This window comes from Cornus florida, unplaced genomic scaffold (genome assembly GCF_030987335.1).
Source record: "Cornus florida cultivar Cherokee Brave unplaced genomic scaffold, ASM3098733v1 CherokeeBrave_3.0.0_Hap2_Chr02, whole genome shotgun sequence".
NCBI classification, from domain to species: Eukaryota; Viridiplantae; Streptophyta; class Magnoliopsida; order Cornales; family Cornaceae; genus Cornus; species Cornus florida.
Genome location: NW_026775572.1, coordinates 28,775,255 through 28,919,433, shown reverse-complemented (window position 1 = coordinate 28,919,433; position 144,179 = coordinate 28,775,255). Strand labels below are relative to the sequence as shown.

Genomic DNA, 144,179 nt, shown 5'->3' with positions numbered 1-144,179 from the left:
GTACCTAAAAATCCACGTTTAAGGTTCTGGAATTTACAAAACAGGCCCTAGGGGTATTCTGGTAATTTCCAGCAGCTGACCGGGCCCTTCACGCGCCCCCACGCGCAGCCCTATGTTTTCCACTCTCTCACGCGCTCACACGCGCCTCCATGCGCGTCTGGCATCAGCCACGCGCGCGCACCCGCTCCCACGCGCGCGTTGATGGCTTCCTGCTGATGTGGCGTCCTCCGGTTGGTTGGTTGCATCACCTTTCCTACATGCGCGCCACACCGGATCAATCCACCTATGCTCCTTTCATCCTACGGCTGATGATTAGCGCGCACCATCATATGGTGTCCCGCGCTACACCGAATCAATCTAAGGATTCACAACCCATCTAACGGCTGCTGATCCATGCGCATGCTTGCTACAATACACCGCAACACACCAGATAACTCCGGTCACCTTCTTCACTGCCGGTGGCCGGAAAACTCGCCGGAGTCTCGCCGGAAATTGCAGAAACTTACCGGAAAATTCTAGAAAATTCTAAAAAAAATCCCAAAGGCCATAATAATTATTTTTAGCTATATTTTGATTACATAGGCCATAAAATAATTGTTGACCACCTTTAATAATTAAAATTTCCTTTCTTTAATAAATTAAAAAATTTAATTTAATAATTTTCTAGCATGATCTCTAAGCTCTATAATTATTTAAATAATCTAAACAATTAATTTATGGATTCAAAGGGGAAAAGTAGATAATAACTTGCCTTTAGGATTTAAAATAAATCCGCCGGTCTGCGCGTAGTCGGGTAAATTGCCTACGCCGGTCCAAGTTCCCTTCTTTCTCTCTCTTCCTTTCACTCTTATCAAGTAACTCACAATAACTTATTTCTCTTCTTCCTCCGTGAATCCTCAACCCAAAGATAATTAACTTCTATATATAACTAATTTATATAATTTAAATATTACAAATATCTACTTATCATTACTTCCTTAACCTCCCCATCCTCTCACCTATATTCCATTAAGCCTAATACCCCTAAGTCCTCTATTTCACATAAATGAAAGTTTCATTTCAAACATACATCATGACTTTGGCTTAATAATATTATTATTATTATTTCCACTATATTATTATATTCTAATTATTGTTATACTATTATTATTCTTATATTCTAATTTTTATAAAACATAATCCATAAAATATAAATACTAACCTTAGGATAGGTAGAGCACGTAATATACAAAGCACGATATAATATTATTTTATTATTTATTATTCTTACTTTATATTATTATAAAACACAAATAAATAACATATAAAAAATAGCATTATAATACGTAGTGCACATAATCAACATTTCACGCACAAATAATTAATTTAATAATCTAACATTTAAAAGATGAATAAACCTACACATTATAACATTAATTTAAATAATCACTTCCAAAAATACGGGGTATTACAAAAATCCCATATTTAGAAAACAAGAACAAAGATTTCGATAGCAAAAAAAAAAAAAATTAGAAAACAGAACAAAGATTTCGTTACAAAAAAAAGGAACAAAACCCAATATTTTTTTTGAAAAATTTCTTGTAAACCGAATAAAGAAACATGATCAAAGATTTCTTTACCAAAAAAAAAAAAACCATATTTAGAGAACAGGAACAAAGATTTCGTTTAAAAAAAAAAAAAAAAATCTCATATTTAGAAAAGAGAAACAAAGATTTCGTTAGAAAAAAAAATCCTATATTTAGAAAACAGGAGCAAAGATTTCGATAGCAAAAAAAAAAAAGAAAACAGAACAAATATTTTGTTACAAAAAAAAAAAAAAAAAAAAAAAATCCCATATTTAGAAACAGGAAACAAAGATTTCTTTTAAAAAAACCCATATTTAGAAAACCTCATTTTAGGAAAGAAAATAAAGAAAACCAAAACCGCATTAAAAAAACACCATATTTTAATAAATCAGGAACAAAATTTTTGTTAAAAAAAAACCCATATATTTTTTTTTTGTAAATTAACAAAACGATTTCAAGAAATATCAAGGTTGCAATAGAAGCAGAACAAAGATATATAGATATATATATATACACACGAATTTATTAATATAATTTAGAAAAAGAAGAAGAAAGAATAGATTAATATAGATATATATATATATATATAGAGAGAGAGAGAGAGAGAGAGAGAGAGAGAGATAAAAATGTGTTGAGAGAGAACCCGAGATGTGTGGAGACCAAAGCAGAATAAAGATACTGGTTGATCTTGACGAGATCGCGAAATCAGCCTCCAGAATTAAGGTTTTAAGATGATCATGGTGACTGGAGTTTTAGGCATAGATGGTGATACGAAGAGGAGAAGAAATATTCTAGGGTTTCAGAGATGGTGATACGAAGCGGAGAAGAAATGATTCGCACAGAGAGAGAGGCCGTATATCTGGTGGGTGGTTAGAAGATTAGATTGTTGTTAATCTGGCGCCACTTGGCGCTAATTTGTGGTGCTAAAATTTTGAGGGGTAATTATGTCGTTTTGACATGTAATGATATTTTGTAATAAATTTGAATTTAAAATTAAGGGGCAATTTTGTCTTTTCATATGATTTAAGGCCTTGTTTGGATGGAATTTTTTTAAGGGGGTGTCATTGTCCCAAAAACAGATAACTTTCACCTGAGTGTCCTTATGCCAAACTTCAGGGGGTGTTAGTGTACTTTACCCAAAATATTTAAGGCCTTGTTTGGATGGAATTTTTTTAAGGGGGTGTCATTGTCCCAAAAACAGATAACTTTCACCTGAGTGTCCTTATGCCAAACTTCAGGGGGTGTTAGTGTACTTTACCCAAAATATTATGTAAAATACATAATAATTTTACACATTAGTGACCGTGACCGTGTATCTTAACAAACTGTTGGAAATAAAAAATAAATTACACATCATACATGGCCATATATATTTTATACAAAAGAGTATTTTAACATACTACTAGAGATGTCCCACACTTCTATTCTCTCTACTTTGTTGTACTTTCTTTGCTTAGTGTTCTTCCTATAATACAAGCCTTTGCTACTGTATTTGTGAAATACTTTCTCATGGATCTCATTCCGGGTCTTCCAAACGATGTGGCACTCGATTGTCTGATTGGGGTTCCTTCAAACTAATTTCCTACTGCCGCGTCAGTCTGCAGAGGGTGGAAGGTTGAGATTGAAATGCCGGAGTTCCGACAGCTCCGGAAGGCTGTTTGCATGAGCCGATCCGGTATCATGCCAAACACTTATTTAGCCACTCATGTCATTATTAGACTGAATAAAAAGTTTCATTACAGTAGTCAAATGTCTGTCTTCTCATTATTATTGGACTGAATAAAAAGTTTCATTACAATAGTCATATGTCTGTCTTCTCATTATTATTGGACTGAATAAAAAGTTTCATGGGCTTCATTACAATATTCATATGTTTTTTACTTCTCATTCTTTCCTATAAACTGAGGGATCAAAAGAAAGCCCAGGCTCAACTTGACCATAAGCAAGACAAATTTAGGGAAAGAAAGATGTATACAGAGGGAGAAAAAAGGACGGTGAGGGAGAGTGTGGTGTGAGAAAACTGGTTTGAGACTTTGATGGGAATGGTGGGCCAAAGACTATGATCCAGTAAAAGATGATGATACACCAATTTACTTTAATCCAAGTCCTCTAAACATCTATTCAGATTTTCACTATAGGAAACAAAGGAACCAAAAGAACATCGGCTGAGGAACTTAAAAGTCCCCAGGTACTGAGAAGCATATAGATCAACCAGCCATCACTAACTTCATCTGCATGCAAGTTATATGAGTGAAATATTGCTCAACAAGAACAACAAAAACCGAACAAATCAGAGATGGTCATTGGAATTGAGATAAAAAAAATATCCATATGATGAAAACAAAACAACAACAACAACAACAACAACAACATGCTGAAATGGCCGAATGACAAAATGAGTAGAGAGGTAAACTTGCAGCCCTACAACACTGTACAGAGAAGCTCACGAGTCAGTGCATCATTTTCCTTTGGTAATCATTCAGGGCCTGGACTTATTGGTTGCAGCAAGTTCAACAGATACGATGAAAGTTGATTTGCCCGCTTCCCTCAAATACTGAACATCTCCATTCATGAGCTTCACCAGTTTTCGGCTGATAAGCAGGCTGATACCCTCCTCGTCCGTATCTCCATCACTTCCGAACATTTGGCTCAACAATTCTTCCGGTACCCCACCTCCTGCATGTGTAATCCTGCATCCAAGAATATAAGACAACAATTGATTATTTTGACCAAGTTTTCAATAAAACAGTACATGAGAAGGTGAAACTATGTCAATCAAATTAGATGGCTACAGCGATAAACGAATTTCATTGTTTGAAAATCTAAGCCAAAACATCCTAGACACTCGGTCTACACATTCCAAACACTTGCTCAACATAAGGCTTATATAACACAAGGACATTAAAAAATAACTAGGTCCAACAATATGATCACACCCTAAAGTGTCCATTTTTTCTTTTATTATTTAAGAAAATCGGGCATTTATACATATAATTACCACAAGTCAAGCATGCAATAAGCACATATAATATAATAATCTTAACGATATTTCCATAGTTTCACCTTCTAAATGTAACTCTTAGTATAAAAATCAAACATCAATTAATGTCCTTAAAGCCCATTTTTGCTAGTACCTGAATTCTGCATGTGCAAGCTGAACTGATTCTCCCAAATGATCTTTGGCCAGACTAGCCGCAATGCCAAGCTGACCTCCATTAGACATGTAATTAACCGATATCAGTAAGAAATCAGCTAGGACCTGTTGAAGCCTCAGACTGTCTCCATATAAGGTTTCAGACATGATCTCTTCTGCCATATCATTGACTATTTGGATACCCTTTCCATTGCTCCTTGTCATAACTTGACTAATGGAGGCACCAACAACTTCTTGCAGCGTAAACTCAACCATTTCCAGATCCAAGTACCTGTCAAAAATTGGGAAAAAAAAAAAATGCTAAGTTCACAACATATCACATAAGATTCACTGAACAGAATCATTCTACTCCTATCTTTTATTTTTTTATTTTTTATTTTATTTTATTTTATTTTTCTTTTTTATCAATTTATAAATCTGAAACTTTTCCCCATATATATGTGCATAACTATTACCAAACAAACACCATGTAAGTGTCCTTTAACATTCTTAGTAAAACTGAATAACACTTCATATGAATTATATAACTACCCTGTGCAAACATGATAAATTATGAGAAGGTGAGGATACTATTAGCCCCAAGATTAACATTCATGCTTTTCATACACTGCTCAATTTGCTCAGGTTACATTTGGTAATATTCCCCATATCATTTCCTAAATTTGTTATTCACTTCATTTCTACCTTAGTTTAATAGGGATAAGAGTTGAATCATTAAATGATAGAGAATTGTCAACTCAATGGGCCTTTCTCTTGTTTTGTTCAAACACTTCTTCTTTCTAGTTTTCTTATGTTTTTCTTGGTTTACTTTGGTTCCATAGATATCTCAATCCATATATGCCTTCTATAATGCCACAACATTCTGTTTTAGGTTTTTATTTCATTATTTTTTGGTCAACTTTTGCATTATATCATACATAGAATAAGATTTCAGTTTTTTATACTTAATATGTGAAAACATTAAACTATTGTAATTTTGACAACATGTTTTGAGGGTGACGAGGAGAGAACTGTAGGATTCAGTCTACATGAATGCAAAAGAGACATTTGGTTCCTTCCCATATCATAACTTAATTCCAAATTGTAATCTTCAATAAAGTTGAAGACCAGACCTCTAATTGGGGTTAAATATTTATTAGGTTTCTTAAGTGTCCTATAATTAAGTGGCGACTCTAGCTTTAAAGTTGAAAGTAGATCAAAACCCGACGTCCACAATCACATAATAGTGATAGAAATTACAGGACTCCATTGTCTACCAGAAGCAGAAATAACAAATGCTGGGGAGCACTACTCCAGCAAGAAAAAGCCCACTATATTTAAGCCAAAGGATCTCTTCTAGAAACTAAAATCTTCTAGATGACAAACTACCTGATTTGTAAAAAATAATTAATGAACTCGTTTAACATTGACTCCAGCCTCTATAGCAAATCCATTTCCATAATCAGAATGAAAGCTGGAGCCAAGAAATCAGGTGGGTAATGTTTGATGGATTTTAATTCAAATCAAACTTGAATAATTATTCTATTAGGAGAACATATATTACATATAGAAGGAATTTTAGGAAAAAAACCACGATAATTTGAGAAAACTTAAACAATGCAAGAAATGAAATTGCTTAACGATAACCAATTGGGTAATGAATCATTGAAGTGCATTGTACTATACATACCCGTCAATGATGCTATCAAGGTCTACATCATCAAGAATTTTGTTGATCTGACGTTGGCACTGGGCACTAGTATGCAGAAGCTGTTTCTGTTCTTCTCCTAAGTCAGTTCCCTCCATCATCTTCCGAGAAAATATTATCCCCGAGAGAGGGTTTCTGATCTGCCGTCTTATGTAAGATAATGCTTTCAATCTCTTCAATGCTGTCTGCTCTGATAAGCGCTGAACATGAAGTGCTTGTTGCAGCTCTAGACTTGCCAGCTGCAAGAAGCAAAAAACTCCAGTGACTGCACCTTCTCCATCCAGTTTCTTGCTCACACAGAGCAGGCATTCTATGTACTTTCCATTACGTGCAAAGAAACCAAATGAAATCTTTTCAGACTCCTGACCAGTCATAGCATTGTTAAGTACAATACCAAGATTTACAAAAGCCTCTCGATTCTTGAGACGACAGTATGCTGTGTTGATCCCAAAAACCTCCCCCAAAAGCATTTTATCAATAACCTCCTCTCTATCCCATCCAGATAATTTTTTCATTGCTGCATTCCACTCAGAACACCATCCAAATTCATCGGTGCCAAATATTGGGGGAATCAACGGATTCGGGTTCTGTACAATAGCTTTGTAATCACCTTCAATCCGGGTGAATTTGTCCATGACATTCTTCTGGCCAGTAATATCTTGTGCCACAAAACACACCCCCACAACATTCTCTTGAACATCCTTGCTTGCACATGCATTTACAAGTAAGCTGATGGGACCAGAGTCACTCCTAGAACCATGTGTTTTTATCTCAAATTGAATATTTTGCTCCTCTTTGCCTGGTTAGAAGACAGGATAAGACCAAAATAAAATTAAAAGATTAGCTTATATGCATTTATAGATATCAAATAAGTACCACATCCCTTCTCTCAAGCATGGTAAGTTGAACTTTCTTCTTCCCTACGTTAAGGGTATAACTTTAAATGAAAAATAATGGCATTTGATTTTATCTTTTGATCTTTTCTTAGTCTCATGTTTCATGTGATGAACATTCACATAAATTTGGAGTAAACAGTAACTACAAAATCACATGTACACACTGATAGAAACAACATAGAGACCAACTTTTGAGAGTGAAAGGCAGATAATCAAGCTGAGAAGGATAAATCAGAAAGTTTAACAAGCTAGATTTCTTTTAAGTTATATAATTTAGTATTGTTGCTAAATCTAGGCTAGAATATTCTAGCTATAGGGTTCCACCCCTCATGACATATGCCTCACAGGCAATTGTTCAAAATGCATTGTGCAGAATGTCACCAGGTGTTTCGAGGAGGTTGATTTGGTGGGGAATAAAGAAGTGCTGACTAGGAGGGTGATGTGGGAAACTTACCAAAATATTGGGGCAAATAGACATATAGTTTCCTTATATGGTCCCATTTTCCCTGCACCTCATCTGTGATCACTTCTCTCTAGCACATATATGCACTTGAAGATAGAGAGATAGGCTGACAAAACATTGTACATAACACAAGACACAAGTCTCCATCTCATTAGCTGTCTTTCACATGTGTATAGGCATGCGTGATTTGACTATAGATACCCCTTCCATTCACAAAGCAAAAGCTCCTCCGGCATGTGTATAGGTACTTGTAAGCTAGTAGGTGAATTTGTTCTTAGAGTACTCCGGCATGAAGTAACCTCCTTAGCTAAGAAGCACAACCACTTCTATGAATGTGCCGTGGAGTCATGACACCGACACTTTGTGACACTACTTGATTCGTATCCAAAAAAAAAAAAAAGTATCCATAATTCAAATATAAATTTAATTGTATCCTACATTTAGCTAACACTAGTCACATACTCCCTGATACAACTCATATAGTACAAACACAAAGTAATAGGGGTCATATTCATCAATCCTAGAAACTAGGCAAACACATACTAAAGTATACAATTTTTTTTTAATGAATACATTATACGCGTGGCGACTACAAAGCAAGTATGCAATGAGACTACTCTACATTGGACAAGAATACAAGTGCGATGACAAAAACATAATAGGAGAGTATTTGTGGCTAGGAAGCACATACATGCCTAAAAGGTCGAAGCGTTTGTGTCAGACACGGAGACACGTTGGACGAAGCCCAATACTCATTGGACACACCAAAAAAACATATCTAAATATTTTTATTATTGGACATGCCGTGGACACACGATGGACATGCGAACACGCCTCGGATGCACGTCTAAAAGTGGACTTTTAACAAATTTCGAAAAAATATGAGTTAAAATAAAAAGTACGTGAAATTCTTTGAAAAGTTTCAATAATATGGAGGCACAACAACAACAACAACCACCAAGGCCTTTTTCCCTTACTACTTGGGATCCGCTAAAAAATAGAAAGTTATTTAAATGTAATTTATCAAGAAATTTTATTTACTTGATCCTTTTATAGTTATTTCTTGTTTGCAATCGTAGAAAATCACAAAGAGAAAATGGTAACAATCTTGCTTTCTATCGCGACCAAGCTTCTTACTAAAACGAATAATGGAAGCTCGACTTCCTGTGAACCTTCTTCTGGTCCTTCAATAAATCCTCTTTCTCTATCTTTTTCTTTTCTTTTTGTCCTCTTCTTTCTATTACAAACCCTTTCTTCATCTACAGGTTCTCTCATTTATTATCAAAAAAGAGCTTCTTTTTTTCCAACAACATCTTGGTTTTAATTTTTCTTTATTTAACTGATTTTATCTCTCCAAGTAGATTTCTTTTTCCTTTTCTTCAGAGAATCCTTGATTTTAAAATGGGTTTAGAAATTCTATTTCAACTCTCTCTCTCTCTCTCTCATTTATTTTCTTTCATTCTTTATACAACTGTAATATTTTGTCTAGCTATGAACTTGGATTACAACTACTTTTATAAAGGGAGCTTAGAAATTATGCTACAGTTTTTTTTTTTTTTTTTTTTCTCTGCTTTAATGAGAGAATTGTTGTTGTTGTTCATTAGTTATTGTGATATAAGGTTTTTGATTCCTAATTGATGAAAAGTAATATTAGTCTTATACAATAATATATTGTCACATATATTAAAATATGAATCTATTATTCGCTGTGTCACCAACATGTGGCTTGCGTCCTTGTCTTATTCTTTTAGGATTTGACGTATATCCGTGTCCATGTCATGTTGTAGCCTTGTCATGTATCCATATTTGTGCTTCTCACATATATGATACATATAATAGAATAATCTTTATGAAATATTATTTTTAGTTTCCTCTTCCGCATCATGCAATTCTTTGTATTAAAAACTCAATCAAGTTCCTGTAATTGTCTTGTCTAATAGATTTATAAAAAGAAACAAATATATATATATATATATATATATATATATATATATATATATATATATATATATTATAGAGTTTGCATCAGCTTATGCTTTTGAACACGTTAACCACTAATAAGACTAGATAATTGATAAACAAGGTGATCTAAATATTGCACAAAGACATACCTTGTATTGCCAAGTGCAACATCTTCTTGACTATGTCAGCTGATGAATCTTCCACAAGGGTTAGCAAATGCCTACCAAGTGCTTTATCAATCGGAAGACCGGTTAACTCAGCAATTTTTGTATTCCATCCATTAACCAGCCCATCTACATCAACTGCTAAGATTGGGGCTGTCGCTGTTTCAATCAAACGAACCATCTCACCTGTCACTGCTTTCAGTTCTTGCATCCCTGCAATCTTCAGGTCATTGAGCTGCTTATGGATGGCATCGGCATTTAAATCGATGGCCTCTGCATCCTTGAAAGCATTTCTCAGGATAAGCTGCAAAGAGTGGATTGCATCCATCTCATAGTCCTTCCAAGGCAAACTCCTCGTCTTAACAACTTCAAGGAAAGCTTTGAATGAGGATCTCGGATGCATCTTCCTACCATCATCCTTCTCACCTGGTTCATGCTTCGCTCCTCCCCATCGAATGTCTGCAGCAGTGTGGGACCTGAACCAGAAAAGCATGTCTTTGGAATTTATCCTCACAGCTGCCATCCCACATACTACACCACCAAGAACAAGGGCCCCAGGGTAACCTGCATCATACAAGCTATCTGTACTCAAACCGGTAGAGTCCATATGAAATTCAGAGAGCCAAGAGACTATATCTTGCAAATGGAAGTCAATCGGTGTTACTCCAAGTCTATATATCTTATTTTTGTAAAACAAAGCAGCCCCATCACATTTCACAAGATCCATTATGTTTGGGCTCTGTGACACAATACCTAGGGGTGCATCTCGCATCAACATATCACACAAGAGTGTCTGAGTACGCAAAATATTCTTCTCAATAATCTGATTTTCCAATTCTAACTCCTTACTGACATGGATGGCAAACACTTGAGCAAGAAATTCACAGGCATACCGCAGAGGGAAGGGAACAAACCTCGGAGTTGTGTTATGGCACACCACTAAACCCCAAAGCCTCTTTTTTTTTTGTGCTTGAGCAGCATCAGAGCTATCACCTGTTTCATCCTCCTCATTTACTACAACTGCCATAACAAGAGAAGCTATGGAATTCATGTTCTCCATATATAGCAAGTGGCAACTATGTGGAGCTCTGAGGGTCGAACCACACAATGTTAGATCAAATGGAAGCTTCTCATCTTGGAGCACCTTCACATTTTTTGCATTACAGTCACAGATCATACGCACCTTATTCTTCATAAATAGAAAGCGTGCAGCCTGAGGGATGTCTGTAGCTGGATAGTGCAGGCCTAGATAAGGCTCAAGGCCTGGCTTTGTAAGCTCAGACACAACCTCGCCATGATCATCATCATGAAATTTATAAGCCATCACCCTATCATATCCAGTAAGTTCAAAAACCTCCTGAACCATGGTATCACAAAGCCTTTCCATGCTTCCACTAGACAAAGTCTGCAACCGGTTAATTGCTTTGGCTGCAAGCTTGTATGATTGCAAAGCCCCAGCAGCAGTCATGGGGACCTCATAAGGCTTAACGGGCTCAAAGTCAATGATCAAGCTACCTGTTACCCTGTGGACAATGGCATAAAATGGCTTTCCAGAAGTTTTGCAATGGACTAAAATGGGATTCAGAAGAGAAACCTCCCCAAATCCCAAAGCCTTTTGCAATGCAGCAGCACTGGGGCCAGTAAAGATAGTCCTCACATCAGTTCCAATGCCAAAAACTGGATGGTCTCCAACGCTTGGAACAGCATGACTAATCATTGTTAGCATTTCAGGAGCATTCTCACTGTAGGCAATCACTTTAAAAGTTTTCTCATCTAGTGCTAACAAGCACCCAAATGGCTGGATCAGCTTGCCTTTCTGTATGTTGTGGAGGTAAGCTGTGGTTAGTTTGTCAGATCGTGGTTGTGGATCTCCGCTGACTGCTTCGGTAAGACGCACTGAGCTCGAGTAGTCAAAGGAGCTCCCCGACTCCTCAAAATCTGCATGGAGCTTTGCATCTACATTGGTCTGTGCAATAACTATAGAACTGTGTCTTGATCGGCCAGAAGTGCTGGAAGACTGGTTAGGTCTCGAGGATGACATTTTAACCCAAACTGGATAAGAGAAAAGGAAAAAAAAAAATTAAGACAATATTTATACCCCAAATCCCATTTCAAAAATAAAAATAAATAAAGAAGAACCACTTCAAGTTTTTCCAGAGTCTATTCTTTAAAAATTATTGTTGGCCTTAGTTTCTTATAGTCATCATAATCATTCATGGAATTCAATTTGAATATGCTTTACATGATACTGAAAACATCAAATTTGTTAGAAGTCTACCAAGATCACAAAACTCCAACAGGAAATTTAACCAAGTCTATCCAATATAAGCTACTTCTATTGTTCGACACTAGAATATAACAATACATCAACTGCGATAATAAAATGTTATGTGAACAAATCAACAGAAAAAGCAACATAGATAGGTAATCTGTACCAAAGAATACACAACCCTCTTGTAACCACAATGATAATGAAGCATCATTTTCTCTTAAGCTCCGATTGCAAACTATCTTTGTTGTAAAATATTTTTAACATAAAACCATTTACATGGAAAGTTTTATTTTTAAATTTTATCAATTGCATATGTCATATTTAACATGCTTCTAAGTTCTATCTTGAAATTTGCTGTTTAGTTGAGATATTTGATCTAACAGTTGGTGTACAAACTAGAAGTACAGAGGATGAATTCAACACAAAAGGGTAACAAAACAAAATCAAACTGCATATTGTGTACAAATACATACACGTGTGTATATGGAGAGGATTGAAAAATGAAGTAGCTAGATGAAATGTTTGACACACATACAAACATTGGCCACCATCTAGCAGTCCATAATTTAAAAACAACAAACAAATCAACCTAAATTAAAATTTTCTATACACACATTTATATATATAGAGATAGAGATGACTGAGGATATTCCATATACGCGTATTTATTTGAAAAAGAAAAAAGGAAAAAAAATAGAAAAAAGAAAAGACTAAACAGGGTTATGATTTATATATGTGTATAGAGAGAGAGAGAGGAGTGAGGATATCTAAATTGAGACAGGACTAAGAAATGAAGTTGTTAGAGAGACTATTGTACTCTCCCAAACACGGGGAAAGGAGGAAAATAATTATCAAAAAATATCTTTAGAAAATATCTTCCAAGTCAAATTTATTCAGTTGATATACTAATAAGCCACAAAAGAAGAACATTTTCAACTATGATATAAAATTAACCACTTATTTATGATATTAAGAAAACAAAACTGGTATAAAAAAAATTTTTAAAAAAATTACAGTATACAAACACAGCCTTAATCAAATTTATTCCGTTGATATGGTAATAATAAGCCACAAAAGAGCAACATTTTCACCTATCAGATGAAATTAACCACTACTTCATGATATTACGAAAACAAAACTTGTATAAAAAAAACCCAAAAAAAAAAAAAATGGAAAGTAAATTAAAAGAGAAAAATGCCAGAAATGAAGAACTTCTCACAGTGAAAGAGATTGAAGCTCTGACCCTTTTCAGCTGAAGAGGCCAAACCCACCAAACTCAAATCAAATCTTGTGCTAGTGATGCTGAGACTACTTGAAGAACTCGAAAAACAGGACAGTCAAGTTGGCCACTAGAAAGCAATTCCACCATAGATAACCTCAATTCCAATTTTCCCAAAACCTCGATCACCGAATCCTTCTCACCAACACTCGAAGCAAGAAAAGGGACCACACCAACAGTACTCTCTACTCATGAGCATACCCTTATAAAGTTATTGATCATTCTCCAAGATTATATATATATATAATATATGGAGATAGAGGGGTAGGGGAAGAAAACTGGGGACTAAGAAGAAGGCAATCCAGAGTGGTGGTTTTGTTTCCAAACATAGCTAATGTAGGCAGTTGATCCCACTAAAAATAGCATAAACTGGGATTTCGATTCGCTGTCACAAAAGGGTAAAAATATAATTATACATAACATAGTCAGTTTGGATTAAAAAATTGGAAAGTGGGTTCTGTTCTTATCCTCATATAGATATATAATTCTATATATAGATAAATGTCTATATTATTGAGCAGAGCACCCATATGGGGGGTATGTAACAGGGCAGCGTTTGGAGATCGTAAGGGGGCGGAGGTGGAAAGCCCCATACGATACGTAGAATACAAACAGAGGTGAGGGTTATGGAATTCACGTGCCCTCCACCATCTGTGTCAGAAAATCGCAGATGAAACCAATCCACTGTGTGGGTCAGATTCCCGATTAGCCGGCATCCCCACTCAGATTGCCCATACATCTCCTATGCTTTTCCTTTTTTTTAGTTGTGTGTGTTTAATTTGGATCAACAATAAGATAAACAAGAGTTTAGTATTGAAGATTACTTGTTAGGTTATAACTTATAAATTTTCAAATTCGAGGTCAAAATCAAGACTGCCGAGGAAAGAAATCGACTAAATTAAGATAATATTTAATAAAGTAGTATTATATGTTTGCTTTAGACTCCCATCCCATGTGAATTGAGTAGGCCTTTTCCCATTACGGATATCTACTCTAATATGTAATTTTAAAAATTATTCTAATGAGTTACTCAATTCACTTGTAGCGAACTTGTGCACGGGTCTTGAGATGCACAGTCTTATAAGTGGAACAAATAAATAAAATCTTTGAACTCAAAACGAATAATACCTTACCGAACAAAGTTTGGCAAATAAGTTCCAACCCTATTCATTTGCTTGGACTCAGATTTTTGATTAATAACAAATTCAATTCCAATGTGATTGTAAACCAACTTGATTCATTTGTAGCCACATGTATGAGATGAAATACCTAATTCTTTCGATGACAGTCCAATTTTGGGATAAGTTTTTTTGGGTGAGTTCTAAATATCTCAAATTTTAACTTGTATGAAATTTGTAAATATGTATTTTCAATTTAGTAAATAGTTATAGTCCCTTACCAAAAAAAACATCATTTGTAATCAATTTTTATTTTTTCTAAAATAGTAATATTATTTTCGCTTTTAAAAGTATTTTAGTATATATTTTAGTATAAAATACCAAAGGCTATATATAGCCTAGTGGCATTTACTCCTGGCTCCCAAAGTGAATATATATATATATTTATATATATAATATTTTAGAAAATGAACCAATTATATAAAATTTATAAATTGAAAAAAATTCTAATTGCTAAGAAAATATTGAAGATTTCTGAATAGTCAAACAAAAAAGAATAAAAACAAAATAATTTTGGACAAAATCATATTACCTCCGTCCCAAAAAAGAGTGTCGTGTTTCTGGAACAGTGACAGTTTAACTTGTGAGAGTTACGATTCTCTAAAAGTGACTTTTTATTAAACGAAGGAAGTAATTTAAAAAAATTAGTTATAACTTAAGAAATGTATAACTGGAAAAGTAATATGTTTAAAAGTGATGTGGAAGTAGATGGTTTCAAAAATAGGATTTGATGGTTATATTGAAAATTCTACCGATCTTGTTGGTATTTACAATGGAAAAGTAGGACCTATTGGAAATTTTTTCTTATAAAAATATAATAATGGTTAGAAAGTAGTACCTACTGGAAATTTTCTTATAAAAATATAATAATGATTAGCTGGCTGGCAGTTTTTTTTGTTTAAATAATTAGACGGGATATCATTTTTCGTACTACGCTGACGAGAGAATTTCCTAGTGGAGCTTTCACCTCACGCATGATTTGCATCCCACAATGTGTCCATCCAACGGTTGAAAATATGCGCTACCGATAATTATCATTATTATTTATTTTTTAACTATTAGTTTACTATTTTTTAAAAATATATATATATATATAAAATATATTTTCAAATGTTGAACTATTTGAAAGTGATTCGGAATTTCACAGCTAAAAACTTACTACGAGGGATTTAATAGTTTATCTACCCCAAATATTCATCCTTATAATTTATTTTCAATAGTTTTATCTTATAATAGATCATGACATAACTTATTTAGATTCTCTTATAAAGAGTAAATATTAGTTGTGCCTAGTGTATAACCCGTCTGTGCACAACACGTGCGGACGTGTGACGTGCACACGCAGACATTGACGGTTAGGCACAACAAATATTTACTCCTCTTACAAACTCTTTAACTAAAGATTCCGTTAAGATAGATTAGACAAAGTCAAAGTTTTAGACGTAACTTTTGTTAGGGTTTTGGATTACCAAAAGAAGAAGGTCAAATAAACCAAAACAGTTAAGCGGTTTCTAAAAAGGATTATCAAAATAATGGTTAAACAGCGGTGTATTCTTACTCTTTAGAATGAATGGTTTTTTTTAAAGGATTATCAAAACAGCGGTGCATACTTATTCTTTAGAAGGAACAGTTTTTAAGAAGAATTATCAAAACAGCGGTGCATTCTTATTCTTTAGAATGAACGGTTAAATCAAAATAATGTTAGATCAAAACAACCGTGTATTCTTATCTTTTCAAATCAACTAATAAATATTTTTTTATATAAATAAATCAGTTCTGAAATACTGAAACTCTTTACATATTTAATAATAAAACTCTTCTTTGGCATAGCTTCTGTATTTTATAAATAAAAACTATTTTTATATCAATTATTAAAATATTTTTTTATATAAATAAATAAATACTGAAACTTTTTTGCAGAACTTCAGAAATTCTAGGTCTATGCCCCCTCTGAATTTTTAAAATTCTCAATTTTTTTTTAGAAAAAATGTTTTATTTTTTATATCAATTAAAAAGTATTTTCTACATTACTAATTCTAGTCTAAATAGATTTTCTTTTCTTAAAAAACTTATAATAAGTAAATAAATAGTTAATTTGTTTTAGAGTTTAATAGAAACTCTTTTAAAAATAATTTTTATACCAATTAATAAATATTTTTTATATTAACAATTCTTAATGCATATTTTTTTATATTAATAATTCTTGTCTAATTAAATTTCATTTTATTAAAAAACTCATAATAAATAGATAAATAGGTAATTTGTGCTAGAGTTTTATAGAAACTCTTTTAAAACCACTTTTTAGATCAATTAATAAATAATTTTTTATATTAATAATAATTGTTTAATTAGATTTACTTTTATTAAAAAACTCTTAATAAATATATAAATAGGTAATTTGTGTTATAATTTTATAGAAAATCTTTAAATATTATATCTTTGTCTAGTGTGATAGAGTTTTATTGAAAATAAAATATGTAATTTGTGATAGAGTTTTATATAAATTATTTTATTTTCTTTAAATATATCCTTGTCTAATTAGATTTAATTTTGTTAAGAAACTCATAATAAAAGTTAATTTGTGGTACAGTTTTAGTAAAATTATTTTATAATATATCAATTAATAAATATTTTTATATTAATATTTTTTGTCTAATTATATTTTCTTTTATTAAAAAAATTCATAATAATAAATAGATCAATATGTTAATTTAAATTTTATTAGATCGATTTTAGAGCTTGATAGACTTTTTTTATTATTATTTTCTAAAAAAACTCTTTGCATATCGATTAATAAATATTTCTTTATATAAATAGATACTTAAATACTGAACCTCTTTCCACATTTAATAATAGTATAAATACAAACTTTTTTTATATCAATTAATAAATATTTTTTTATATAAATAAATAAATATTGAAACACCTTGGCAGAGCTTCTGTATTTTACTGTAAAAATTAGATTTTCTTTTATTAAAAAATTCATAATAATAAATAGTTAAATTTAAATTTTATTTGGTAGAGTTTAGAGTTTTTTATTTTTATTTTCTATATATATAAAAACTCTTTTCATATCAATTAATAAATATTTTTTATATAAATAAATAAATACTGAAATACTGAAACTCTTTGCACATTTTAGAAATATTTTTAAAATAAATAAATAAATACTGAAACTTTAGATTTACTTATATTAAAAAATTCATAATAATAAATAGATAAATAGGTTAATTTTAATTTTATTAGGTAGATTTCAGAGTTTTATAGAAATTTTTTTTTTCTTCTGTTTATTTTTTTTTTATATAGAAAAACTCTTTTCATATCTATTAATAAATATTTTTTATATAAATAAATAAATACTAAAATACTGAAACTTTTTGCACATTTAATATTTTATTTTCTTTAAATATATCTTTGTCTAATTAGATTTAATTTTATTAAGAAACTCATAATAAAAGTTAATTTGTGGTATTTTAGAAAAAATTATTTTATTTTATATATCAATTAATAAATATTTTTTATATTAATAATTCTTGTCTAATTAGATTTTCTTTTATTAAAAAATTCATAATAATAAAAAGACAAGTAGGTTAATTTAAATTTTATTAGATAGATTTTGGAGTTTGATAGAGTTTTTTTGTTTTTTATTTATTTATTAGAAAACACTTTTCATATCAATTAATAAATATATTTTAATATAAATAAATATTTAAATACTGAAACTCTTTGAACATTTAACAATAGTATAGATAAAAACTCTTTTCATATTAATTAATAAATATTTTTTATATAGAAAAATTTGTAGAGCTTGTTTTTTCTTTTATTAAAAAATTGTAATATGTAATACATGTTATAGTGTTATAGAAAATATTTTTAAAACTCTTTTTATATGAATTAATAAATATTTTTATATTTTAATAATTCATGTCTAATTAGATTAGTTATTATTAAAAAAAAACTCATAATAAAAGGTAATTTGTGGTAGAGTTTTAGAAAAATTATTTTATTTTTTATATCAATTAAAATATATTTTTTATATTAATAATTCTTGTCGTGTTAGATTTTCTTTTATTAAAAAACTTATAATAAATAAATAAATAGGTAATCTGTGTTGGAGTTTAATATAAACTCTTTTAAAAACTCTTTTTATATCAATTAATAAATATTTTTTATTTGAATAATTCTTGTCTAATTAGGTTTTCATTTATTAAAAAACTGATAATAAATAGATAAATATGTAATTTGTGTTAAAGTTTTGTAGAAACTCTTTAAATATATCTTTGTTGATAGAGTTTTATTGAAAATAAAATAGGTAATTTGTAATAGAATTTTGTAGAAATTATTTTCTTTTCTTTAAATATATCGTTGCTTAATTAGATTTAATTTTATTAAGAAACTCATAATAAAAGTTAATTTGTGGTAGAGTTTTATAAAAATTATTTTATTTTATATATCAAATAATAAATATTTTTTATATTAATAATTTTTGTTTAATTAGATTTTATTATATATAGATCAATAAGTTAATTTAAATTTTATTATGTAGATTTTATATCAATTAATAAATAAATACTGAAACTCTTTGCACAAAGGCCGAGAAAGTAGTACTACACTTGATCTTAACCAAAAGACCAAGAAAGGTTAGTCAAAAGGCCAACAAAAAAAAAATTTAATACTACACTTAATCTTAGCCAAATGGCCGAGAAGGTGTGATTATTATTTCTTTAACTCTATAGTTTTATAAGAGACTTTCATATAATCTTTTTTACTTAAAACCAATGTGGGACTTTGTAATTTGAATTAAACTCTTTTTATATTTTGTTAATTTTAATTAATTTTAATTTTATTAGGTAATTTAAATATTATTCTATATATCGTGAATATAATAATTAATGAGAGCTCTTTATTGTGAATTAAACTCTTTTTATATTTTGTTAATTTGAATTAATTTGAATTTTATTAGGTAATTTTGAGTTTTATAGAATTTATATCAATTAATAAATAAATACTGAAATTCTTTACACAAAGGCCGAGAAAGTAGTGCTACACTTGATCTTAGCCAAAAGACGAAGAAAGGTTAGCCAAAAAGCCGACCCAAAAAAAATTAATATTACACTTGATCTTAGTCAAAAGGCCGAGAAGGTGTGATTATTATTTATTTAGCTCTATAGTTTTATAAGAGGCTTTCATGTAATCTTTTTTACTTAAAACCAATGTGGAACTTTGTAATTTGAATTAAACTCTTTTTATATTTTGTTAATTTGAATTAATTTTAATTTTATTAGGTAATTTTGAGTTTTATAGAATTTATATCAATTACTAAATAAATACTGAACTTGATCTTATCCAAAAGACCAAGAAAGGTTAGCCAAAAGGCCGACCCAAAAAAATTTTGTACTACACTTCATCTTAGCCAAAAGGCTGAGGAGGTGTGATTATTATTTATTTAGCTCTATAGTTTTATAAGAAACTTTCATGTAATCATTTTTACTTAAAACCAATGTGAGACTTTTTAATTTAAATTAAACTCTTTTTATATTTTGTTAATTTGAATTAACTTTAATTTTATTAGGTAATTTTGAGTTTCATAGAATTTATATTAATTAATAAATAAATACTGAAGTACTGAACTTGATCTTAGCCAAAAGACCAAGAAAGGTTAGCCAAAAGGCCAACCCAAAAAAATTTTGTACTGAACTTGATCTTAGCAAAAAGGCTGAGAAAGTGTGATTATTATTTTTTTAACTCTATAGTTTTATAAGAAACTTTCATGAAATCATTTTTACTTAAAACCACTGTGGAAATTTGTAATTTGAATTAAACTCTTTTTATATTTGTTAATTTGAATTAATTTTAATTTTATTAGGTAATTTTGAATTTTATAGAATTTATATTAATTAATAAATAAATACTGAAATACTGAAACACTTTGCATATTTAATAATAATATAAATATAGATATAGATATTATGTATGAACGGTCAAATTTTAGAGCCGACAACAATGCAGATATAAAAATCTTTTCATATAAAATTTTTAAAAATTAAAAGTTCAGTGGGGGCAGTTACCCCCACTTGTCCTCTGTGGCACTGCACATGTAGAGATATATATTTTTTTGTCCTCCTTTCACGTAGGGTTCATTACTCCATCAAAAGCCAAAATTGCACCATGTACATGAGTGGGTCATGAGTCCCGCCTAATGGTGCAATCTCGACTTTTGATGAAGTATGGTACTCTGTTTTTACTTTTGATGAAGTATGGAAGGTACTATTTCTCCACTTTTGATGGAGTGTGTGTTCTTGAAGCTCATCTTGTAGGACTTTGTTTTGCAGAAAGTGATTATCTTCGTGAATTATTGCGAAAGTTGTGAAGTTTTCTTCCTTGTTTTTTTCCTTAAAAAGTATTTATTTATCTATTTGTTTATCACTATCATCTGTCTAATAAATTTGCTCATGAATTAAATTGTTCTGTTAATACCTTTAACATTCCAGTATGGTACATTTTTTGGTTTCTAGAATGTAAATAAACATACAGGCGTAATCACCAAACAATTGTTGACTGGTGTGTTTTTTTTCATTAATTTGATTCACAATGAGCACTAGGGTGGCAAACCGTCGGGTCGGATTTGAGCCACACCTGTGTGCACATTTGAAGACTGTGTGCGTGTATTATATAAATAAAAGGGATAATTTCACTGACACTTTCAGTAGTTTGGCCAAATATCAGTCTAAAATATCTTTCGAAAATAACTATCACTCACATTACTAACTATCACTCACATTACAAAAGTTTGCTCCGTTTTTCACTCACACCCCAAAAGTTAGTTTACAGATGTGTCAGACCACTTTTTACATGTAAAAAGACATTTTTACCCTTTGACTTTAGTTTGACCTTGACTTTGGTATACCCTCATTTTTTTAATTTATTTTTTTTACAAAATATCAATATTAAAAGACAATATGGCCCCTCAAAAATTTGTAAATTTACAAATTATATTATATATACAGGCAGACATATATATACTCCTATACACACACACACACACACACACAAGCACAACACCACCACCAAATACAGCGGCAGAGTCGTCGTCGAATCCGACAACGGCCGCTCATTCGCCGTCAAAGTCGACTCTCCCACCTTCCAAACCGATGTCTCCCTCGCCGTGACCTCATCTGCAAGGTCGCTCGGATCCTCCAATCCTCATCATCAGACCCTTTCCTCGACCTCTCCGACTACCTCCAAGACCCGGATCTGTCTCACCGGATCTCCAAGACCCAGTCATCTCCCTCTTCACAGAGCTCGTCTCCGCTGGATCTGCCGCCACCGGATCTGTCTCGCCGGTGCCATCAACATTCTCACAGCCGTCTTTGCTCTCTATCTCCAAGCTTGCCGTTGCCGCTACTCCACCGCCGAGCCAAGCTCTTCACTGCCGAATTGGAGTTGTCATCTCTCCCGCTAATCCACTCGCTACCAAGTCCCGCGAATCCTCCTCCAGTCGCCCCTCGCCGATTCTCTCAAACCCAGATAATCAGTATATATATACTTCTCACTGCCGATTCAGTCCACCGAGCTCGGTTGTGGCCGACGAGCAAGGGTCTTCAGACGGCGGCCGGTGAGCAAAAGAAGCTTAGCTCGCTCTCTCTCTCCTGGCGACAAGCACTCGTCCTCGCCGTCGCCGCCCTAAACCATGTTGCCGCTTCTGTCACCTGAAGTTTCCCACAGTCGTTGGCGGCACCACCACCACCATCACCCCATCATCACCGACCACCAACCACCAATCTCTCTATACACTTTCTCTCTCTTCTGCAACACACCACCCACCACCAAAAAAGCCTTAACTTTTGGAACCACCACCCACCACCACGACGGCCAACAGTTACATCTACCCAATTGTCGGGGTATAATTGTCTTTTAACTAATCTGATATTTTAAAATAAATGTTATTAAAAAAATAGGGGCAAAATTATCTTTTCACATTTTTTCACGGAGGCTGTAACAAAAAATAAAAAATGGACCTAAGTGATAGTTATTTTTAAAAGATGTTTTAGACTGATATTTAGCCAAACTATTATAGATGTCAGTGAAATTATCCCTAAATATAATTACGTTTCTCTCTCAGCCCCCAAAGTTGCAACTTCACTTTCCACCATTCCTTTCTAATCAAGGATCCTGTGCTGAAAAAGTAACTCATCTAAATGCATAATCATATATGAATATGATAATCTTATAATAGAGAACAAAACAATTTTCAGAAATACTCAAATAAAATGGTAGACAAACTTACATCTCTCAATTATACAAGATACCACCGAAATTTTCTTCATGGAGGACGAAAAATTATTACAATGCTTGGAGGACGAAAAATTATATGTTACAACGCTGACGTGGTACAACCGATGGTCACAAACAATCCACCAAAGCGAGGACCGCGTGAAGTAAAGTGGGTATCTCCATACATTGCTCAATTACCCCCCTATTATGATTGGAAAAGTGGGACTAGAATGGATAGATCCTGTGAAACAGTTCAAAAGACAGAGTCAATCATGTATGTAACTTTGTATCATTCATGACTAGACATCATAAAGGATATTAACTTTCACTTTTTACCCTATTGTTAGACATGATTGTTTTTGTGTTTCACACTTTCACCTAGGGAAAAAGTAGCCAAGAGCTCTGTTCTTCCAAGATCATAAACTTGGCACTAGGTTGCTACATCTCATTTATCACCATTTTACGGCACATATTGCAACAAAGACTAAACAAATAAGCACACTGTTGGATTCACTATGGGTTGGGAAAATAACATAGAACTCAAAATACTTAGGCATCCAAGGTTTACCTTCACATCAATAAACCTCACGTTTCGCAAGATCTTGGACGGTTCAATGCTCATCCATACATAGATCGAGCCAGAGCTTGTACCTTTGTCCACGCTCTACTGAAACTGAAGCTTATATGACGACTTCCAACTAATTACAGCATCCGATTTTGATGCTGGCCTTCTCATCACTTGGAAAAGAAAAAAAAAACACAATGCACCTCATGTCAAAGCTTCTTCCTCCACACCTGGGTACCTTTTTTTCAGTGTCTGATTCATCCATTCAGATGAGATGAAACCACAAATGATTCCCAAGGAAAAACATCTTCACGGTTGAAGGTCTTATCCAGAGTAGTTTCTGCATACCATCTAGATTTTGCTAGTTGTGCTTGAAAATTTCTCCAGGATGAATTGGTAGACACATTAGGTTTCTTATTTCCCTATTTACTTTCATACGCATACGGACTTCTAAACACCTGGCTCCTGGGAAATTAAAATTTGTACCATTCCTTCTCTATTGGTTTACGATTTGGCAACCAGCATACCCTATTCGATTCTTCACAATGTCACTTCTGTCAGAGGATGCCTAACCATGCTCTGGGATGCCTTTGGTTGCTATTCTTCATCTAGCAATCAATTGGATGAAAAATTAACCCCAGTAGAAACTTGCCTCAGACGGTTTTCAAACTCTTCCAACAGCACTCTGGCTATTCTTCTCTCCTTTCATTTTTTTATTTATCTTCCCCTCTTCTTGGTCGAAGAAATGCATCAGTAAGATTGAGGTCCATAATTCTTCCAACTCTGGAAATCAACCCCACTTTTTTGGGGCACACATTAAGCACCTCACTACAAACGCAAAAAACACAAGCCAGTCATTTACCTCATCATCAGCCAAATTAGCACGTCGGATATAAGATGCACTCCATTCACCTTACTGTCCAAGCCTGAATCCCCTGTATATTTGACCAGTCCACAGTAGATGGCCTTGGATCAAAGTCGGAGTTGAACTTAGGTGGTTCTGGCTGCTATTACAAGCTTAATGCCTTGCCGATGCCTGCTACCTACACATGGGAGCAACTTTTATTCCTTAGGCCTACAGAATTTCCAAGTATCCCCATATAGCTCTCCCACTAAAAATGGAAATCTCACATATTCTTGGCTATTATTGAGTGCTTGGAACACATGCAAGACAACTTGCGTTATGTGTTCACTTTCCACCACTATAAACAAAACAAAACAGATGCTTAAAAAAATGAAGAGAAACAAAAAGATTACCAGACCCCAGATGCTATATTACGTGATACCTAATATAAGGACAAATCCAACCTCTGTATAAATGTCAGTTATAAGGAGAAATAAAAATGTTTGGACAGCATTCTTGAAGTGCACAGACTCAGCAAAGAGAACTTTATTTCCAAAATGTTGGTTAAGATGATTTATATATTGATATGACTTTTTATTAGAATTAAAATAGATGAGAGAGAGAGAGAGAGAGAGAGAGAGAGAGAGAGAGAGAGAAAATAAGCATAGTAACCTTCAATGAAGCTTTCTTATTCGCTTGCACAAAAGATATAATAGGGGAAGTCTAGTTTTCTAGATTAAGGCAACAAGGAAACATAATTTTACCGTTATTCCAAAACAGAAGTATCATAAAAAACAACGTGTTTTCCAGTAACTGTGAATATGCTATAATGGTAGTTGAGGGAAGAGAAAATAGCACAATAAAGTCACTTAATAACTAAACCAACAATTTCATGTCAAAAGAGAAAAAAAAGCACAATCAATTTCAGAAGCAAGGATGGGTTTGAAACATCAAAATGGGACAAATTGATTTGGGGTTTGAGGTCTTGAGTTCGATTACCGTCCATTGAGGCCAACCTCATATGGATTTTTCCTGGATTAGAATTGGCATGTGGCACTGGGGCCTGCAACATTTGGGAAGGAGAAGTCTCAACCAAAGGCACACCCTTCTGGTCACCAGAAAGAAAAATATGAGAAGCAGGGTATTTTTCAGAATCAAAATCATCTAGACCTTAGAAATATTGCATTGACATAAATTTTAGAGAATCTTTTCTCTTAACACTTCCGAAGGTTTAAGAAAAGGTTGCCCACTAAAACAAATCTGATTTGGCATTCTGATTACTAAACATTGTTAAAATATAATAAAAGGTTCTCAACTTGAAATAAATCCCGACATAGTTAACAAAATCAATTTGATGAACAAATTGCATATCAAGATATTAAAAAAGAATGCCATAGTTTAGGACAGCTTTGGGTGGTTGATGTTATACACTTGCAAATAAGAAAATATCGAGGCACTTAGAGGAACTAGTACATCCAGATATGCATGATGTTACTATAAATTAACTGGAAACTTCTACAATTAAGCTACAATTGTGATCTCAACTTACCGTTCTAGAAATCAGTTACCAATTTACTCTTGGTTTATTTACAAAAGTATCTCTGAGAACCTCGAAATTTGACTACACAAGAAGTCAAAATTGGATATAGGTGGCAGCACATTGTTTCACTAGATAAAATAATCAAGAATTCATGGTAGAAGGAAGAATACAAGTATCATATGCTGTAAGCTGCATTGTACTATGTAAAAAATGAAAACATGCCACGGAAGTCAATTATGATGGCATGAACTCTTCACCCAGAGGGCTATCAAGGATTCTTAAACAAATAAAGAAGAATATTAGAAAAACACAATACAGTAATATCTGCAATGGCTAACAAGGTGAAACTGAAATAGAGTTTGCTAAGCTAGGTGAAACTGAAATAGAGTTTGCTAAGCTAGGTGAAACTGAAATAGAGTTTGCTAAGCTAGGTGAAACTGAAATAGAGTTTGCAGGACTACACTAAATTCTTTGACAGGAAAAAATGCTGAAACACGGACTTTCCACTCCCCATGTGCGTGGTGAAGGAGGGCGCCACCCAAGGTGAAACTGAAAGAGAGTTTGCAGGACCACACTAAATCCTTTAACAGACACAATGCTGAAATAAGGACTTTCCACTCTTAAGATAAACATAACACATGGCAGTATCTATCATCTGATCAGCCGTATCAATTTCGATTTTTTTTTTTAATAAAGAAAATCACTTGATAGGTGAAATTGAAACGGAATCTGTAGGACCATGCCAAATCTTTGACAGGAAACCGTGCTGATATAATAACTTTCAACTCTTAAAATAGACGTAACACATGGCACTATCTATTTTCTGATCGGCTGTATCAATTTCGATTAAAAAACAAATCACGTGATAGAATTTTTGCTACAACCTTATCCACCTAGTTTTGTTTCAGTTCTAGAGATCGAATTTACAACTTCAAGCACCAAGCATTGTAATTTCACAGCATTCCTGCCTAACTGCTGCACCCTTTGTTCACTTTTGACAAGTTACAGTGTAATTACGTTTGAGACAGCATCCTTTTCTTAAATATGGCCTCTCCACCTGCATTTTTCTATATCACCTCTTCATCATATACACCATCTCACAATTCGATAAGCATGGGCTTCTGTTGCTGACATAAAAACATCCCTTTCCGTGTCTTCAGATACAACCCATAAGGGTTTGCCCGTTCTTTGTTACGGAACAAGTATGATGTGAAATGAACATATTAGCTGGGCATATTGGTCAATAAGGGAAAGACAACAGGACTAAGATACAGAAAATTATCCATTCAAAATCCTTGGAAATCAACTATAGGCTTTAGAACCATCCACAAAACGCTACTAACAAGGGGTTTATAAAGTAATGCTAAGAAGGGGCTAGAAGAAATGCACATAATGCCATCCACAGTAATTAGAAATCTGAAAATTGAACTTCACAAGTTGCACACAATGATACTATCATCCAATGAACAAAAAAGAATATGAAAGAAAAATAAATCAGCTCTATAATTGAAAGAATTTGATGATTATAACAACCTGATACACTCATGCAGAGAAAATCAAGGTAGCTCCTGTTCTTTTTCCTCAACCATTTTGACTGTCTTGTCTGTATTTTCCAACTGAATTTCCACCCAAAGTTAACAATTGAATTTTGCCTTCACCATTGCTTCATTCTTCTTAAAATTCAACAAGAACAGCAACTTTAAACCATTGTCTGAATTGTATAACCCTGACTCCAAATCAACAACAATGAGACTTTGAGGTTCCATGGATTGAAAAATGTTCAGATCAGCTGTGGCTTTAACTAACTCAATTCCGGTATTCGTTTCGCCCCAATTTCTTGGTGAAGTGTTCAGAATGTTTCTCCCGAAACCAACCTATATTCTATATCAAGATGCCCAAAATTAACTTTGCAATCTCATAAATCCAAAATAATATATACATTTCTATCCTCTCAGTGACTAATGATCAAGTGAGACACAAATTCTCTACTTCGGATTTTTCTGGTAAACAAAAATATAGGTGTCTTTATTATTCAGAATGTAATTGAATCATATGCACCAGTCATTGTAATCTCACATAACATTGATCATACAGCAAAAAGGGGCCATTGTCATCAATCCACAAAATTCACAAACCCAATAAAGTCTCTGAAGAATTTTCTTAAAGACAAAACTTAAAACACCCAACAAGCCAATGGAGCCATAAATCAAACTTGCTTTCTTTCACATGTGAAATGCAAAAGAGGACACATTATCAGTCTACATCTAAATGGGTATTGCACTCTTTAGAATAGAAATCATTCTTCTCAATCAAACCCTTCAACATCTCAAAACTGAACTCCGGATTGTTAGGGTCACTAGTCTGTGACCCAACAGGGGAATCCAAACTCTGGGGTTGCTTAAAACATAAGTAACAACCAACCCTACTAACCCTCTTACCCGAACAACCCATGGTTGAAGAAGATGAAGGAATCGAAGGCCTCTTGCTTCTTCTCTGGAGTTGTTGCTTGAGCTTCCGAAATCGAAATAGGACTACTCTCTTGCCCTTTCGAACTTTCCCTTCACACCCTTCACACCCATGTTCCATCTTCTTCTTCTGATCATCCCTCCGATTGCGTTGTTCACCACCGTCTTCGTCGTTGTCGCCACCACAAACAACAATTTCGGATCTCTCCTTCTCAGACTCGGACATAAACAGAATATATGTAAAAATTACTATATGTACTATCTATATTGTAGTACAAATTGAGAGAGAGAAGCCAAAAAGGACCACACCCATGTATGTGTGTGTATGTGTGTGTGAGATCAGAGGTGGTGATTGGGGGAAGGAAGGAAAAGGGCAGTGAGAATTTGAATGTCAATTTAAGTTTGACAGATGATGTTAGAGAGAGAAAGAAGAGACGTACGGTGAGAGGAGAAGATATCCAAGAGAGGAGCGATAGGGAGGACTGTTATAATTGTCGTTTTCTACGCCAGATAGCTCGGGCATGGCTGTGCCTCTGGGCTTTGACGAGAGTAACTTCCAGGACACGTGTCTTCCATTTGGTACTTTGATATACTTTTCCAAGACACGTGTCGATGTTCTGGTGGCACACGATAGCATGCATTATTTATGTGAAGCCAGAAATATCCTGTCATTAATACTTTTAAGCTAAGTTGATTTTTTATTGGCTGTATATATAATATAATATATGTGGCCAAAATATTTTATGGAGCATAAATAACTAATAAAAAACCATATCATTAAATCATTCATTTTAATTTGTATAATTATTCATATTTTATTGTTGTAGTTTGTTGTTACCGAATTGAGAATTGACCCGTGACATTTTTTTTTTTTTAGTTAAGGACCCGTGACATTTGATAGTAAATGCTTACAGTTTAATCAATAAAATATTAATACTTCTTAAATATATTTAAATACATTAACAGGTAAAATTTTAGGTTACCGAACCTAGAGGCCGCCCTTGAGGAGGTCATTAAACGTTTTTGTTACATTTTCAATTGAATAGTATTGGATTTTCAATTTAATGTTATTATAAATTGTTACATCATTTATTTAATTGTATGTGAAAAGAAAAAAAAAAAAACAATCGATTTAATTGCGTGTTAAGAAAAAAAAAAAAGGTCATTAAACTTTATTGTTACATTTCCAATTGAATAGTATTGGATTTTCGATGTTATTATAAATTGTTGTATCATCTATTTAATTGTATGTGAAAAAAAAAGAAAAAAAAGTGACAAGTGGCCAAGTCGTGCAACTGAAATGAAGATAAAAGAAGGTCCAAGAGTTTATATGATATTATTATTTATTTATTTATTATTATTATTATTTTTATGGCAAAAATGTTAAGAATTAATGATTAAAGGGGAGGGAGAGGGTGCAAGACTCGAACACGAACTCTTAAACATGGGGAGCAACCCAATCACTCGGACAACACGATACTTTAAAAAGTCTATTTTGTTATCATCACAAGAAATGCGTATTGTTCAATGGTCTATTTAATAGATCCCCAAACAAATGTGCCCATGTTGAAATTCTCACTCCCTTAATTTGTCAAGAAAATAAAAACATCACCACGGAAATGCTTAATTCAGTGAAAGACAATGTAATAAAGGTGAGGTGCTTTTCATTAACAAATTTTTTCTAAACGGGCTTTAATCAACCCGACTTTCACCCTATATTCCGTTATAAGAGCAACCCCAGCGCTAGGGTTTTTTTTTTTTTCCATTGTACACTTTATATAAAGTGTATAGTCACATCAACAACTTTATCTAAAGTGTACAACCACATCAGTAATTGATTTTACACTTATTATAGAGGCTCCAAGTTCTTATTGTGCACTTATTTTTTCATTGTACACTTTATTATATTATTATTTTTAAAATAATAAAATAAATTTTTTTATTGTTTGTGTTTTTTTTATTGTTTTTTTTTTTTTCCAACAGTTTTATTCTCAAGAACTATAATACTAAGGACCCGTTTGGTATGCGTTTTGTTTTTGACATTTTATTTTTGGCTAAAACAGAAACATTGTTTTTATTGTATGAGTGTTTGGAAATAATTCGGAAGCTCGTTTGGGAACGATGTTTTGCTGTAGAAATGTCGGAAACAAAAACATGCATAACATATTTGGTAAGTCATGCGTTTTAAAATTTTTGAAAACAAAACATGTATGGTCAGTCCAACTGTTGCCAAAAATAAAAAATAAAACAGAAATAAAAAAACATGTTTGGTTATCATTGTTTTTAATTTGTTTTTATAAATTTTAAGTATATTCATAAATAGTTATCATATTTTTAATAGATATGGAGAAATTTAAACCCACAAACATATATATTTGTAATATATATATATATATTTGCAATAACCTATTTACAAGTTGTTTGCAATAACATACTTCAATAAAAACATCTCTAGTCACATTTTACTATACTACATGAAAGTCAACATTTGTAAAAAAAAATTGCAATAACATATTTACAAGTTCTTTACAATAACCTGCTTCAATTTTATTATCCTGTTACCTATATAGTCCAACACAACATTAAAATAAAAACAAACCCAACTGAAAGCATAATTGAAATAAAGTGTATACCATTTACAAGTCCTTAAATATTCAACCAACAAATTAAACAAGTTTAAGTTGTACATAAAATGTTTGAAACAAAGCATTAACAATACATAGTTGTCACAAAAAATTGATAAGAAGTTCATAAAGTGGATGACAATGGCAACGACACATCATCTTTATAACAGCACATGTGGCCTTCAAGAGAGTATCAATACACTTCATATCTACAATAATAGCATTTAAGTTGAATTATATATCTGCAAAAATGATTTATATTACATATATATATATATATATATATATATATATATATTACAAACTCACAATAGCAACAAATATATTACATATAAAAGAAAAAATATACCATCACTTTTAGAAGGATTAAGAGTGCTGAAGAGAATTCCAAATTCGATCAGCAATAGTATTACGCAACTGATTCATTTATTGAAACTGAGCCGAAGGCACATGCTCAACAATCTTATCATCTTCACCATCACTTTGAGGAGGATTGTTACCATCAAATAAATTATCAGGTTGATGCTGATTTCTGATGAAATTATGTAATGTGCAACAAGCCATTACAATCAATACTTGTGTTGAAAACTTATAAGGAGGCATTGCCCTCAAAATAGCGAATCTCATCTTCAATAACCAAAAGCATCATTCAATTATATTTCTCAAAAATGAATACCTATGATTGAACACTTCCTCCCGACCACGAGGTTGTCTAATCCTACGGTATTCTTGAAAGTGGTAAGTATGACCTCGAAATGGGGCCAAATAACCAGGCTTATTGGTATATCATGAGTCCACCAAATAATACTTACCTGCCATGTTTAGAATACATAAAGATATATACAGTATGATAAATTAACTATATATTAAGTGAATTTGTAAGATACTATTACCTGCTGGTGGAGCTGGAAAGTTCATTGCCTCATTCTCAATACACTCCTTTAGGATTCTCGAATCATTAGCGGAGCCTTCCCACCCAGCTAGCACATATGTGAACCTTATGTCAAAGTCACATACAACCATTACATTTTGTGTCGTATAACCCTTTCTACCACAAAATGGAAGTTGTGTACTTGCTGGCAGAGTTGTAAGAATGTGGGTTCCATCTATAGCTCCCACGCAATTCTTGAAGTAAGGGTAAAACCTAGAAGACTCTCTAATCTTATTCGGAATCACAGAAAAATCAGGAGGGGCAATGATATGGGTGCCTAACTGATATACTGCATGCAACACAGTATGGAAGTGTTTAGAAATGGTTTCAGTGGAGTGTTGAAATCTCTCTGCTACAACACAATTCCTTTGATTATGAGATAAAGTGAGCAAAAAGATTGCCACTTGTTCATAAACAGTTAAAAATTTAGAGTCCTTCAGCCCTATACCTTTCAGGGTACTACACAATGTTCTGAAAACTTCAGGGTACATCCTAAAATTTTCATAACATCTTTCTCTGTGGCCGTTTAAAATCTCCATAACATACATTTCCCCTTGTAAAGTGGAATCCCTATAACGCCTCTTTTGATAGAAGTTCCGCTATTCTAAAATAGTAGCAAATATTAAGACACTCTTATTGTCCTCCTCAGCGTCATAAAATTAAATTATTCTTCTTATATGATTCCACATATCTATTGCCCTATTTAAAGATTTAATAGAAGTAAAATATTTAAGTTAATAAGCAAAACAATTAAATAATAAACAAAACATTTAAATAATAAACAAAGCATTTGAGTTAATAAGCTTAACATTTAAGTAATAAACAAAATATTTAAGTTAATAAGCAAAACATTTAGCCTAATAAGAAAAATATTTAAATAATAGCAGTACAGTCATCCAAGAAATAAAAGTATTTAGTTATTATAGTCATCCAAATGTGAGATAGTAATAAGTTAAACAAATAACAAAACACAATCATCCATAAAGAAAGACTTAAACATTCAGTGCCCAACCCTTCTCATCACCTCAAGTGCCGAAAGAAATTTTTTTTGCCACTTCTGAGAATCATGTAACAACTTCGATACCTTAGCGAATTGGGCCATCTCAATTCCAGGTATTTTTTGTAAAAGGAGCATGCAGGCGTCAAACACTTCATCATCTCTATCCTTTTTAGAGGGAGATAGAACTTCATCACCTCCTTTCTCACATGAAGATACACGAGTAGAAGTAGAAGATGCTTTAATTGCTTCTCTGTTGCCGCTTCCATTCTCTCAGTTCTCCTCGCAGAATTCTCATCCATGTTTGGCAAGAGTGCAGCCATACTGGGAGATAAACTATCTCTTTTGGCTTTCTTACCTTTACGTAAAGGTGGTGGGACTGACGTGACAACCCTCTTCCTCATATTCGTCATCATTGGGAGTGGGCAAAATGATTGCAGGGGGTGCTGTAGTGGAGGGCTAGGCATGCATTCCTGTTACATATGTGTCCCCAAATATAGTCGACATCTTGTCAAAATGCTTATATCCATGTCTGCGAAACTTATTTGCACCCGTAATAACCTACAAATTTTGTTACAATATTAACCTCATAACAAAGAATATACGACATTTTATTATTTATTTAGGACTAATAATTAAATTACTAACCTTGCTCAACCTGCCCCATATCTCTTCCTCAACTATAACCATGCTCGTCTCATGGTTATATCCCACGCCAGTCTCCGATAACAATTTCTTAAACTCGACATAAATTTTTCTCAATTGGTTAAACTTATTCCGAAGTTAGGTTTTGTTAAATTTTCTCCCTATTTAAACCTTCATTTCTTTTACAATAGTAGTCCAACCATTTGGATTAAATGTTGTGTCAGTACGATTGCCAGCCCTAACTTGTTCCTCCATAATATTACAGAATTTTTCAGTAAGTGAGTCATCCCATAACAATTTTCCATCTTTCATAACTTCAGCCACCACTTCTTCTTTAATTATGAGATAATCACCACATTATTCCACATTCTCAACATTCATATCCATCTAACAGATTAATAACAATACTATAATTAATAACAACAAAAATAATATATATTACTTCAATAACTCATGCTATTATTCAATAATTCATGCTATTACTTCAATAACTCAAAGCCTTATAAGTTCTTCCATTATTCAATGAATGATTTCTTACTATTTTCTTAGAAGCCACACAAAATGTATAAAATAATTAAAGTTGAAACAAATAATTCTTTATATTGACAATGAGGAATTGAATCATTTTGAAAAGAGCAAGCAATTGAGCTGAGAAAGTTAGCAATAACAAATTTAAGAAGGAGCAAGCAATCAGAATGAGAAAAAACAAAAAACTCAATCCCTCTTAATATGTCTTGTTGTTTCTTTGATGATTGCATTTTACTAATATACAAAGAATGAAGTATTACAATTTTAAGGCTAATTGATTTTCATTTATGCTATTGGTTGCCAAGAAGAGGGAGGAAAAAATAAATAGAATTTTAGATTTTCTTTTGTTTGGTTCAAGGGAAATAAAAATACTTGGACTGAGGCAATAGGTCTAGACTGTCTAGTATCAAGTTCTTATAAGTTGTAACAAGCTTGTTGAATAGAATTTCCAGATTCAAAATTTGTTTTACGTAATTTGAACAATTAAAAGTTAAAGATTCTTTTATTTTTCCCTGTTCTAGGGAAATAAAAAGATTTGGGAAAGTTGTAACAAGCACATAAAATTAATTATAGAAAAAATTACTGCTCAAGAAGCTTGAGAAAGTTGTAAAGCTTGAGAAAGTTTGAGAGAGTTGTAAAGTTTGAGAAAGTTGCTGCTCAAGAAGCAAAAATGGGCATCACGAAACTTCTTGAAGAAAGGCTTTCTGTCAAGGTAATGACCACGTTGAAATCACACATAAATACATTCACAAGATCTGTATTCACATGTTCATCAAATGAGCAGGTTGCAGCTATATTGAATATATGCACACACACGCACACATATAGGAAACAAGTGTCTTGAGTCCTTGATTTATGGTTAAGAAACTATCTGGATACCACCTGGTCTACTAGGTCTGTGGAATCTATGCAGGATTTTCCTTTCTAATTAGGTATTCTTAGATCAATTTTTTTCACATTCTACAATCATTTCTAAACTGTTCAATTATATCATGCTTCTTTCATGCTAACTCATTCTAGAGGCCCGGTTTGTAATTTCTCCTTCTAATGTGCCTATTTTTTTTTTTTTAAATTCAACTTAGCTAAAATGCTCAAATATATTCAAAACCATACCATATATATATATATATATATATATATATATATACCATATATTTTTTTTTTTCCTTTTTGTCTCTGATTAGATATTGTTAGATCAATTTTTTTCACATTCTACAACCTCTTAAAGGCAAAATCCCTTGGTTTTAAGAAACTGATTTCTTCTTATTTTCATCAACAAACCAATATATATACACACACACACACACACATATGAGCTTAAAATTTTATATTCCAACAAAGTGATAACCCTTTAAATAATCTAATCCAATAATTGGATAATTTTATGTGCATACATAATAATACCCAATATGAACAAAATCCACTAACTATAGAAAAAATTCTAGAAAATCACAAACAGATCATATAAAATTAATTATAGAAAAAATTACAAATAGATCAATATAGAAAAAATTACAAACAGATCAATATAAAATTAATTATAGAAAAAATTACAAACAGATCAATATAAGCTTTCACAATCAGATCATATGATTAATTATAGAAAAAATTACAACTAATACAATCTGATCAATATAAAATTTAGCAAGCATTGACGTATCATTACCAAAGAGAATGCACAAGAGAATCACAAATTGATGTAGCTGACAAAAAATTCTAAAAATCAAATTGAACAATACCATATGTTCATGTATGTTAATTAGATATATAAAAAAAAAATTCATGGAATCCAAACAAATGACCAAACCTTGCCACCCATTAATCGCAAGGAAAAAAAACAAAAAAAAAAAACTTAAATTGTAAATTACCGCAAAACCAAAAAAAAAACTAAGATATTCGAACAAAGTCCAAACCTGTCGAGATCGTCGAAGATAGCAGCGAAGGAAAGCATATCGTGGAAAGTATGGCCAAAAATAGCAGTCCTTCAACTTTTTCCTTTTTCGTCGAAGATAGCAGCGAAGGAAAGCAGTTGTCGCCAAGAAACGCCCAGAACACCAGAGCAATTTTGTGAAAATGCGAACCCTAGAATTGTTGCAACTTTTTCCTTTTATACCTCCTTCCAATTGTTGCCTCCGCTACAGTTAAATGAAGGCTTTGCTTCTTTCGCTACAGGGCTTTTTATCGCAAATAAAATGAAGCAACAAAAAACACCAAAATGGTGTTTCATAATTTGGCCCAAATTTGAAAATATTTTGCAACTGTTTCAAACACAATAAGTCCAGCCAAACATGTTTTGGGCTTTAAATAGGCTACTGTAGCAGGCCTAAAACAAAACAAAACACTTACCAAACAGGGCTTAACGGTTATAATTGTTTGCTTCGATTTAGATACAAGATTTTAAATATATATATATATATATATATATATATATAAATATATATATTAAAAAACAATAATATTACATATATATATATATATGTAATATCCACATTCCTTGTCTTTTTCCTAACGGCTATATTCCCAACGGCTATATTATGTTTGTCTTTTTCCTAACGGATATATTGTGTTTGTTTTTTCTTCAACAACTATATTCTCAATGGCTATATAAACCACTCATTCTCTCATTTTTTCAATTACCAAGTCTATTTATTTACATTTTCGAATTCATTTTCTCTGCTTTGAGTCTTTATCTTTATTATAGAAAAAAAAATGGCTTCATCATCATAATCTATTCCAGTGTCCGTGTCAATTTCTCCATTGAGTTCCTTCATCTTCTAACGGGAAAGATTTTTTTGAAGAACGTCAAAAAAGAATGAATGAAGTGATGCAACTGTTATCGCCTGAGAATGTAAAGGCATTCTTTCGACGTCGTAAGAGAAGATATATTAAACGTGATCGAGAAGAAGCAGCCCAGCGACTATTCCAAGATTATTTTGTTGAAAATCCCACTTTTCCACCCGAGATGTTTCGTAGACGATTTCGGATGCGTCGAGAGTTGTTTATTCGCATTTTAAACGGTGTTACAGCATATGACGAATGGTTCATCCAGAAGCCTGATGCCCTCGGTCGTATGGGTTTCACTTTTATATAGAAGATGACAGCTGCAGTATGTATACTCGTATATGAAATTTCAGTAGATCTTTGTAATGAGTACATAAAGATTTCTAAAACCACTGTGGTTGAAAACTTGAAGCGCTTTTGTGATGTTGTAATTGCGGTGCATGCAGGGCAGTACCAATGCACACCAAACGAAGAGGACATTGCATGTCTGCTTCGAGAAGGGGAAGAAAAAGGCTTCCCAGGTATGCTTGGCTCTATAGATTGTATGCATTGGGTATGGAAGAACTGCCCTATAGGGTTGCATGGCACACACAGGGGAAAAAAATCATAAGCCTACCCTCATATTGGAGGCGGTTGCATCGAAAGATCTGTAGATCTGGCATGCTTTCTTTGGTATGGCTAGTTCAAACAATGACGTGAATGTCTTGAATCATTTCCCAACATTCAATAGCCTGATCAATGGCACAATGCCTCCGATTAATTACAAGGTAAATGGGTATCGACGTACAATGGGGTATTACCTATCTGATGGTATTTATCCCAAGTGGGTAACTTTGATTCAGACCATCCCACACCCAACAATTAGCAAAGATAAATTGTTTGCTAAAAAACAAGAAGCCGTTAGGAAAGATGTTGAACGAGCGTTTGGCGTGTTGCAGATTAGGTGGGCTATAACGCAAGGACCTGTGTATTATTGGGATAAAGAAGATTTAAACGAGATAATGAGAATGTGCATCATATTGCATAATATGATCATTGAAGATGAACGTGGACACATTTTGCAATGGACACCTCCGCCGGATGAGCCAATATCCTTCCCACATATATTCGAAACCCAACAATGTTGGTGGCACACATTTCCGGTCGTTTTAGAAGAATTCGTAATAGAGCGGATAATGCTAATCTCAGGAGACATCTGATGGAACATTTGTGGAATCAATTTGGTAATGAAGATGTTTAAATTTTGTATAATCGAATAAAATGTAATTTTTATATTATTATACGAATTAATTAAATCAGTACGTGGTAAAGATGTTAAAATTTATTAATCGAATAAAATTTTATTTTTTATATTATTATGCAAATTAATTAAATTATTATGTAATAAATAAATAAATAAAATTGATAAGTCAAAGAGTACAAACTTTTTTTAAAAAAAATAATAATAATAATTAAATAATTATACAAATTAAATGACTCTTTTTATTTATTTAAAAAAATGTCTTTTTTTTTAATTAATTAATTAAAATTTGACTATCTTTACATTAATTAATTAATCCAATACACATACAATATTTATTTTACACATCATCACACAATATCACTTTTCTATTTTATATTATTATCACACACAAAGGCCCATACAATGGCCCACCACGCCTGCTGCGGCTGCCCACTGCCAGGCACTACTCCATTATTTAACTGTGGAGTGTGGAGTGTGTAATATTGCATGGGCCCCACTTGTGTGTAATGTGCATAAGAAAGCATTTCATTCTATACAGGTTGAGATATTATATACTTAATGCTCGCGCTAGGGTTGCTCTAAGTGTTTATCTTTACGTAAATTGTTGCTCTAAGTGTTTATCTTTACGTAAATTGTACACTTTCTTGACTTTTCAATCCAAGTTATTTTTGGTATTTTACTTTCCATAACATCATTGCATTAAGTCATTTTTCTTAACTTGTTTATTAAGATTATGTTTAGTTAGCAAGAACTAGTTAGAAAGGAAAAGAAAATGAAATTTTTTTATACACTTGGTTCGATGAAAAGTGAAAACTTTTGAGAAAATAGGATTATCGGATGTTGTGAATTTTCTTACGTCACACAAAGTGGGAGCGAGAGCGAAAGTGGAAGCGCGAAAACGTCAAATCTAAATTTTTTGAAAATGAGAGCGTTTATATATTAGGTTTAAATAAAATTATATCAGGTAGGGTCATGACATAAATATTTTATATTTTTTTATTTATTTAAATCCATATCCAAATATATTCATTATTATTTATTTTATATGTAATAAATAAACAAACTTTTCTCATTTATTTGTAATATTTTCCAATTGGAAAGTTTTTTAGTGGTATATTTTTAAACATGTATAATTAATATATATATATATATATATATGGTAGTATAGCAATGCTAAGTAAGAAATGCATTTATAGTAATATATATATATATATATTGTAATGACCCGGTCATTTTCCTTCCTTTCCCTTTTCTCAGATTTTCACGGATATTTTTTTTCCGTAGTTCTTTTCCTTTATGAGTTCAGTTTTTCATCACTTAGTGTCATCTTGAGTGCTCTGGAATGATTTACGAGACTCTTTTCCTTAGATTGACAACCTCTTTTGAGGACCAAGTCATTCCCACATTTTTCGTTTTTCGACACTATTCACTTTTCGTCATTTTCCCTATTTCATCATTTTCCCTATTTTGTCTTTTCCCTGTTTGTCACTTTTTGGCACAACATCACTTTTCGTGCTTGGAGTTGGTTTTCGACTTCACGTACCTTCATCCTAAGTGGTTTCCACGAAATACGTATCTTTACTTTTGTAAGAAAGTACTTTGGTTGCTCCTGGTGTCCGTAGGGGCATGGATGCACAGTTTTTTAGAATCTTTTTCTTTTGTTGGGGTGTTTTTCATAAATATATTTTGAAGATATTTTATTTTAGGGGTTTTTAAGAAAATATTTTTGGAAGATATTTTCATTCTGGGTCATTAGTGCAGTTTTTACTTTTTGGAGGGGCCATTGTGCAATTAATAAAAATTATTGCAAAAATACTTCGTTTTGAGCCTGGGTCCTCGTACGGGACTTATTTTCACTTTTCATCCAGTCGTGTACTCTTAGAATTGCCTTCTAGTCGTTTTTCTCCAGTTTCTATGTTTCTGGCCTCGGTTGCCGCCGAACTTGTTCGGAGCATATCTCTCTGCTTGGAACTCAGTTTTTGACGCCGTTTCTTCCGTTGTTCATTTTTTCTCATTTTGAATCTTTTTTGTTCACAGAGTTTTTCTGTTTGAGTGCGTCTGCTCAAATTTTACTTTTCCGGACCCGGCGAGGCCCTTTCAAGGCACTTTTAAGGTTTTACTATAAATCGGGGGTTATAAAATTGAAAAGTCACTTTCTCCTCTCTTCATGCACGACCTGAAGCTTCCATGGCAGCCTAAGGGGGGCTGCCACCCTTCTCCTCTCATTTAAACCTCTTTCCCTTTGTTATAAAGTCATAGTGCATTTGCGTTTTGTGTTTGTCTTGACTACGCGCTTATTTCCCCCTTATTAGAACCCCTTTTTGGCCAAATTTTGAGTTCGGGTTTGAGGTCAAGTTAGGATTTTGGTAGGTCCTCTTTGGAGTTTAATGTTCACGGCGTTGTCCCCGACAAAACCCCGAAGTATTGTCGGATTCGGAGCCGTTTCATTTTGGTGGCTTTTGAGATTTTCATCTCAAATTGAGGTAGGGGATATTTTAGGATTATATATGTATTGGATTGAGTATCTCACATGATTATACAACTTGTTTGCATGCCTTGTATCAAATTTATGAAATTTAATTTAATTACAAGGATGTATATAACTTAGAATTGAATTGTGGCATGATAATAAATTATGTTTTGATATGTTTGTTAACATATATTAAATTGGGATTAATTGAATAAGAATTGCACTTTTTATTTAATAATTATCTTTTGTGAAAGTTTAATGAACATGGACGTACCTTGCATGAAATGAACTTGTAATATACTTTTAAATTAAGTCTTGGCATGTTCCTTAACATACTTTAATTTGAGAGTATTTGGATAAGTATAAAAATTTAGAGATTTTAATTAGAATGATTAATTAAAATCCATTTAATGGTTCCATTGGCCTAATTAAGTTTTTAACTTGATAATTGTGATGACTAGGGCTTGTATACTAGCATATGTTAATTTGAGACCATTTGATGTTGTTTTAGAATTTAGGGATTTAATTATCATATTTTAATTAAATTCTATCCTATTGATCCAATGACCTAAGTAAGTTTTTGACTTGATTCATGTAATGAATAAGTTATGTTGTTTAACATATGTTAATTAGGGTTCATTTGATTGAGATATGAAACTTAGAGAAATTAATTAGGTTATATAATTAATTTTTGTTTCTATTGTATTATTGATTAATTCATGTGTTTAACATTGATATTATGTTTGAAGCATGATTTTAGACTTGTAATGGACTTATGCGATTATGTTTCAATATTGAATTATATTGTTATAGCATGTAACGAATCGCATACTGAAGATTCGACATGTGATGTTATTATAGCGCGTAACGAATCGCGCTCTGAAAATTTGACATTGTCATCCTATAGTAATTGTGGATTTAGGGTATGTATTGTATGGTTTCAACCTACTTGTGCATGGAATGTAGTTTCGTGCTGATATATATATATATATATATATATATATATATATATATATATATATCGTATATAAGTTGTTAACTTATTTATTTTGGAGTCTTGGGACATTATTACTGTGATATGGCTAGAGTTTGACTCTAGTGCGGGAGGTATGAGTTCTCCCCATTGAGATAGTGCGTACTAGGGTGGTCTTCCCAGCGGGTTAATGCCCGGAATAACCAATTTGTTCTTGGTTTAGTCCGAGACGTGATGTCCAAGTCTTCCACTATTTGTTTTCGCATTCAATTCCAAGTTGTCAACCAATGTTTAATTGTGACTTGTGGTTTTGGTTATTGGCGATTTAATGTTGTTAAGTACATTCAGGCATTATGATTTCTAATGAATCATTGCAGGTTTTGATGTGATTAAGTACATTCATGTTTCATAATTTTTAATGAATCATTATAAATTTTAATGTTGTTAGACACATCTATGCTATATTGTTCAAATGTGATTTAGGAATGATCCTATAGATTCATTTGGAATATAGATGTTAGGTGGCATGACCTACTTTAGTCGTTTATACACTTTTAGATTTCAAGTTGATTACTTTGAGGATCTATGTCTTGACGTGTGGTACTAGAAACTCCAATTTATGCTAAATGGTTATCTTTAGTTGTTTACACATTTTAGATTTCAAGTTGATGACTTTTGAGAATCTATATTTTGTCGCTTTGTATGGTATGCTCCTATGTTGTTAGAATTGCATGAATGTGCGTTTTATGCTAGAAATGATCTTAGGCAGCTTAGGATGCTCCCTGAGTCCCACCTTTGACATAGACGCTAGGTGGAATGAACCACGATGTTTAAATTATGCAAACATATAAAACGTTAGGTCGATGCATGCTCATTTTCTACGAGTAGCTTTATGTTACTCACCCCAAAGTTAATGGGGCATATTTCAGGTACAGGAATCAAGGTTGAGATTCTTATCATGCTTGGATGATTTGTGAACTTGAAGTTTCCATTTTTGTAAAGGTTGGCTTGAAATGCCATTTGTAGCTTTATTTGTCAAATGTGTATATTTGATTCTAAACTTGTAATGTGTACCTAAGGACACTTTTTGATTCTTATTCCATGTATATAATTTGTGGCCAAGGGCCAAACTTTATTTGAAATCCATGAATATTCATGAATGTTGAATTTTGCCTTTATTGAGAAAAGTACGAAAACTAGGGTTTTGATATGTCAGTCTCGCACCGGTGTGTGCATTTTGTGTGAAATTCATTTTTTAGCATTCATTTTTCATATGTGAGGTGTGGCCAAGGGCCAAACACCATTTAGTTTTCATTTTTGCATTTTAGTTCACATATTGCATTTTTGGGCTAAAATAGTAGAAACCGAGCCTTTAAATGTTCATTTTCAAATCGGATGGTACAAAATGTGTTCTGGCACCTCCACTAGGTTTCATTAATCGTGCATGAAGTGTGGCCAAGGGCCAAACGGTAATTTGAAATCATTTGTCAATTTTAAATTTCAAAATTTTCATTTCATGTGCATTTTCGCCCTTTTGGTCGTTGGGGGGTCAAATTTTGCATCGGTAGTATTTTTAAGCCGTAGATCATTGTAGCACATCCAATTAGGTAAATTACGTCTGCGTGCAAGATCGTTTCGGGAAAAATCATTTCTTTTGTGATTTGAGCCTCCTATGGAATCATTTTTCAATTTTCTTGCATAATCTGATTTTTGGGCATTCTGGGGTTTTCCTTCGGGAATTAAATTCCGATCTCGACATGATCACTTAGAAAACGTGATTTTAGGGGGTTTTTCCGTATTTTTCTAGAAAATGTCGTCTTGGTACCGAAAATCCATCGCAAAGTTCAGCTTTCTGATTTTTATTTAGCAGCTTTTGGGACCTCTTGTTCAGATTTCTTGGAGGGGCATTTTGGCCACTTTACAGTGCATTTTATTTATTTCCGTTTGCGTTACAGGGTAGAAAATTTGATTTCGGGAGGGGTTTCTTCTTTATATTTTTCTAGAAAAATTCGTTTGGTAGCCCGTTTCCGATTTCAGATCCTGTAGCAGCTTTTTACTCTCTTGGTCTAGACTGATCTAGGGGCATTTCGGAAATTTTCTTTGAAAAATAAATTCCAGTCTTGACATGGTCATATAGAAAACATGATTTTAGGGAGGGTTTCTTCACAACATTTTTCCAGAAAATGTCATCTCGGACTTGAAAAACCCTGCGTCAAATCTGATTTCCTGTGCGCGTTTGCACTATTTGAAAAAGTCTGTTGTAAGGGCATTTCGGGGATTTCGCGTCAAAAATAAAATTTTCTTTTGACATAGTCAACTTGGAAAAATTATTTTAAGGGGGGTTTCTTCTTTGTGTTTTTCCAGAAAATATCGTTTAGTATATTAAAACGGCACACGAACTTCAGCATTTTGCACAATTACTATTCACGATCGTAGCGATGTCAAAACTTTGTTTTAACTTTTCTCTTCCATCCGGACTCCAAATCAAGTGATTCTTAAGTCTAACTTGATTAATTTTTCGCTGTCTTCCCAATGGTGTGCTCGGTAGCACCCGATTTTATATTTTTCAGAAATAACTATTTTGCCCTTGGGGCTATTTTTTTCCTATTTTCTTGTAATTCGCTTCCGCTACTTTCTTTTGAGTTCCGTGACTTCACGAGAAGTCATGGATGTGTCTCCGAAATAATATACATTCTAGGGACGTCATTTTCATGTAAAATGACTATTCTGCCCTTGGGAGCTTATTTGTCATATTTTCGATCTTTTGCTTCCGCATCAGTTCTCATTGAGTTCCACAACCTCATGGAAGGTCACTTTGACTTCTTAGAGTCTTGTTTTTTTGTTTTTGCTTTCGCATTTCGGATCCGTTATCGGATCATCCTTTCGGTTCATCACCGACGCACTGACCTAAAAATCAGGACCGCCACATATATGGTAGTATAGCAATGCCATAATTAATGTAGATATTGAGTAATAGTGTAAGTAATAAATGCATTTATAGTAATATAGGTGTACCATATCACTGGGACTTTAACAAATTTAGTTGTATAAAGTGAATTCGTATGGAAATCGTGAATTAGGAAAACAAATTCACGAATTGCAAAAATTGAATTCGTGAATTTTGTGTGAATTCGCTCCCAAATCGTAAATTCGCGTGCGGAGCTTGAGAGCGAGGCCTTTTTATAGGAAATGTGTGACTAAGGAATTTTCCCTAAAAAATTTCTGGTACAAAACACGCCAAAACTTAGCCACATTTAACTTAATTTCCTCTTATGCCCCTGTCGGTTATTTTTCTCCCACTCTTCTTAACTTTCTCCTTGGTTCTCTCCATTCTTCAGTTTCTCCATAAACTTCACGCAGAGGTAGATTTTCTTCTGTAAATTGGTATAATCTTAATTTAATTATTTATATTCCTATATATACATATAAAATTATTTTTTTATTATAATTATTTTGGTTTCATAATTAGTGATGATTGAGATCGAGTGGTATACATACAAGTTTTTTAGTTTGATTGAAAAATTAGGGTCACTGTTGGTGTTGTAAGCCATTAGAATTCTTAGTTTGATTGGAAACTTACGACCTTGAGATTTGGGTTTTACAATTGCTGTGTTAGTTAAAAATACTGTTTATCCCAGTATTTTTTAGCCTAATGGAAAGGTGACATGTGGCGAGTTCCAATGAACTTGCCACATTAGATTATTGCTTAAATATCCAAAAGAAGAAGTTACAATGTGGAATTATTGAAGACTTATTTTATGCCATCCACCAATAAGAAGGAAGTATGTGTCGAGTTCCAATGTAACTTGCCACACTAGATCGCAACTCTGATAAACTTTTATTAGAATATTAAAATTATGTGATTTCACGTAGCAATTGGAAGTAAGAATAAGTGGGCCAGTTAAATCCCATCACGTGGAATCTTTTATTTTAAAGAAAGTGGTGAGTCTTATTAGGACTTGCCACCTTTAAATAATGGCATAACGATTTCCTAATAATATGGAACATAGGATTGCATGGAAATACTACTATACATGCAACCTTATGCAATTATTTAAAGCAAGGCTCATCCAACTAATCAGCTTTCAACACATAGAACTTATGCCATAATGATATTGGTAAACTAATACAAAAATGACACATGGCAAGTTCCATAGAACTTACCACATGGTATTCCAATCCTTTCAAGGGGTTAGTATTGTAAAGGGTTTTGGAATCGCGTATTGTCAAAATCCTGAAAGAAAGGAAGACTTACCAAAATGGCAAGACCTAAGTTGACTAAGACCATCTCCAATGCAAAATATCATTTTTGCATGCCAAATCTATATTTTAAGAGGAGCTACAGTGTCAAAATGTTATATTTTAGCAACTCTGCTCCAATGATGCATTTCATCCAAAATGCTATTTTTTGGCATAACAACCATTTTTTCCCAACTACCTTTCACAAGTACCATTTTCAACTACCAATTTTTAATAACCATCTTTTTTTTTTTTTTCTTTGAGTGTTTGTATTTTATTTAGCTTATTTGCCTGATAAAAAAAATAATAATAATTGTCAAATTCAATGTAAAAGATAAAAATGTAAATTATATAAAAATAAATGGGTAAACTTGTCATTTACATAACAAGCAAACCCTATCAAAAATTATTTCAGCCTCCCCAATCGTCTCCATCTCTATTCTCGTTCTTGACTCTGAACTTGCCCTCTCTCTCTCTCCCTTTCTCTCCAACTGCAAACTATAAAATTTACAAGAATAAGAAGCTCTTTCTGCAACTGCTAACCTGTATCTATGGGTTTTGTTTTAATTTTTTTTCTAAATCAACTAATCAAGGTCTGTAATTCTTGTTTTGCAAACTAAATCCTATTTGGTGAAAATTTTTATGATCTTATATATATATATATATATATATATATATATATATATATATATATATATACTCTCTCTCTCTGTGCAACTGCAAACTACAAAATCTACAAGAATCAGAAGTTCAAACCCACATCGGCAAGTTTTAGCCGCTGTCTCTCAACTCTCAAACTTGCCCCCCCCCCCCCCCCCCCCTCTCTCTGCAACTGCTAACTTGTACGTATGGGTTTTGTTTTAATTTTTTTTCTAAATCAACTAATCAAGGTTTATAATTCTTGTTTTGCAAACTAAATTCTATTTGGTGAAATTATTTATGATCTTTTATATATATATATATATATATATATATATATATATATATATATATATCTGAACCCCTCCCTCTCTCTGTTGTTCTCTTTCTGAAATAGCAGTAGCTATTTGTTGTGCCACATTTGGTACCAGATTTAGCAAAGTTAAAAATTGGCAGCCCATATAACACACCATTGGAGAGCCCATTTTAAGCCCACCTGCTATATTTTGAAAATGACAGCTAATATAGTATACCATTGGAGATGCCCTAAGCAAGAAAGAGGAGAACGTGGTGCCAATCATCTCTCTTACTTTTTAGGGATTTTGGCGCTAAGTCAAAATACAAGGTTGCAAAAGAAAAAGGACATGGGGATGATTTGTATTTATGGACACACACACAGACACAGACACACACACACACACACACACACACACACACATATATATATATATACTAAAAAGACGACCCATGACGAAGAAGTTGCTGAAATCATGGGACACGACGCCATGGAAGCAGAAATCAAAAAGGAAAAGTTTAAACTAGAATAAGTTACCTAAAGCCAATGAGATGTGGGTATACAAATAACAGACGTATACATATGCATTATTTATATGGAATTATACAGGAAGAATATTTCTGTGAAAGGAAAAGACTTCTTGGATCATGGGACACTTGGCTAAGCACAAACAAGTCAGTTGAAAGTGGTGGTATTTCATGCAGTTACTACCACTAACTGAAGGAAGCTGTCGTAAATGATGGATGATAGGGCTAAAATTAATTGTAATACCCCAATATTTTAAATGATTTATTAATTAGGATTAATTATTTTTATTTTATTTTATATGATTTGTTTGATTTAATTGAAATTAATTATTTTTATTTTTAAAAAATTTATTTTATTTAATTGAGTGTTATGATTAATTGTCTTATTTTTATTAAATTATGTTTTGTGACTATATTTGATGAATTGGTGTGTTGGTTTGCTTTATGAGAATGTCATGATTGTATTGTTTTTAAGTTGCTTATTTGTCTATGTGTAATTTTTATGCTAGTGTGAATTAATTGTAATTATTAGATTTAATTGGATTATTTTATTTATTTAAGTTAATGGGTTTGGACTTAAGAGGAGTGGAACTAATGGATATGGTCTTGGACTTGGATGAAGCCTTGTTGGGTTAATTTATAAAGGCCCATGATTAAGTGATTATTTTAATAATCATTTTTTGTATAATTATAAGTATATATTTAATAAGTGTTATGGAAGGACATATATATATATATAGAGAGAGAGAGAGATTTATTGATATATATAGGTATATATGATTTAATTAACTAATGGGTTAATTATGGAAGGTATATATATATATGTGTGTGTGTAATATAATATATGATTAGAGATATATATTATTTAAAGATTATTACTTTATTTGAGAATCCTAGTTGGAATAGGATTTGGTTTTTTTTAATATGTATAAATATACACATAAGATTTTATGATTAAAAATTTTACACGTTAGAAAAATAAGAGAGATAGAGAGAGAAGAAGAAGAGGAGGCTGACAAAGAGGAAGCCAGATCGGAGAAAGAGGATATCGGGATTGGAAGAGTCTTGAAGTGTCGGTTTTGTTTCGAAACCTTCAGGCGAGTTCTTTTCTAACTTTTCTCTTATAACTTATAAGGATTTCACATTGGGTATCAATGTTTAGATTAAATTTATTAATTAAATCATGGTTAGATCAGATGAATTAGAAACATGAATTACTATTTTTAATTTTCTTTAACTTTGGATTTTAAATTGTGAGATGTATGTGTTATTTTTATTTTAAATCAATTGTTATGCTTGATCTGTGACCCTAGAGGGTTATTTAGGGTTTATAGAATTTTTAGGAATTTTCTGGTTTTTTTTATTTTTATTTTTTATATATTTATATATTTTTAGGAATTTATTACATTTTATTTTCTTATATTTGTTGGAAATTATATATATATATATATATATATATATATATATATATATATATCAAGGGGGCGAGTAATCCGGCGTGGGGAGGTTTATGGAGCATTGAATTTTGATATACACGCTGATCTGGGCCCTTGGTTTAATTTAGTATAGGGAGTTGATCCGGTGTGATGGAGGTCCATGGAAGTTGGTACGCATGTGCATCTGGGCCATAGAAGTGGTCTGGTCAACTGTGGGATTATCTAGTGTATTGCAGACTATGAGAAGATGGTGCATTCGCTGATCTGGACCTTAGATATATTTTAGTTAACAGAAAATAATCTAGTGTGGGTGTGTTCATTTGCGCACGGATTTATGACCATTGGATGCGGCATAAAGGAATTGATGGATTCAGTGTGGCGAGCTCACAGTAGTTGAAATACTTCAACCAATAAGAACGTGCCAGCACACACAGAGCTTGGATCCAGCGCGTGGGAAATCCATGTTGGCCTGTTTTGATACTTAAAATTAAAATGGTCGTAACTTAGTCATTTTAAATCGAAATTGTGTCATTCTTGAGTTCAAATTCAATGATTTTTTGTCCTTTTTTCAATGGTACCAATTTTATTATTAGATTCCCATCATACTAGGAGGTATTTACGTTTTAGTGAGACGGTATCGGAAAATTATTTACCGAGGTGGAATATTTATGGGAAACTATTTCTGACGATAGTTAGTAGCATTGAAATTGCGTAAATATAATTAAATTACTATATTATTATGGAAGGAAGTGTGTATATATATGTATATATATAATTATTTATATATGTGTATATATGGTTAAATTGTTTAGGATAAGTATGGATGAATGTGTGTGTGTGTGTGTGTGTGTGTGTGTGTATATATATATATTTATTTATTTATTTATTGATATATATGTATATATATGATTTAAATAATCAAAAATTATTATGGATGGTATTATAAATATTGATATATTATATAATATATGTGTTTGTATATATATATCAATTAAGATGATTATTATTATTATTCTTATTTGATATATCTAGAGAGGCTGGTTAGCAAATTTGTGATATGCTTATAATCTACAGAAAATGTTTATGTAAAAATTAGCTTACTGTTAAGTTTAAAGTTGATACAAAGTTAAGTTGTAGGCATGGATGAGTTGTCATAGGCGTAAATATATTGCCTAAGTAATTGTATGAATAAAATACATACATAAGAAGCGTGGATGAGTTGCTAGTTTAAAAGTATAAAATATATACTTATGGAGGCATGGTTGAATTACCAATGTATAAATAAATATACTTATGGAGGCATGGTTGAATTGCCAAAGTATAAATATATATACTTAAGGAGGCATGGTTGAGTTGCCAATATATAAATAAATATATTTGTAATGGTTTAGTTGATTTGTCAAAGCATAAGTTAATGGCTATGGGTATTAGATGTTTAAATTGCATTTATGGTTATTGTATGTATAAGTTGGATTAGGATTGGATATTCTTAAATTAGAACAATCTAGTAGTTACATGTTAGAGTATTATTTTATATATATTAATAAAATAATATTGATAGAGACATGGATGATTTGTCAAAGCCTAGGTATTGGCGGTATGATTTAAATAATTAAATTTATTATTGGCTTTTGAATTAAATATAATTTTTCTTGATTTATATTTTATTATTTAAATGATTAAATAATTATTTAAAATGGAGTTAAGTTTAATGAGGTTTCTCTTTAAAAGAGAATAAGTTTTGAATTGGTTTAGGTATGATTATGTTTTAATCATGATTTAATGGTTTTGAAAATTAATGAAACTATTAATGGATGTGAATGTTATATTGTATATAATTATTTATATATATGTGTATAATTGTTTATTAAACTTAAAACTTTATTAGGTTTGGTTTTGATTAGAGATGATCTATTTATTAGTTTTCAGAGGTCTGGTAGAGAGAATTTGCTCGTAGGGTTTAACTCGCGATTTAATTTTTTTAAGGCTATTAGAAGTTCCAGTCTCGAGGTTGAGGATCCGCAACTGGGAGACTGTCATTCATCTATTCATCTTGTGTACTTTTAAGTAGTATTAGATTATTGGATAATATTTTAAGGGGTCCTTGAGTTACGGGATTCCCGAGTTGTAATTGTTGGAGAATTATTAATTAAAATTTATTTATTAGTTTTCTTCAGCGGTTTATTTATTCTTTATTATTCATCTTTTGTATTCTATGCTTGTTTGAAATACTTTAATTGTTTTGATATCCCCTAGTTTTGTGCGCGGACTTGGTCAACCTATGTTCTGAAATCAGGGGATATCACATTAATGAAGTCGATGTGTCTGAAATAGAGGAAAAAATCGACAGTATGAGGAAGAACAAAAGAACGTGGGACACATGTAGGTTTGTGTAGAAAACAAGTGGAAAACTTATTTCAGAAACAAGTGGAAAACTTATTTCAGAACTATACATAACTTGAAATCGTGGAGGACACGACTGGAGTCATGCATCAGAAGAAACAAAGAGGAAAAAGAAGATGAAAGAAGGTGGTTACAAAAATAGAGGAAACTGCCAAAGACATGGGACACTTGGTAGTCTGAAGCCAAGCCAAGTGGAAGCTGTCAAAGCTGCCACACTATCATTGCTGCATGGAAGAAGTTTATAAATAGAGCATTTAGGCTTAAATTGCAAACCTTGTTCAACACACACAATAATATAACATCTTTGCTTTCAATTACATTTCATGTATTTTTACATTTTTGTAATTTATTTATATTATGTCTAATTTAAGTCCAGCACATATTTTTCCTATTTTTCAACAAGTAGTTTATAACTTTTGTTGCAAGTCCTACACTTTCAATACCGTCTTCATTTTCACTAGCTATAGAAAAATCCCAAAGTCCTTTTTCAAGACAAAAAGAACCTTTGAAGGTGGTTATTCAAGTCCTTCATACAATCGTCTGATCCCTACAACTTCTAATTGGAATATTATTCGAAAATCTACTTTAGAACGACAGCAATTCCTAGCACACCCGCTCTCCTTTCCATTCGCCCGGAGAGTGGAACCGCGCTTTTTCGCAAGCCGAATAGATACAATTTAGATATTAATAAAAATAATTATATTATCATTTTTAATAATATATTATTTTACTTTTTTTTTTTTTGGTTAAAAATGAATATAAAAAATTAGGTTTCATCAAACACAATTTTATTTTATTTTAAAATATTTAAATTCTTAAGGGTAGTTTTGGTAATAGAATCTTCTACTTTTTTTTTTTTTTTTTTTTTTTTTTTTTTCATCCTATCCAAACTAACAAAATAATATTTTCTTAAAAAAATTTCCTCGTAACCAAATGCACACCAGAAACTTATGATTTTCTTTTCCTTTACTTCACTTTCACTTTCCATCATAAATTTCTATCTAACCAAATGGACCCTACATGTTGAATTTATATGGGAATGAAGGATGTGACTTTGGTCTGTCTTTAAATCTAACACCTAAAAGACTCATTTGGCATGCAATATGTATTAGGCGTTATGGTTTTTTTTTTTTTTTTTTTTTTTTTTTTTTTTTTTTTTTTCAATAGCAAAACAATGGTTTTGTTATAGGAGTATTTTGGGTAGAAATCGAAATTATATTTGGTAACAAAATTTGTTTTGAAAATTCGAAAATTTACTTTGGTTCCTCCACTACAATAACAAAACATGTAATATCACCAATTTTTAGTGACATGAGTTTAGGTCAAAAAAATTCTGATATGTTATTCTAAATCAATATCAAATGTCCTAAATTTAAAAATTAATATCAAAAAAATAATATCATAATACATTTAAAAAAGAAAGACTTTTTATTTTTATTTTTAAGATAAAGGCTTTGATAAGCCATGTGGGCCAAGAGTCCCACTGAAGTTGAGAGGATAGGTTCCTGACAGCCCATTGACAGAGGTGGGCTGGATGGTTTGCAGATTGAAAAGAATAATGTTAAATTGTCTGGACATCATATAACCCAACAAACCAATGATATTAGTTAAATAGTTATTAAATATAGAAACAACACACATATACATATATATCCTTAAAGTGCCACTCTCAAAGTATAATGTTAATTTAAACATGAATGTTAATTTAAACATGAATTCATTTATTCTAGAACAATGTTCCAAAAAGAAAAGTAAGAAAAGACAATATTTTTGCAAGCAAACCGAGGTAAAGATGTGTTAATTAAGAGATGGGAACAAAAGAAAAGAAAAAAGAAACACCTAGGCTAATCGAGAATTCAATTTCTTGAAGCAATGAAGACTTATTATATCAGATTTCTCCAAAATAAAATAAAAAAATGCTCCTATGGAATATATTTTCACGAACTAACTTGTGCAAACATTTTCTTGGATAAAAACAAATAAAATTGGTTTAAGAAAAAAAAAAAATGAGAAGAGCCATTCGAAGCACCAAGTCATGTAGAAATAGGACCACAAATGAACATAACGGATATATTTGTAAAGCTAAAAATGATAGAAAATGACCTCAATTTTAAGCCAAAATTATCAACTATAGCTTCCAACGTACAAAAAACCAATTTTACTCACATGCTTAAAGTTGAAAGTTATAATTCTCACTTGAGAACTTGTATTCCATGTCCAATGCACACATGTAAACTGCAAGGCTTCTGCACCTTGCTTATTATGTGTATGTAACAGTGTATGTGTGTGTGTGTGTGTGAGAGAGAGAGAGAGCGAGAGAGAGACTGCCTCATTGACAGAATTGTTCAAAAGAGAACAGGAAACAAAAGTTTATTCCAATCTATCAGAATAATGTCACTGCAAACAAGTCAAGTTTCTATCAAAATACACAGCACTCTTTCTACATTTAACAGTAGAATGAGAAAGAACTGGAAGACCCCATTGACAAGAGAAGACGATCGTTGGGCATATACCCTCCATCTTCATGAATCGATTCACCATATCAGAATAGATCCCTGCAATCCTCCTTGGGAATAAAACCAAAGAAAATGCCTTCCAATTCAGCTTCCTAGACCGCGGTAGCCTAAAACCCTTGAGCCTTCCATTCATTTTCATCACCCAACGCCTTCTAGGCCCCCTCGCCACAGCTTTCTTACCAGCAGCAGCACCAGTTAGCCTCTCATAGCGCGTCCTCGAGTGTTCCCCGGCAACATCTTGGAATCCCATCTGCAACAACATTTGAGTGTGTTGAATGCAGAGGTGTATATATAGTGAAGTGTTGTTTGAAATGTATTTATACAAGGTCTAATTGATGTGGCTATTAGATGTGTGTGTGTGTGTTGTATTTCATCAAACATATACTATTAAGGGAAAAGGCTGAAGATTGTTGAGTTTGGATTCCTTTCAACACATGGCCATTGTCATATCTAAACCTAATACATTGTACATTAAAAAGAGATATATGGTGGACTGTGTGTGGGTATGTGTGTGTGCGTGTGTGTGAGAGAGAGATGCATGCCCTCTCCTTTTACACATGGCTGACATGTTTTTAACAAACTGAGCAATTCAATAGTACGTACTCTCTCTTTCTCTATCTCCAAGTTTATTATTTACTGTTATAATGTGATATCTAAATGATGAAGGAATATTGAAGGCATGTGCAATAATTGATGTCCATGTTATGGATGCAAATCAAAGGTAATGATTTGTACCAAAGAGAAGGAATGTGGTTGCAATCTATAACAAGACAAAATTGTTTTACTTGTTTTTTTCAATCTTTATTCTTTTAACAGAGATTAGTTTGAATTCAGTCAAGGATATAAATCATTGGTCCAATTTGTCCACTTTTGAAGAAAACAGTTGCTAAGATATTAATTAGTTTAAGATCCACTCTGTGCCATGACTAATTAAATCCTAGCTCCTATTTGTAGGTTCATTGTTATTTAGCATATAACTAAATAAAATAACTCTAATTAAATTTCTAAGCACAAGACTTGCACATCCAATTAAATCCTAGCTCCTATTTGTAGGTTCATTGTTATTTAGCATATAACTCAATAAAAAAAACTCTAATTAAATTTCTAAGCACAATCACTAGTCCTAACACGACTTGCACATCCAATTATGTGGAAGATCATAATGCTCATTATTGATTATGTCTATGCAGGATATTAGGAGTGGTAGACTGTTAATAAACAAAACATAAAAAAGGTGAATTCGCGTTCTCATGTTTGTCGGTTCGAGTTTTTACCAATTATATTAAACTGTGATTTATTAATCATCGACATAAATAAAATAAGCAAGGTACAATATTGTATAATGTTTTGAGTTGTTTTGACATAGCTATAGATCTCGGATCTTGAGTTCTAAATCTTTTGGGCAAGATTACTTTTAGATTTTAGTTTTACCTAATGATTGCTTAGAAGAGAAAGAGGATTAAGATTATTGAAAAAACATTAAGCAAATCTAGGTTAAAGGTATGCAATAACTAATAAGACAAGGATACAATGAGCATAATGCAGTTAATATTCTTGATTAATATATAGGATTTGTTGGCACTTTTTGGACCAGTTAAAGAATTATAGGAGTCTATATGTGTGTGTGTGCGCGCGCGCCATGCACATGGAGATCATATAGTTTATTAAGGGAATGTGGTGATCTGTGAATTGCAGTCCAACTTGTTGATTGACTGCTCTAGAATATTTTTCAAAGAGATAAAATAGAAGGAAGAGTTATGCATTGCGTAGAGAGGAATCATTTTTAGAAGCCCTAGTAGGTTGGGTTAGTCAATGTTGAAGTGTGGCACTCTGATCAACCACAAAATAATGAAACACCAATATATATATATATATATCTGTCTCAATCAGGAAGAGACCAATTAAAAGGCACTGACTTGTATTATTCCATTGTGCACCAATGTCATCCCAAGTTTCTAAAGGGACTGTAGGTATGTGGGTTCTGCTTATGGTAAATAGGTAATAAACAAGGGGCATGTCAAGAGAAAAACTTGTTGAGGTGTACCATACATCCGACTCGAACAAGTTTTTTTGTACGCCACGATGCAATATGAGGGATTCAGAAAGAGTTTATGATAGGAGGAGGAGGAAAAGTAGGTCAATCAAAGAAATTTATGGTGCCGATAAGAATGTTTATTCCGAATAATTATGTTAAGATTATTTTAGTTTTTCAATTGCCTTTAATGCTCTAAACCTGCTTGTATTTATGTTACTAGATCACTTGGTTGTTACTAATGCCTAAGCCCATGTTATGGTGACCTAATTGCACTTTTGACACCTAAGATGAAGTCTACCATACCGCTCCACGTCAGTGCACCAGTGGCACATTAAATGGACACAACAGACATTAAATACAATTTGGCTAAAGTCCATTGGTGATGGTTGAGTATTAATGCTTTGGTTGTTCTATTAAATGTGATGTTAAGGTTTCTGTTTAGCTTGTGTTCCATCATTTCTTGATTTGACCCACAGCATGGGCGTTTTCTAGCTTCTTATGTTCCAAACCAAAGCCCTTCTAAATATCCTGAAGAAGATTTATATTGGCTCGAGGGGAGGCTCCTACATGCGTCTCTTCTTGTGCCAATATTTAAAGCTCTAGATTTCTTGACTTGTATTGTCATCAGGGTTTTGATACTTGAAGTTGGATTGTCCAAGTTTTACTTGTCCTGAATTTCTTTCAGGCTCGAGGCAAGGCCATCGAGGTTTTGAGAGTTGAAGTGAGGTCATTGAGGTTTTGCTTGACCTGAACTGTTGTCAAGGTTTTCGAGACTCGAGGCAAGCCAGTCGAAGTTTTGTGACTTGGGACGAGATCATTAAGGTTTTGTTTGACTTGAATTGTTGTCGGGGTTTTTGATATTCGAGGCAATGCCGTCAAAGTTTTGTAAATCAAGTTTAGGCGATAAAAGTTTTGTTGGACTTGAACTATTATCAAGGTTTTTGAAACTCGCGGCAAGGTCATTGAGGTTTTGTGGCTTGAGGCAAGGCCATCGAAGTTTTGCTCGGCCTTGGAGTGGTGCTAGGCCCTTGGTAAAAAGGTTTGTTTGTTCTGACGGGGGAATTTTTGACTTTTGCTGACGTGGGGCCTGTTCGTGTATGCCATACCCACTGGGTCATTACTTGTGGTAAAAAAACATGGATACGTTAATCACGCATGAGAACATGGGCTGGATGGTCATTTGGTGCAAATATCGCCAAAGATTATACAATCTATCACCAATCCACCTCCCAACACTATACCTACTTTGCATTCATTTAGAAGTCTGTTCTTTGGATCATTTGATTATTATTATTTTTTTAATTTTAGTAGGGACAATATTAAAATATTAAAACTTCATAGCTATATAATTTGAAAAAAAAAAAAAAAAAAAATTCACTACTATACATATTAAAAAAAATAACAACCAGTGAAGTAAATTGCCTCCACTGCGAACATGTTAGGTCTGTGCCTGATTTCTTGATTGTCCTATGCAATCTCATAATTGCAGAGGACAATCGAGAAATATTAAAACTTCATAGCTATATAATTTGAAAAAAACAAAAAAAAAAAAAATCCATTACCATACATATTTAAAAAAACAACCAGTGAAATAAATTGCCTCCACTACGAATATGTTAAGTCTGTGCCTGATTTCTCGATTGTCCCATGCAATCTCATAATTGGATGTAAAAATGTAAATATTTCATTGGAAAATGAGCCTGATATTATGATCAAAATTACTTTTGCTTGCTCCATCTACTGCTTATGAAGAGAGGAACTCAAAGGCTTCTCAAGTTCAAAGACTTCCCCGTCTTCTTGTATTGATTTTCTCTCAGTGAACTCACATGAGACCACCATTTATATAATTTTCTCTTTTCAAAAATAGTTGAAAATTCCTTTTATTTTCAAACATTTCATTTTGCAGGCCATTTGTAAGTGGTCATGTCATACAAGTGATTTCATAGTTGCCATGACATAGTGTGTAAGAAATTCATAAATAATAGTGGATGCAGAACAATGTGACGACGGTCCTAGAAAGGCGTGGACTTCGGCCAAAGGCCATTTACGTATTTGCCCTGAAGGAGAATGCTAAGCATAGTCGGAACTCCTATGCCCAAAAAAAAAAAATAATAATAAAATAAAATAAAATCTTAACTGGTTTGTAACGAGAACAATTTTCTGTTATTAGAAAACAGAAAATAGAAAATTGTACAAAAATTTTTATTTAGTTTAGTTTTTTGAAAATTATTTTCTGATAACTCAGTTATAAAAAAATCTATTTTCAGAGAACTGTTTTTTATTGTTCTTTGAAAATTATTTTCTGTTCTCTGAATTCTTGAAAACTATTTTCACAGTTACAAACCAAACAAACTCAACATTTTTTGTTTCTTAAAAAAAATTTGAATTCTCAAAGTCTATTTTAATTTGTGTTCTACAACCCTTTGACTTTCATGGATATTATATAGATATATTTTTAAAACGAACTACTGTAGTATGTAAGATGTACATTAAATACAAAATTTCCCCGTGCATTTTCTCCATAGATAAAGAATGAAGAAAGGAAAATACATGTGCCATGAAATATATATTTTATATAGATTTATCTATAGGGAAAAATCATAATATGTACACAAAATGACAAAAAACATTATCCACTTTCGCGTCACTTAGTCACACCATATAATATTATATAATAGCAATTGATATATATATATATATATATAAATACATTTATATATATATATATATATAATATAAAGGATAATTACTATATATATATATATATAATATATATAAAGGATAATTACTATATATATATATATATAATATAAAGGATAATTACTATAAATACACACACATATATATAATATAAAAAGATAATTACTAAAAATACATCATATACAACTACCATTCATGCAAGCTATGGATGAATTTTTTAGTCACCATTGAACAAGAGATCTTTTCGTATACATAAAGTAGAGGTAGCAAATGAATCACGATTCTAGTCATTGATGGTAGGTTATTGCATCGTGTACACAACATTCCATCCTTACTTTTTATTATTTATTATTATAAATAACAGTTAATTATTTGTTCACTGGATACAGCAGTGAATATCAGGGACTGTAGGGAGGATCTTAATCCGAATATATATATTTTGGGCTTGTAAGTTATCAAACCATTAACTTTCAGGTACTAAAAAAAAAAAAAAATGAAAAAGAAAAGAAAAGAAAGAGAGAGTCCTACCAGAAGCAAGAAGATGGCCAAGAAAGGCCACTTGATCTATGGTTTTGAAGACTCATAAACCTTCTTCTAACGTAAAAACCACATCTTAGCCTGAAACAGACCACCCTTCGGAGTTTTCGGACGGATCGGATCCTGACCCAGATAACCCGTTTGACCCGGAACAATGATCTCCTAATCCTCTCAGCCACACTCTTCTTCCTGCAGAACCTATAGCTTCTCAAGAACAGTTGCCTCTTCTCCATATCTGTGTACCCCATCTCGCTCCTAAACATGGAACAGAAAAAGAGTTGTAGAGAGACAAAGAGACTTGTTGTCTATGAAGAAGAAGAAGAGATGATGATGAAGAGCTTATATAAAGGAGTTGTCTGAGACAACGAATGGATTCTCTTACAAGCACTGTAAAGTCGCCACCTGAATCTGTCTTGCTTTTACAAAGAACTGGGACTTCTTCTCTCACACGTGGCAAAGGATCAATGGAATAGTTCTTCTTCTTTTTCCTTATTTTAGTGAGAGGTCACGTGACTTTTGTGATCTTCCATTATCCATTCATCATTTTAGTCTTATGTTTCTTGTTGGATCTCTTTTTCTTCTCCCCTCTAGATGGTTGGGACATGGGATCATCCAACTTCAAATCACATCAGTTGACTTTTTTTCTTTGATAAAGGAGTAACTTTTTTCTTCTTCGGGTATCTTCAATTTGATTTTGATGAGTGAGAGAAAGTGTGATATACATCTAGGTTATTATATATATATACATATATTGCCGTGACTTCAATGAGTCCAGATACTCTGCCATAAATTGTGGCGTGCGATTTTTAACTTACTTAAATTATTTGTCTAACACATTTATTTTAGATTTCAATAACAAAACACAACACATTTGTTTTATTGTTAAAATCTAAAATAAATGTATTGAAACATGATTTAAATGCATTAAAAATTCCTATAGCATGTTACAACAGTCTGCAAAAAACCCTTAAAGCAGAGGATCCAGAAGTGACTTCTCCAACACCATTATTTTGTATTTCAACACGTTAATTTTATTATTAAAATCTAAAATAAATGTGTTGAAATATAATTTAAGCAGCGTTAAAGATTTATACAGCACGCCACAGCAGTTTGCAAAGACCCCTTACAGGAGGAGATCCAGGAGTGACTTCTACAATAATAGGTGGTGATGTGACATCTAGTCACTTCAATAATAGGTGGTAATGTAACATCCTATGCCAGAAACACGAGTGTTTGATAGGAGAGATGTTAATGGAAAACGAAAAGATTAACAGTCAAATTATGTTTTTTTTTTATTATTTTTAGGTAAAATATTCGCACACACTCACAAAAGATCACTATGTAGCTCAAAATCCTCACCTCCCTTGTGGGAAGGAGATGTTATACCAGCTGAACCAATAAATCGGGCAAAAAAAGTCAATTATATTGTTGAAATTAATGGAATAACTCCTAATCGTATGCGGATTGAGAAGTCTGCAAAAATCCCTTAAAGCAGAGGATCCAGAAACGACTTCTCCAACACCATTATTTTGTATTTCAACACGTTAATTTTATTATTAAAGTCTAAAATAAATGTGTTGAAATATAATTTAAGTGTGGTAAAGATTTATACAGCAACCACACCAGTTTGCAAAGACCCCCCTTACAGGAGGAGATCCATAAGTGACTTCTACAATAATAGGTGGTGATGTGACATCTAGTCACTTCAATAATAGGTGGTGATCTGACATCCTATGCCAGAAACATGAGTGTTTGATAGGAGAGATGTTAATGGAAAACGAAAAGATCAACAGTCAAATTATGTTTTTTTTTCTTAATAGGTAAAATATTCACACTAACAAACCTTCACAAAAGATCACTATGTAGCTCAAATGTTATGCCAGCTGAACCAATGAATCAGGTAAAAATGGCCAAATTATACTGTTAAAGAGAATGGAAAAAACTCTTAAACGTATGCAGATTAAGAAGTTAACTTGACTTCAACTTGAGTTATAAAATCCTCAATCAAAGTCCGAGTTTAATCCAACCTTCAATTCGATTGGATTAAGCTCAAGTTAGGCTTGCATTGATGAGGTTAAAAAACTTAGTAGGTTAGGTTAAGCTCAGACCTGAGTGAGGCTTGTCTAACATCTTCTAAGATGATGTGGGAAATTAAATTGTAGTTCTCCTACATGGTCCCATTCCATGCTCTTAGTGTGTGGAGACATTAGACATAAACAATGCACTCAAAACTGCAGAATTAAACCAGTAATTTCCACATGAAACACCCATCACCCCCACCAAATAACATAGAACATAGAGATCAAACAAAAACCTTTCAAGATTCACAAGACCATATGTATATTCCAAAAAACAGAAAGTCACATTGCATCAATTCATGCTCCAAAACAGAAGTCAATTGAAAAACTCACAATTTACTTCCCAAAGAGCAAGTTCATAATGCTGCGAAAAACTGGACCTCTTTTGTCGCGAAGAACCTCCCTGACAGCCTTCTCATCCGGGACAAAGCCCTTAGCTTTCATCTGCTCCAGAAACTCACTCCCTTCCTCCACATTCCCCTCACTCGCAAACGCCTCAAACACCGCGACATAAGTCCCTGCATTGGGCCTCATGCCCTTGTCCATCATCTCCACCACATACTTCTTCGCCTCACCCAACAACTTAGCATCCCCAGAACTCGCCAGCCCCTTGATCAACACGGTGTATGTATACGCATTGGGGGTGACCCCAGACGCCAGCATCCGTAGGTACACCTTGAGGGCATCCTTCCCCTGCCCGGCATTGGCGTATGCCTCAATGACAGCAGTGTGTGCCACCACATCAGGCATATTTCCCTTGTCCTTGATTTGCCCAAACAATTCAAGAGCTTCGTGGGTGAGTCCGTCCTTAGACAATGCGTCGAACATCTTGACTGCATTGTTGATAAGCCCATCATTGCGTATCTTATGAAACACTTCTTGCAGATTTTTTGGATCCCCTGGCTCTTCAATCACTGCCTTCTTGTTAAATGGGTCGTAAGGAGGTGGCAACTTGGTCTTATCAATCTCTCCCCTCCTCGTTGTCAACTGGGTTTTTGTGTTTTCGGAATCAGAATCAGAATCAGAGTCGGATAAAGAGAAATTGACTTTGGTGTTGCGTTTTATGGTAGGGGCGGGTTGTTGTTCTTCTTCGGAGGTGGTAGTGAATGATCTTCTGATTGTGGAAGCAAGAGTGTTTGGTGGGTTTATCAATGGAAGTGTGGCGGGTTTTGATGGATTGAGTGCGGTGGTCGTGGTGAGTGAGAGGAGTGATGGTGGTGGTGTTGAGGAGGAGGCATGGAGGTGTGTGCGAAACGTGGAAAAGAGACGCTTACAGAAGGAGAGAGAGGGAGGCGTGTTGGAGACGACGAAGCAACGACAAATCGCTGTGCCGGCCATTGGTCGTCGTCGCAGTGCTGTGTGTTGATGTAATGTCAAATGTGTCCAACAATAAGCGCTTTTTTTTCTCCTTGTTTTTTTGGACTAAAATCTCTGCGCGTAAAAATGCATTTTAAAATAAAAAATAAATAAAAATCACCAAACACATCTTAATGCAAAATTTTAAGTGATTGAAAAGTAATCCCAATCATAATTTTAGTTTCGGAGCCTTTTTTGTACATTGAGTGTTTCTTTTTTTAGGATAGAAAAGTTGTAGCATTGAGTTAGATATCTTTGGTGTGCAGGAATGGAATGGAATGAAATGTGTCCATTCCAACTATTTCTTTATTTGGTATGCAACTTAAAGTGGGAATAGCCATTCTATTGGAATAAAAATTTATTCCTGGAATGAAAATCCATTTCACAACTAAACCTATGGAATAGCCATTCTATTCCCAAGTAATTTATTTTAAAAAATCGACTTTTCAAAACACCCTCATATTCCAAGTCTAAAAACCACCATTACCTTCTACCACAATCATCTCCGCCTTTCACCACACCACCACCACCACCATTGCCTTCCGCCACCACTGACTTTCACCATCGCCCACCACCTTCTTCCATCATTACCATCGCCTTCTACCACCTTCTATCACCACCACCACCACCACCACCACCTTCCACCACCTACTACCACCACTGCCGCCTTCCACCACCGCCACCACCACCTTTCACCAATGCCACCACCACCATCACCTTCCGCCACTGCCACCGCCACTACCTTTCGCCATCGCCCACTACCTTCCGCCACCACCTTCCACCACTGGCACCGCCACCACTACCTTCCACAACCACCACCCCCACCTTCCATCACCACCACCACCTTCCACCACCGCCACCACCACCTTTTACCATCGCCACCACCACCACCTTCTGCCACCGCCGCCGCCACCACCTTTCGCCATCGCCCACCACTTTCCACCACCACCACCACCACCACCTTCCACCACCGCCTTCCACCACCACTATAGTCACACCACTATTTCCTTCTACCACAACCACCACACTACTGCCACCGCCTACCACCAACACCACTGCAACTTTCCACCACCACTGCTACTACCAATTTTCACGATTGCCACCACCGCCGCCTTCTAACACCACCACCTACATTACTATCGCTTTCCACCATCCACCACCGCCACTGCCACCATTTATTTTTAAAAAATTATTAGAGAATATCATTTTGTTAATTTAATTTAATTTATTTCAAGAGGGATATTTTGGATAATTCAATTAGAAATTTATTTCATTCTAAATTTTAAATTGGTCCAACCAAACACTAGAATGGTTATTATCATTCCATTCCTACACATTTCATATTTATAACCAAACAATAGAATGAGAATGGCCATTCGATTCCATTCCCATTCTCATTCCATTCTCACTTGCATTCTATTTCATTCCTACACACCAAACGTAGCATTAATATATTTCAATAAGTAGCATTATGGTGTGAACTATTAAGTACTAGTCGATCCCAATACATTGTTGCCCCTTGAACCTGTCTGGTGAATATTAATAGGTGCTAATGCAAGGCATTTCATTGTTGTGCAACGTATACATAAAAAAGTTATTTAATAAATCATAAAATGTAATTGTCACAAAAACAATGCGAATTATTGCATTAGCAATCTAAATAACACAAAGATGAAGTGCCACAATTTGAGTTTTGAGATAATATGGTGGGTAAGTGTGTGCATGAGTTACTTACATATGAAAGAAAAGTTAAATAAAGCATTTTAATCATTGAGATAAAAAATAAAACAAATATAGTGTGAAATAATCTTTTAACCAAAACCTCCCCATTATCACTTGCAACAAGCGAAACACAGAAAACTTCACATCACTACTATTCATCTCTTTCTTTTCAACTTTCTTTCACGTTACGATTAAGCAAAGTGATTATTCATGAACTGTTCTCATGTGGTCATCTCTAAAACTTAAAAGAATAGATCTTATGAAGTGTTCAAAATTTGAAGAAAAAAGAGAGTATAAATATCAATGTATATAAATTTATATTGTATATGCTAAGAGGAAGTGTAAGTAAATTAGAGGTCTAAACGGATTTGGATTCGGATTCTTCTGATTTTTGGTAGGTTTTATATCTTATTATTATTATTTTTGTGATTTTCAGAGACAATGGCAAAGTGAACTGTTTTAAGGATTTCCTTATTGTGTTAGGTTGTCTCTACTATTATAAATACATATAAAAGGTGTTTAAAAGAATTTCTATAAAATTAAAATTACTATTTAATATAAGGTGTTTGCACCCTTTAAACGATCATAGTAAACCCTAATAGAGCAGAGCACAGCAGCGCAGCACAGAGTTCCAAACCCTAAAAAGGATCACACAGATATTAGCAACATCCGCAGATATCTGGTGACGAATCTATCTGAGGTATATATGTCATGTTTTTCTTGGAAACAATCTCTAAATATTCTTCCTTCTCTCCCTTTGTAACATAGACATATTTTTCTTCTTCTTAGGGTTAATTATGGGGAAGAAGAAGAAATCAAAAGGGTCTGGTAAGAGAGAACTCCGGTTCTGGGAGTGGTGGTGAGACGCTGGAGGATCTACTTGGCAGGAGGATAAAGGAGTTGGAAAAGCAAAAAAATGATGTTGGTACAGAGGCTTCTTGGCGTTACGAGGCATGGAGACCATTGATCCTTCATTAAAGTCGGATTTGGAATGACTCCGATGACGACGACGATGATAGTGTATTTCCGGCTTATACTCAGCCTGATGACTTGATTAAACATCTTGATTTTTGGATAAGCTACTGGGACACGGAGATAATATTATCTACTGATTCTTTTGATCCGGCTGCGAAGAGAAAACCAAAAGTATTGTGTGAATGAGTCGAAAGATGGTCGTAAGGCGGTAGAGAATCTCTTTCTAAGACCATAGGCAGAATTCTTTCAAGTTTTTTTTTTTTTTCCTTCGATCTTTTTTTTTTTTCCTTCTAATTTATTAATGATAAGGTATTTTAAATATTACGGAGTAAAGAAAAAAAAAATACCACTTACTTTTGGAGGCTGAAAAAGTAAATCCCAAACCAACATTGACAACAGAAACTTCACATGCAAAAGAAAATATCTAAAGCATTGCAAAATAACCTCGGTGAAACTGATGAAAGCAAAACTGATTGAAAGTGATCAAATCATCACTTGAATCCAGTATCAAGTTTTGACCACATACTCTTGAATGGATCATTTGAAAGTTTGGCTTAAACAGATAAGCCATGACTTATTGTCTAAGCAGATTATGATGAACTAATAATACAAGATCCATCAGGAAAGTGACTGGATGGATATGTCAGCGAATAATGAACTATGATGAACAACCACAAGATCCATCGGGGGAATCACTGGAGGTCAGCGAAGAATGATCTTTACTTGTCTGTGGAAGGTACGAGTAAGCAAGCAGAGAGGCTCCGATTGTTACAGACAATCCAATGCAGCTCCATACCCACCTCCTTTGACTATTCTTCCTCTTTCGTTGCCTTCGTGCAACCTCTGCATTTTTTACCATAAAAAATGAACAAATCAAGAAAATTTAAATTTGCCAATACAAATGCCTGCTGCTAGTACAAAACAAATGCTTATATCATGGTTACTTATGAAGCACTGGCCATTACCAAATATAAAAATGATCAAAGAGGGGGGTTACACAAAGAATTGAACCTCGTTTCTACATAACCAAACAAGAAGTGCAAGAAAGAACAAAAGAATTGAAAAAATCGGAGGACCACTTTTGTATTGAACAAGAAATCATAATATTATAATGGGTGAAGAAATCGTAATGTTGAAGAGTAAAGATACAACATGCATAATGAAGACCATTGGACTTATTCTCATATTGCATAACAAACTTTAAAGACTTTAAACTTTCAGCCCATAATACCCCCTTTAATAATAATTTTCATGTTGTCACAGAAAGGTGCATTAAGCACAATGCCTTTTACGTTTATGGCATGATACAGCCTGTCGTATCAGACACCATAGATGTGTAGGTACGGCAAACTGTGTACCTTCTAAGTTTTTTGAAAGCCTTTGGCCATTTCCCCTTCTCAGAAATATAGGCAATGGCCTCGTACATACTAGAAAATGCTTAATACCCTAGCAATCCACCAACTGAACTTTTGAACTCACAACTCTGAGGCATGGAACATCATTCTGAAACAATAATTTTGGATCCAAAAAGATTATTGTTACTGTAGTTTTCCTTCTAAGATAAGAATTATAGAGACCATGCCAAAGTAGGCTCAACCTAAATAGGAAGCACTCAGTTCAATCCTTTTGCATGTTGCAGAACTTTAAGGACAATGAATTTTGCCACATTAGGACAATTATAGTTATATGGCCGCCATTCAAAGGGGCTTCAGTTGTCGGCTCCTCTGTTATCAGGTCACCAACTTCCCTGACATTCTGGCACTAGGCAAGCGTTAGCTGCCCGAAAACTGGGCTCTTCCCCAAGGTTCGTCCACAGGGGGTGAGTCAGGAACTAGGCTGAAAGACTAGTCGATGAACAACAGTTGTCCCTATCTTCAATGACATGTCCATTTTGCCAAGCCTTACTCTGATGAAATGCTCAGATCATTACGCCTTTCGACTTACTCGACAAGGAGTTTTGCTATCATAGGACCATTAGAGCATTGGCAGTCTACTGGGATTGAGACACAGCCTAGAGTCAAAGACTGCTAGGGGATGTAAGAGTGGGAAATTTTTGGTAATGGACGAAAGCTTGACATAGCAAAGAGACATGTCAGATCCAGGGCATCCCAACTGGATTGAATGGGATGACAGTTTCTCATTCCGAATCTGTAAAATTAGAAACTCAATCTATTCAAACCTATTTCCTTGACACCAAGAATAAAATGTCACTCACTACCTTCCTATTCCCCGTGAAACATAACAGTTGGCATTCCATGCAACATAAATTTAAATTAATTCCATGTTTTTAGAATTTGACAACATCTAAAAACATCAAAATAAAGTAATTTCTAGTGTCTCCAAAGATGCTCATGTTTGTGACCTGTTGACTAGACAGAGAGAAAAAAAAAGGCAATGATCCTCACAATGTATTGATTAGTGAATAGACCTTGACAATGTCGAGTAGGAAAAAAAATATTCCAATAACACGAAATCTATGACTACTGGAATTTGGAGGTGTTAGGTACCCATATCCATTTAAGTGCAACAACTAGCAACTATTTGTCAGCATGTAGCTTCACAAGTTCTAAGGAAGAAATTCAAAAAGGGAAAAGAAAAAAATCGAAGCTTCATCATAATTGTGCAGGTTTACAGCTTTCCATGAGGTCAACTTTCCAGGTCTCACAATTCATCTCACACAAGGATAACCACTGATTGTTTTTCAGTACAGTTATGACTGCAGATATATCTCATGTCACGTATTTTCTATAAGAACATTTTTAGTCCAATGGAACTTTAGCTTTCTTATAAGCTTTCATATATTATAATTGTGAGGACCTCTTCCCAACCTATTAACCTGTAAGCCGACCTATACACTATGAGGACTTCTTAGGCAGAAAAGCCTCATCACATCTCCCTAGAATATCTCTTGAGACTAAAGGCATAGTGATGCAGTTTTGCCACTACCAAAGCTGGGAGCAGAACCCAGGGAACATCGCTGCTCAATGCACAACCATCTCTTCACATCTCACACGACTCTCGAGGTTTGCAAACATGAAGAAAGCACATTGAGACCCTAGCAATAGGAGTACTTGTCTTAGTGGCTAGAGTTGTGGATTTAACCGTTGATTTCTTGTTTTGAATTATTACATGTAATTTAAAGGTTTTGGCATGGCTTCTATAACTGACCCCTGATCATGGAGAAGATATTGGGTGTGCCAGGCATACCATGCCATTCCTATGCCCACCCAATGATAACTTGCAGTCAGCATTTTTTGTAAGTAGGCAAGACCAATTATGGACAGTGTATTTTTTCTTGGGTAGGAATACCAATGACGTGGTATGCCTGGGGCACCCAATATCTAATCCTCATCATGTATCGTCATTATTGGAGTCTTTGATGCTTCTCATGCTCATTTAAGGCGCACCTGTCACTTTCCTAGCCTAGTGAGGGTGTGTGCCATACTTACCATGAAATAAAATAAAAAATCCAAATCAGATAGAATAATATGAGTCACCAGAATTTTCCATGAGCTTTATGAGTTTCAAGTTCCAAATCCTCCCAGTGAGGGTGTGTGCCATACTTACCATGAAATAAAATAAAAAATTTAAAAACCATATAGTACAAGAAACCACAAGCCTTGGGTTACATTGCAAGTCAGATGGATATGGATAGAAATAATGATCAGGAAGATCCATAATATTCTTTAGATTTTTTGAGGCATAAAATATTGAGAAGAACACATAGACAATAGAAACCAAAGATTAGCAGCACATACCAACAATTTCCTGATTTCTTTGGGACATTTCATGATTTACCGCCTCATAGTATTGCAGTTTGTCTCGCAGGCGGGACATTTCCTGGTCTTTGGATTCAAGAATAGCCTCTGCAGTCAATTCAGCTTCAGCACGTGCTTGACCCCTTGCTATTGCTTCGGCAACAAACCTAGCAACAACAAGTTCCTGAGAGACTTGCTCTATTGAATTGATCTCAAGCTGCACGTCACTAGTAGTCAGAGGTGCAGGAAATGTTAAACCCACTTCAGATAGAGCATTGCCAACCCTCTGCCATTGACTGTGCATCTGACCAAGAGCATCCTGTGCAGCCTCTCGTCTTTCAATCTCATCAAGGAGACTGAGCCTTGTGGCTAGTAGTTGTGATTCAATACTTGGACCATAAGAAGATACATTTGAAATTGACTCATCAGACAAGAAATCTGTACGAGCAGTCAGCAAAAGGCCATGAGAGATGAACGACACAAGAGCACTCTTGATCTAGTTGCAAGATGATATTTAGTGGTACATAAAAAAATCTCCAATATCTTGCCCATATGGGCTCATGTGATTATACAAGAAATAACCGTAAGCAACCAGTTACAGAGAAACAATCCCAGTATCTTTCCAAATTGGCTATTGTAGTTAAGCAAGAAACAATTATACTTGACTCATATTTCATGGCTGCTATTCTGAGACATGATTAAAGGAAATTTAACTAGGAAAACAGAGCTTCTATCTCCAAAACTAAAACATGTTTATATAAATAATTTTGGGGGGGTGGATCGAACGTAGGACAAGAAGTGCAGTGTGCTTGGGGCATTTGAACTCCACAATCTCCACACCATAATTTGACAGTGATCAAGAAATTTCAAATTTTTTGGCAAAGATAATAGATGCTAACATGCATCATAAGTTGTAGAATTCAACAACAAATCACAGTAACAAATCAATCATGGGGAAAATCAAAATCTAGCAAACTAAGATTCAACATCAAATTTCAGTGAACTACAACAAAATGCTAAGAAGTTTAACAATTTGGAAAGTATCATAGCATCTAAATAAAGCACCTCCTTTGCTAATTTGATTTTTACAACACTGAACGGATTTTAGTCTTTTTTTATTTTTATTTTTTCCATGGCAAGTGACTCACACCCCCATTTTTTGTCCCTAACAGACTTGAAGAGTTGAACCTCGACGTTCTTCTTTAGAAGGTAGAAGAGATACCAAAAGTCTACAACCTTTGGTGATGATTTTAGTAGATTCAATCTTTAAAATAAGAATGCAAGATGTTAAGCAAACAACCAACACTATAAAACTCTTAACATAATTTGGTGTGGAGTCATCTATTCTAATAACAGTTACCACATGGCATGGCAACAGTGATCACTTAATATTGTTTGCATGTGGATGCATGGGTTGGAGGGGATGGGGTCAAAGAGGGAGACTAATTTAACTCATCCAATAATTAGAGGGTACATCGAAGCTTACAATATTGAGTATCTATGGGAATTTGGTGAATTATCACAGAAAAAACAGAAGACATAGATGGTATATTGGTATGCACACTGGAAAATCGTCGTGCAGGCAAGCAATAGAAGTGAATAATATGGAAAGAGTGCGGTGCAGTGAAACTGGGGAGGACATCAGCATATGGCCATTGAGAAAAGTTTTGTGCTCTTATAGGTTTGGGCTTTATAAGGAGACTGGGAAAGCTTGGGGTAAGTTCTCACAATATTGTGAGATTTTAGCATGATACTTTTGGTGGTGCTCCCCTAAAGACCACATTCCTGGAGTTCAAAAACAATAACACATTCCTAGCTCTTTTTTGTATTAAAGCAAATAGAGAGGCTCTTTTCTCAAATTATGCCAGATTACAATTTTTTATTATTTTATTATGTTTTATTTTTTGTCTATAGTACTGCCTGAGGGCTAACTATAAATTATTTGCGAAGCAAGAGAAATTGATATATCTACATTGTTTGGTGGCTAAGAATTTGTGGTGCAGGTTACTTTTCTATTTGGAGTGTCCTGGGTGATTCCTGAATCAGTATAAAATTTTTGGTCACTAGGCTGAAGGTATTAAATAGGATAGTTTCTTCTGCTTATATGGTGAATTTGGATGGACTATAGTAGGAACACTTTTGAATATGACAAGGTTTTGGTCCATAAGCCTGGCATAATGATGTCAAATGTGTTTCATACTTTCATTTTTATGTTTTTGGTGTTCAAAATCTTTACAGAAAATGTAGTTTTTATAAAAGATTCGAGTTATATAGAAGAAAATTGGAATTACTTTGTGCATGGCATTGTTATATAATTACTGTTTTTTTGTCTCCAGTTTGAGACCTTTTTCTTTTTTTCAATTTCATGTGTTCAGTTACTTTTTCTACTTCCACAAGTTTAGAGAATTCCATTTAAAAAAGGCTCCTGCCAAAATCTAATGCTTTGCCATACCTAATACATAAATAAGATAGTGACACATATAAGCAACAACAACATAACAAAACATTATGTATGACATGCATCTAGGGAACTATTAGAAACAATCGATTCAAACAATTAGGCTTTAATGAAATTCCTAAGCATTATCAATTAAGGGGAAATCAACACCCGTGACTACAATCATTAATGAACACATACAATTTAAGCAACATGAAACTACAATAGTGTAGAAAGAACATGGGTTTACCTTCATCTGCATCATAGAAATCACCATGGCTAGACAATCCGCTTATGTTTCCGACTTGCTTTCCACAATCATTCAGTTCAACAGAGCTAGCAACACTAGCGGAGTCGCACCGAGGATCAAAGAAATCGTCTTCCACAATCTCCCCATCCAAAAAATTATCATGATCCACCTCCTGTTGCCCTAATCGAATACAGGGTTCCTCATTAGAAACATCATCAACACAACCACAGCCTGAATTGCTCTCATCAACTTGCTGCTTCTGCTTCTGCTGAACTTCAAATCCATCGACACGGCGCTCAGTGGCCTCACCACCACCGCCGCCATGACGTTTGCGTCTGACGACGTACGGAGAGGGCGAAAGCGAACCGGAGGAAGAATCTGGAACCGGCGTTGGTTCTGGAGTTACATACAGAGCAGGCGATATGTATATATGATTCGGACCTTTAGTCTTCTTCTCCTCCTCATCCTTCTCATCATCACCATCATCTCGATAATCAGATTTGGTGATTTGCTGCTTCGAATTCAACGAATCCTTGTACGAATCTCTGACCCTAGGTTCAATCAAGGTCTCCCAAGCAATCGTTGTGAAGGTAGGCATGTTGATAGTCTTCCAAAGTATCTAGATAGAAAGAAGAGAGAGAAATTAAATACGGGTTTGGGAAATGTAACCCTAATGACTGTTTCGCTTCACATGGCGTTTGTTAAAGGTTTGCATATCGCTTTCGCCGCCACTGTAAGGGTTTCTGTTGAACGGGTACACACATATAATATGTATAGTCATGTGTGAATGTGTGTGTATAATAAATTTATAGTCATGACTCATGCGTGATATATATATATATATGAATCTAATGTGACAAAATGACAATATACTAACCTGGCGCGGTGTTGTGTCTGCTAGTGGGGGCTTTACGGTCTCTGCAGCTTCCGATGACTTTGGAGCATATATAAAGTAATACTATATAATGTGGCCAAGGCAAGTTTGGCTTTTACTTCAAGAAAGGAAAAATAAATAATAAAACAGGGACTTTTTCAAATTTTTTTAAACTTCTTTCCTGACTTGCCTCTCAAGAACTATGATGTTATTAGTATTGGACTATGACTTTATTTTAAGAGGTTGATATTTTATCGAAGTTGGAGATTAACATATTTAATTGTCTAAAACTTACAATCTCGGTCTCATCTTATCATTTGAATCTTCATGTCCAATTGTTTTTCAACCAAACCCAATTTTGTATTCAATCTCTTTTTCTTTTTCTTTTTTTTTTTTTTTATAATTTTAATTTTATATTTTTACAGATATTTTGTATTCAATGTCAACCATGTTAGAAATTTAATTTGGGAACATGCTGAAAATGGGGTTGGTATGGGGTTATCTTTGGTTTGTTACTTCTAGGCATATTAAAATAATAATAATAATCAAATTCTTAATGTGTAAATTCTCCAAATAATTGATATACTAATAAATTGAAATTAAATGAAAAAAAGAAAAAGAAAAAATAAGAAGAGTTGACCATGATTATATGTGTGTGTTAGAGAATAAAATGATAATCATGCTATATTTTGTTTCTATAGTATTGTTATTCCAACCTCTAAAAATTTCTTTGGTTTGTTACTTCTAGGCATATTAAAAAAATAATAATAATCAAATTCTTAATGTGTAAATTCTCCAAATAAAAAAAATAAAAAATAAAAAATAAAAAAAAAGGAAGAGAAGAGAAAAAAGAAGAAAAGTTGACCATAATTATATATGCGTGTCTGTTAAAGATTAAAATGATCATCATGCTATATTTTGTATTTTGTTTCTATAGTATTCTTACTCCAACCTTTAAAATTGTGAGGTGAGAATTAAGTCACCTAAAATGAGAACGAGAATCAGAACCAGAGTGAGCGAATTCGAGAATTGGAGTACAAAATTAAGTCACAAATAGTAATAATGAAAGCGAAAATACGTGTAAAACGCAAGAGAACAATACCCGTTAAGAAGGATAGTGTGATAAGAGTCTTTATTATTCTTTCATTCTCCTTACACCAATTATGGACCCCACTTGTGGGGCCCACTTTGTTGGTGCAGTATACCAAACCCAGTCAAGTTGATAACCTGTAACTTTTTTTATAAACATCCAGAATCTGGAGATACATGTCGGTGACACAAGTTGGTTTGCAGTAATATTTTATTTGAGTACCAAATACATATTATAGAAGTAATCTACTTTCTTTGAGAATGAGATCTAGCAACTTGCGTTGAGCCCAGAAGAGTAATGAGTTTTATACTGGTGCAAAGCAACAATTGGAGCTTCAATCATTGAGAAAATTTACAGCTAAACAAACAAATATCAGATTTTTGTGACGATAACAAAGAAGCTACAACCTTACCGGTGGAAAACAAAGAAGATACACACATTTCACCTTTTACTGTTACAGATTATCTTTTTTTTTTTTTTCTTCTCTTTACCAATCCCGAAACCTTGACACGTGGTTTGGAAGTAAAGACCCAGAGCCACCGAGACAGAGGTAGACCGGATACAGATAATTTTCTCAGTTCTCTTTTTCTATACTTACAGATATCAAGGGATGTAAGACAAAACCCTTATGAACTACAACAATGTACACTAACAATTCTACGCTATGAAAATGATGGTGAGAAACCCAGAACCTTAGGTCTTTCAAGTGGAAGCTGATCCATCTCGAATTTTCCGTGGCCAGGGCCAGAGGCATCTCCGCTGGTCTCAGCGTCTTCAAGTTCTTTTAGAGCTCTTTTGGCATAGATGGTAAACGCAACTGTTGTAATGATCGCAACAATGAAGGAGATAACATTGTATATGATTTCCACTAAAGTCATGTGATAGTTCCCGGACTGGACATCTGCTAGCGTCCTTATTAACCGACCACTGTGCACAAATACAGCAGGAGGGAAGACAAAGAAAACAAAACCAAAATGAGCACAAATATGCATCATCAACACCAAAAACATTTGGTCTAACTATATAAATTCCAAGTTCTTGAGGATATTGTTTATTGCATATGAACACAATTATGAACATGCCAACTACCCTTAAAAAAACACAAAGAAAAGGGGGTATTGGTGGGGTTTAAACCGTATCAACATAACTAGAAGAGACGCGCATAAAGAAAAAGGGTTTCTTGTGATGTTTAAACCATATGCTCGTCAACAGAATGACTGGAAAAGGCACTTTTATTCTTTTACCCCTAGTTATTATTTGATTAAAGACATCTACAGTTGTTTGTATAAAATTCGTTTAAAAAAAAAAGAAGAGGAGGAAACTAACCTATAAATGTAAATGAAGGCTTCTGGAACCATTCCAGCAATTGATCCCCATAAATACGGCCAAAATCTCATACTTGTCACCACTACTGCATAGTTGAAAATAGTGTATGGAAAGGGGGAAACCCTGAAGAGTGCAACAACGCGGAATTGATGGAACCAGCTCCCTTCCCCAGCCAGTCTAATCATAGCAGCTTTCTGAGGCCATCTCTTTAGCCATTGCTGCCCACATAATAAGAGAGATGGAAATTAGGATACCAGAAGAGAATGTAATCAGATAACATCATTTCTGTGTATCACCATCAACAAATTATACTGATAACTTACATGAATTCGATCACGGAAGAGTAATCCAATCAAATATGGCAGGATCATGCCAATGGTTGTGCCAACCATGATTATAACAAAACCAAGACCATATCCAAAAATCATGCCCGCCAGCCACATTGAAGGCCCAGAAGGTATAAAGAACACAGGGAAAAGTGCCAGAGAAGTAACAAGTACGAGTGCAAGGACTGGACGACCAAAGGCAGTGGCTTCCCATTTTAGGATTGGAAAGAGAACCTGCGACAAAAATGACAAGGCAAAGGTTTGGTACTGCCACATTGGTAGAACTTTGGCATAGAACAACTCCATTGCAACAATACTCAGATTTAGAAAATTATATACTGTTTTGAATACATGATTTTCAGTATGAAACAATTTAAATACTGTTGAATATGTGGTTTTAAGTTTGAAACAATTTAAACACTGTTGAATATGTGGTTTTAAGTTTGAAACAATTTAAACACTGTTGAATATGTGGTTATATAATGTTGAATGCGTGATTTTAAAATATATCTTTACTTATCACAAAAAAAATAAAAAAATAAAGAATGCATGATTTTAAGTTTGAAACAATTTCACCAAGAAAGATCAAAATGTTCTCTCACAGGGATTTTTATTGGCAATTCATGCCGTCATGTTAGAACATTACTTGTATTTGAAGCTTGGGCCCAACAATATATACAAAGTTCTCACACACCCCTCTTTTACTTGCAACCCCCTCCCATTTGTGGAGCAAAGAGGCAGAAAAATAGAAAGTGAAGAGTATAAACTTCACATGGACAATGCAAATGCAGATACTTAAACAAAGAGATACCAAATCAAGATTTTGCTCACATACCCCTCAGAAGAAATTCCCCCCCCAAAACCCCACCCCCCCCCCCCCCCCCCCCCCCCCCCCCCCTCCCTCTCTCCCTCTCTCTCTCTCATACATGGAAAGGCAGACAAAAAGATAGAGTGGTGTACAAATGTCAAATAGAGAGACAGAGAGAGCGCAAAAACAAAAGAACGAGATAACTCAAACCTCCCAAAGCAAAAGTTCTACTACTAAATTAGACTGATCAACTACCTCCAAAGCTTAAGTTATTAAAAAGGGTGTAAATTAAAATTTTCCATTATTAGAGAGGGTGTAACTTAAGTATTTATATCTTATGTACAATATAACCCCCAATTTTCTCATGTGAATTTTAACAATTCAGGTTTAGAACCGTTCGCTAATTGGATAGATCTTCTAAGAGAACTGTAATAATATAAATGATAAAAATAAAACTTTGGTATAGAACAACTCCATTGCAACAATACTCAGATTTAGAAAATAATATACTGTTTTGAATACTTGATTTTCAGTTTGAAACAATTTAAATACTGTAGAATATGTGGTTTTAAGTTTGAAACAATTTATATACTGTTGAATGCGTGATTTTAAATTATATCTTTTCTTATCAAAAAAAAAAGAATGCGTGATTTTAAAATGTATCTGTACTTATAAAAATAAAAAATAAAAAAAAAAAGGTGATTTTAAGTTTGAAACAATTTCACCAAGAAATATCAAAGTACAGAAATATCAAAGTGTTCTCTCACAAGGATTTTTCTTGGCAATTCATGCCGTCCTTTTAGAACAATACTTGTCTTTGGAGCTTGGGCCCAACAATATATATGAAGTTCTCACACACCCCTCTTTTACATGCAACCCCCTCCCATTTGTGGAGCGAAGAGGCAGAAAAATAGAAAGTGAAAAGTATAAACTTCACATGGACAATGCAGATGCAGATACTTAAACAAAGAGATACCAAATCAATATTTTTCTCACATACCCCTCACAAGCAATCCCCCCCTCATATATGGAAAGCCAAACAAAAAGATAGATTGGTGTACAATTGTCAAATAGAGAGACAGAGCAAAAACAAAAGAATGAGATAACTCAAGACCTCCCACAGCAAAAGTTCTAATACTAAATTAGACTGATCAACTACCTCCAAAACTTAAGTTACTAAAAGGGGGTAAATTAAAATTTGCCATTATTAGAGAGGTGTAACTATAGTATTTATATCTTATGTACAATATAACCCCCAATTTTCTCATGTGAATTTTAACAATTCAGGTTTAGAACCTTTGGCTAATTGGATAGATCTTCTAAGAGAACTGTAATAATATAAATTTATCATGACAAATTAATCTTTATATACATACATGTATAAATGAATACATACACATATACGTACATGGTTTTGCCCCTGATGTATCCGTATCCTGTATTTTTCAAATTTGTCATATTGCTAAAATTTGTAGTATTGTTCTGGTTGTATTATACTGTATCCGCACTCCGTATCTGTGTCCAAACCTCATAGACTTTCAGTCACATACTATTGTTGTGAATTAATTTCTAATAACCCTTAGTTTAGGCTCTTTTTTTACAAAATATGCTGCATTTAATTTGCAAAACTTTCAGATACTTAGTTGATGCAAATGGCAATATTATAATCCAGCACTTAGATATTATACTATAGGTCTGCAACTGGAATAGTCATTCAGTAATATTTTAGTCGTAATTCAGTCATTTAATCTTTTAGTCGTAATTCGTAAACAATCCATGAATTAACACACGGACTAAAGGGCAACAAACCAACAACTGCTGATGGAATCAATAATTGCTACCTTATCACATGATCTCATATGGACATATCTTGAAAAGTCAATGCTGATAGGGGAAAAAGGAATAAAAAAAATTTACCTTCTCAAAAAGAAATGGCACTCCCCATTTCAAGAAAATGAGAAGAATTATTATAGTAATAAAGCACCATATTATGGCCTTGACCCACCAAATTAATAGCTTATTCTTTGTTTCTGATTGAAGTTGTGAGATATCAGCTTCAGCTATCCTTGGTTCGTTGGATATAACCAGCCTTACATATTCACTGTCTTCCCTCACTTGACTGCCCCTATTTGCACTCTGCTTTTCTAAATCCTCAGCTGAATCTGGCATATTTGTTGAGGCACCAGAAATCTGTTGAATGAAGCATCAATGTGCTATTAGAATCAAGTAAAGAAGTTCTTCATGTGTACAATCTTAAAAGATACACCATCTAGCATGTGAAACAAAACGGAATATCTGTAACAAGTTCTAAATCAGGAATCCTGAGACTCATCACAAGTTCACGATCAGGTATCTCCAGGCATTGTGAATAAGATAGAAACTACACGTTACTAACCCAAAAACGGAAGAGTTACATACTACACCACTTCCAATGAAACATGTAAAACTCTCACACTTGAAGGTGTGATTTTCTTCAAATTGATATGCTGTGGGAGGCATTATATGTCAACATATTCAAAATTAGTTCTATACTTAGATTACGACAATTAGAGAAGGTATAAGCTCATATGACATGATTTTCTTCTTAACCAATAAATGAATAAACCAACAATTAATAAATTTATTGCCTGGTGCCGACGTGAAGGCAAGAGAGGTATCTCACGTACTGTTCAATAATTAAGCCAGTGACATGACTAGCTACTAGGTACAGTGATAGTTTTTTAACTGCACATATATAAAACAAAACCCTTTCTGTACCAAAGGCATCCAATTTTTGTCATACTAGACTAGATGAGGAAGGAAAAGTAACTTGAAATATCATGAGAAAGCCAAATGCAAGTTTTCTTTTCACCAGATCAAGTAGCATCTCAGAAGAACAGATCTAACTAGTCCACCATTTAGAAAATCTAGATTTAGGAGTTCAATGGCTAGAAATTTGTTGACTAATGGTGCAACTAATTTTGCTTGGCCATGTGCAATTAAGGCCAATAAAAGATGACATGGTTTGTGCTGAAGGCACTAAAAGGGCAAGGGAGAGGCCCGGCAAGACATAGTGACACTTAACTAAGCAACCTATGGCTTTAGATAGAGAAAATTGGCAGGATTGTGAAGCAAAACCTATGTAGATGGGTTTGAGGAGTGGATACGAGATTGTTAGCAATGTGATTAATCTGGTTCAACAAAGGGTTCAAGTCTTTGAAAAGCCAGTCCAACTTATTGGGCGTAAGCACGTTTGAAAAATCACTTTTCTGCCAATATGGTGCTCAGTTTCATTTCCAGCCTTGAATCGCGATACATTTAGTCCTATAAAATATTTCATTGTACATTTCCGGAAAATGCATTCAAAACAATATTCAATACCATCATTATTATGTCATCAACATTTCAGCATGCTTGTCACTACTATATGTTTTTCTGTCTTTGCACATGCTAACTTCAAAACCTTCTCTGTTCTTATTTTTTATTTATTTTTACATGAAACATAAACTCTTAAAACTTTGACAGGAAAAACTAAGTGGAATATGCAAGGTACATAGCTCGGTACAACATGTACTTGCAAACTAATATCATGTAAAGCAGATGCCCATCTCTCAACGAGATCTTTAATTCTAGCATTATCCGCCATTTTGTTCAAAGAACACGTCCTTACATTACTATTAGAAGAAATAGCGGATACATACATGCATCCCCAAACAGACAATGCCAAAGCATAACTAAGGATCAAGCTAACCGGGGGAGGCCAATCAACAACTACACTAACACTAACAAAGGTATAGCAAAATAGAAAGCATGTAGTCACAAACTTATGATATATCACCTAAAGAAGATGCCTGTCTCTCGACAAGATCTTTTATTTTAGCAGTATCTGCTACTTTGTGCATAGAACACATCCTAACACTGCTATTAGAAACATTCGATGAGAATTCGTACTCATTGCAAAAAGATCTATCATTTCTTTTGCTCAACACAATGATCAACTATAGAAGTAACAACTTTTCTTGTAACTCCACTTATCAACTCAAAATACCATTCACTAGACACTCTATAACGCCCTTACTGACAAATGTGTAAAAAGGGGATGAATTTGGTCTATACATGCATTGACATAGCACAATCTGTTAATCATGCCATAGATTAGAATCACCTATGTCTTCTATAATTTTATAGTCATCCACAAGATAAAGCTATTTATTTTAGTATGGTTCTAAGAAACCAACTAGAAGGTCCAGCTGACAGCAAGTCTTGCTAAAATTACTTCTCATGTGAGCAAAAGTGCATTTACCAACCGGAAGAAAACCGAACCAAACTTATTGTTGCTGCTGCCAGAAAAGAAGTCTAAGAAAGATTGATCTGGAGATTTTGTCAAGTAGCTGACAAAGCTTTGAGCCATATCCTTTCAATTCTTGACTACTGCATGCTTAAGTTACTAAAGGATCCCTGAGGCAGCAGTTGTTCAGATAACAAGTACAGACTGAAAGCTTCTCCAGATGATAATATATCTACAAGATCCCTGGTAAATAACCAATGGTGGTTTGACTGGCTACTCCATCTATTGGACTTGCTCCTTCTACTTCAAAGAAGATGATAATATACCTACAAGATCCCTGGTAAATCACCAATAGTATTTTGACGGCGACTCCATCTATTGTACTTAAGCAAGTCCTACTATGCAATATGGAGAGTAAGCAGCACAAAGTGGATTGGAATTATCACCAGAGTCCTGGATTCTCAAACACCTTAAGCACAAAACCAACGCACCAAAGCAGCAGCAATCTTTAGCTGTCCTCTTTCTTCTAATGCTTTCTATTCGTCATTCATAAAACCCAAATTTTTATTTACTCAGTAAAGAAGAAATTCACATTAACAATTTTCACATGACTACAAATTTTACATTTTAAGCTCCTTTTCTAACATCATATGCCCTAAAATTTCTTACAACTTAATAATTTTCTGCAACCCAAAAGGTACTACTAAAAAAAATATGAATTTCCCAAATAGTTATATCGACCCAAATAAATGATATATATGTATGTGTGTATCTGATAGGAGGAGTTGAAGGGTATTATTACCTTCTCTTTTTTTTCTGTTTATTTCCCAAAATAAATAAATCTACTTCCTGAAGTCACTCTAATTAAACGAAGGTTGAGCTTCTCTTGATTGACAACAAGATATACAAGATTGTGAAGACACCGAACTGCAGAGATAAATAAAGAAAACCGGAGAAACTTCAATCACGATTTCAAAAAAAAAAAATGCAAAGCAAAGCAAGGCAAAAATCAGAGCTAGAGAGAAAGAAAAAACTAGGGTTTCTGGTTAGAACTTACATGTGTCCCGGAGTAAATTTCTCAGCCGACGGACGGCAGTCGCCTGAACACCGGCCGCTCCTCTTTTTCTCTCTCTCTATATATGTCTCTTTCTCTCTCTATAATTGTGGTATAGTAGAACAGACGATTTAGTTATGAGCTTTCTTCGGTATTACTCTCTCCCTGTGGCCTAAACTAAGTAACCAACGTCAGGCCCGCGTGAAAAGATCCGCCTACCTGACTTGACCTCATTTTTACCCAATAACCAAACACCTCCTTTACTTGCTTCTTTTAATTGCCATGAATCTTACCGTTGCATTTTAAAATTAATAGGGCAGTCCCCATCCCACCCCATAAATTAAAAAAAAAAAAGAAAAAAAATCATAACTTGTTCGAGTCGGGTGTATGGTGCACCTCACTTACAAGTAGGGGTGGAATTCTCTCTGTTGTTTTTTTAAAGAGTGAGGTGCATTATACACTCCGATCAAACAAATAAGAAGGAAGACGAGTGGAAGGAAGAAATAAAAGAATGAAGAAACGAATTTTCTTTATTTCGGTAGATAATAGGAGAGAGGAGAGAAAAGATGGTGAGAGTCATTTTTCATCCTTTATAAATTTTCAATTTTTCAAATATAGACAAAAGACCTGAAGAAAAAAATGCAAGCAATTATAAAGGATTTTAAATTACATATATTTCTTTATAATTAAAGCTCTCCCTTCTCTTTTCTTCTAACAAATTACATAAATAATTTTGAAATGACAATCTTAAATGAAATAACAATTCTAACCTTACATATCCAAGTAAATAACTATTACTTTTTAAATGTCACAATTTTCATTTCATTTTTTCTCTCCTTATCTATAATCTTTAATATTTTACATATCTGTTGACAACACAACTAAAATGAAATAAAAATTGAATAATTTTTTTTAAAGGGACCAAAAAAAAAAAAATTTTGTTATTTTGAATAAATTACCTCTTTTGGCCTGATAAAAAAATAAAAATTAACCATTTAAAAAATAATCTCTTTTTACATGAAGATAAAAAAAAAACCCATAAAAATATATTTATTGAATAAATTATCTCTGTTGTCAAGATCCAAATAATAATAATAATAATAATAAGTACAAAAGGAAGACGTTTAAAAAAAAATTATCTCTATTGAATAAATTATCTCTTTTGATAAGACCCAAAAAAAAAAGAGAGGTTATTTTTATCGAATAAATTATTTATTTTGACAGGACCCATAAAAAATTACCAAAAAATAAAGTTACGTCTTATGACAAAATTGAAAAAAAGTCAATTTTGTTGAATAAACATCTCTTTTAATTGTAGTCACTATGAAATAAATTATCCCTTTTGACTGTCAAAAATAAAATTATTAGCATAGAATAAATTATTTTCTTTGAGAAGACCTTTGGAAAAAACAAAAAGAAAGGAAAAAAAATAGTAAAGAAAAAAAAAATTAAAGTTGTATAAAGTGTTTTGACTGCCAAAAATAAAATTATTAGTATAAAATAAATTATTTTCTTTGAAAGGACCTAGAAAAACCAAAAAAAAAGGGAAAAAAATAGTAAAGAAGTTAAAAAAAGGGTAATTATGACATTATAAATTAAGAAATTGTGCATTAATAATTTCAAAGACTTTTTTGTCATTTCTTTAAAAAAAAAATAATAAATAAAGTTTAATCGGAGAAAAGTGGAGTGTCAATCGCTCTCTTTCGTTTTATTCTCTTTCATTTAACAAAATAAAAAGAGGAATTTTAACTCCCTACCCTCGTGAAGTGAGATAAGATTTGTCATTTGGCTAGGCACTCCCTTTTTAATCAAATGCATTCTACTCTTACAGTAAAGTGACACAAGTGCCCTTAACTCATAAATTGAAAAATCAAATACTAAGGGCGTGTTTGTTATTTGTGTTGAAAAAAAAGATTATTTATCATCTCCCTTAACTTGGTAAACCATATGTTTTGGTACGTCACATCTTAAACTATATTTGTCATATTAGTCTTGAGGTTGAAACTTCCCGTATCCTGTCTGAAGATTTATACCAAACCATCATTTTTTTTTTTCCTTATTTTTTCAATGATTTGACTTTGATTTGTTACTCAGCTTATTAATTAAAATGATATTATTTAGGAATGTGCCGTTCTAGAAGCTGTGTAAAAGTCAATCCATTGCTAATAGATATATATTATATACAGTATATTAATATAGCACATGTGATAGTAATCAATCAAGAAAGGGGTAGATGTCAAGACAGAACGTTCCTTGGCAAATATAGAAGGTTCCCAGCCTGTCCTCATATGGTCACTCATTGATTTTTTATTTTATTTTATTTTATTTCTAATTTTCGTCCTCCAAAGAATCCCTGCAGTATGTATGTTTTTTGGAGGAAATTTCCTGTAAACTCAGATTGAAACTATTATGTGAAATGGTAACATCATATGACGCCCCCACTTATATACATCCATATATATATATATATATATATATATGGAAAAAGTGCCAGAAACACCCTTAAAATATACTTTTTATAGCACTTTTATCCTTTATTTAAAAAGGTATGCATAAAACACCCTTAAATTATGACATTTGTGCAAATAAGTCCTATTTATAAAAATTGAACTAAAATGCCCTCAGCAAGACATTTTATAATATATATAATATATATATATATATATATTGTGAAATGACTAAAAAGGGCTCTGCCCTTCTTCTTCTTCATCTTAGTGGTCGCCGAGGGAAGGGAAGGCCGGAGAAGATACATACATATATATATATATATATATACACAGACATATATATACAAGTATATATACACATATACATAGACATAAATATACAGATAGATATATGTATTTATTGTAAATTTACAAATTATATATATACACATAGCCACTGCCAACCATAGCCATTGCCAACCAAACCAAATTCCTCAAACACCAAAATCTAGCCTACAGAGCCAACCACCAAAAGTTGCAAGACCCATTCGCAAACCCCACATCACCATAGTCTACTGCCGCCGTTCGCCATACAGGAATCCTGACTCGTCGTTGCTGTCCGCCGGTTAGTCTGTGGTTAGCTCGACGGAGACTGAGAGTAACGAGGACTTACTCGCCGCGCTGACTCACCAGTTGACTTGGGCCACTCTGCAAGAAACTCAGAAAAACACTCCTCGTCCCCAAAATATCGAGGTATGATGCTATAATCTTTGATTTTCTTTGTTTTTTGTCATGAATTTCATGAGAATGTGTTCAGATTCGGTGTTTGTGTTAACTCAGAAGACATGGGTCTTATCCGGATCGCCTCAATCGACTCTCAGTGGAATCGGAAGGTGGTCTAGCAATGGAAGCCCAAACAGTCCTTCTCAGGTATCGTCGCCGCCGACAACGCTTGGAGTCTAATTAACGCAGTGGCTGGACAGGTGGCTAGGTTGAAGATCACTGGCGGTGAACCTAGAAACAGAGGACTCCTCGGACCCCCTCGCAGTCACAATCCGGTCTATCCTTCGCCGCCGGTGACAGCTGGGTTCGGCCGTGAGCATGTGACGCCTCCGTCTTTATCTCCCTCCCCGGAGACGCCTCCGTCTTTATTCCCTCCCGGCGACATCAACCTCTCACTCCCTCCTTGGCGACGTGTATATGCATATATCTGTCTGTGTATGTATGTGTAATATGTAAATTTACAACAAATAAATATATATATATATATATATATATATTTATGCCTGTGTATATGTGTATATATATCTGTATATATATGTCTGTGTATATATGTATCTTCTCCAGTCTTAGCTTCCCTGGCAACCACCAAGATGAAGAAGAAGAAGGGCCAAGCCCTTTTTAGTGATTACACAAAATATATATTTTTATATATATTATAAAATGTGTTGCTAAGAGTATCTTAGTCCAATTTTTATAAATGGAACCTATTTGCACAAATGTCATAGTTTAGAGTGTTTTTTGCACGGGAGGGGTACAATATACACCATATTGTCACGGGCCTAGAGATTTGGCGCAGCGGCACGGCCCGTGCGGCACCAAGGCGTTGCTTCAGCTCGCGCAAGCGCCCTGGTCAGCCACTACGACCTGCCCTCCCAAGGATACATGCTGACTGGTTTCGGTCTGCCATGGCCTCGTCAGGGGAACGGCTCCAGCTCCCGACCAGTTTGTGCAGGGATGGCCAACTCCCTTCTTCATAGTCAAGTCCAAGACCAGCGACAAGCACCTCGAACTGAACCGAGTCGACCTGCCTGAACTCTGAAGAGGTACCATCCTGTGCTCCTGCACGCCCCTTCCCTGGAACCATTCCCAGTCAAACTCTGCTCTTTGCCAACCAGCATGCGTGTCTTCCATCCTCCAAGCGTCTTAGGAATCACTTCGTGACATTCTCCCACACCCAAATCCTGCGACGTCCTCGTCGCAGTGCGGCGCTTCACTACTGCGTCCACTCCCTTCCAAAGTCTGCCTCCATGCGGTATGCTCGCCTTCCCACCATCGCTTCCTTGTGCAGCTCCCTGCACTGCACTCGCCCAATGATAGGCCTCGGACCAAGGGGACGTCCACTCCTCAAGGACGTGACTCTTCTCCGTCATGCCGCCTCCGCGACATCCCGAGCAAGCAATGGCCTTCTGCCGACTTGATGCTCGCCCTTCACCATGGTTTGCATCACCCAAGGACTAAGCACGAACTTTGGTGCGCGCGGCCCTCCGGCCCTTCAATGCGCAACTTCAACGGACGCTTCTTCCTGGGGAGATGGAGGCTCTCCCCCCCAACTGCATTGATTCCTCCTCATCGACGCAACTTCAATGCACCGTCTTCATTCTCTGACCCCTCCCGGACCGACAAGGGGGCACCCCACCGTGCTTTACCCCAAGTCCTGCTCTGATACCATTTGTCACGGGCCTAGAGATTTGGCGCAGTGGCACGGCCCGTGCGGCACCAAGGCGTTGCTTCAGCTCGCGCAAGCGCCCTGGTCAGCCACCACGACCTGCCCTCCCAAGGATACATGCTGACTGGTTTCGGCCTGCCATGGCCTCGTCAGGGGAACGGCTCCAGCTCCCGACCAGTTTGTGCAGGGATGGCCAACTCCCTTCTTCATAGTCAAGTCCAAGACCAGCGACAAGCACCTCGAACTGAACCGAGTCGACCTGCCTGAACTCTGAAGAGGTACCATCCTGTGCTCCTGCACGCCCCTTCCCTGGAACCATTCCCAGTCAAACTCTGCTCTTTGCCAACCAACATGCGTGTCTTCCATCCTCCAAGCGTCTTAGGAATCACTTCGTGACAATATGCATACTATAGGGGTGTTTTTTTTGTACTTGACCCATATATATATATATATATATATATGTTTCAAGGACGATGAAGTCTTTCTTTCAATAAAAATTCCCAACCAGAATTCTACTGCCCTTTCTTTATAAATTCCTTTAATGCTATTTTATTATTAAAATATTAACTATACCCACTTACTTCTAATTAGTAATTAGTATCAATTTAAAACAATAATGAAAAAAATAAGTTAATTAAATTCAACCTTTTTTCTATTGTACAATTAATGAATTATTAAATTCTTTTAAATTAAACCCACTGTAATAGAAATAAATATTTTTTAAAAAAGTTCAAATTTTGTTTTTTCTGTTTTTACATGAAGTGTTTTGCTCATATACAATTAATGAATTATTAATTTTTTCACTTTTTTTTCCCCCTATTTTATAATGTTTCAGAAATAACCAATTCCAAGAATTAAACGTAAAATTATTTAAAAGCATATATATATATATATAAACTTCACAGATACACTGGTGTTCGTTCCCCTAGAAATTATAAAGTATTCATCCCCTTAGTGCTCAATTTAAAAATGTACATCTTAGTATAAAATGTAAAATAGAATAAACATAGATAAATAAATAGATCAATCCCTTACCATCTCATACTGAGACAAATAAGTTCATCAATAATTAAAGGATAATTTTTTTTTTTTTTTTTTTTTTTTTTTTTTTTTTTTTTTACACAAAAATAATTAAAGTACACTGACAAATTTATCATCGCTCCTAGTTCCTAAACATTTTCAGAGATTACAAGTATTCATCACATAGTACATAGTAACATATTGATTATGACGGGTGAAAATATCTATGAAATTGAACATCATTGAAGCAAATTTAACCCCAACATCAATATTCGACATTTTCTTTTCATATATAATATTCAATAAAAGAGACTAAAAGAATCATGCTTAAATTAGAGGAATACTAAGACGAGGTAGTTGAAATGATTTTAATATATTAAATATAATAAGAAATATGGCCTGAAAAAAAAAAAGAACGAGAAAATTTTGGATGGTTAAACAAACCTGCATGGTAAGCATGAAAATAGATCCTATGTAGTGATAGTTTTCCTTCTTAATTATAAAATTTTAATGGAAGCAATCCAATGTGTTTTAGCCTAACAACTTGGAAATGCACACACAAGCACCTAAAAAACCAGAAATCAATCTCTGAACTATACATATCAACAGGACAATATGCTGCTATCAACAAATATTGAGCAGCTGCTATCTTAAAACCTAATTTTGAAGCAATGTATTTTGTCCATTGCTCTTTCCTCTCCTCCACACCGTGGAGCTCAAAACAAGATGCATACCGTTTAAGACCATTCTCTCATTTAAGTTTCAAAAGTGGTGCCGCTGCCGACCCAAACTATGAAAATATTACCTTGAGTTGGTGTTCATCTGATTTTTCTAATACACGAGGCTACACTGCTACAGCCTAAACCAAAAAGAAACAGATTGGATTTCCAAAAATCATATGTTGAACTTTATAGTGCACTATCGCCACTGATTTCAAAATCGCCACGCTTGTGCAAGGGATCTGATGTTAATCAAAGAACCCAGGAAATGCAGTACACCTTGCGAGGGAATTAAGGTATCACAGTCTCTTGCTTAGCTCCGTAGTTTTTGCTGAAGTTTCTCAACGGACGCAGAAGACTGCACATCATCTGAATCCACTTTCAGCTGAAACAACAAATTAATGGTGATTTTCCCAGATGGCAGCAGATTTAAATAAACAGAAGCAGTGTAAGGAAGGAGAAAACCGTACCAGATTGAGATGGTTCAATAGAGCCCCATGTAACAACTTTTTCAGTTTTCTACACTGATCAATCATGTGACCCGAACTTATCAATTCCTCAAGTCGGCACCATAGCTGCTCAACTATTGCATACGGGAACCAAACTGCAGATGGCCTTTTCCGACGAATAATGTCTGCCGGTCTCTGCAAAGTGGTAATTGCTTCAGTACACAGCCACAAAAAATCTTTAACAGCCACTTATTAAAGGATCTAATAAAGGTCAAACAATCACAGCACACTTAGCCATCTCATGGAGAATAAATGGCCCCCTTTGTGTTTTACAAAGCCTTCGATGGTACAAACCCATTAAGAATAATGCCATGAAAGAAATGAAAACTATTATCACCGTTAACAATCGTCTACTATAAAAGCTAAGACTGCTAAGAGAGGGTTTAACTTTAATATTTAAATCCTTCAACCCGCCCCCTCACGTGTGGCCTTCTTTTGGTCCAACACGTGCTCCAATTTTAATTATTAGGGTGTCGGTGAGGTTTGAACACAGGACCTAACCTGCTCCGATACCATGCTAACAACCATCTACTATAAAGCATAAGATGTTAGAGAGGGGTGTAACTTTAAAAATTAAATTGTTCAACAACCACAAATGGCAAAGGATCAGTCTCAGAAATTTGTAATACTGACACCAATTTAATATTTTCTTCATATGGAATGATTGCATCCATTTCCTATACAATCCCGTTCATGATGCATTTCTAGAGAAAACTATAAATGTCACCAAATAATTACCATTAAACATCCATATAAGCCATTTATGTCGCAAATCCAATTTTAACTTCCCCCAACCCATTTCCAGATCTGGAAGGGTTCAATTCAAGCACGGAAGGGACAGGGCTGTATTGATGCAGTTTGAGGCCTAAAGCGAAACCACTAAATTGGGCCTTCTCACATTAATTATATTAATACAGTAAGATAAAAAAATTCGGTTAAGAGAAACTTGTATTGACAAATAGAAGAGCAGTTGTACTTATTTGGTAATTACTGTAATACAATACACACCATAATTATTTCATTAAAAGAAATATATAACTAAAAAAAATGAGATATGGGGCCTCTTCTCCCATTGAGGACCTTAGGCGACTTAATTGCCTTATCGTTGAGCTGCCCCTGACAAGTGGTGCATGTACAATAAATCTAGTCATCACAACATATAAATTTTCATTTTTCTTGCTTGGGTATATAGCAAATAAAATTGAATGATATTTCAATAATATCTTTGAATCTCAAATCATACAACTTAAACAAGAATCAAACAACAAATTATCAGTACCTAACATTTATAAACCATTGAGATGCTTAACACATCTATATTATTGACATAATGACATACTAACACAATTATTGATACTATGGCCAAAGTGAACTAAGCCAGAGCCTCAAGGCCAGCACATGAAAAACTAGACAACTAAATAACCAATCCAGTGCATCAACTATCCACTCAAAACAAATATTTATTGTATTTATATTTGGAGGGTCCAGACGCTTAAAAATTATAGTTTCCTATAGAATGTTTGAAGCAATTTCCGTTGTTTGAAATTAAGAAAAAATAAGACGCCATTGCTTGGTTTAATGGTAAAAGCTCAGCTATCAAACATCATAATAAGGGTAAGACAGCCACTTAGTGTTAATAATGCTAAAGGTTAGGGGGGATCAAGTTCACTCCACTGCATCCCATGATTAATGGGGAGCAAAGTCAGTTATGGTATAGTATAAATATAAATAAATACTATACTTCATTTTTTTGATAAGTAACTATACTTGATTGGATTTGGCTAGCAATTTCCCTTTGCAATCAAGCGAACGGCTTCAAAGGGTTGATATAATACTCAACGAAGTTGTTGATTCGTTCCAACCCCACAGTTAAGGATTATAGGTGTATTCTGCTAACCAACAGCTAGAAATATAATGAATGCAGACCTTTTCTGACAGAGCAAAAGGGCTTTACTTCCGTTTGCATTGCTATGATTGCAAAAAAGATTGCATTGACAAATTTCGCTTCATTTATATTTTTTAATTTGTTCTTTCAATTTCTAAAAGCATATTAAAATTCTGCCATCCAATGGTAGAAGGAAGTAGTTTTGGTATCAAACATTTGTGGTTCTTCCAAGCCTTTATGGGTTCTTTGCAAATAAGGATTCATCCTCGGTGTGCCTTTTCTTGATGCACTTATTCATTTTTGCATATTTTCTTCGTGTTCTGACTATTTCTAAACTAAGGACAGAAGGATTAAACATTAATTGAAATTGAAACGCCCATGACATATACTATTTAAGGTATTGACATGCTTACGATTAATCCCTGCATTTTGCGGTATGGCAAAATTTAACTTACTAATATCTAGAAAGTATTGTGTTTTAATCGACTATAGAAGTCCAAAGAGCTACTATGAATAGTATTAGCAGGTTGTAACAAACTATTGTTAGGCAACATCACCACCACCACCACCATTGCCACATCATCGACACCATCACCATCTATTATGTTTGAACAAGGTCGGCCACATGAATTCTATTTTTTTCGTTCTTCTCTATATCAAGTTATCTCACTTACTATGTTTAAAGTTCTGAAATCATTTCTAATAACTTCATCCCATAATAATTTTTGTCGCCCTCTCTGTCTCTTACCAAACTATTCATCTTCAGCAAGCACATCTATACATATTCATTGTATATGTCCACACCTCCTAAGTCTAATTTCTCTTTTTTTGTCAGTATTGGGCATCACTCCTAATTCTTCCCACACCCTTCCATAGTAGCCCTATCTTTTGTAGTCACTCCGACCATCAATCTTAACATCCTTATTTATGCCAGATGAATGCATTGTTCTGGTTTCCTTTTTAAAGTCCAACAGTTTGTTCCAAATAAATTAGTTGGCTTAGTAATTGTTCTATTGCTATTAACTTATTTGTAATTCTTTTACTGCATAAAATACCACTAGTCTATCACCATTTTGACCACCCTGATCCAAATTTACTAGTGAAATCACTGTCCATCTCTCCTTATTTTATTGTTGTTGATCTTAAATATCAAGCGTGGTTATTTTGAATAATCCTTTGGTTTTGAGGTGGGATAGTTGTTCAATCAATATCTGAATCTAAAATAATTTAACATAATCCTTGGGTTATGTTATCATCATTATACTATTATCTAAATTTGTATGTTATAAAAAAAATTCACTGGACTTCGTAGAACAGTGATATTTAAACGATAAGAGTCAACACGACAACCACCAAGCCTTTTCCCAATTACCGTTGGCTACATGAATCCCATGTTTCCATTCTGGTCTATTTAAGGCAATAGCCTTAGTCAATCCACATGCTATCATATCTTTCTTTACCAACTCTACCCACATTAACTTTGGTCTTACTCTTCCCCTAGTATTACACTCAATGTGAACTATGTCACTTTTCCTAACTGGTGCTAAAATTCTTCTTTGCACATGAGCAAACCATCTTAACCTACCCCATTTCACTCATTTTATCTCCAATTGGTGCTACTCCAACCATCTCCCAAATGTGATCATTTATAATTATGTCCTTTCTAGTATTATCGCACATCCATAGCAACATTCGCATTTCTGCTACTCTCACTTTACAAAAATGTTGTTTCCTAGCTATCCAACAACCAACATTCGGTGCCACAAAGTATGGTTGGTCTAATAGTTGTTCGATAGAACTCCCCTTTCAATCGTAAGGGAATACGCCTATCACGCAGTATACTAGATGCACTCCTCCATTTAATCCATCTTGCCTTGATTCTATGATTAACGTCATCTCTAATTTCTTCCACATTATGAATAATTGAGCCTATGTTACGATAAACGTAGCGAACCCAAGATTAAATCAAGAAACACGACAGAAAAGTAATCACACCACGCACAAAGAACACAAAGATTTAGCGTGGTTCAGTAAAGCCTACATTCACGGTGAAGATCTAGCAAAAGTTTTCACTATGCGAAAAATAAGAGATTATAAGTTTCAGCCCCTCTTTTTCTCTACGATTTTCAGTCTCTCTATATCCCACTCCAAAGCCTAGACGCCCTTATATATCGGGCTACAAGAGAGTACTAATTAGGGTGGTCCACGACCCACAAGCAAAAATGGGTCAATAATTTTCCAACGGGTCGTCGGGTCGTAAACGGGTCACAATGCAACCCAACACCAAATTCGGGCCACAACATCATAGCCTAAATAACAAAAATGTTTTTTTTTTTTTGATAAGTAAAAATAAATAAAAATGTTAATTTTTTGAACCTCTTGATTCTCAATCCTCATTACATCCCCATTTATCTTTCTAGATTTACTAAAGTCACACTTCACAAATTCAATTTTGTTTTGACTAATCTTAAACCCATTCGCTTCTCTCCAAACCCCTTATTTGCCATTAACCCCTTTCTAGTCTCATCAACTAAACAATATCATCGGCAAATAACATACTCCACGGAATCTCATCTTGGATGTGTCTTGTCAGGTCATCTATAACTAGAGCAAAAAGGTATGGACTTAATGCCGACCCTTAGCGTAAGCCTACAGTTATTGGAAATTCAATTTCCCCAACAGGCTATCTAACTATAGTCACACAACCATCATACATGTCCCTTATTGTGTCAATGTATCCCTTTGTGACTCCTTTCTTTTCTAAAACCCTCTATATTAGGTGTCTAGGTACTCTATCATAGGCTTTCTCCAAATCAATAAAAACCATATGGAGATCTCTCTTCTTCTTTCAGTATCTTTCCATTAGTCTCCTCAATAAATAAATAGCCTCCATCGTTGACCTACCCGACATGAATCCAAATTGATTCTTCGACACTTCCGTCTCTCATCTTAGGCGTTATTTAATCTCTCTCCCAAAGTTTAATAGTGTGACTCAGTAAGTTAAAACCACTGTAATTATTACAACTTTGTACGTCCCCTTTATTTTTATATCTAAGTACTAAAATACTTTGGCGGCACTCATACGACATCTTCTTAGATGTTATTATCTTATTAAACAATTTTGTTAGCCAAGAAAAACCAACTTCGCCTAAACACTTCCACACCTCAATAGGAATGCCATCAAGTCCTAAAGCCCTCCCCGATTTCATCTTCCATAAGGCATTCCTAACCTCCCACTCCTCGACCCTATGGAAAAAGAGGTAATCTCTAACATATTCTTCTAAGCACATACTTACTATACTGTTTTCATTTACAAATCGCCATATGCTCTATGTTTTGTCTCACTTACTACATTCTTAACTTCTATATTTACTTTTTTCATATTTGTCAAACGCTTCACTATTTTTAGTTTTTTGCCAAAGTTTATAGCATTCCCGTTTTGTTTATAAGACTTTTTGGACCTGTTCATTCCACCACCAAGTTTCCTTGAATAATTCTCCCGTTCCTTTTCATTCTCCTAGGACTTCTTTTGCTACTCTTTTAATATATGTAGTCATCTTATTCCACATTTAGCTTGTGTAGTCTTTTACATTCCACGTTCCTTCTTTTAACATCCTATTTTTTAAAATAATTCTTCGACTAACCAACCCCCCCCCCCCTAAACTCCACCACCAAGTCCACAAATAAATCTAAAACAAGAAACCTATGTTGTGATGTCAAACTCTCTCCGTGAATGAACAAGTTAAAAAGTAATCAATTTGACTCATATTTGATCCACTTTTAAAGATTATTACGTGTTCATCATACGAGTCAACACGAATTGTCTTTAAAAAAAGTTATGAATTTTTTTTGGGTTCAGCAATGGCTCCACAATTCCCAATTGTTACTGAAAATTTTCAAAAAAAAAAAAAGAGAGTAGTTTTTCATCTTTAAACAGTGTCACATAACCAACATAATAGTATTTTGGAATCTCTATATAAACCAGCTATGAAGCACGAACACCGACACGGGTACGATACGACACGAACACGGCGATACAGCAAATTTCAAAAAAATAGGACACGGACACGGCAAGGATACGATAATAAAATAATAATATATATATTTATTATATATAAAATTTTAATTTCTCTTAATTTTAAATTTATATTAATAGACATGATCCATTTAAATTAAGTCCAATCCAAATTCTATTAAAATTCAAACAATAAATATGTAGTATATCTTTATATCCAATACTAGAATTTGTATCAATACTAGAATAGTTTTAACTTTGTAACCAAACACATTGAAAAGGAGATAAGATTACAATCTTATCTCCTCGGTCTTCCCACGTTTGACTGACCATATTCTCTCTCCTCTAGCCAGACGCCATCTCCTCCGTCTCTTAACTTTCTATCTTCCTTCTCCTCCGTCTATTGATTTATTTTTAGAGAATATGCAAACAAATTTTCACTCAAACAATTAAAAGAGATTTCTTTTTTCATTCTGTCTTCAATTAATCCACACCAACCAGACCATGATCATCAGGTTCTTCATCATCTCTTTGTTGGTTTCCCCTCTCTCTTCCAATTTCTCTCTCATCCCCTCCATTTTTTTATTTAGAGTTGCTTTTGGTTTGTTGTCTTCGATCTGTCCACACAAAAAAAACACATATCTCTCATCCTCTCTTTCTTTCAAACAAGAATCTGAACTGCGGTATCCTCCGGTGTACCAGTCGTGTCCTCCGGTGAGTTCCCGCCGTATCTCATGGCATGTCCATCTTGAAAAAATGAATAAAAAAATAGGACACCGGTAGAAGGGTGTCGGACACATGTCCGAGGTTGGGACACGCGTTACATGGACACGTGTCCAACACTGGTACGTCACCCCTACGACGCGTGTCTGTGCTTCACAGTAAACCAGCATCAGAAACCAGAACTCATCTAAAGATATCAAATGGTTGAAACAATATATTACCTAAGGATAATAATAACTTATAAATCAATAAGCATATGTTCAGTTGTATTTTAAATATGAACAAATGGGTACTTTGCAGAAAATGGTAGGGAGTGTATTCGTGCGCATGGTCTCAAGTGTTGGGGGTTGGGCAAAGCATTTCCTGCCAATAGATTAAACATGGAAATGGAAACACAATAATCTCTTTAAATATGACGAGGACCAGCAGAAATTTATAAAATTTCATGGTGCTTTTGCGGTCATAAATACTATGTCAAGTAAAGAAAAGGGTAAAATTTTACCACCAATGCAAAGGCTTCAATGTACTCAACCAACAGATTAGTAGCTTCTGCATATCGAGCATATTCAACATATAGTCGAAACAAGGATGCAGGGTCTGATTCTTCGCCAGTCATCCCCCAAGTACTTTCCCTTTGAGCACCCTGTGACAGCCAATCAAGTAATATATTAGTGTGTGATTTCAAACATCATAAAACAAAGAAAAAATTACGTACACCAATAGTCAACAGGCAAGTTTCAACCTCATCTTAAACTATAAAACACCGACTTTAATGAGAAAATAAAAACAACAAAACAAAAAACTGGAGAGAGGCCAGCTAGATCCAAGATCTTTTAAGTTCAGAAGAGTCCCACAGCAGTGCAAAAGATTACTGATGTACTGAGTTTTGAATGTCCTTTCCCATATCCATAGTGTTTAACTGGATAGGAACATAATATCCAATTCAGATCAATGGGACAATGTTTAAGATGAAAAAAAGTTAAGTGAAAGTGAAACTGATCTGATAGCGAGGGTGATGTAAGGGAGAGTCTGAAAGAATGGATGAATTTGGTAATGGAGAAAATTACCTCAAAAGATAGATGAAGTTAATCTAGAAATAACATATTCAGTCCCCACACAGCAACTATGTATTATATGTCACTCAACTCCACTTAAGAAAGCCTTTTCCCAACTAATTGGAGTTAACTACATGAATCATGTATAACCATTCTGCTGTTTTTTCAGTCATAATATCAGTTAAATCACATATCATCATCTATTTCCTTACTATCTAAGCAAATTAGTTTGGTTCTCCCCCAGCTTAACCCTCAATAAGGATTACGTCCCTCTTTCTCGCTGATGCAGTTATTGGCCGTTATTATACAAGGTTAAACCAGTTATTAGCCATTATAACACAAGGTTAAACCATCTTAATCGATTCTCTCATTTTATCTTCAGCTGGTGCTTTTGTCATGTTTCTGGTCTTAGCCCACACCCAACACAACATTCACATTTTGCACTCTCATTTTATAAAAATGTCATATCTTAGCCACAAAATGTTATGCCTTGTAAAGTGTGACTGATCTAATAGTGTTTTTATGAAATTTACCTTTTAAATATAGAGGTATACACCAATCACATGATAATACCGAAAGAGCTCTTCCATTTAATGCATCTTGTTTTAGTTTTATGAGTAACAACGTCATCTTCAATTTCTCAGTCTTGTTTGCTTGCAGCAGTTGTGTGCTAGCTGTTTGTTGAGTTGTTGACTCAATGTGACAATCAAATATCAAATAAACTAAAAGGAAAATTCTATAAAAGGGATTGCTGATTCTAAAATTGCTGGTCATGCTTCTCCTCTTTTCCCTCTGAGACGTCGGAGTCTTCTACTCCGGCGTCTCTTGATCTGTCTCCCTGATTTCTTTTCTTGTTTTTTTTCTTTCTCTTTCTCTCCGTGTTTTCTGTTTTATTGGATTTATGAGGGTGTTGGAAGGCGAGAAACGTTCCTTTCTTGATGTGGCAAGCCTCCCTCGTTTCACTGTTGATGGACTCATCAAAACTGAATCGACAAGCAGAGGTCACATATTTAGGGTGGACAATCACAGTACAGCGATCTGTGAGGCTATGCTGAGATCTTGCTTGGTTGGGGGTTTTGACAGAGAGGTGGGTAGCCTGCAAAGGATTGAGGAGTGGGCTTCTAAGGCTCAGAAGATTTCTTGTGGAGTGGTGGTTACTGTTTTGCCAGATGGACTTCTTCTGTTCAGATTGCCATCGGACTTCATCTCCCTCACTTGTTGTTTGGTTGAATGGAAGGGATAGTGGAAATGATAGATAGGGTGATACCTTTTTTTTGTATGGTTGGAAGGAAGGGGAGTTTAGTTTTTGTATCTTTTTACCAATATACCTTCATTATATAAAGTATAAAAAAAAGTGTTTTTTAGGAAAGGTCATAATTGGCATTTTTTATATTTAGCTAGTTATTCACTCCTTCAAGGCCATTCCAATCACTATCAACTGATGCCTTATGCCTGCTCCTAAAATATTTCCTTGTTAAAATTAAAATAAAGAACAACTGCCAAAGATGTTCCTACTAATGAAGTTCTATACTTCAAGTTCGTTTCACCATATTATCAAAAAACACGTATTATTCAGAATGTCTGGTTTTAAAAATATACCTTGAACATGCGAACCAGCCAAAGCGGCAATTCAATCTGAGGATCTGCACGAAGAAGAGTCTCTGCAACAATTACGGGTAGTCTGGGATGAAATCCTTTATATTTTTCCTGCAATTAATGAATGCTCGTGGGAAAAAAATGTTAATGGAGATTCTAGGATACAAAGACAAATAAGAACTTACAAAGTTGCTTGTACTCCATAAACGTTTATACTACTTCTGAACATATTCAACAATTAAGTCACTAACAGCCTCTCCACCTCCCCAACCCAAAAGGACAAGGTCAAGACTACACTTCAGCTCCATTAAGGAATTGAGAGACATTAACCATTATTACAAATCTACCTTCAAGGACATTTAAAGACTCACAAGCTCTCGATTAGGTTCTAAGATTAGCCTAACCCATAACAGTTACTCTAGACATGGCCACTTAAGCGAGTCTGCTCTACACCTATTTCCATTCTCCATGATGACCATGACAACATGTATAACCCCCATGCATCAAGAAACTTCAGAAGCAACATGCCTTACTTCTTACATTACATAACTAATACTCATTTTTCTAAAACTAAAATGCATATCATCAGAAGATACAGCACACTGCACTTACAAATTTATCACAAAACAAGAATATAAAAACCTTAAAATATTTGTGTTGAAGATGACATCTTTCAGCAAAATGTTAAAAAAGCAATAAATTCTAATAAATGGTGTTTTCTCTAGTTCCAGATATCTGGTATTCAAAGAATTTAAAGTGGATATTGGTCTTGCTTTCAATCATTTTATAAGAAGACAGTATTATCAGTAACTATATAGAAGCAACTTCAAAAATTCAGTTTTTAATGCAATGGCATCTACCAGAAGATTCATTCATCTTTTTGCTGCATCCTTCAACCATTTTATAAACCTTTCAGAATGACAACATTTTGTAATTAGCAGACAATAAGAACAGGAGAAGAAGCATACATGTATAAATTTGATATATGTGTTTGCGTGTTTATATACTATATGCTTTTAATAAACATATTGTTCGAATTCATGAGAGAGAGAGAGAGAGAGAGACTGTGTATATTGTATATATCATTAACCCTTAAGCCTACAGTGGCTTATATGAAAACAATAACCTAATTATACAAGGTTACCTAATTACACAATGATCCTAACAACTATGGGTAATTACATAATGACCCAACATAAATATATATATACATAAACATTCTAACACTCCCCCTCAAGTTGGAGAATATATATCAAATAACCGTTTATGACCCAATGCTTTGGTAAACATATCAGCTAGTTGATCTTCAGACTTTACAAATGGAGTAGAAATGCTCCCACTTAATATTTTTTCCCGAATGAAGTGACAATCAACCTCAATATGTTTGGTCCTCTCATGAAACACAGGATTCGATGCAATGTGAATAGCTGCTTGATTATCATAGAACAATGGAATAGGAGCTTCAACTGTTAACCCAAGTTCTTTTAGAAAATGTTGTATCCATGTCAACTCACTAGTGGTATGGGCCATTGCCCTGTACTCAACTTCAGCACTAGATCGAGCTACCACCGTTTGCTTTTTACTTTTCCATGTAACAAGATTTCCTCCTGCAAATGTGCAGTAGCCTGTAGTAGATCTCCTATCTGAAGGGGAACCAGCCCAGTCAACATCTGTAAAACCTTCCACCCTGAAATGACCATTTGATTTGTATAGTAACCCAAAACTTGGAGCTTGCCTGAGATATCGGATAATCCGAAGAACAGCAATCCAATGTGGCATTCTAGGAGTTCCCATGAACTGACTTACAACACTAACTGCATATGAAATATCAAGTCGAGTAATAGTGAGATAAATTAATTTCCCAACAAGGCGACGAAATCTGCCCGGGTCATTAAATAGATCACCCTCATCAAACACAAGTTTTGTATTTGAATCCATAGGAGCATCAACCGGATGACCACCCAACATACCCGTTTCTTCTAGCAAGTCCAACACATATTTGCGTTGAGATAAACTTATATCCTTCTTGGATCTAGCAACTTCAATACCCAAGAAGTACCTAAGTTTACCCAAGTCTTTAGTGTGGAATCGATTTTCCAGAAACAACTTCAACTTAGCAATGCCTTCAGAATCATCACCTGTGATCACAATATCATCTACATACACCACAAGAAAAATGAAGCCAGTGCGCAGGTGAAATACCGAATGATCGGTCTGGCATCTATTAAAGCCAAATTCTAATGCCGCCTCAGAGAATTTTCCAAACCAAGCCCGCGGAGATTGTTTCAATCCATGCAGGGCCTTTTTAAGGCGACAAACAGTGTGACGATACTCCCCCTAAGCAACAAACCCAGGTGGTTGCTCCATATAAACTTCTTCAACCAAGTCACCATGTAAAAAGGCATTTTTGATATCCAATTGAAACAACGGCCAGTTACAATTGGCAGCAATGGAAATAAGTACCCGAATAAAAGAAATCTTAGCAATAAGGGAAAAAGTCTCATCATAATCAACACCATAAGTCTGAGTGTACCCTTTTGCCACTAGACGAGCCTTCAATCGCTCAATAGACCCATCATGAAGGTATTTAACTGTGTAAACCCATTTACAACCAACCGTTTTGGAGCCTGAAGGTAAGGGAACAAGATCCCATGTTCGATTATTGTGAAGGGCATCCATTTCATCTACCATGGCTTGGCGCCAACCCGAATCAGAGAGAGCTTCCTACAAAGTCTTGGGAACAAAAGTAACAGACACTTTGGATAAAAAACAAGATAAAAGAGGATGAAATATGACGGTAGGAGACAAAGTTAGAAATGGGATGTACAGTAACACACGACCGAATACCTTTACAGAGAGCAATAGGCAAATCATGAAGCAAATGTGTTGGATCCGAAGACTCTGAAGGAGATGGAGGGAGCGAAGGAGGCGATCGAGGACGTCGAGTATACACCTGCAATGGGACAACGGAGCGAGGAGGTGCGGAAGCAAGAAACAGAGAGGGAACCATTAGCAGAGGTGGCTCAGGAGTAATATCGAGAGGAGTAGTAGAATCAGAAAAATATGGAAGAGACTCAGAAAAGGAGACATCAGCACTAGTAAAATAGTGTTGAAAATGAGGACTATAGCAACGATAACCCTTCTGAGTGCGAGAATAGCCAAGAAAAACACACTTAGTGGCACGAAGGTCGAGAGTTTATCAAGACCAGATCCAAGGTTATGGACATAACGCACACAGCCAAAGACCCTAGGAGTAAGATTAAACGATGCGGAGTCGGAAAATAGAACAGAATGAGGAGATTGACCTTGTAACACTGATGAGGGCATCCGATTAAATAAGATGACATGCCGTAAGAATAGCAGCATCACTCCAAAAACGTTTGGGAACATGCATATGAAATAAAAGGGCACGACAGATTTCCAGGAGATGACGATTTTTATGTTCAGCTACTCCGTTTTGTTGAGTATAAGTACAAGAGGATTGATGAATGATGCCTTTAGCATGGAAATAAGTCTCAAAAGGGTCCGAGAAATATTCTTTGGCATTGTCAGAACGTAAAATTTTAATGGAACACCCAAATTGAGTTTTTATTTCTTTGCGAAATATTTGAAAAATAGAGAACAACTCAGAACGATTTTTCATTAAAAACAACAAAGTCATACGAGAATGATCATCCACAAAAGTCACAAAATAACGAAATCCATTAATAGAAATATGCTTTATTGGTCCCCATACATCTGAATGAACTAACTGAAAAGGACTAGCGACACGATTACTAGCTCTCAATTTGAAAGAAATACGACAATGCCTACTAAGCTGACATGCTTCACAAGACATGGACTCAACACGACTAAGACCCGGGACTTGATGCTGCAAAACTGAGAAGGATGGGTGGCCGAGACGACAGTGCCACTGGAAAGAAGACAAAGATGATTGAAGAGCCGTGGGAGATGATGCAAGATCGAAGTAATACAAGCCACCTACTTCATGTCCTGTACCAATCTTCTTCTTCATCTTGAGATCCTGAAAAATACAACATGTGGGATAAAATATAACAGAGCAGTTAAGAGATATAGTAATTTTACTAATGGACAACAAATTAAAAGGGAATTGAGGAACATATAACACAAAGGAAAGGGACATAGAAGAGGTGAGATGAACAGTTCCCAAACCCAAAACTGTAGTAGATGAGCCATTAGCAAGAGTAACACTTTGAGAGGAAGGAATAGACTGAAAATTAAATAAGAATGAGAACTACCAGTCATGTGATCGGATGCGCCAGAGTCAAGAATCCAGGAACTTTGACGAGAGGACAAGAGACATGCAGGGGCAATACCTGATTGGGCAAAGAAAAACATGGAAGATGAGGTGGAAGGCCGTTGTTGAGACAGAAACTGAGCATGTTCATCACGGGGAATCGTAACCATAACAGGCTCAACAAACACGTGTGGAGCAGGGGGTGTGGCAAAAGAATCCCCGTCATTAGAATTAACTTGATGTGCATAGGAAGAAGGTTGCGGTTTCCCATGAAGATCCCAGCAATAATTGACAGTATGATTAGTAAGACCGCAGTGAGTGCACAGTTTCGAGTCTCGACCTCTGCTACGACCACGACCACGAGTAAAAAGACCGCCACCGCCACGGGAAGACTGAAAGCCACCCTGATTCACAACTAAAACAGAACATTCACTGCTAGGAGGAGCAGTGACATTCACTGCTAGCAGAGACATGCAGGGGCAATCCCATTGCCCGTGAGAGATATTCTTCTAGACTGTGAGTACCTTGCAGGAGGTCAAAGAATTGTCTGCACAACTCATAAATTCTGGTTATATTGCCAGTACCCGAATATAACTGTTGGAGTCTGGTCCATATCTCCTTGGCAGTGTCCAAATACAACAAGTTGGAGCTAATATAAGGTTCAATACAATTCAGCATTAAAGAAATGATCCGAGCATCACTTTGTTCCCATGAACTGAAATCAGCATCACTGTCCTTAGGTTTATCCTTAACCAAATAAGTGCCAAAGCCTTTGGCTTTCAGGAAAATGGTTACTGTATTGGCCCATAAGATGTAATTTTTGCCATTGAGCTTAACTGAAGTCATGGGAGGATTGAAGGAGGCAGAGGATAAGAGATCGGAACTGGCAGCCATGGAGAAGAACCAAAAAAAACGAACTTGGAAAAAAAAAAAACGCAGAAATTGTATTCTGGCCGGATCTGGAAAACGGGTCAGATTTGGTCAAACAGGCCGAATCTGGTCAAACGGTCTAGATCTAGTCAAATGGGCCGGATCTCTGCTATCCCAATTTTAGTAAACCAGGGTTGGAATAGCTATCCCGATTTTAGTAAACCAGGGTTGGAATAACATAACCGTGTAGCCAAACATGGTTCTTCTTCTTCACACCTTCACGGACGCCGAGGAACAACACAGCGGAGGCTTCGGCGACCCAGTCACAAGCAGCAGACGAATCAATAAGCAGCGACCACACTGAATCAAAACCTCTGAAACTTCCAGCCAAAAAGAAACCACGAATCGATGAACTCACCGTTGCAAATGACGACGGTAGATGTCAGCGAGCTCGCTGACAACCAAAACGGCAACGACACGAGCAGCAAAACGAGCTTCAGGTCTGACGACGACGAATAAGGCTTCAGATCTGAGGACGACGAACGAGGAGCTCTCAATCCGACCGGCGACCAAACTTCCGGCAGAGAGAACAACACCAAAATTGCGATTCCGATCGTGATTCCAATCTTATACAAGAACAACACACTTGCCGTTTCCCACACCCATGAATTAATATTGCTCTAATACCATGTTCGAATTCATGAGAGAGAGAGAGAGAGAAAGAGAGAGAGAGAGAGCAAGACTGTGTATATTGTATATATCATTAACCCTTAAGCCTACAATGGCTTATATAAAGGAAAACAAATAACCTAATTATACAAGGTTACCTAATTACACAATGATCCTAACAACTATGGGTAATTACATAATGACCCAACATAAATACATATATATACATATACATAAACATTCTAACACATAAAAATATGACAAATACAATATTGCTGCTTCTTACTAGCATCTGAATATACAATTGTGGTGTTATCTTATGTGATGTCAGTTATATATTGTCAGGTTTTGCGCATGACAAATCACTACAGAAATTAGCAAACAAAATGCCTATCAACTTAGTTGAGTAGTACCAAATAACATGAAAATGTGGATGTCTCATGGACAACTTTGTAAAGGCAAATTAAAGCAAGAAATCATTCCATGCTCTTATCCAAAAGAAAGAATCAGAAATTCTACCAGATTAAATAAAGTAAAAGAAGTTGTAAAGAAGGCACAAGTACTAACCAGATAGAGCTCAAGTGTTTCCCATTGGCTATTCCCTTTAGATTGGTGTGTTGAAGGACCAATATCAAGTGAACCATCAACAACCATTTCATCATTCGATGATGTCAACAGAAGACCATGTGTTCTTAGATCATTCCTGAAAAGACATATGTTACATTAATTATATGTGGCCAAGGGAATCTATGGAAAGTGAAAAATACAAATGTTAAACCAGGCCTTAAAAATGTTTGCGACAAAAGAAAAACTATAAAGAAAATAAAGTAACAAGTATCTAAAATATCTTACCCAGCCAATGAGGGGCCTGCTCTATTTGGACAGCATTTCAATGACATTGCAATGAAGACTCTTTCCAGTCCCCTGAAGAAAAATGTGTCATATATTACTGCAGTCAAGGTATAGGAACTGATACAAAATACATGCCCAAAATGAACTTATTTTAAACGACTTAAACAAGAAGCGCACCTCTTCAATCCTGACCCCTTCCAAAATTTCAGAAGAACTGTAAAGGCCATATCATAGAAATTCGCCTGGATCAACTGGTCAACTAAATCTGGTGGTGGTTTCTCATTGCCTGAAAGGAAAAAGGATATAAATACAGAATTCTAAAACTGCGTTTTTTCCAACAATTAACAAGAATATTTCAAAATGCATGAGAAATGCCAGGTCTCATTTGTGATGTTCCTACGGTAGAGAACATTTTTAGTTTTAAACTGCAGAAAATATTAGTCACTCGTGAAGATGAGTAAAAACCATTTGAGATCCAGTAGACCAATACAAAGGTTAGAAAAGAAGAGCTAAACCATTTAAATCAAGTAGATGTATACAAGGCCTGAACTTCAGTTCTGGGTTTAATTTAAATTACTCTGAAAATAGAAGTTGCAGCTGAAGTTTATTAACATTTATAATGAGCCTTAAATACAATAACAAACAAAATAAAGCATAGGTAAGTTTACCAGTAAAATTCCATTTGACATTTGCCAGTGAGAGCAAATATTGCACTGATGTCAGCACAAACTCATTTTCAAGTTTCTCTATATCCAAATAATTTTGCAGTCTTTGATGTTGAACATCATTGCCAGCTGATGCACCAAAATACAACATATTATTGTCAAGAAGGCCTTATCCACCACCATCCAAGTATTTATATAAAGATGATAATATTCGAAGAGGAAGTTTATTAGGGCGCACTATAAGCATATCACATTAAAAGAAACAGACAGAGTGGTGGCAGATATAACAACAAAATGAATGGATAAATTCTTTGCTAATGGATTATTTACACTGTTCTTGCACTGTTATTCTAGCCTTTTTACTTGGATATTGGGCTTTGTGAAGACATTGTTCTTCAAGTGGAGGATCAATCCAAGCATATGCAGGATGAACAAGATGCAGTGCATTTATAGCAGCAGAGAGCCCATTCAGCCTCTCTTGCAAAATCAGGGACTTCTGATGATCTTTCAAAGCTGCTTCAGTTCTTAACTGAGCAGAATATAGATAAATATAGCTTGCCGCCCTTCGCCAGTTATGTCGGTGCATCTCAAATGCATAAAGCAGTTTCAATGGGTTTGGCTTTGCTGAAACATCTGTACGCTCTGCCTACAAAATTCAGAGATAAATGTGCACAGCTTTAGTCTGCAAGTGAATAACTAGGCAAGCAGAAACCATTAAGCTGTTTTTTGAACCAAGTACACACCTTCCAAGCAAGTTCTCTCTCTACCTTCTCTGTTAAATCAATCAAAGGTAGTTGACCATCACAAAGAGTCTACAAGAAATAAATATTCAAAATTCTCCCGTTAGCAGCATGTGGATGAATGAAGTTTTTATAGCATCAAAAAGAAAAGAATTTATCCAAATATATTCAACTATATAAAAATCAGTCTCTTGCATATACTATAACAGATTTCAAAACAATTGACCCTTGTACGATGATGGTTAAACAAAAGAGAACAGCAATTAACATATCATAGCAAAAAAGGGAAATGTAATTTAAGCATCACAAATGTAAAATATATCTAGCACTATGAGCAAAGCAAAGGTGTTAACGAATAAATATGTCAAACCTATCATTGCTGTTTCTTGTGGTTTTTGGCATGTACCATGAAATATCCAGACACGTTTCTTAGCTTTTCTAAAGGAATTTATATGCTAAATTGGTCAATGATCCTAAATGACATGTCACACATGAAAAGGTACATTCCCTAGTGTAGTCCTCATTAATAAACCGTGCTAAGAGGAGTAGATTGCATACAGACCTAACCTTTGGCATTATTTGCACAAAATGGATGCTTTCAGGATTGGAATCAATGTCCACACTTGGCAGGCCAAGCATTTTACCATTGCACTAAGAAAGGGTTCCTTAAATGAGATGTCACAAAATATTATAAATTTATACTGCACAGTATTGTGCAAAAAAATAAAAAATTTCCAGAATGTCAAGTCACAAAGAAAATTGGAAATTAACAAATAGAGGGAAAAATGACGTGATATATAACCTTTATGGCACCACGTTCATAAAGAACGATTATGAAACGCCTCAACAACATATACTTGCTTTCCTCATCGGGATTCGAAATAATTGCACAATATGCATCATAATAATAATTAAGATCTAATGTGAACTTGAAGACATTTCCCCAAAGGCGTCCTCTAACAGTAGTTGCAGATTCATTAAGAGGTTCTGCCCCATGGCTATCATCATTATGACCAAGAGCTTCATCGACTTGCTCAAGTGCAGCAAGAGCAAATTGGCAAGCACCTTCACTCATATTATATTGTTCAAATATCTGCATTGCCCATTGATAATAATGAAGCTTCCACGCTGCAGAAGATAAACAACCAGCTGGGGCAAGAAAAAATAAATAGATTTTAAAAAAGAGAACAAAACATGAAACAGTTCATTTATACTGTAACTGATATACTACTAAATAAACTTACTGAAACCAAAATGTGGCAACCATGATTCGCTGGTTAAACGCTGCAAAGCCTGAGGAGCTCCTTGTACCGATGAAGCTCTAACCACAAAGATCACAGAAGAAAATAAGGTCCTTGTGACAGACTCACATAAATGAGCACTTATCTCATGCAGTATATAAAATGAAGATATAATGTCCAAGCCAAAATAGAGTAAAGAAAAAAAGGATCCAAGGTCCAAATACAGTCAAATATTTAAGATAATCTAACAAACTATTTAGCACACGATAACGGACAAGAAAATCACATAAGGAGAAAGGTTTCATCATTTTAGATGATTGAAAGAAAAAAAGAAAAAAGAAAGCCACAAAGACAGGAAAACAGTATGATGAGAAAAAAACCCATTTGTATCATTCCCTCAGAATGTAAACGCTAGCATAGAATGTACTTCCTTATTTACTTTAATTTTTGGGTCCTATTTCCCTACATTTCCTTTATTGATTCAGCTGGAGAAGAGGCAAGATAAAGTTTTGGATTGAGACAACCAAGTTGATTTTGCTTACCAACAGATGAAAAATGATAATTCAGAAGGATATTTCAAATAAATAAACAAATAAAAACATGTTTAATAAAATGATAAAGCTAAGTGTAAGGTTGAATACTTATAGCAGAAGAGAAAGTGATCTCTCTATCATTGACACAATGAAAGAGTTTGCTATCTTCTTAAATGCAAAGCTGCATTATATACAATACAGATTCACAATTGCTTTTTTGTTTCTCTTTTTATAATCAGAAACAAGAAAGAATATTGTTAAGAAAAGTAATAGAATAAACGGTGAGAGGTCGTTTAATGTAAAGTAAAAGGGGAAGGAGAAAGGAAGGAAAAGGAAGCACCCAAAACGGCAAATCCAACTAATGTGCTATATATACAAAACAAAACTCAAACTCCACCATCCACTAAAATTCACAGAGAACAAAAGTGACCCCACAAAGAAAGCAAAGAGGGTGCCTCTTCTTGAGAAATAACATATGCTTGCTTGTTGGCAGATCAAGGAATCCATTTCATCCTGATCTCTGAAGCAGTAAACAAGTCATAATCTCTCCCAAATAATGATCAGATTGCCAAGAACTAAAAAAATGAGCTTTTGCCCGATCAGCTACCACCTCAGAGTTGTCCTCTATCAAGCAATTATGAAGACCTTGAGTTAAGGCTCCCCTTAAGACCTGCCAAGAGAACTAGAATTTCCACCTTAACAACAGGCTTGTGTCAGAAAATTTGGAGTAAAAGAAGAATGCTCCCAACATCATCTCTAAATGTCACCGTAGTACCAATGTAGCCTGGATACCCAAGAGAACACCTGCCAATTCAAATTCGATTCTTCACAAAGGCAGACACTTACAATAATCATGGTTGATATCAGAAGGAAGACAAACAACTCAAACACTCATCATAAAACTAGAAGGAATCCTTTACAATTCCTCTGTAAGCAAAACCCACAAGGAGGATCAAAAATGAATTCTACCCCAAGGCTCCTCTTACCTGAACTACTTACCTGATAAAACAAAAAACCTTCAGTTAACGACACTGGTGAAGTAAAAACTTCTATTGTGAATCCTTAATCAATTATTGACACTGTAATAGTTTTCTCCCTCTCTATTATTGGTTTCTGTCAATATTCTTCTGTACAGAACCTAAACTCTTGAATGGAAGTGTGATCTTGATCCATATCAATCATCTACTTGTTCATGAGAGAAAGGAGGAGCAATCATAATTGCCAAACATACCAGCAGTACTTTTGCATTCTTTATTTTATAATTCCTCTTCCCTTCTTCTTCTACTTCTATTCACTGTATTAGTAGTAAGAAAGATTCTTGCTGCCGCAATATGATCCAAATAAAGAGAGATAAATTGATTAAGTAGTTGGCGCCTTCTTGTGGATAAGATAACTTCACACGCTCGCACATAGGGGTGCACACGGATTGGATTAGATTTGAACTAACGATCAATTGATTGATAAGGAGGAAAGACACCTCCCCATCTACCGATTCAAAGAATCATATCAATGTCAGACTAGATGCCTGTAACAGACATCTGCTAAAACCTACTTAAAGCCAAATTTCAGCTAGCATATCCATCACTGGTGCCCTTGAATGAGAAAACCACAGTTCTTTCAAGGTCCCTTGAAATATAAACAATTACCAATTGATTTGCCAAGAGAAGAGCCATAGAAATTCAACTTCAACCAACCTTCAGGCGGAGCCCATCATCATAAACATGATTTCACCACTGCTTGCTCTCTTTAAGGAACAAGCCAAAGCGATAAATAACTTGAATAGAATAAAAAAATAAAAAATAAAAAGACCGCCTTAAAATTCCTTGATAATATAAAACTTAAGACGGGAGAGAGAACATTTCGTGATTGATTCCCACAATTTTATAATAAAAGTTTCTAGTGTTCCTAACACTCAATATCACCAAGGGTCCGTTTGGTTAGCGTCAAGCAACCAGAAAGGAAAAGAAAGGAAAAAAATTAAATTTTTTGCAAGTTTGGTTAGAGGGAAAGTAGGATTCCCATATCTGAAAATTTTCCCCAAAATTTTTCCCCATAAAACACACAAAAATTCACTTTCCCGTAAAAGTTGTGCACTTCATATATGACTTTCCTATTATACCCATAACAGTTGTCTCTCTCCATTGACTTTCTTTCTTCTGTAAATTGCTTGTTTATACAATCATGTATTACTTACTAATTTAAATGTTTGTATTTTTATGTGTGTGCATCCAAAATTAATTTATTTTTTTCCTTTCATTATTGAATTTTTTTTTTCCATATATTTTTTTTTTTCGGAAGGTCTGAAATTCGTTAGATATTTTTTTCTATAATTGATAGTGATTAAGAGTTATTATATATATAAATAACTATTGGTTGATATCAAGAGTGTTGGGTGAAAACTAGGTTTGAGTTGGGATAATCTGTCCATGACTTTTAAATTTCTCATTCTCAGTGCCAGTGAGAAAGTGAGAAAGTTGTAATTAAATATAATTAGATATATAGTGAATATCCAATTACATCATTTACAAATAAATAATAAAAATAAATCTAACATAGGGAGAAAACGAATACTTAGAACTCCACTTTATGAAAAGTTTATTATTTTCTCATCCTCAAAAATAAAAGATCGAGGATTCAAGTGACAGGTGAATATATATAAATATAGAGGAGAATGCAAAAAATTGTATTATGATATCACATACCATTCTATTCCATATTTCACTACTTCCTTGCTAAAATTAATAATTAAGTATAAATAATATTCATCTAACACAAATTTATTTATTTATTTATTATTTGAAATTATAAGGATATTGTTTTTTTTGATAAGTAATTTAATGGAATTAAGATCAACAAAAATTATAAGGATATTTTCGGTAAGTAGAATCATTTTCTTTTCCTTTTCATACTATCCAAACTAACAAATTAATATTTTCTCACAATTTTCTTCAAAAAAATTTCCTGCTAACCAAATGCATGATGGAAACTTGGTTTTCATTTCTTTCACTTTCACTTTCTATCAAAATTTTCCGTCAAACCAAACGGACCCCAAAGGAATTGCGAACAGAATGCAAGACAACAAAATTTTGCCCCTTCCCCATTTCATACTACTAAAGGAAGCACCAATTAGGTTAGTGACGATATAGATGCAACTCAATAATTGCCACACGGAGTATAAGACAGGGTAGTGAATATAAAAGACGATCGCTGTGTCATTCCCATTACAACATATAAAAGAATAGATATCCTTTCCATACTTGTGCTTCAGTTTGTCTTGACCCACTGAGAGGGCAAAAATCATGCAAGTACTAAATGCCAAGAAATCAACTTCTTCAAAAGCTGATCGTATCCAACCAAATGCCTGCCTCAAAAGCGGAGCACAAATCCAGATTATCTCCAAAGAGGTGAGCATATGCCAATAAACAAAAACGGTAGATATTACCCACTCCAAAACAAAACCAAAATCATGTCATGAGATAAGCCCAATGATGAGGCTTTCTAAGGCCTTCCAAAATAGTACAACATATTCCAACTGGGTAAAATAAGGCAAATATTGTATTCTTCCTCAGGACCTCCAAAGATGTTCCAAATACTAGTTGACCAGGATTTCCAAGAGAGAGCAACCATCAAAATTAAATTCGCCTCTCCCTTATGGACTTCACAGCATGAGAAAAAGCCTTTCAAAACTAACACTACAATGGAATCCCACCAAACAACTTAGTAATAGAGGCTGGAAAAGCGTATTTTGATGTACGTGGGGAAACCAAAACATTTTTTAGGATAGAATGAACCAGTCAAGTGTCAAAACAAGAACAATGAGTTTATACATTAGATAACAGTATTCCATATGGCACATGAAACCGCGTTTGTGAATATACAAACAGACAACCATATGCACCTATTCGAAATCTGTGGGAAAACGAAGGCAAGAAGGATCCCAACAAAGTAAGCTTTGTACTTCTACACACAAGTTCCACAACCCAACTAATTCCAGGCCAAATTTCAGCTCGCATAAGTTCTCGAAATTACATGCACCTTGGGATGCACTCTTTTCATAATTATTCAGTTTTCCAATTTGTTCTTCAAACATGAACATCTTTGTGAAACTTCGGGTCTACGAATGTCATTTCTCTTCTTCAGGACTAGAACTGGCCTTTGACACATAATTTTGAACCGTGAGAATTATACATGCCAATTAAAATCAGGTACCATATCTTGAGTGTTTTAGAACTACTAAAATTTCTGAACATGAGTTGAACCCAAATCCTAGCTTCTGGAAACCATAAAGATTGATCTATCTTGATTCATACACTAATAGACGACATTGAAAGTTTCAAATGATGAAGAATTATAGACTTAATTTAACGTAGCATGATATCTAAATTGTGGGGACACAATTGTAAAATATTACCCAAAGAACAATAGCACTAGGGTTACTGCTACAATTTATAATCTCTCTGCCGCATCCTATCAATTACAATTAGGGTTTCTGTGGTTCTCTATCTATATATATACATATATACACACCCACACGCATTATAACGCCCAAGTCAACAATAGCAACTAAGGTTACTGCGGTTTTTCTCTCTCTCTCTCTCTCTCTCTCTATCTCCTTGGTTTGTTTTGATTTTCATATGAATTTGCTTTTCATTTGTTTTGATTTTCATATGTTGCTTTTCTTGATAATAAGATCAGAATGGATCAGTGAGGAGCATATGATGAATAAATAATCATTTTGGGCTGATTGAAATCATGAAGTTCCAAATTCGAGCTTTTTAAAACTGATGCTCCTACATAATCTTATTTGTGTTTTTTTTAAATCTTTCTGTGAAGCTTTCGGAATATGATTTTTTATATCAAAACTTTACCGAATTAAAGTTCTATTTTTCGTATATGTAAAGATGTAATTTTTCTTACTGTCTTCTTTTTAAGTTTGTTTTACCCATATAATGGGTATGCGATGCATACAAGGTAGGAGACAATCATAATGGGAAAACAAAAATTAATTACATATCAAATATATATATATATATTACCTGAAGAAACAACGAACAGCTTCACGAACTTTTCTGTCTTTCAGGATTCCAGGTGATCCACAGTGTGCCTGAGCAAGAAGGCAACATCCGAGAAGATGGAGGATTGTAAACCATTTACCATCATCACTCTGAATACTTCCCGACGTCTTTTCCTTTTGTGAATGTGCCTCCACGATATTAAGTAGGTACTTAAATAAGAAAGAAAATTGTTTCAGTCTACTTCTCTTTATATTTAGAAACTAAAAAGAGAAATCATTTTTTCTTTTTCTTTTTGTTTTGCCGCCCGGGGGGGGGGGGGGGGGGGGGGGGGGGGGGGGGGGGGGGTTGGGTTGGGTTGGGGGTGCTTTTTGGTGTGTGGGGATGGGGGAGTTTCATCTTCAAAGAGAATTAAAAGCATAGCAATAGACCTCAACAGCATCATACTGCCCGTGCCTAAGTAAGATGAGAGCAAGCTCAGTTGAATGGCTGAAGAAGGCAGAAGATGCTTCTCCAGTCATGCCCCATATCAGCCAGCTAGTAAAGCCTTTTACTGAAAGAATAATGTTGCTCGGATTGGGATGACATCTTGAAGAAAGGTGGTTCTGGTCTTCAGGGGTACTTCGGGCACTTAATAAGAGTATAAAAGCCAATTTGAAGTCACATTTGCCAAGCATCTTATTCCATGATCTCTCATCAGCTTTGCCATCTGACCACAGACAAAATACCACAAAAGTACACCATAAAATAACATCAGTAATAAGATTGACATGACATCCAACTCAACAGACTCAAAAATACTGGAAGTTCTATTGAACTATGGCCGTTGAAATCTGTATCTGACACCCAAATTGTTAATAGGCCTACCAATTGCAACAGAAAAACTAAAGTAGTTGTTATATTGTTTTTGTACTTAAATAACACATATTTGGGAAACAAACAAGTTTAACCAGGGTTGGATTTAGCAAGATCAGAATTTGGATTACATGTACAAGATCCAAACTAGAATATGAGACTGATGTATCCTAAACACTTGTATCCAAGTACAAATTTGACATTTGATAAAATATTCAAAAATCCAAATTTGATCCAAACCAAAGACAAATATGAGTAATTAGAGTTGTAATACAAAAACAAGGTTGTAAATATTGAATCATATGTTGAATTAATTAGGAGGTCAATAGGATCGGTTCAAAGTAACAGATGGAAAATCATAAGATCCTACAAATAAGGGGGGAAAGCATAAAACTATATGGAATAGATACAGAACAAATCTAAAACACACAGAAAAAAATTAAATTAGTGTAAACATATAAAACATGCAGGTTTGCACAATTTGACACAAGTATATTTCATAATGTGGCGTAGAAGGTAAAACCCTTACGCCATGTAATTTACAAGCAAGCTTTTACATGGGAAGACCAAGGTTTTGGATCCTTCTGTTTTCAATTTCTTAAAATATACTCATTTTCTCATTACGAAAATGTGTGTTTTATAATACAAAAATTACTTTAATGAAACAAATCAATAAATTATTTAACCCAATCAACCAAATGTCAATTGCACATTCCACAATAACCAACTATTTTTACAAAAGATTTAAAATTAATCCACTGAAAAAAAAAAAATTCTCCAACCATAAATAAACCGATTATGAGATTTTTTGTAAACGTCAACAATCCTATGACACGATCATATGATGATCCTATCCATCTGTAATTTTCATATGATCTGGATCGATCTGTAAGTTTGGATCTTAGGATCTGTTTTTTTTTTGATAAGTTGGGATCTTAGGATCATGAAACCTTACAACCAAAATCACGGTTTTGATAACCATGTATAAGAACCAATATAATATCTACCTGATATCTTAATATTACTATTTAAATTCATTGAAGTGCATTGGGGATACATAAATAATAAGCTTAACAAACCAGATTGAATCTGAACACTTGAGTCAATTTAGTTATAATCAAATATCTAAAGTTTAGTTAATATAGAAACTCTCACTTGGGTTAAATTGGAATCATCTGAACACTTGTGTCAATCTAGTTATAATCAAATATCTAAAGTTTATTTAATATACAAACTCTCACTTGGGTTAAATTGGAATCTGATCCAACTGATCAATGCACACACACATTTTCCCAACTAATTTTAGATGGTACAATACATCAACTCCCTGAAGAAATTATATTGGCATCCCCTTTTGTTTAGAAAATAGCACTGCCTCCCCTGCCAGGTATGTTGGCTAGATAATGTTAACTGAAAAGAGTACTTTTACATTCTTACCCTTTATAAAGAGATGCATGTTACTACAAAAGGAAACAAAAATTCCGCCAAATAATTACAAATAAAGATCTAATGATCGGATTCAGCGGTGATGGTAATGGTTCTGGGATGTGGCTGGATTTAGAGGGATCTACTATATGATGGTAATGTATTGGTGAATTACCTGTGGGTTTTGGCAGCCATGGTCGCACAGTGGTGGCAAGTACATGAGATTATTGGATGTCGATGTTAATGATGTGTGGTTGGTGCCGGATCGGAAGAAGGGTGAAGAGGCTTATAATTGGGGTGGTCGTGCACAATGGTGTTGTGGTAGATGAAGGGATGGTTAAAAAGGTGCATTACAGCGTCATGATTTAACTAAAATTGCATGAGTTAAAGATGGAGCTTTGTTATCCAAAACAGTTCCAGTTCAATCCACTTTCCTCCTTAAAGTAATAACCGATATTTTGACATCATCAGAGTTCATCAGTGTCAATAGTCAGAAGAAGGGATATTTAAAACAAACTATAAAAGGGAGGACATTATGGAAAGGGGACCCAGTAATTATCAGGTATGTCAAAGTTCCACGCACCACCAAAAAAAAAAGAAAGAAAAAAATGGTTTATGATACAATCAACCAATAAATTAGGACTTAATTAGTCCATCCCTAAGATTTATTGAGTCAAAGTAACAAAGAAGTCCACATTAATATTGAATCATAAGAGCTATTTCACTATCTTCTTTTTAGATTCAATCCACAGATTCTTTGCGAATCCATCTGAATTTTCTTCTCCCATTTCTTTCTTCCGAATCGTTCATCAAATTCCTCAATCTTTTTCTTGATCTCATCCGTTTGTTCATTCAATTCACTGTCACAGATGAGACGAAAGGACTTCTATTTATATTGGAATCCCAATCTAAATTCACAGTAGTAGGACAAATTAGATAAAGTAGTTGTAATTTCATATTCTTAGGAAACTTCTACGGACGCATTAGTCAATTATAGCAGGAAAAACCTTAATCAGTTCCATGAATATTCTGTTCTACTATAAGATAACTAGACATGTTCATATAGTCCTTATAACTAGACATGATCATATATCACGATAAAAGTTTTACGCTCACTATCAAAATGCCTTATAGACCTCTCCTCTTTCCAAGCTTGTGCCCTGCTTTGAAAAGATAAGACACTAAACACAATAGGCTGAGTTTACAATAAAACTAGACCTACATTCATACATTGTTATGGTGATATGGTCAACCTAGCTACAGAGAAACGTGGTGCGTTAGCAATTAGAATACAGTATACACCTACCAATTTGTAAAGATGAAAGTTGAGAACTGAAATCTTCAATGGCAGGTGATTCAGATGGTGTTGTACCAAAGAAATGGATGATATGCCACTCAGTAATAATTTCTTGAATCATCGGAACCAACTCAAGTTGTATTTTGGAAATGTCATCGGGTAACATGCGTATCTGCAAAACCAGGAAGAATTTGAATCATCAGAACCTACATTCTAGATAGTGAAAAGAATTTGATGTCGTATCAACTCACTAAAGCATGAAAAATATTAATCACAAAAAATTCAACTCGCTACCACAATAACAAATGAAAAAAATAAATATCAGAAAGAGTGTCTTTGTGTCAAAATAGTAGACAGGTTGAGGTTACATATGCATTTGGCATCCCGAATGAGGGATGACAGAGACAAGAAGAGGTTGTTCCTAGATGCAAGAAATTCATTTAAAAGCTACCTCCACAAAAGTTTACATAATCTTACATTTTTTTAGGCTTGTTAACAGAATAATACAGAAAATGGAAAAGATGATGATTTAGAGAAAATTTTATTTCTGAAATTGTGAATTGCATAATTTAAATTTGCATTTGTTGTGCTTAATTTAATGTGTCATGCCTGCCACAAAACCAGTCCAGGGGCCAGTCAAATTCTGTTAATTATTACAACATGATTGCAGCAACGGAATCTTGACTTTTAGGCAAGGGCTCCTCAAATATCACGGACAAGTGAGTAAAGAAGCCATTTAAAAATTGCTTAGCAACTTCAATTTAGGACCATTGACAAGCAAAAAGGATAAAGTTAACGGATATGATTTTAAGTAGGGTAGCATAGCATGTTCATCGCAGCACAAATGTGTTAGGTCAATAGGAGATACTTTGGAAAATTTCATACAAAACAAGTTTAATATCGGTAAGACTTGCATTAATCATTTAGACAACGAAATGTACACTTCACAGTGTTTTTGTTTATTTGATAGATTTATTCTGTTCTTATTTTTATTACCTTCCAGATTGTTTTATTCTTATATCTAGTGCATCATTGCGAGTAACCCAAAACTGATCCACAACATCACAACCAAACTCTCCTGAGGATCCCTGAATCCATAAATGACAGCTCAAATTTAACCTTTATTCTACAAAACCTCAAGTTTCCCCATGTAAGGCAAAATATTATAACCTAATTTACATGGTCCACACATACCTAGAATGAAAGCCTACAATTGGACAGTGTATTCATTATGGAATTGTGTATTTTAAGTGAATAGGCAAAATAAGAAACAAGCTATGGTTACATCTACTGCTCAAGATAAATTTTGAACGCAGGCTTGTAAAATGCAGTGAGTGAAGATTCTTGTCGAAGAATTTAAGATTAATCGGCAAGGAATAACAAACTTGAACCACAATAATGAGGCAGCTACTACTATTGTGCATCTCTAGGGATGTCAGTTTAACCCGTCCCTGAGAAAGTTAGTTAGAGCCTTTTCTTTACATTGTTTTTCAAGATAACTTAAGATTTTATTTTTGGAGATAATTTAAAATTTTCACTACAAAGCTAAGTAATTGGATGGATTATGATTGTTAAGCATTTGTTTATAATCATTTAATCAAGTTTGATTTTATTAGTTTTAAACTATATATATATATATATATATATATATAAAAGTATGCATAGTGGGGCGACCTGAACTGCCCCAACTCTAATGCAGGGCGGAACGGGTCAGGCTTGGGAATTGATCTTCCTCTTCGGGGTGGGTATGTTATAGAGGTGCCCTGCCATATTGACATCCCTAGATCATCCTACCGAACATGGCATAACAAAATTATAATGAAGAGGATTGTCAACTCATAAGAAAAAGCTTAAACATTGCACATGCGCTAAGGTAACAGCAAATATCATCTTTTAAGAAAGAATTAAGCAAAAGTTGGACAAGTTTGACTCCCAAGCACCAACTTGTGATGGGGTTCACAAAGCAATTTGTGAAATAGAGACATTTAAATATTTTTGACACAATTATATAAGAAGCAAGAAAGACTTTAAATTTTCATAAAGCCAACCCTTATCCTAGATATTCAAACCACAGATTACAACAATATGTACACCAGAGATAATAGAAGTAAGTCAATTTTTCTTCCTTCAAGGCTTCTACACAGATCAGTTCACAAGACCAAATAACTGTAATCATGAGATAAGCATTGGGATTAAAATACAATCACTGCCCAGATAAGATAAATAAATAAACATATATACATAACTTTTATTTTGTTTCATTGACATTTACTTAACCAAAAACAAAAACTGACCTGTCCACTGACATTCACGAGATAGTTTAGCAGCAGAAGTATGTCCAATGCGGATTCAAACATAACTTTTGCAACTTGCGAAGTAGCCTGGACCGTCAGAGAAGTGTTGATACTAAAGACTACTTCAGAATCAATCTTTTGTATAATTTTGCAAGGTACGAGAAATTTCAAGTAGCTCTCTATCACTTTCAAAACTTTGGCCCACGTGGTAGCTTTATTGCACAAAGCATGAAAAGAAAGAAACATCTCTATAGAGAATTTCCTCAGATTTTTGTGACCTGCCACTTCCTTCTCCCAAGCAATATCCGTTCCCAGATCTGATACATGGAGAGCTGCTAGTGATGAACTATGACCAGTTTCTAAAATCTTCAGTAAGCGAGGAACAACTTCTTCAGACGATACAATTGGTGCACTGAGAAGTGATTCGTAATATATAGCCGAAACAGCTTTGCCCAACTGTTGGCTGATATTACTAAGGCATCGGAGAACTTCAAGAAGAATCTCACATTCAAGGGAATCAACAGAAATACCCAACCCAGAGCTTATAAAATCGCCAAGTTGATCAAAAGAACCTGCAGCATAAGAATACAAAAACTTATTAAAGAACAACTACAAACAACTTTGTCCGAAAATCTATGCTGAGACATGTTGACTTCAAAACTAAGAATCCCCAACATACCGTAGCTAAGAAGCTCGATATCCTCTAAACGGCGGAACAAAGAGATTGATTTTTTTCTGATTAAACCAATAGCTCCAGTAGATGAATCAATGAGCATACCAAATGGTGCATTATTTTTGCACCAATTATGAAAATAGCGGGAACAAAAGGTTTTCCAGCAGTAAAGTACTGACACTGGATTTTCAGAGACACCCTAGTACATAATGTAGAGTCATCAGTTCACGTGAACCCTACCCCAAAACATATAAATAAATCAATAATAAAAACAGAAATTCAAAAGCACCAAAGGGAAAGAAGAGTAACTTAAATAGGTAGAGAAACTGCAGAAGGTAAAGAAAAGAAAACCTCATGCTCTATAAGTGAAAGGATTTCCTTTTTTAACCCATCAACAGTTAAGGAATGAAATTCGGAATCAGTCAAATGCTTATTATAATCTTGAAACGTTGCTCGGAGAACAGCATTATGATGAACCCCAGGAAGTAGCAGCCTACGTAAGAAAATAGAAGATAAAAACAGGACAATTTGATCCTGCAAAAATGTACACGAGTGAAACACTGTAAGCAACACATAAATATCTGAAAACCTTCCTTTTGATAACAGTAATATTGCAGAGAAATAAAACAAACCTAACATAAACAACAAATAAATTGAAATTGCTGCATGGGTAAGCAGCGCTGAGTCAATCTCACGTGCTTTTAAGCAGGATGTAACAATGAAATTGATGTAGCCTATGGACCAAATTGGTAACGTCCATTATCTCTAGTAGCTATCTACACCAAAACATGCAAGGAAAAGGGGGGAAAAGATAATTCTATACATATATAAATAGAAAGAGGGCTTCGTCCAAAAGTGTTTGTACTAAAAGCAACAGATCGTTAGATTATAAGAGTAAAACGTAAAAGAAGCAATCATCATTACAGAGAGAGGGTTTGGTCCAAAAGTTGGGTCTCAACTAAAAGTTAGATAGCATTAAATTAAAACAAATGAAAAGTAAAAGAAGAAATTGTGGTTACTTTCATGGTATTGAGGCTGAAAATCTAAAAATATGGAGCCCGTTATCCATATTATGAGACTTAATCTTACGAAGAGGAAATGCAGGAACAGCAGCCACAAAGCCCTACTCAAAAGTGGTTTGAAGATTAAGAATTAGGGTTTCAGTATAATATGACCGTCAGTTTTTAAATTTATTTTACCCCTCTGAAACAATTTATACAGGTTTCGCTCATTCTGTGTGAACAAAAACAATAAATGGTTATAGGGTTAAGTTAGAAACACATAAACAGCACGTTTATTTTTCATGTCATTCATGTCAACCCAATTACGACCTGGGCATGATTATAGTTGACAAGATCCAAGTCGTATTCTTAGTTGGGAAAAGGCTTTGGTTGTTGTTGTTGTTGTATCCAAGTCATATTCTAGGTTCGTATTCTAATACCATTATCCTCACACAGCCAGTCCCAGGCCTGGAAAAAGGAGAAAGGTTGTGGTAGGTAGCTACGTAAAAAAAAATTCCAGGACCAATATCGTTCTATAAAACAGTTGTCGGACTAGTCCTACTTTATGGGGCAGTATGTTAAGCAGCTAAGAAACAACACAACCATAAAGTAAGTGTGGCAGAAATGTGAAAAGTGAGATAAATGTACAGTAACAGAACTAGAAATGAACACGTTCATGAAATGGTTGAAGTAGTTGGAGATAAAATGAGAAAAAAATAGATTAAGATGATCTATAAATGTGTACAGGAGAGCACTAAGTGCACTAGTTAGGAAGAGTGACATTATCCATATTGAGGGTAATGGGTAGGCTTAGGAAGGAAAGATATGATAACATGTGGATGATTGTGGTGTGACAGAGGCTACGGCCTTAATAGAAAAGAATGGAAAAATATGATTCATGTAACTGACCCAAAAGTATCTGGAAAAAGGTTATATTATGTTTAATTGACCTAAGTTAATCAAATTAAATTTAGAAATTAAGATCTACCCCCATGCTGAAAACCTAAAACAGCCATCTGCCGGTGTTTGAAACAACCCAAACGATACAATAATCCTAAATCAATCAATTGTGCCAATGACATAGAAATTTCCACCAAATAGGCTAACAGGTGAAAGAAGCGTACAACTTCTAAGATTACTATCAGTGCTTTTACACAAGTTCATTAGTCACTAAAAGGCTAGAAAAACTGTCATGTAAAGTACAATCTAGAAGAATAAAAGCACAGATAACATAGCAACAGGTTCACCATACCTTTAGCGATGAAAATATTGAATAAGCAAGCCAAAGAAGATCATCGGAAGAATGTTCAGGACTTTGAAATAACTGGTCAGCAACAAATGCATCCTGCAAAGAATAGCAGTGTGCTACTCCCCTAACATTAAATATGCCGGATTAATAAAGCTCAAAATTATAGCAAAACTATTCAAAAAAATTTATATATGTGATAATATAAACTAATCCAACTACCTTTCCCACTTTGGAGACATTTAAACATGTGCTAATATTTAACCTGACAATATATTTCCTGTCCAAATAAATTTCCTGTATCAATCTCCTCATCTAGGTTTCCTTGGTTAGAAACACAAACTGATACCTCTTCCCAACACACATGATCTCCAGGAACATACAGACATAGCAATCAATGATTAATCAATCTCTTGCTTGAAAATCTTTAAATAGGACTTCCATTCTTTTGGTTCCTATAATAAGAGGAAGTGGTAGCCCCAAAAAACTAGAAAATATACAGTTACTACTGATTCGCACCATGTTTCTACTAACTACAAACTTCTTCCGTCTGTTTGAAGTGCACAAATAATCCATTCGAGACCATTTCGCTGTTCTTACTTTCTTTAAATCATGAACCTATTGTACTTATTCTCTATAGAGATGGAGCGCTACTTTAAATTGATTTGAAAGAGTAAGATATTTTATTTAATTACAATTAAAGATCCATGGTAGTGTCTTCTGGTATGTATTCCAGATCTTTGTATCTCTCTGTATGAAATCTCTTGGGCAGTACTGAAACAATAGAAGAAAAAAAAAAAAAAATTCAAAAACTGTAGGAAAACTACAATGTCCACAATATTAAGTTCTCGTCACTACTTCGGTATAGGACGTCGCAAAGAGTAATTGTGGATGACTTTACTAAGATTTTTAGGTGCTTCACAATGTACTGGGGCTGTTTATCGAATGCGATAAGATGAAACCGGATTAAATAAGGGTATCTCAAGTACAAAAAAATTTAGGTGCACTGCTAAAAAGACTCCTGCTAGTGCATAGGATAGCTTTTCTTTATAAATATGTATCCTCAAACATATCAACAAAGAAGCATTTATAACCAAGTATAGGACTGAAATCCCATAAATAAATATATATATATTTTTTTTGATAAGTAAATATATATATATATATATATATATATACACAAATAAAACGAACAACCATATAAATAACTAAAAACAACGACTTAAGTCAATACTCCTTTTGTGATTCTGGAAAAGAAACGCTGCACAGAGAACATATCTAATAATCCTTTATAATAACTCGTCAAAACATTTATGATTACAAGAGAATATAGACCAGCAAATTTTAGGGGGGAAATGAATAAAATTTGTCTCAAAGCTAAATAGAGAGAAGAGGGGGAAAAAAGGCGAAAGAGAATCACTGATAGTCAAATTTATATGGACTAGTTTAAGAGTTCATTAATCAATGCCAAAATATAATGCATGTATTCAGCTCATCTCAATGAGGCATGGTAGCCTAAAATATAAATTTAGCTTCAAGGTTGATGGACATTAAATTTACATACTATTAATTATTAACTGATAAGTAAAAGGTACTGGAACTTACCCATTAACATTTGTACCGAACAGCTCTTGCATTATGAATCCATCTTCTTTTAGCATCCATATTTTGTTAGAAGTAAGCTTGACATCAATGAGTCCACCCTAACAAAATTGATGGTGTTAGACATCCAACACAGTGTAAAAAAAAAAGGGTCGATCATTCTAAAAGGATAAAGAGGAGAAGCTAATGGATAGAGATATAAGGAGGACATTCTAATGGATTACCTCCTCCAAAGGAATAGTTTGTATTGAAGGCTCCAACAACAAAATGGTCTTATCCCCCAGGCTAAAATGGAGGCTATATATATTGATCTGCTCCGTGATAAATTCCTTCATATTTGGGCCAAAAATATAGTCAGTTCCAAAGATAAAATTGTGAAAACAATAAGAAAATCAGTTCAGGTATCATTTAAACAAAGATCCTGAGGTCTTTTAGGATCAACTGCAGAACATAATTTTGACAAGCTAAAAATGAACATCCTGCATTAACATATTCAGATTTGAAAACTAAAAACAAAACAAGCCAATATATCTATTAAGTGGACAGAAACATTTAAAGCAACTCTCCTAGATAGCAAATGTAAAAACTCTTCTCCATAACAGCTGTAGAAGATTTAATAACCAAACAATTGGAGTACAATGATATACACTGGCTGCTGAAGATGTTTGGACTTTCACAAGTTTGTTTCCTTCTCTGTAAAACGAGAAGTACAAAACAAGAAGGATGAGAAATCCTTCTGAGAAAAGAAAGGCAGAGACAAACTAAGAGCAAGATGAAATCAGGGAAAAGTACACCTATAGAAACCTCGGAAGCCGTCACAATGAGATGCCATAGGAACAGTAGCAGAAGCTTTAAGCTTTGCCAAAAAATTGCACTTTTATTAGCCTTAGCCTATCTAGTAATTCAATTAAGTCACGTCTCTAAGGATGTAGTCAAGATCCAAGAATTCCCTCAGAAGATAACCAAAACACCATGTGCGCAGGGATGTAGATATATACAAAAAACCCACCACCTACAAGCTTCATCCTTCCTTTCCCCCTCCCCTTCTCTCTCTCCATCTCAATCAAGCACTGGCAGAGAGATATCCAATAGATTCCTCTCTCAATGCATGCCTAAAATCCATTAGCATGGGAAAAAAACAACTTTTTTCCCATCAACATCAATAAAGATACCTCCAATCCCAAGCCGACCATGAATATCAAGACAGCAACAATGGTCTCGCTTTAATTATTCCCACCCGGGAGAATTTTCCAAATATATATATGGATGATTTTCTCAGACCGCTAAGAAATCACAAGACAATCCAATCTAACAGAACAGTATTCAAGAGAAACCTTTTGTATGCTGTAACAAAATAAGTGAAGAAAAGCACCATAACCCAAAGCCAACCTTGCAAAAACCCTTGACACAATACATTACAGAATTGCTTTCAATTCAAGGAACCCCGATAGCAGAAAGCCGCATGCTAATGAATTTAAGCTCTACCTCCATACTAAGTCCAACCATCACACAAATTTTCTGACAGAATGAATCTTCACAGTGCAAACCAACTAGTCCTAGCAAAGGTGAAGAGTCACAAGTTATAAGAGACGAGACAACACATAAATGGAAAAATGAATAAAGAGGTGGTGATAACTGTCACTATTTATTTGTTTTGAAAGCAAACAGCTATCGCTCTTTGTTTTCAAAGCAAACACAAATCTGCCTATGAGCTTTATTAAGCCTGGAGCACCTAAAGGGCAAACCCAGTGCATGAGGCTCCCACCATTGCAGGTCTGGGGAGGGCGTACGCAACCTTACCTCCCCTTGCGGAGAGGCTGTTTCCTTGTTAAGCCCGGAGCACCTCATTTCTACTAACCTACTTGTGAACCACTAACCAAGAGCTCAACTTTTGGGAGACCATATACTTCTAAATCAATCTAGCTGAGCAGAAAGGAAAAGGCAAGGTCTCTTCCAAATTGCATTTGGATGAAAGAATATAGGGCTTGCTTTCCAGGCAACCTTAGTTCCCTTCCTAAAGGCTCTCTCCTACACAACAAATATATGTGTGTGTGTGTGTGTGTGTGTGTTGGGAATTTTGTCTCAAATTCCTAGTCTAATTAGATTTCTATTTTAAAGTTATATTTTGTTAGGAAATTTCTAGTTAGAAAAGTTTTAGGCTCCAATGAATTGTAATCCTTGTCCAACAAATAATTGGGTTTAAGACTCTATAAATAGGTACCTAGGTTATGGGTTGAGAATTCTGATATTGAGACAGGTGTAGTCTCATGAGAGAGTTGATTGGGTAAAGATAGTTTATGGGTTGATAGAGTAGGAAAAACACCGGTGGCATTGGTAAAGAGGAAACAGGATCGCGGATTGGTACGTGGTGAAAAGGTGAAGGATTGATAGACTGAGAGCTCTTTCTTGATTCTATGGGTGGTGGTGCATGGGCGTTCTTGGTTGGTGGAGCGATTTATCTGGTTAATTCCATTACCAAACCAGACATCAACGTACTGACTAGCTATGCGGAGGTGCCCTCCATAGCTAGCTTTCTTAGAGGGACTATGGCCTTCCAGGCCACAAAAGTTTGAGGCAATAACAAGTTTGTGATGCCCATAGATGTTCTGGGCCGCACATGCACTACAGTGATGTATTCAACGAATCTATAGCCTTGGCCGATAGGCCTAGTTAATCTTCAAAATTTTCAATGAGAAATTCCTAGTAAGCGCGAGTCATCAGCTCACGTTATCTACGTCCCTACCCTTTGTATACATTGCCAATCGCTCCTACCAAATGAACGGTTCGGTTAAGTGTTAGGATCGCAACAACGTGGCCAGTTCATTGCCGGCAACATCGGGAGGACGGGAGAAGTCCACTGAATCTTACCATTTAGAGGAAGGAGAAGTCGTAACAGGACTTCTGTAGTTGAACCTGCAAATGGATCATTGTCGAACCGTCCCAGCGGAACAACCCGCGAATGTGTTATAACAATAGTGGGATGCTAACACCCTACTATCACGGGAAGTGCATTGTCGATCCTTTCACAAGGAGGCAAGCATTTTCCTAGCAAAATTACGAAACTTCAGCGTGAACTGCGCCAAGGAACACGAATAAAAGAGCGAGCCCACAAAGCCCCGTCCGTGAGTGAGATCTCGAGGTGGCATCTTCTTTTATCGAAACAAAACTACTCTCAAATATCTCGGCTTTCGCATCGATGAAGAAGGTAGTGAACTGCGATACTTGGTATAAATTACAAAATCCCATGAACATTGAGTTTCTGAACACAAGTTGCGCTCGAAGCCATTAAGTCAAGGGCAAGTCCGCCTGGGCGTCTCACATCGCATCGCCCCAAACACGCTCAGTGGCAAGAGTTGGGGGTGGACAATGGCCCCAATTCGCAGTTGGCTCAAAAAATGACTCATTGGCCACGGACGTTACAACAAGTGGTGGTTGAGAAACCCTTAAGCGTCCTGTCATACATGCCAATGTCACCAGCGGGAAGCTACAACGACCTTGATGTGCTGTCACCAACAATGACTTAATTGCGACCCCTGGTTAAGTGGTGTTGTCTACTGAGTTTAAGCAAATCAATAAGCAAAGGAAAAGAAACTTACAAGGATTCCCCTAGTAACGACGAGCGAACTAAGAAGAGCCTAGCTTGAAAATCGAAGGGCCCCATCGTCCGAATTGTAGTTTGGAGAAGCGTCCATAGTGACGGACTGGGCCCAAGTCCCCTGGAAGGGGGCACCCAAGAAGGTGAAAGCCCCGACGTGTCCGGACCTTGTCGCACCACGAGGCGTTGTTTGCGAGCCGGGTTGTTTAGGAATGCAACACCAACCATGCAATACATTTCATCCACGGCTAAAAACGAGTGATAGACCGATAGCAAGCAAGTACTATGAGGGAAAGATGAAAAGGACTTTGAAAAGAGAGTCAGAGTGCTTGAAATTGTTGAAAGGGAAGCGGATGTTGGCCGACGATGCGCTCCGGTCAAATGTGGAGCGGTGACAAGCCGGTCCACCGATTGACTCGATCGTGGACTGTTGCATTTTTCTTTTCAGTGTTTCTTTTTCCCGACATGTACACAGTGTTGGACCTGTTGGTACTCTACTGTTGTAATATCTCTATCGAATTATAGTGAAATATCTTCTCATCCATGAATGTACCCCAGTTTGTGCCGAAACACATTATATCTTGTGTTTATGTGTGATTGATATATTTTCTTTCATTCGATCCCGAGAAATTGGTATCAAAGCCAAAGGTGAAAAAGATCCTAAAAACACAAGGAGTCTCAATGCGTGTTGTGAAAGGTTTCACAATCAATTAACTAGTTTACATGGCATAGAGCTTAAGTAGTTAAGGTGGAGCCTTGGAGGTTTAACTGATCGCGCAGCGTACAGTATGGACAATTAGAGTTTTGCAATAGCATCGAGACATCTTGGCATACAATCCGAAAAGTAAGGAGCCTTAGATTAAAGTCCGTAAATCAAACCAGGTCATAATGGTCCATGGGTGGAAGTTCCTAAAAAGTGTTTTGGTTTGTGTGCAATATTGAAGTTGCAATGACTTGTCCTGATCAATGTCGTGGGAAGCAATGATTCGCTGGATAAAATTTGAGCCTATTGGGAATTTTGTCTCAAATACCTAGTCTAGCCAGGTTTATATTTTAAAGTTGTATTTTGTTAGGAAATTTCTTGTTAGAAAAGTTTTGGGCTCCAAGGAATTGTAATCGTTGTCAACAAGAAATTAGGTTTAAAACTATATAAATAGGTACCTAAGTTATGGGTGGGTACTTATGAGATGGAGAGACTACAGGGAGTTGATTGGGTAGAGATAATTTATGGGTTGCTAGAGTAGAAAAAACATCGGTGACACTGGTAAAGAGGAGGCAAGCTCGTGGAGTGGTACTTGGTGAAAAGACATGTGCATGATATTGTACTCTACTGTTGTAACATCTATATGGAATTATAGTGAAATCTCTTCTCATCCATGGATAGGCTGCAAATGAACCGAGCCAAGCCAAGTTGTGTTGTTCGGGTTCGGCTCGTCATCTCCAAGGAAGTGTTCGAGCTCGACTCGGGCTCGGGTGAGCTGAGCTAAGCCAGGCTCGAGCTCAGCTCAGCTTGGAAGAGTTTCGACAAGCTCAGGTGAGCTCAGCTAAGCCAAGCGCGAGCTCAGCTCAGTAGAGTTTCGACAAGCTCAGGCTCAGCTTGGCTCGCGATCGGTTATATACCAACAACGATCACCAATTCAAGAAATCATCGTGATCTCTTCCATTAAATCCAATCTCCATCTCCAACAAGAAAGAAATTCATCTAATCTCCATCTCTGACAAGAAAGGAAAACAATACTGAGCAAATTTTCAAGATGAAATCAAACCTTACAAGGCTATGTCGACTTGATCTACATATCTATTACACTGCTTAACCTTAAGATCCATTCGAGAGAGAGAGAGAGAGAGTTATGTCGCGCCCCAAAAGGAGTTGGGACAGCCTCGATTAACACACACCCCCAAAAAAAAATATCAGAACGAGGGAAAAAATTTACTGGGCTGGATTGGCAAAGTTGCAAATGAAAGAGTAAAGAGAGCATGGATGAAAATGCATATAATATATTTTGCACATCAAAAGATAATTTAAAGATCAAATGCTTGTTTCAATGACACGTACCGAAGTCTGTTTATATAGGACTGCAAAATGAATTGTACTGGTGCTATTGTCTGCTTCCCTGACCCATAACCTTTCCAATGTCACTCCTGAAAGCAAAACATTGAGATCAGAAAAAACAAGAGCAAAAAATCAGCAAATACTATTTCACTACCCAATTCTACGATTCTCAAAAAGATGAAGTACAGTCTTATTAATAAAATCACAACTATCCCTTAACAAGCAAATGGGTAGTTCACCAATCTTCCAAATTATGAGCAAATACATCCGAATGACCTTCAAACTTCCACGAATGACTTATTTAACCAGCCAATTATAAAAAATATTTACTGATAATTCTAGGAATTCAACATAATTTTGAGCTCAATAAGGGCAATATGAAGATCATAGTAGAAATTGCAAACAATGTAGGAATTAGATAAAAGATCATAGAAATTGCCTGCCAATGTTGCAACACTAATGGTTTGACTGAAAATTCTGCTACGACTTAAAAGGTCCCAGACTCGTAAGATCCCATCAGAATGAAGCACAAAAAGAAGCCTTTTCCCATACACATCAGATATAACCAAATCCTGCACAGCAGCTACAGTCCTATTCCTGGATGATGTTTTAAAGAAAATATGTATATAATCACAATGAATAAGAAAAATGTATACAGCTTCCGAAAATCATTAAAAATATTTGAGCATATCTGACAAAACTGGAAACAGGACATCCAATTCTGTTTAACCTCCTCAATATAAGGGATTAAGAACAAAATTTCAAGGCAATTGAAGATGTAAAGGCAACACAAAAGTCTTAAGGTTAAAGGCATGTTTCTATGACAGGATGTTCAATCATTGTATAAAGAAGTCTCGAGGGAGAAATCAACAAATCCTACAGTTGAAGAATGAAATAATAGATAAAGCTGGAATCAGGTATCCACAAATTTAATCATGTTCAGTCTCCAGTAAGATTAAGTTGTCCCTTCTAAACATTCAAATTCAAGATTGTTAGGTCAATAGATGTATTAGGTAAGCTAATTTCATTCAAACAAGTTGGTACTTTTTGATTTCGTATTTTTTATTTTTTTTCAAAAGTTAGTGGCAAATTTCGTTCAAACAGGAGTCTGTACTTTTGATTTCGTGATTGTTTTTTATTTTTCCAAAAGTAAGTTAGTTGATTTGCCATAATCCAAGGGAAATTTGAGGATTTCAAAGATTCAACAAGGATATGAAGATAAATTCAAATCCCAAATATGCACTCACCAATTTAGGGTTTCATATTCATGCATTCTAATCATTATTCATATCTTAGGTTCATCAAACATGTTTTGATTCCAGGGAGTTATTAAATGCATAATAAGGTTGTTTCTAAATTGGAAAAGTATTCCGAGTGCAGGGAGTTTGAGCGATCGAAACATCAATCAAAACTCACCGGACAAAGATATAAAACCCAAGTCAGTTTCAGCATAAAGGACTACATGAAAGGCCTATGTTTTTAGAGAAACACACGAAGCATACTCTAGCATTAAAAAGCATACCCCCACACACATAGAGTGCAATCAAGAAATCAAATTGCTCGAGCTTTTTGTTTCTTTCATTCATCATCAAGCATTAAGATGGCAAGTGTTATTGAGTATTCAATCATCTATAATCCAAATGCATCAAGGAGTTCAACACATTACAACTCACACAGCCTAAAAGTGTGGATGACTAGTAGACGAGATCAATGAATCGCAAGAAGAGCAGATTCGTAGATCAAAAGCAACAGTGTTCGAGGAGCAACAACTGGCGTGAGTCCAAATGAGAGGTAACGTAAGTGATTCTAGGGTTTAGAATCTGACACCTAGTGTTATAATACCTTTCTTCTGGGTTTAATCTGCATGGACTAGGTCCTCTTTTAACCCCCAATGAGGTTTTCCAGGTAAAAGTTGGTGTTCTGTGTTGTATTCTTGTTATGTTTCTGCATTATACTAATTTTTACTTGATTGTCAATTCAAGTTAAATTTACAGTTTATTCAAAATTAGTTGAACTTTGAATTTCTGTGGTAAGTAGTTAATTTAGTTTCAAGACAATCGCTCCCCCTCTAGCTCTGGTCATGGGTTTCGTGTACTCTGACATATCAGAGCTTAGGGTAAAGGTATCTCTGCCCATTTATCCACATATTATATCATCTTCTAACTCACCAAAAATTATGTGTTGTTCTAAAGTTTAGAAGAGCAAATGCAACTATGCTTGCAAAGTATATACATAAGAAGCATGCTAGCATATTATTAAAACTTGGAAGTAAATTAATTTATATTCCAATTACTTTGACATAAAGTAGCTCCTAGAAATTTTTCTTCAAAAATATCCCTTTCTTGAAACTGCATTAATCTCAGAATAATCTATTATGAACCTTGGGTGAGTATATCTTCTCTTATGTAGTTTAGGAAATAGTTTGTCGTGGACTCATGCCTAAAGTCAGATTTTTTTTCCTCAAAGGAAAATATTTCCCCAAAGGATTTTCTGTCCTAAGCGAAGATGCCTCAAAAAAAAGGAAAAACAGGATATATTTCTGCTACTTGCCTTGTGTTCAACAGTGTTTATCCTCTCTATACTATTTTGGGGCCACAAAGACCTCTTCAGTAAAGAGATCCCCATGTCTCCATTTTCAGTTCATCAAAAGACACAATGTTTAAGCATTGTGTTTAAGACACAATGTTCAACATATGAGACCGTGTAGAAAGCACATTAGGACAGCGTTCTAACATGCACAAAAGATGTCTGTAACAAAATGTAACAAGCGTGTTGTTGAGATACAATGACACAGAATTTAGCAGGAAACCAATGTCTCTAAATCTTTTATTTAGCAAATTATAATAAAACCAATGATTTCAAAATGCATAAATCATTGCATGCACTGTCCCATCTAAAACAGTGGAACTCTGAACCTTTTATAGTTTTTATCCAACCTTCCTAAAACAACTTTAATCAGATGTGAACTAAGAAAAATTATGTTTGAGACTATATTGTCTGACACAAAATAATATTCCAAAACAAGAATTGGTACCACGACACGAAACCCCACAAGCGACCAAGGCCTGCATCTTCCCGCAGCTCATGCACAAAGCCTACAAATAAAAGAAACAATAAGAGACAAAGGTGAAACGTTAAGACTTGAGAATGATGTTCCAAGTACAAATTTCCATGACTGTTTAAAAGATCCAGAATATTGGGAAAACATAACAGTGTAAAAGGACAAATTTCACTCAGATCAAAACAAACACAGTTTTGTAATAATAGATGGTTAAATAACCAATTTTATGGCCTTTCAAACCAGAAAGTTTATACCCCTAAACTCAGATGCAATTACATGAACAAGAAAACTCAAAACTTTATGTAAAATTGCATGATTTGGGGGGAAAAGGGGGTAGAAGAAATAGATAGACAAAAGGAGAGTAAATATGTAATCAGCTGCACTTACATTTAAAAACTCAAATGTGCAACATTGCCACATACCTGGAAGGCTAGGGTCAAGTACGCCCAGTTGAAAGCAACCAACGGACCCATCATTTCTCCCAATTACAAGACAACCCGAAATTGCTGCAACAGCTGTTATTCCTCCATAATGAGGATAACTTTGGATATTCAACTCTATGATCTCATTTGGTGGGAAAACAGAGCAAGATGCATAATTATAAAAGTTTTTGAGTCTAATAAGATAAGCAACTCCAGAGACAGTTAATGCATAAAGCAAGTATGGATTCCCAGAAGCACATTTGATCTGAAAATAAGAGAAAAGGTTAGAAGTTTGAAAGTAATACATGATATTGTTGACTCCACCAAAAATCAAAAAACGGAGACCAGACAAACCTCATCTTTGCAGAAAAAAGCAAATGGACACAGTGCATCCGGAAATACTATTCGCAATCCAACGCTAGGAAATTCTTTACAATCACAGATTTCCACTATTTCTAGTGCATTTGGCTGATCCTTGTGAACTCTCCTGTTGCAAAGGAGTCAATGATGGTCATTTTACAATTTGAGGTGGCGAAGAAGATAAAGAGACAAAAACCAATACCTAGACATCACAACCAATGGAAGCACTCAAGCCATGTTTCAATAATAGGATCGTGTGTTTTGTGGGCATGATAAAATAGGGAAGACAGGGTCCAACGATAGAGGGGAAGGTGACACCGTTAATTAAAGAGGGAAAATTCTGAAAAGCAGGTGTACAATTTATAGCAGAAGATGGTGGTTGACAAAGGGGAAGGTCTAAATTAGGACTTCATCACCTCCAACAAACTGCTTCTCATCTTCATATATCTTGAGAACCAACTTGTTAGAAAGAATGAAGCCGACAGAAAGGAACCCCGAAAATGACAGATACGACAGATGATTTACATAGAGTTAATATCTATAAAGAGAAGGAGATGCCTGGTATGTGTTGATGCATGCAAACAAGGAAGCAATGCGGAGCACTTCTTCTTCCTTTTTTTCCTAGTTGGTACTCACCCCCCCCCCCCCCCCTCCTCTCTCTCCCTCTCCAAGGAATTGTTTGCACCGAGAAGGAATCGATCCTGAGACCTCATGCTGCATGAGGCACCAGGGCCCAAGTCTTTTCCAACTAGTCCAACCCCTTGGATACTTGAAAGTACAAAAGATGCAACTGCAGTTGAGAAACAATTTTTTTGCTTTTAACACTTAACTCTAAGACTGAAAATTCTCTTTCAGATTCACAAACTTTACGATGATTTTTCTCTTTCCTACTAGTCCAAAAGGTCAATTTTATCGCCAAATTGTCGAAACACATTTTTAAAATATTTAAATCTAAAATAAGCACCCAAAAATAAATATATGATCAAGACAACTTAGGGTCTGTTTGGCAACCACTTTTGTGTTTTTTGTTGCAGGTAGTACATCGTAGTGAAGCAAAACACTGAAACGCGTTTAGTAACTTTTGTACGATTTGATTAGTACCGCGTTTGTTGCCGAAAAGTGGCCCAAATCATAATTCACCAAATTGGCGTTTCCTAATGTTTTCGCACTGTGGAGGTAAATATGAGCACCCGCCCCCCACAAAAATATATATATATATATATTCTAAATGGCATTTTTATAACTAGCCATTTTGTTTTTCAATCTTGCAACACTTTTTTACCACATGTTTTTGCTTCCAAAAATCTTGCAACAAATTTTAAATTACCAAACATGCTTTCAATATCTATTGAACACACTCAACAGCAAAAAACGTTGTTTCTGTTTCAGATGAAAACAGAAACGGAAACGATTGTCAAAGAGGTCCTTAATGCTCCAATTGATCAACTTTTCAAATATTCTCTCCTTTCTATCACCTAGAAAATTTCAATCTGATTTTATAGGGGCCATTTGGCAATCATTTCTACCCTATGGATCTAGTGAGAAACATAAACAAGTGGCAAAAAACAATTTGGTAACTTTTCAAATATTCGCTTCTACTTGTTTATGCCACTGTAGCAGGAATTTAAAAAATTAAATGCAAGACTGTGTAAATACCATGTTTTCTTACAATTTTTTACCAAACATGTTTCTGCACAACAAAAACATTGTTTCTGCTCAATAAGAAATCGAAAATGAAAAATGGAAGTGATTGCCAAATGACCCCATAATGAATTCAACATGAATTTTCTATTTAAATCCAAATTGGACTAACCTTACACAATAAAAATAAAAGATGAAATTAGCAACATATCTCTATGGAAAATTTAAAAAAAGGAAATGAGTAACAATGTAAGGCTCATTTCGGGTTGTGTTGTCTTGTTGCGAAACGCCTCCTACAGTAAAATTGGCAACAAGAACAACATTTAAGTGGATTGTCTTTTGCTTTAATTCAACACAAAACAAAGCACGTGTGTAAATTTGGAACCAAGAAAATGGTTGTTTCGCTTTTTTTACATTGAAGAAGGACACTTGGCTTCAATACTGCGCACTTTACAATGCCTTATTAAAAGGATCATGCCCAACAGATACATCTCTTGCCACACACACACGCTCTCTGTCTCTCTCTATACATTTCATTAGTCCACCTCCGATAACTAGTGACTGTGACTAGCAACAACCAGAAGTACAGATCAATGAGATCTCTATCTTCCCTTCTCCATCAACAGCTTCTCAATTCCTCTCTCTCTCTCTCTCTCTACAAGTTATTTTATCCCTATTTTCGCTCTGTCTCTCTATCGGTCGGTCTCTCTCTTTCTAGAAGAGTACTCTACACCTCAAGCTTTACCAACATCTCTTTCTTTCTATCCGACTGGGAACAGCACTCTTCCATACTCTAGCCCCTAACTGGCTTTCAAATAAGAGATTACACGCACTCAGCTAGCTCTTAAGAAAGTCTTTAGTTTAGTCGTTCTTACTTCCTTTATTTGGTAAGAAAGGAAGCTAATTAGCCCTAGTCCCAATAATCGGACAAAGAAATCTCACACGGCACTTTTCTGAAGCAGATGCAGGACCGATACTGTGCAAAAAATTACCAAACATACTTTCGCCATTTATTTCTATTTTTCACCAATTTGGCAACAAAAAACACAAAACAGAATGACACCAATCCACATCCATTGCCCAAATATAGGTCATCCATCAGGGAATTCAAGCCAAGAAAATAAATATAAAATAAAGGGTGGAAAAAAAAGAGAAGGGAAGGAAACTTAGCATAGTAGTAGATGATGTCAGTGCTAAATTGATGTGATCAGCTTCAAATAATATATGATTAAATTTCACAACCTAACATCAATTTAACGAAAGAAAAGTCATCACTCATCATAACCTAATCGGCTAATATGTAAGAGAACAGGGCTGCTCAAATGGTCAGTCCTCAGGGTTAATACCTTAAAGTTTTAAGTCTTAGTTCTGGTTAGTGATTTGCGGGTAATTGCAGTAGTGATTTGTTCTCGGGTTTACGTTGGGTTGAAACAGTTCATTGTGGTGCAAATTGTGATTATCACAATGAGACCTACATTTCTATCAAATCCAAACAAAAAACCCAGTCAGGTCATATTGGGTTATGCCTATAATACAGAAGTGGAATATCATATTGAACTGTGATTGTTACTACCAAATAGTTTGCATAATTTGGTGAAAGCAAACTAATGCAGAAATCAAAGAACTCAAAACACAATTCCATTCCATAAATGCGCCTGTACATATATATATATATATATATATATATATATATATATATATATGAGAGATAGAGTAAGATATAGTACCAAATGAGATAGGTAGGAGGGTTTCCGATAACGGAGCAGGAGGCGGCGTCTTGGGTGGGAGGGGCGAAGAACGGCGGCGGCAAAGCAGGAGTAGGATCAGCGGCGGTGGGTGATGGCAAAAGAGGAGTGGAAGGGACGCAGACTTCGAGCCACTTGACGGAGTCGCTGCCGATGATGGGGACTTCCGTCCCATCCAATTTACTTCCCATTCGCTTTGATACCAAAATTGGAAGACCTACTTCACACACCACACTCAATTATTGAGTGCAAAGATTACTCTTCTGTCTCTCTCTCTCCACTCTCTCTCTCTCTCTATATATATATTGTGATGGACAGGAGAGAAGGCTGTCAGAGGCCCTTCGCAGTGGGGAGGGAGATTTGGGAGTTCTTGAAAAGGGGTTTAGCGGCTCTTGGCGCTAGGAGGTTTTTGCTTTACTCATTCTACTGTGGGACTCGATATATTTTTTTTTTACTCATTTTACTCGATATATTTCTTCCCAAACGGGTCCTGTGTTCGCGTCAAATTAAAGCTTCATTAGTGGGTGCAATTTGGGTGGGTCAGGCGCAACTCGACCCCATTTTCACCAAAATTTTGCGATAATTTTTGTTGGGCCTGGGCCTGGGCCTGGGCCTGATTTTTTTAATTCGAATTTGACTTTTATATATTTATAATAATCTTAAACATATATTATTTGCGCTTATAATCATAATCAACTTCATTTTTTTCAATATTTTTCTCCTGAAACCTTGATTTATTGTATATTAATCAGCCAAAAAATAATATGTTCAACCATGTTTAATATAAAGTGATTTAGTTTAGTCCTTCGAATTTTTTTATGTGTGCCTTCAGCTTGGAAAGGTTGCATTGGAGGTCATGTTGGGTTAGGCTTGAATCGAAGGTTTTATATATAGGGTTGAATTTCCAATATGTTCGAGTTGCAATCCTAAGTATAATACACTGACCTCTATTGTTAAAAATAATCAATTAAACACACCAATCATTTTGCTTTATGCTTCGTTTGATAGAATGGAATAAATTTAAGTGGAAAGGAGAGATGAATAAAATATTCTTAGAGAAAAAGATTGTATTATTTCTTTTTTTTTTGTTTGGTTGGACGGAAGAAAATAAAATAGGGAATATAATATTTTGTTTGTTAAGAGTGAAGAAAAGACAAAGTGTTACAATTATTTGGAAAGTTTTTTAATTTATAAACATTTATAATAGTCTTGTGTTTCTTTTTTCATGCCTTATGCCCATATTTGGATGAATAAATTTTGTGAGGAATAAAGAATGACTCATCCATCATCTTTTTTCTTTATCCTTGCCTTCTCTATACCAAACCAATGAAATTTGTTGATTCCTTCTTATCTTTCCACCTTTTTTTCTTCCTTCTTACCAAACGGAGCACTAATATAACCATTGTTGCAAAGCTTGAAGCTTGAAGAAGGTGAATTCGAGCAGATTTTACAATTCTTGGAGATGGTGTATTCCACATCCAAATAACTAAACACCTTCTTAGGGAATTGATGTAAACATATCCAAAATAACATGGTTTAATTGTATTTGCTTTTGGAAAATTTTCTGCATATGTATATAAATGGATAACTTTGAGAATTGTTTTGGTAGTACCAATTGCAATTGGTTTTAACGTTCAACACATGATCTTAGTGAAATCATTGTCTTGTCTTAAAAATTGGTTTTGTTTTGGTTGAATTCATGTCATTCTTATTTTATGTGATTATGGGAATGATAGTTATGCAGTAGTGTTCATGGTTTATATTTATATTAGCAAGTCATTTGATAGTTCATGATTAAGAAAGATGGGTTGATCTACACCTTAGATTAGTGTAGTTAGGTAGACAATTTTAGCTACATGATTCACAATTATACATAGAGTGAGTTTTTCCAAATTGAATATAATTGGCCGTTGTTACAAGGTTAGTGGTTAAGTCAATTCTCTAGACCTTCTCCACTAAACTTAGTTTACTTTTAGGCTTCGTTTGGATACACAGGAGAGAAAAGAAAGGGAATGATTATATGAGAAAAGAAAAGAAAAGAAAGGAAAGGAAGGGATAGAGATAATAATATTCATGTTTGGATGGATAGGAAAGAAAAGAAAGGAATGGGTAATATTTTTGTTTGGATGAATGGAAAAGAAAAGAAAGAAAATAATAATTTACCATCTTACCCCTTTTTCTCTTTTCCTTTGTAAACCCTAATTTCATCTTACCTAGGGCAAATCATTTCAACCTCCCCCAATAGCCTCCATCTCTATTCTCGTTCTCAGCCCCTCTCTCTCTCTCTCTCTCTCTCTCTCTAAATGGATGTTCAATCTTCCAAATGTGTTTTTCTATTATTATTATTATTAGATATATATCACAAGATATTAAAAGAAAATTCGTTAACTCAAGCCCTATATCAGAAGAAGAAAATTCAGAAGTCACAACACTCCTACTTGAACCAATCGAAATTCAAAAGATAGAGAGAGAGAGAGTAGAAACAATGGAAATATCTCACGTCAATTCATGGAGCTCCGAAGCGAATTGGACAATTACTCATGGCTCTCTGGATTCTTCTATCACCTTCGACTCTTCAGATTCTCCGATCGACTCCGAAACCACCGTCAATTCCACGCTCAAATCTCCCCTTATCTTGAAGCCTTCGTCGCCCGATTGTGGCCCTTGCAAGATCAAGATTGAGTTTAGTTCCATTCATCGCTGTTTCAATTCAGTATTGAATATATGTGTTGAATTTCAGGTGTTTTTATATTTTTTCAACGATTGATTGAAATGATACATATATATATATATATATATATATATATATATATATATATATATATATTCACTTCGGTCGCCGTTCCAGTTCAGTCGCCGTTCTTAAGCTTCAGCCGGCCCCTTTCTCTCAACTCTCCTCAAGCTCTCTCTCTCAAGGCTATTTTTGTCAGTAGAACCATTTCTCTCCAAATCCCTCCAAATCCAGTCAATTTTGGAGGGATTTGGTTTCACACTGTTGAAGGGATTTGGAGGGATAGCCTATCCCTCCAAATCTTTTCCAATCATTTCTTTTCTTCTCAATTCTCTCCACCCAAACACACTAAACTCTATCCTTCCCTTTCTTTTCTCTCCAATTCTCTCAATCCAAACGAGGCCTTAGTCTTTAATTTCATTGCAATTAAAATAGTATCACAAAACAAAACTCTTTTCTTCTTAATTAAGACGGAAATAATCTTAATAACTTAGCAATTTAATCAACACAGTACCTAAGATTCGACACCCACAATTTGTTGAGTGGTCTTATTATTGACACATCATCTTGATATCACAATATTTAGTGTTTACTTCATTTCGCAAAATGACTAGTAAGGAAAGTGCACATATATTTATCAATAACGAGCAGACATTATTGTGAATTTTTATTCTCTCTTAATTTCATATACCGAGTAATAGATGTTATACCTGCGTATTGTAAATGTAAATACAACAATGATATATATTGGAGTAAGAATTATAGCAATATTTATGTTTTTATCTGACAAGATTTAAACTTTTAAATTAGGCTAAAAATGTCAAAATTAAAATTTTATTTGAGTTTTCAATGGTCCTGCTCTTTCGTCGTAGCCGTTAGCTTCTTTCATGAAATGACTCGGGTGACATTTGGTGCTACATGTTAGATTTACCTTTAATCAATACTCATTTTAACTTAAATAGGGTCTCAAGGTCAATGTTATATGGATTCTTTGTCCGACTACTTTACTCTACTTAAAATATAATAAAAGCATATTAAGAAAAATTGTCGCTTTGAGTTTGGAAAACTTTGACCAACATCAAATTAATTAGTAAATAAAAACTTGCTTAATTTGTAATCATGAAAAATTGTCCAGGCATAACTTTAGTGCCTTGCAAGTAGTAAGATAAAGCTGGTTTAAAAAGGCCAGCGTCGATTGATTATGCACTTCAGACACATTTGGCACATCTGATTAAATGTTCCTCTTTGTTGCTTTTTAAAATAGTTGATCAAATATGACTGGTGCAAATTTATTTAGTGGTGGACCCTCTTTGTTGACTTTTAAATTAAGAAATACGAGAATGAGTCGTATTTGTGTAGATATCGGATGGACACTTCTCAAATACGTGATCGACACTTCATATACGTATCCATAAATAAAAATTAATTTTATTATTTTGGACATTTCGCCTACTCTTTTCAGACACTTTGCCGACACTTTCTGAACATTTCTAACACAAGTCTACCCAGTGATCTTGAAAATAATAAGAATATTATTATGACAAAATAGTGAAATAATGGTATATTTGATATAAAAATCATTATAATAATGACATAATTTCATTTTCTAATTCATTTCATAACAACTCTTAGTATATAAATTATAAATGAATTAAAATTTTATAATACTATTACTGAATAAATATATAAAAATAAAAATTTATATTTATATGTAGTTGTGTCCACGCTGTATCCGTATCCTATTTTTAAAAAATTTGACGCATTGACCTATCTTTGTCGTATCGTGTCCATGCTAGATAGCTTATAAATGATTCCGAGCTAATCGATTTAGTGATGGACCCTCACATATAATAGAAACAAAAGGTAAAGTAACTTGAAGATTTAGGCCATCTGAGTTCAGTTCAACTTTGAAATGCTAAATCAAGATCTAGCACTCCTAAGCTGAACTGAAATTGCTCATTCCATTATGAGAAGTTAGTCCCATTGAGAATTGGAACAGATGAAGCATGCGAATTCACTGAAACAGGAAGATATATTGCAATAAAATAATCATAATAAGGTAAATGCTCATAACATTAATACTTTGAGATAACAACACATATAAAAATAAATAAATAAATACATTGTACAACTATGGTACCCCTTTGGGTAGTAACCACAAAATACAACAAAAAAATGATGCTTAGATGTATTTATTTATATATAGCTTCATGCAGTAATTAATTAAATAGGCAAGTTTCCTTTGGATATCCTATATCTACCCAATTAAAAATTACATACAACCCCTTAATGTTTATTTAATCACTCGAAAATTAATTCCCTTTGAGAAATTATTTCTAATAATTGAATAAACCCAATATTCATGAATTTTACAAAAAAATTATAAGCATCATTATTCATGAAATATTACATTATGTCTATCACTAAAGTTAATATCCATTAATCATTATGGTTAGGCCACTTTGGTAGTTACCAACCGTTCAATAATATGAATATTAAATTATCTAGTGATAAATTCAACATTAAATTACCCACCATATTATGCACTCATAATTTACAAAGTCAATTAATTAAATTACTAGTGGGTGTCTTAAATTTTATAGATACATATACTGTAATATATATTAATAAAAATATATTCAATTAAGTACAAAACAAAATAAAAAAGACATTATTAGTATAATTTATGAACCTCGATTTGCCCAGCAGCGGAATTGTAAACAAAAATTCATTCTGTTCTAACTTTCAACTAATACATATAATTAATATATATATATATATATATATATATATATTAAATATACAATTATCAACTTCTGTCATATGCACGAAAATTATAACAACTTTATTTTGTCTCATAATATATATTTATATATATAAACTATCAATTTCTGTCATCATATGCACGAAAATCAAGCAGCTTTATTTGTCTCATAACAGTAGTATATATATAAGTTATATAACTATCAACAAAACAATTAAGTTCAGAAATCGAGGCATGATTTAACATTAATCAACAAAACTAAATAATACAGACAGATCCGTAAATCCAAAATAAGAAAAACGCTACTCCATGTGAATTAGACAAAATTTGATCTGGTATGGATCTCTATTAAAACTTTCGATTCATTAAAATTAAATAATTTTAATTTAAACTTAAACATATTATTTATGCAAGTATAATAGAAAAATAATGAATTCCAAAACTACAGGCTCTGATACCACATGTACTGTAATATATATTAATAAACAGTGAGGAACAAGATATATACCACAAATTAATTAGAGCTTACATATGGTATCATAAAACCTTAGATCTTAGAATTTCACATCATTATAATGCATAAATAAATATAGTTAGATATACATACCTCTATTCACGATATCAAACCTTGTTGAAATTAAATCCAATGTCCAGATCCTTTAATCACAAACCAATCTGCAACTCTGATCAACAGGCAAAGGCGGAAACTGTTTCTCTCTCTTGGCATTTTGCATACAATAACTTTTTACGTGTTGTCCAATAATCGTACATAATTGATGGAATATATGCACTTTTATAAAGGCAGAGAGATGACCAATTTTCCTTTTAGTAATATAATTATACTTTCCATCAAAGTAAGGAATGAGAAGGAAAACACTTCTCCAATAAGTAATTACCAAAAAAGTAATTATAAGTTGACCAAGAATAATTAATTGATATCTATTTACTTAGCTTCAAAGTAATATGTTACATGTTCAAATCATGTGGGCCACAATTAAATAAATAATCTTACATTCTCCCACTTGGCACATATGATAACTTCTGTAGTGGTTTAGTAAAATAGTCATTAGTGTGCACCATAAATCAAATTAAGATATTAATATGGTCATCATAAATACCATGGTAAACAAACTATCGATGTGAGTCATGGCGGTTATATGTCACTAAACGACACAGTTCCTTCCATATACCATAACACTAGTAACCCATTTAACATAGTCTATAAGTGAGAAGCATCAATAAAGGTCTAGCAATAATGCCTTTTCTAAAACTATTCCTGTTTTCATTATTTAAAGTAATACATGCATGTACATACATAAATTAACAGGAAATATCATAAACACATTTTAATGAGCTCAAAATGTCAAATATATATAAGCATTGTTAAGTAATCCACAACAAAAATAATAATTAACTTTGATTACATTCAATACCCATTCTTTCAACATGCCCTACGAATGTCTTGGGTGGTAATCCTTTTATCAATGGATCTGCAACCATAAGTTGTGTGCTTATATTTTCAAAAGACAATCGTTGTTTCTGAATTTCTTCTTTAACGGTAAGATATTTCAGCTCCATATACTTAACGTTATTGGAATACTTATCGTTTTTAGTAAAGAAGACAGCTGCAGTGTTATCACAATAAATTTTCAGCGGTCTGGAAATTGAATCCATAACACCAAATCTCGAAATAAAGTTCCGCAACCATAAACCATGATTTGTAGCACATGATTTAGCATTTCAAATTGAGAAACCTACTGCTATTACTGGTGAAAGCAGTGAGGAAGAAAAGACTCTCCATAAAGTTTGGGAGAAATCGAACAGATTGAGTATTATGTTTATGCGAATGACTATTGCAAACAATATCAAAACAACTCTTCCCCAAACTGATAGTGCTAAGGAATATTTGAAAAATATTGAAGAACGTTTCCGTACTGCAGATAAGTCTCTTGCAGGGAAATTAATGGCTAACCTCACTATTATGCGTTTTGATGGTACTCGTAGTATGCATGAGCATGTCCTTGACATGACTAATCTTGTTGCAAAATTGAAAACTTTAGGAATGAATGTGGATGAGACTTTTCTCATTCAATTTATTCTCAATTCCTTACCTACTCAGTATAGGCCATTTCAAATTCACTATAACAGTATGGAATGTGAATGAAATAGCCAGTATGTTAGTTCAAGAGGAAAGAAGGCTTAAGCAACAAGATAATCATAATTTTCATCTCATGACTCAAGAAGCTAGAAAGAAACTTGGGAAAAGGCCTGGAAAAGGCATTAAGCGAGCAACACCCCAAATAAAGGATTCTGATCAAGCTACTCAAAAGAAGGAACGCAAGAATGATAAGTGTCATTTTTGTAACAAATCTGGACACTTTCAGAAAGATTGCATAAAACGTAAAGAATGGTTCGAAAAGAAAAGTAAGCCTTTGGCTTTTGTATGTTTTGAATCAAACTTAATTGAAGTTCCTTCTAATACTTGGTGGGTTGATTTAGGTTCTAATGTTCATATTTCCAATACGATGCAGGGATTCCTTTCAACCCAAACCACAAATCCAAATGATGATTTCTTGTTCACAGGGAATAGGGAGAAAATTCAAGTTGAAGCCATTGGGACATTTCGTTTAGTTTTAGATAGTGGATTTCATTTAGATTTGTTTAAAACTCTTTATGTTCCTTCAATTTCCCGTAATTTGATTTATTTGTCCAAACTTGATGTTGATGGTTTTTTATTTAAATTTGGTAATGGATGTTTCAGTTTTTTTAAAAAAATCCCAATTTGTTGGTTCTGGTATTCTTGTTGATGGTTTATACAAGATAAAACTTGATAATTTATTTTTTGAAACACTTTTGACCTTGCATCATAATGTTGGAATCAAATGTAGCTCAATTAATGAAAATTCATCTTTCTTGTGGCATAAAAGATTGGGTCATATATTCAATGAAAGGTTAAAAAGATTAGTAAAAGATGAAATTATTTGGAATCTAGATTTTACTGATTTTATTGTGTGTGTGGATTGTATTAA

The 144,179-nt window shown here is 34.5% G+C and overlaps 6 protein-coding genes and 1 non-coding gene across 11 annotated transcripts; 2 read left to right on the top strand and 5 right to left on the bottom strand.

Moving 5' to 3' along the window:
• Positions 1 to 3,842: 3,842 nt before the first annotated feature.
• LOC132294490 (phytochrome A1) lies at positions 3,843 to 14,337 on the bottom strand. Of its 2 annotated transcripts, none has more exons than XM_059792368.1 (5): positions 13,407 to 14,337; positions 9,877 to 11,943; positions 6,389 to 7,205; positions 4,700 to 4,990; positions 3,843 to 4,255 (listed from the first exon to the last, which is right to left on the bottom strand). In XM_059792368.1, the coding sequence occupies exons 2-5, from the start codon at positions 11,930 to 11,932 to the stop codon at positions 4,045 to 4,047; spliced, it is 3,375 nt and encodes a 1,124-aa protein (XP_059648351.1). In that variant the 5' UTR covers positions 11,933 to 11,943; positions 13,407 to 14,337; the 3' UTR covers positions 3,843 to 4,044. The 2 variants fall into 2 exon arrangements, with proteins under 2 accessions (XP_059648351.1, XP_059648350.1); XM_059792367.1 differs by having other exon boundaries at positions 13,383 to 14,336.
• Positions 14,338 to 36,845: 22,508 nt separating this feature from the next.
• LOC132295929 (uncharacterized) lies at positions 36,846 to 38,013 on the top strand. The gene is made up of 3 exons (XM_059794189.1): positions 36,846 to 37,107; positions 37,261 to 37,367; positions 37,468 to 38,013. The coding sequence occupies exons 1-3, from the start codon at positions 36,846 to 36,848 to the stop codon at positions 38,011 to 38,013; spliced, it is 915 nt and encodes a 304-aa protein (XP_059650172.1).
• A 15,774-nt stretch (positions 38,014 to 53,787) lies between these two features.
• LOC132294489 (pentatricopeptide repeat-containing protein At4g38150-like) lies at positions 53,788 to 62,323 on the bottom strand. 2 transcript variants are annotated; one of them, XM_059792366.1, is made up of 2 exons: positions 61,239 to 62,323; positions 53,788 to 53,805 (listed from the first exon to the last, which is right to left on the bottom strand). In XM_059792366.1, exon 1 carries the CDS (start codon positions 62,241 to 62,243, stop codon positions 61,242 to 61,244), a length of 1,002 nt encoding a protein of 333 aa, XP_059648349.1. In that variant the 5' UTR covers positions 62,244 to 62,323; the 3' UTR covers positions 53,788 to 53,805; positions 61,239 to 61,241. The 2 variants fall into 2 exon arrangements, with proteins under 2 accessions (XP_059648349.1, XP_059648348.1); XM_059792365.1 differs by lacking the exon at positions 53,788 to 53,805 and adding an exon at positions 58,605 to 59,082 and having other exon boundaries at positions 61,239 to 62,322.
• A 3,075-nt stretch (positions 62,324 to 65,398) lies between these two features.
• On the bottom strand, positions 65,399 to 72,210 carry LOC132294488 (uncharacterized). Its single transcript, XM_059792364.1, has 3 exons — positions 71,404 to 72,210; positions 68,717 to 69,154; positions 65,399 to 65,801 (listed from the first exon to the last, which is right to left on the bottom strand). Exons 1-3 carry the CDS (start codon positions 71,999 to 72,001, stop codon positions 65,617 to 65,619), a joined length of 1,221 nt encoding a protein of 406 aa, XP_059648347.1. The 5' UTR covers positions 72,002 to 72,210; the 3' UTR covers positions 65,399 to 65,616.
• A 1,515-nt stretch (positions 72,211 to 73,725) lies between these two features.
• On the bottom strand, positions 73,726 to 81,324 carry LOC132294487 (uncharacterized). 2 transcript variants are annotated; one of them, XM_059792362.1, is made up of 6 exons: positions 81,152 to 81,324; positions 80,897 to 81,021; positions 77,745 to 78,017; positions 75,017 to 75,253; positions 74,694 to 74,911; positions 73,726 to 74,294 (listed from the first exon to the last, which is right to left on the bottom strand). In XM_059792362.1, exons 3-6 carry the CDS (start codon positions 77,994 to 77,996, stop codon positions 74,030 to 74,032), a joined length of 972 nt encoding a protein of 323 aa, XP_059648345.1. In that variant the 5' UTR covers positions 77,997 to 78,017; positions 80,897 to 81,021; positions 81,152 to 81,324; the 3' UTR covers positions 73,726 to 74,029. The 2 variants fall into 2 exon arrangements, with proteins under 2 accessions (XP_059648345.1, XP_059648346.1); XM_059792363.1 differs by lacking the exon at positions 80,897 to 81,021.
• A 6,121-nt stretch (positions 81,325 to 87,445) lies between these two features.
• LOC132294485 (nuclear pore complex protein NUP160) lies at positions 87,446 to 136,087 on the bottom strand. Of its 2 annotated transcripts, none has more exons than XM_059792361.1 (27): positions 135,638 to 136,087; positions 132,264 to 132,396; positions 131,910 to 132,174; positions 131,461 to 131,521; positions 128,866 to 129,023; positions 128,430 to 128,515; positions 123,003 to 123,107; positions 122,782 to 122,879; positions 121,183 to 121,303; positions 119,281 to 119,463; positions 118,936 to 119,128; positions 118,257 to 118,828; positions 115,972 to 116,134; positions 112,817 to 113,094; positions 112,410 to 112,597; positions 106,844 to 106,920; positions 106,402 to 106,748; positions 105,603 to 105,671; positions 105,223 to 105,505; positions 104,863 to 104,988; positions 104,372 to 104,480; positions 104,195 to 104,266; positions 103,910 to 104,045; positions 97,549 to 97,656; positions 95,397 to 95,537; positions 88,233 to 88,406; positions 87,446 to 88,147 (listed from the first exon to the last, which is right to left on the bottom strand). In XM_059792361.1, the coding sequence occupies exons 1-27, from the start codon at positions 135,844 to 135,846 to the stop codon at positions 88,076 to 88,078; spliced, it is 4,527 nt and encodes a 1,508-aa protein (XP_059648344.1). In that variant the 5' UTR covers positions 135,847 to 136,087; the 3' UTR covers positions 87,446 to 88,075. The 2 variants fall into 2 exon arrangements, with proteins under 2 accessions (XP_059648344.1, XP_059648343.1); XM_059792360.1 differs by having other exon boundaries at positions 105,190 to 105,505; positions 135,638 to 136,086.
• On the top strand, positions 112,083 to 112,164 carry LOC132297724 (small nucleolar RNA SNORD36). Its single transcript, XR_009479388.1, has one exon. It is a non-coding gene; the product is annotated as a small nucleolar RNA SNORD36 (small nucleolar RNA).
• Positions 136,088 to 144,179: the final 8,092 nt, after the last annotated feature.

Bases quoted from the DNA above. Each gene is read 5' to 3' on its own strand.
- LOC132294490 (XM_059792368.1), bottom strand. From the start codon at position 11,932: ATGTCATCCTCGAGACCTAACCAGTCTTCCAGCACTTCTGGCCGATCA. The intron at 7,206-9,876 runs GTATGTCTTTGT...TCTTCTAACCAG, and splicing joins GTTGCACTTGGCAATACAAG to GCAAAGAGGAGCAAAATATT. The intron at 4,256-4,699 runs GTACTAGCAAAA...TCTTGGATGCAG, and splicing joins CTTGCACATGCAGAATTCAG to GATTACACATGCAGGAGGTG.
- LOC132295929 (XM_059794189.1), top strand. From the start codon at position 36,846: ATGAATGAAGTGATGCAACTGTTATCGCCTGAGAATGTAAAGGCATTC. The intron at 37,108-37,260 runs GTTTCACTTTTA...CGGTGCATGCAG, and splicing joins TGATGCCCTCGGTCGTATGG to GGCAGTACCAATGCACACCA. The intron at 37,368-37,467 runs GTATGGAAGAAC...AAAGATCTGTAG, and splicing joins CTATAGATTGTATGCATTGG to ATCTGGCATGCTTTCTTTGG.
- LOC132294489 (XM_059792366.1), bottom strand. From the start codon at position 62,243: ATGGCCGGCACAGCGATTTGTCGTTGCTTCGTCGTCTCCAACACGCCT.
- LOC132294488 (XM_059792364.1), bottom strand. From the start codon at position 72,001: ATGCCTACCTTCACAACGATTGCTTGGGAGACCTTGATTGAACCTAGG. The intron at 69,155-71,403 runs GTAAACCCATGT...CTGCTCGTACAG, and splicing joins TTTCTATGATGCAGATGAAG to ATTTCTTGTCTGATGAGTCA. The intron at 65,802-68,716 runs GTATGTGCTGCT...TAAAAAATGCAG, and splicing joins AAGAAATCAGGAAATTGTTG to AGGTTGCACGAAGGCAACGA.
- LOC132294487 (XM_059792362.1), bottom strand. From the start codon at position 77,996: ATGCCAGATTCAGCTGAGGATTTAGAAAAGCAGAGTGCAAATAGGGGC. The intron at 75,254-77,744 runs GTAAATTTTTTT...TTTTTGTCGCAG, and splicing joins TGCCATTTCTTTTTGAGAAG to GTTCTCTTTCCAATCCTAAA. The intron at 74,912-75,016 runs GTAAGTTATCAG...TTATGTGGGCAG, and splicing joins TCTTCCGTGATCGAATTCAT to CAATGGCTAAAGAGATGGCC.
- LOC132294485 (XM_059792360.1), bottom strand. From the start codon at position 135,846: ATGGGAAGTAAATTGGATGGGACGGAAGTCCCCATCATCGGCAGCGAC. The intron at 113,095-115,971 runs GTAGGTGTATAC...GTCTGTGGTCAG, and splicing joins ACTTTCATCTTTACAAATTG to ATGGCAAAGCTGATGAGAGA. The intron at 106,749-106,843 runs GTAAGTTTATTT...TTCTTGCCCCAG, and splicing joins GTTGCCACATTTTGGTTTCA to CTGGTTGTTTATCTTCTGCA.